This window comes from Pinus tabuliformis, chromosome 6, assembly GCF_031772625.1.
Source record: "Pinus tabuliformis cultivar Carrire ecotype Pingquan chromosome 6, CPIR1, whole genome shotgun sequence".
Taxonomy (NCBI): domain Eukaryota; kingdom Viridiplantae; phylum Streptophyta; class Pinopsida; order Pinales; family Pinaceae; genus Pinus; species Pinus tabuliformis.
The window spans coordinates 1,795,080,045-1,795,224,223 of NC_142292.1; positions in this window are offsets into that span (position 1 = coordinate 1,795,080,045).

A 144,179-nucleotide genomic window follows, 5' to 3' on the forward strand; every position below is an offset into this window, starting at 1 on the left:
TGACACTCAACTACTTCTTCTTCATCATCTGTCTGTGAGGATGATTCCTCTTCTTCATCTTCCTGTTCAGAATCTGCATTAGATATTACATTGGGTGGCTTTGTTTCTGTTTTCTTAAAAGTTCTAAATGGTCTTTTGGTTGAAGTTTCAGCCACCTGTTTTTTAATTTCGACCATTTCATTAGACAATGTTTTAAGGACCTTTTGTAAACCCTCCATGTCATATGGGTCTTTTGGGGTTTTCTTCTTGGAATCTTCTTTAAATGAAACTTTTTTAGATTTTCTATCCTCCAAAACTGCTTTCTTTTCTAGGGCATTTATCCGTTTTTCGACGGCAAGTGCTTCTTTCATATTCTCGGCTAAGGTAGGTTTGCCAGCCCTGTCAACAAAAATAGCTATGTTGGAAGGGAGAGCAGTAATGTACCATTCGCTTCTGATTTGTTCACTTGGCTTAGAAGCAGTGGGGATTTTATTTAAGAGTTTATTGAATCGGGCATTAAACTCTTTTACTGGTTCTCTATGTTCTATTCTCAAATTGGAGAGGTCGTTTATTAGAGTCGCCAGAGACCTGTCATCTCCATATTTGACAAGAAATTGCTCTTGGCACATAGCCCAGCTGGTAATAGAACCAGAAGGTAATGAGAAGTACCAGGATCCTGCCGATCCTTGCAGAGTATAAGGAAAAAGTCTTACAACAACATCTTGTTCTGTCACTCCTTTCAAGTTAATTGCTAACATGAAATTGTTAATATGTTCTTCAGCTTGTGTTCCGTTATCTGGATTAAATTTAGGCAACCATTTTTCTGGAGCATCAGGTAGATCATGTAATGGTCCGGGCATATTGACTGCACCAGGCTGAGTCCATGGATCTGCCATTATGCTGGTGATATTAGTTGTTACTACTATTGGTATTCCAGATGACTGAGGAGAAGAAGTTGTTAGAGGGAGAGTAGGTTGAGATGCTGTAGTACTTATTCCTTGATGGACAACAATGTGTAATGGGGGAGTGGATGATTGACTTCGCAGAGGAGGAGTTGAGATGGAAGATATGGAAGAAAGATCTTCACTATCAGATACTTCAGTGATCTTCTTAGCCCTTTTCTTTTTGGGTAAAGGGAACTCAGTAGGTTCAATACCAAGTTTTTCGCTCTGAAGTCTGGTAAGTGGATGAGATAAGTTTAACTGCGAGGTCGCACTGCTTTGTGATACTTCAGATTTCTGAGGCGAAATCGAGAAGCTCTGAAGTTTATGGATAAGAGACTGAACTTCAGGGGATTCAAGACTTAAATGTTCTGAAATATTATGGGTGTGAGCAGTGGTGATTGATTCTTCTTTTTCTTGATCATGTGCTGGAGAACCAGCATGTGATTGAGAAGGAGAAGATGGTTTGGAGGGGGAATTACTCTTAGAATGGTTTGTGGACCTGGACCTACTTGCCATTCACAGTTGATGGCCCTCCTTCTAGCGCCAAAAATGTTGATGCCCCGAAATTCGTTGCAACAACATCGGGGAAACCACCCGGTCCGGAACTTAGTGCAACTCCTTTTCCGTTTGGAATAGTGGCTCCGACTGGGGATAACGGGACCAGTTTCCCAAAAATTATAAGTGAACGGGATGGATGGATGATTTAAGATATGAAATGATAATAAACAAATAACTAAACTATAAAAGAAATACAAAAACTATAAGCTAATCCCGGGACTTATCAATTCAGACAGTACAGCGTTTGATAAACTATGCTTAATGACAGGCATATAGATGACACTAACAACAAGCATAGATGTTTAATCATTTGAGATTGCTCTGCGTAAGTAGTTACGCAGAGCTATAATAGCGAATTACTGCACTCAGTCATTTATATCATTGATACATACATGAGTGAAAGATAACAAATCACAAAACATTCAATAGTGATATGAAATGCAGACTTGTTGTTGTATTACATACATGTATTCAATAATAGCAAAGTAATAACACAACAATTCATATAACTGAAAAGAGAACAGATACAGATAATAGTACAATGCAAGCTGTTTGATCAATCCAATATATTAATCGCTATGTCGCAGTCCTTCCTTCCAACCAGAAAGCATTCCAAGCAAACGACAATAGTGCACAATTTACTTAAACAGCATTCCAAGTAAAATTAAGGACCAGTGGTCGAGTTTCAAAAAGAATATAGACTGAAGCACAATAGTGCAAACTTCAGCCTTTTAGTCTTTTACAAAATTTTACGACCCTTTCCAAAACAATGAAAGGGTCTATAAATACTATGCTAATCTAACTACTAAATATCTAAAAACTGAAAACTAAGAAATCGGCATCAACAAATATCATTTTGCATTTGGGTGATTCGGCAGTCGGCGACGATGCTTCAGTCAGCTGTCTCTTTGCCTTTACTCTTTCGCTGACATATCGCCAGCATTGGCTCTACTTCTGGTGGAGTATTGAGGCGAGAAGTCAGCTGTGCATCATATGTGGCATCTTGGAAATCGGCGATCAGGTATCGGAGAGCGTCGGTTAGGCAGTTAAGAGCCGACCTTTGAGAACGAGGTTTAATCAGGAAAAGCCAGTATGCATCGGAGGTCAAGGTATTCACTCCAGCGATTAACCGCCCTTGTTCTTCCAGCTTAAGATAATTCTTGTGCTCCAGCATATTCGCGGTTGTTATGTTTCCAGGTGTGCATTGTGAAATCATGTTAGCCAGATACAATGTATCATTGACTATATTGATCATGTTTTTGGAAATTGTTTTGCACCTGGATGCTGCCCTCTCTGCCTTCATTACCTGTGTTTCCCATTCCATGAAAAGTATGTTCTTGTATGTTTCACTAATTCGGGCTAAATTAGCAGCTTGCCCTTCTGGAGTATCTTGCCATTCAATATATTCTATTATTTCATCTTTGGCCTGATCCAAGTTAGTCCTGGCTTTCTCGATTTGCCCACATACTGCTGTAGATATATCACAAAGTGACTCAGCTTCAACTAGCTGTTGGCACAAAAGTCTGATCTGGGATATCAAAGCGCCATTTATCAGAGTTGCCTCTGCTCTGAAATCTTCAATAATCTTGGCACCTTTGATACCTTCAAGCTGTGCTGAGAGTTGAACTATTTGATCCTCTTTAGATTTCATTAACAGCTCATTTGATGCCTCCAACTGTGATAATGCCTCTGCCAATTCTCGTGCTTTAATGTCACTTTGGTCTATCCTTAGTTTTTCAATTTGCTGGGTTAACAAATGATTCTCTTGTTGTTGAGCCAGCAATTGTTCTTCTGCTTGTGTCGCCTTATTCTTTGCCTCTATCACTTCTGCTTGCAATGCATATACCTCATGCTCTTTAGTCTTCAAAAGAAGACTCACTTCGGATGCTTTGTCAATGGTTGCTGCTGAATAAGCTCCCGCAAATTGCGACAGCTTTGTTAAATCTTCAGAGGGACTTAATTCTCCCTTCCAGACGACATTGCCCGTGACTGTTTGCTCATTTGAAACAGAAGGTTGATCAAGCCTTCGCCTCTTCCTTGAGCGTCTTACAACGGCTTTATGCTTAGGGCTGTAGAAAATGTCTAGAGGAGGAATTTCCTCTACCTGAAGATCAACTTGATCAGATGGATTCTGAGTAACTTCTTCTACGTTCTGTAATGTGGGTGGGCCGCTGGTTCCTTCAAGAACCGGAGAAACAATAGTATCGGGAGTCTTTAAGGCACCTGAGTCTTTGGAGGCTTCTTTACCACTTATAATGGAATCAAATTGATTCCATTCCTTAATTAATTCAGTATCAACAGAGATTTGCTTACTCTGTTCTTTTTCTTTTTCAATTCTCTGCTGTTCTTCAAATGCCTTCCGCTGTTGCTCCTCTTGTACTCTCTGTTGCTGTTCCTCCAATTCCTTTTTCTGCCTATCTTCCAGTTCTTTCCTTATTTTTTCTTCTTCCTCTCGTTTCCTCTGTTCTTCTATTTCTCTTTGTCTCTGTTCTTCTATCTCCCTTTGTCTTCTTTGCTCTTCTTGCTCAATTTGTGCTTTTTGCTGCCTTTCTATTTGTTCTCTTCTATGACTTTCTGCCTGCAGCTTTCTTTGACTTTCCTCCTGTTCTCTAATTGTAACGGGAGGTGAATTTATTTCTGGTTGATCAGGCTCGCTTGAGGATGAAGTTGGGGTTGTAGATAATAACTTTAGAGGCAAAGTTTGCAACCTTTGCTTTCTAAGTTTATTAAATTCAGTTAATTCCATATCTTCATATCTCATCGCAGCAAGTTGTTTGACTTGGCTTATTGAATCAGCGCCCATGAACAGGTCGTCAAACTGGTCTTCTTGGTGAACAACCTTTGTCAGCTTAGCCTGTTCCAAGGCAATGAAAGCAGTCTTTTTCGGGTCATAGAGTCTGTTGGGAATAGAAACTAGAGATAGCATTTGGAGTTTTGCTGCTTCCTTTTCTGCATGCTTATAATTTAGCAGCGTATAAACTCCAATTCTTAAAGGAAAAGATGGCCATCCTCTCTTCTTCTCTTCTTTGAGAGTTTGGGTAACACCTTCAGACATTATCTGATAAGAGATTTCCCGGGCTAGCAATTTGTCTGGCATGTATAAGGGAAGAACATGCGGCCTGGCCTTGCTTCCAAAAACTCTGATATAAGAAAAACATTCTTCGCCGAACCAATGGGCTACGGCTGGTAGGTCAAAAGAGGCTTCATAGGAAATCCTAGGGATAGGTCTGTCAAAAATAGAATAGTGAATGGGAACCATAAAACCGTTGCAAATTTGGTACAAATGGTCTTTGTGAGAGGGTTTCCACAATTTACGATGATACAAATGAATAGGTGTTGGGTCATGGGTTGTCCATCTCCAACCAAGGACAGGAAACTCAGAATTAAAACAAAGGGCATCCATAATGTATGCAGAGTAATAAAAAGGTGGGATTTTTCTCTCAGTGACTCTGGTTTTGGCCCTAAACTCACGAATAGCTAAGACCAACTTATCAGACAGGATAGTGGCCCAATCCATAATTATACTATTAACGGCCGCTTCCATTAAGGGAACCATATCAACATGGATATTTGCAGAATCATGAAATCCCCACAATCTACACATCATAATTCCAGCATAGCAGTAAGGTGAAGCCAAAGAGGCATTGGAGTACTTACCCGACATATCCTGCTTGTGTTTTGCTGGATTTTGCCTCTAATCTCGGAGAGGTTCGGCTGGTGATTCATTCTCTCTGGCGAATTTCTCCACAAATGCTCTGTTATAGACTTGCTCGGGATTGGGCAAATGATACATTCGTCTCAAGTCGTCAGGCTTGAAGGAGCCGAAAATCCTTCCATCCTTAGAAACGAAGGTTCTATTAGTGAGAGGAATTTCTTCAATTGCCCAACGTACCACATCAGTATAAGGCAAGACTTGTTCCCTGGCTGCTATTCTGTGCAGAAAAGAATCAGCCAAATCTTTAAGAGTTGCCTCAGACTTTCTTAGTTCATCCACACTTGCCTCCATTACTGTCGCTTCTGGTTGTTCTCCTTCTAGCAAATTGTATGTCCCTTGCCATGTAGTACCAGTAAGAGCAGTGCATGTAGTATCTGAGATTAAGCCTTTCCTTGAAGCTGTAGCAGCTTGGCCTGAGGCAGGTGTCGCAGTAGAACCTGCCACCTTCTTGAACTTCTTTCCCATCATATTCAGACTTCTCTCGGTAGTCGAATTCTACACAAGTGCAAGAGAAATTGTAACAAAGAAATAACAATGACAATCCATAACGGGATAAATATATAATTTGAAGCGTGGCGAGATTATTCCTAAAAGAAGCTGCGGATCTAATGATTTGAGAAGGGATCGTAGATGCAATAATGGTGATTTTACGGCCTGCAGCTTCATAAATGACCATTACTTAAGTTATTAAACCGAATGACCCCTTAAAGCGTGTAATAGATTTTTCAAAGGTCTAATCGTAATTGCTCGTTAATTCGAAGGGGCAAAGCTTTAAATACGCATGCATTACCTTATCCCTTTACTTAACGGTATCTTGAGATCTGTGTTGTTGTCAAATCGGATTTAAATCTAACTTTAATGCTTTGAAATAATCACCTTTTGGAACTGAGGTCATCATTAAGCGTCATCATATCGCATCGGAAGTGTGTGTGTGGCGTTATCACTTGGGAAAGTTCCTTAGCGAACGCCGATTGCGATATCGCATTCGGCGCGTGAACATAACCCCTAAATGTGTATCAATTGCTTTTAGCGAATGCCGATAGCGATATCGCATCGGGGAAAAGGTATAAACGTCTTATGAAACTGCGTAGGATTGTGCCGATTGCCGATATGCGATATCGCATCGGGCCGGAGTGTCAAAACATTTTTCACAAGAAATAGTGCTGTGGCGATAGCCGATTGCCGATATCGCGTCGCATCGGGGAAAAGGTATGTGCCCTTTTGTGTGTGCATTGGCTATTGCCGATGGCCGATAGCGATATCGCATTGGGAAAAACCAAGATGGCAACCGAACTTGCGATTACTTTTTTGGACTTAACCAAAAATTGCTTAACATTTGTTCAACAAGGGTTTTTTGCATAAATTCATTTGATTATCATACCTTATTTGAACAAGTTTATTAATGCCAATTAAAAATTTTAAAAGGGACCCATTTCATATGTAAATTGTTTATGATAAAAATGTTATGAAATGGGGGGGGGTGTTGTAGGGCACAACACAACCCTGGTGAAAATTCCATGTAATAAAAGTTAATAAAGGCAAAATAATAACCACGGTTGATGGGACACTTATTCCAAGCTAAACGTTGGGAAAAACATAGTGATGGGGATCACTTGTGATTAATTAATGGCTCAGGAAATTGTCAGAGGCAATGGCTAAAGCTTTGGAAAGGCAAAGTGGCATTTTGTCACATTTGTTTATAAAAATAATGGAAATTAGGAGAAAAAGGAGGTGAAAGGTCACATGTTGCATGTGAGGAGGAAAATGAAGGAAAATAATGGAAAATGAATAAAATAGAGGCCTCATTAATAAAAGGCCTATGAGGATCAGTTCACAAACTTTTGTCAGTTCAGTTTTGGAGCTCTCTCTCTATTCTCTCTCTCATACTCTTGGACACTTAGAGTTTTTTGGAGAACTCTTGGAGGAGTGCGACATGCTTGGAATTTTGGAGCAAGAAAGCAAAGGAAGAGTAGGAAAGTGCAAGAGGACATTGGGATCAACAACTACAATGGGTTTTTCTTGTAGGTACCGAGTTGCATGTATGTTTTCCTCACTAGTTTTGGCATGCATGTGTTTTATTGGTCATGATCTATCACTGGCATGGAGGATTGCTTGGATTGATAGTGGATTTGCCTAACCTTTCTATTTCATAGATAACCATGGTGTTGTGGGTTCCTTTTTTTGTTTTTCTGGTTGGTTCTCATGTCTCCTTTAGCTTGGGTTGAGTTACTAGTTCCTGGAAGCCCTGGTTGGACAAACTCTCTGGAAGCCCTGTAATAGCTTGGGTCGAGTTACTAGTACTGGAAGCCTTGGTTGGAAAAATGCTCTGGAAGCCCTTTGTGGGTTGAGTTACTAGTCCTGTAAGCCCTAGTTGGACAAACGCTCTGGAAGCCTGATGATAGTTGTGGGCTGAGTTACTAGTCCTGGAAGCCTTGGTTGGAACAAATGCTCTAGAGCCCCGAAAGGCTTGGGTAGAGACCAATCTGATGATGGTTTTGTGTTGTCCGACCATGAGGTGGAATCACTGTTTGATGGGTTGAGGTGGTTTGGCATCTGGAAGCCCTGGATGGTTTTGATTGATGTATTTTATAAGATCCCACATTCATGCTTGGAATATGGCATGGGGGTGACTTGCTAAAGAGAGATTTGGCTCTACCATGTCTATGGTCGGGTGGTTCATGGAAGTCCCACAACTGGTTGGCCTTTGCATCATTAATATGAGGTTATTTCTCCTTGTTATTCATAATTATTATACTGGTTTATATGTGGATTATATGACTATTGTTTCCTTGGTAATTATGTGGTTATTATGTTGGTTATGAGCATGTATTATGACAGTGGCTATGTATGGCTCTCATCATGTTTTTACTTGTATATGAATGAACAATGTATCTATGGCCTAATGGATGAAACTACGACTAATGTGTTGAGGCATCAATGCTTTTTAGTGATTCTCAGATGAGTACAAGACCCCTATGCTTAGATCTATTGTTTAAACCTGTAGATTACATAATTTTGACATGTTTGACAAAATGCTTGTCATGGCTAGTAGGGGTCCAATCAAGTCCTTGTTCAAGTAATTGTATGTGTATCATTATTCTGTTGTTATCTCACAATTCTGAAAGTGTCATTGAGTTTTGGGCAGTGATCTGGGCTCTAGGCCTGAAAAAGTGGCTCAAATCCGGAGACGCATGCATAACATTGGGCAGAAAAGTCCCTGGATGCATGCATACCCATTCTATGGGAGCGTCTGGAGCCTCTTGGATGCATGGTTGTCCATATCAAGGGAGCATCCAAGGGTTTAATGGTTTAAAAACTCAGTGGGACCCAGGGGCTGGTTACCTCAGTGGTTAGGATGGTTCCTGGGAGTCCTGTTGCTGATGTGGAAGGTTTGTATGATGTTTTTCTGTCACTTCCACTTCCTTAAGGTGACTTAGTTGGTCAAATCATAGCATAGTAACTTATCATCACATGTTTACCCTAGTTGGCCGATTACTTTGTTAGATGTGGGAGGAGGGTGTTACATAGTGGTATCAGAGTGGGTTGCACTCTCTTTGGGTCATATATGATACCACATAGTGGTATCAGAGCTTGGTTCACCCCTCAGACTGGATGGGATGTGGGTTGGCCATGCATTCATGTCATTTTCATATGTTTTTCTTGTGTTGTGTTGGCCATGGGAAGTTGATGGTGTTGTTGTGGAGTGTGTCGGCATGAGTGTATGGTTGATTATGCATTGTTTATGCACATTAGTATTCACATGTGTTCAAGTGTATAGTGATGTGGTGGTTGTTGTCATGCATGAGGTCACCATATGTGTAGTTCACATGGTCATGCATTGATGATTGGACTCTAGCTAGAATGATGGGTATATGATTATATGCTTATGAGTTATATTTATATATGTTGTCAGGATTATGTTATACATGTAGTACGTTGATTGGTTGATCTTGCAGACGAGGTATCCTCCCCGAATTATGCTAAGGTACGTTGGTTTATTGTGATTTGGTTTAGCTGACATAATATACCTTGCAGGAAGAATATCACAAATGGCTAGCAAGATGGTAGACTATAGTTCTCTAGACTCTCCTTATGGATCAGATGAGCAGTGTGGTGTTGGGCACTCTTATGATTTGATAGACACACTAAGAAGCTTAAAGGAAAAAATACAAAGTTGTAAGGCAGAAAATGACAGAATCATACTGGCACAAGAGAAACAAGCACAAGTAAATGTAGTGATACTTTAGAGTTTGTCAGAATTGTAGCGACAAGGACCACTTCAGATTAGCCATGAGTAGGAGGACAAAACTAATGGGGCATATGGCAGCATGTCTCATGGTGAGTACATGTAGGACAAAGAGGACATGATCAGAGATGGTAGGTCCTTGGACACTTCAGATAGGAGAGGTGATAGACATGTACTATTCTAGTTCTGGATCTGACAGGAATTATGATCGGCATCGTTATCATCCTTATAGGAGGAGTGACAGGGGATATTTTTCAAACAAGTTTAGAAAGAAAATCCACCTACATTTGATGGAGAGATGAAGAAACCACATGATGAAGAGGCATGGTTGCTTGGTATGAATAAGTTCTTCAGATTGCATGATTGCTCAAAGAACATGAAAGCCAGAATAACTACATTCAGTCTCAAAGGTAAAGTAGATATTTGGTGGGAAGATGTGAAGAATTTCAGAGGTATTCATGAGGAGGACTTGACTTCGAGTGAGCTTGATAAACTATTCAAGAAGAAGTACCTAACATAGAGATACTTTAATGACAGGGCAAAAGAATTCTATGAGCTAAAGATGGGATCGATGACAGATGAGGAGTACAGTGGTAGGTTCTTGGAGACACTGAGGTATGTGCCTTATCTCAAGGAGGAGAAGGTCAAGATTTAGAGATTCATTAGTGGATTATCGATTGCATTCAAAGACAAGATTGAGTTTGATGAGCCTATATCATTGGAGGAGGCCATCCAAAAGCTAAAGGATTGCTATGAGCAATCGAAACGCAGATTTGAGACTAAGTCAGACTGGAAAGGTAATGCAAGGAAAAAAGGAAAACGAGGGTGCAGGTAATAAAGAGAATGAAACACCATCTAAGAAGTTCAATGCATCTGGCATAGGAATGGGACTTCAATCTGAGGAGTAGAACAAGGATGAAGGCTAGAAGCCTTTAAAATATTGGACTTGTGGCAAAGATCATCGCAAGAAAGATTGTCCATAGTATCAGGGTGGTAGACCATAGATCTACAGTGCTCAGGAGGCACAAAAAGTGGGAGATGTTGGGCAAGATATTCCTTGGATCTATGTAGCGTTGGATAACAGACAGGCATACCATCAAGCATTTATCATTAAGATGGACTGTAAGCTTTTTAATCAAGTTGTTTCTATTTTGATTGACCCTGGATCTAATTATAGTTATGTTAATCTTGACCTGGTGGATAAGTGTGGTTTGAATAAAGAAGTGCATGCAAAGTCTTGGTTAGTGCAGTTGCCTATAGGTACCAAGAAGAGACTTCATCATTGGGTAAGAGCTTGTACATTTGATTTGAATGGTATGCCTACCTCAACACATTTGAATGTATTACTGTTGGGATCATACAATATGTTGTTGGGTATGGATTGGTTGTACCTTCATAGAACCAAGCTGGATTGTTATGACAAATCTATTGAGTGCTTGGATGACAATGGAGAACAAAGAGTCTTGCGGGGTAAAAAGAAATCAACATCAATTAGAATGGTGACAGTTATGCATGCCAAGCGTAGTTGTAGGAAAGGGTGTGTGTTATTTGCAGTCAACATTTCTAGTGAAAAAGGTAAGGAAGTTGAGGATACAAATGTTTCGAGCAGGTACCCAGTTCTACAACAATTTCAAGATGTATTCCTGTAGATATTTTAGAGTTACCACCTCACAGGGAAGTAGAATTTTCTATTAAATTGGTGCGAGGGGCAACTTCGACATCAAAGGCACCTTACAGGATGAGTATCCCTGAGTTGGTAGAGTTGAAGTTGCAGTTGAAGGAAATGCTTGACAAGGGGTACATTAGTCCAAGTGTATCACCATGGGGTGCACCAATATTGTTTGTGAAGAAGAATGATGGTACTCTCAGGCTATGCATTGACTACAGGTAGTTAAATGAAGTGACCATTAAGAACATGTATCCATTACCGAGGATTGATGACTTATTTGATCAATTGAAGGGAGCAATAGCGTTCTTGAAGATTGATCTGAGATCCAGATATCATTAGGTACACATTAAAGAAGAGGACATCTACAAGACAAATTTCCGTACCAGGTATGGGCATTATGAGTTTGTTATAGTTCCATTTGGTTTAACTAATTCTCCAACTACCTTTATGTGCTTGATGAATAGTGTGTTGCGTCCATATTTGGATAAGTTTATTTTTGTATTCATTGATGATATATTGGTATATTCTAAAAATGAAGAAGAGCATGCCAAACACTTAACAATAGTATTGAGATTGTTGAGAGAGCATCAGTGGTATGCTAAGTTCAACAAGTGTAGTTTCTTTCAGACTGAAGTCCACTACTTACAAGTGCATTTTCTTTCAGACTGAAGTCCACTACTTGGGACATGTGGTTTCCAAGAAAGGCATAATAGTGGACCCAGAAAAGGTAAGAGCTATCATGGAATGGGAAACTCCTAGGAATGTAGATGAGGTGAGATCTTTCTTGGGTTTAACATGCTATTATAGGAGGTTCATCAAGAACTTCTCACAGATTGCTTATCCTATCACGTCATTGCAAAGGAAAGGAAAGAGGTTTGAATGGACAGAGGAGTGTGCTACTAGTTTTGAGCAGCTCAAGCAGTTGTTGACATAAGCACCAACCACTTTAGTTAACTCCTCCAAGTTGTCTGTTGACGTGGAATTTTGATTTTCCTCAATTTGATTAAGGAAAAAATCAAAATTGAGACTTTCTTATTGCATTTTCAACAATGGCTCACATCGCAACCTGGGCACGACAAATGTGAAAGTCTAGGTCCCAAACATGTCCCTCAAACACCATAATAACATCTTCTTGGTGTATGAGGTGGTGACCCAACAGATTGCAGAGGGACCATGCATTATCACTAGTGATTCCCATCTACAGGGCCTCCAAATTTGTAACTAGGATGTGATATCGAAGAGGGATGCTATCATCAAATTGTTTAGTGCCCTAGTTGTGCCAAGCAGGGAGAGGCAACTTGCCTCTGCCTCTACTTCCCCGATGAGGTTTGCCACGCTCACTCACCATAACAATTGCGAACTGATGCTATAACCACTATTTCTACCTTCTATTGCCCATGCTTCTGGCATTCTTAACATTCTCTATAGGCAAACCATCATTACCATCAAGTGGATGTGTGTACCAGAACTTGATGGGCCATAAATGCTAAGTCGAGGAATTTTTCACCATCGCGATCTTTTGGATTATGGACAAACAAGGAGGCATGCTCAAGGCTATGTTGTTCCCTGAAAGCAAATGCTTTAAACACATTAATTATGAGGGCAATTAATACGTCTCTCTCTACTATCTAAACACCCTAATTCAAAGTTTAATAAATAAAATTTTACCTAATATATAAAAATATTAAAAAATAATTAATCCTTGTTCAAATAAAAATATAATGATATTTTTTAATAAATATTTATTTTCACTAATATATGCGCTTAAAAAATACATTACAAAATAATAAATAAAATAACTAGGAAAGAATTAGAACCGACATTATGTGTATTTAACCATTATATCGTATTCATCCCCATAAATAAAATAACTAGGAAATAATTTGAACTGACATTATGACATTATGTGTATTTAACCATTATATCGTATTCATCCCCATCCTCTTTGATTTAATGAAAACTCGGTTGGTATCCCAATTCCTATCTCGGCTTTAATGAAATCTTGGTAGGTGGCTGGTTTTACAGCTTCTAGCCTTCGCCACCTTAATTTAGAGAATCTGTCATTGATGGTGCCTGCGCAAAGGCTCTAGGGAATGCAAAGGCAGGTTTTGAGTTTACATAGAGGATTCTTGCGAGCAGCCTAGTCCAAATATTTCCCCGAGCGATGCAGAGTAGAGCAAATTATATGGGCAAAGTTCAGAAAAAATGCAAAGTCCGTAGGTAAAAAGGATTTCACCTACATCGAGTATTTGCTCTGTAGAGGCAACATGCATTTTGGTCTCTTGAAGACCGCCACTGTAGGTTTATCGGTTGTTGAGGTCAGATGATTTTTGTTTTATATTTTCTTGGTGATTGCATTTGATTTGTTGTAAACTGCAGCTGGTCTAGGGTTTTCAGGGTTTTGGATTTGGGTTCCTCAGAGAGAAAGTTGTATTGGTATGGCGTGTTCCTAGGATCAGATCAGGGTTCTCGCTAAAATCCGATCCTACATGAAGGAGCATGAAGGATCTAACCCTAACCCTAACCTCAGGTCTTTATGTATGCCTATATATCCAAAGCCCTAATTTCGATCCTGCATGAAGGATCTAACCCTAACCCTAACCTCAGGTCTTTATGTATGCCTATATATCCGAAGCCCTAATTTTGATCCTGCATGAAGGATCTAACCTTAACCCTAACCTCAGGTCTTTATGTATGCCTATATATCTGAAGCCCTAATTTTAGGCCATGATGGTTGTCAATAACGCTAAACTGTAATTTTAGGCCATGATGGTTGTTGTCAATAGCCGTAAACTGCAATTTTAGGCCATGATGGTTGTCAATATCCCCAAACCGTAATTTAGGCCATGATGTATATCAAATTTTGTTCATTTTAATCAAGATTGAATGTGAAACTCATTGGCCCTAAACATACGGAAGTTAATAAAATTTCCCTAGAGGTGATTTGAATTTTTATTATCTTCTGAAGTTTTGAACTTTTATTATCTTCTGAAGTGGGCAATGCCCTGGACATCCTTGAAGGCTTGTTTATCCTTTTAAATATGTTGAGGATAACTACAAAGCTATAACATATTTATTTAGCTGGGTTCTTATATTTTGTTCCAATGAATTCTTTTTGTAATTTATTAATCATGTTTCTCTTTTGTTGAAAATTGAAAGTTTAGGTTTACAGAACCACAATTTTTTTTATATTTGAGAGAGTGCCCTTGTTTTCAAGGGGTTCGCAAAACATCATTGTCGATGTAAATTGGATATTGTTAATCAGTGATAAAGGAAATTGAAAATGATAATGTTCCTAAATTTATCCCTCTGATAATCATGCACAACACTGACTCCATAATATTTTGTTTGGGTGGCTGGAACATGTGGAATATAGCTTTCTACTTCATTTTTATTATATCAATGGAAATGGTGATCTGCATTATTTACACTTCATTTATTTAGCATTCAAATATCAAGCATGCTATCTTCAGAAGAGGCATATAGTACAAGGAAATCCAATTGATTTATTAGCTCAGTTTCTTGAACAAAGCTTAACCATATGCCATTTTTTGCACCCCAATCCATAAACAAAATAATCATCAAGATGATAGTGGTCAATTCAAGCACTTTCAATGCTATGTTGCACGAAACTTCTAGGAACCCAACGTTTTGGGTTGTACCCATTCTCGAAACTCTGAAACTTGGCCTAAACTCGGCACCTGAAATTTTGAAACTTGGCTAAAACTTGGCCAAAACTCGACCATCATGTAATCATCTATGAGAGATAATATGGACTTGTTTTTCTTTTTAATTGTCATCTATGGATCTTATTCCCTTTTTTCTTGCAAAGATAATGTGTTATTCACTTAATTATTTTTATATATACATATATGACGTTTTGACCGACATTTCCATTTTTGGGAGGTAACGTTTCTAAATGTACTCGTTTTAGAAAATTTGAAATGTTTCGGCATTTCGTGCAACTTAGCCTTGCGGGTATAGATGTTGCCACTTTCGTGCTGCTAGTAGAGCTAACTACTACATTTGTGACTGGTTGGAAGTCTAAGCGACCTTGATGGCTTACGGATATTGTGCATGTCTCGGGTGAATTTGGCATAATAGATACCCATCTGTTGTGACACCTAAGCCAAAAGGTAGGCCACTTTCTTATCAAGGGGTCATTTATCAATCAAAGAAAAAGAAAAGTAATTAAAATGTGTCATGAGAAAGGCATGGTTGTTTTAGTCTATATCACAAGGTTCGTTGAACTTTAACCTTGAGGTTCGAATTTTGACAAACCTTAAAAAAAATTTGAGGTTCCATGAACCTCATCAAATCTCATAGCCATTGACCAAGTGTTAAATTATGGTTTGTTCTATGCTTAGATCAGTTTACTTCTTTTTCTTATTATTATCCACAGATTAGCAATCACATGTACATTAAGTAAAGTGCAGATAGAACATTAAATGATTGACAGAAAACAAGCCAAGACAAGAGACACAAGATGTGGCGGCTAGCCAGGGACAAACCCCAATATGGGGAAACTCTTTGATCAAATCTTCTTTTATCTTCAATAATTTAGCAGAGAGAAATAGTATATAAATCTTATTTACATCAACAGCAACAAACCCTAGATTAGCCCTCAACTAGGGCAGACAATATCTTGCAAATCGACCGTCGGATCGGCTTGATTCCTTCACCAAAAAATGCAGCCTTATGAGGAGAGTCAATTCCACCTATAGCGTAGTTCTGAGAGAGAGAAAGATGGTCAACTCTGGTCAAACTTCTGATCTGTAGTTGCAGCCCTAAATCTGCGTCCTTCCTTCCACTCTTGTGAGAGAAGAGTCCCTTTCTGTGCAGTAGAAGAAAAGCCTCTTTTCTACGCAGGAGAGAGAGAGAGATGTGATGAGAGAGTGTGTCCAAATGAGGAAAAGAACTCCTCTATTTATATGCAAGTGTTGATGATTGAATAGATGCGACTATTGGGAAAGTTTGGATTCTTTTACCTTGTACACGTACACCACCAAGGGATGGTGAGTCACCCTGTGGTCATATGTCGCTCCAAGAAGTACCCTGTGCCCCCTTGGAGCTCCCAGAGCTTAGTACATCATACAGGACCCTCATTAGAGGGTTTTTGAACAACACCAAGTCGTTCTCGGAAAGTCAAAAATTTGATCTTTCCTAGGGGCTTTGTCAGAATGTTGGCGACCTGTTCATCTATACCGATATGTTGGAGCCTTATAGCTCCCTGCTGCACCATATCTCGAATATAGTGGTACCTGATATCAATATGCTTGGAGCGATCATGAAATACGAGATTCTTTAACAAACGAATCCCACTCTAGTTATCACATAGGATCATGGTGGTATCCAATGTAAATCCAAATAGCTCACTGAAGAGCTTTCGCAACCAGATTGCCTCACAGGAGGCCATGATAGCAGCAATATACTCTGCCTCGGCGGTGCTCAAAGCCACCGACTTCTGCTTCCTGCTCATCCAGGATATCGAAGCAAATCCAAAGGAGAAACAACACCTGGAAGTGATCTTATGATCCACCGCACTACCTGCCCAATCAGCATTAGTGTATCCAAGTAGTCTCACATCTCTGGCAGTGTATCTTAACCCATATGTAATTGTGCCACGAAGATATCTTAACAGATTCTTGGCACCAATCCAATGTATGTGGTGAGGTTCAACCATATGTTGACTGCAAAGCATATATCTAGACGGGAGTTCACTAAGAAGATTAATGCTCCGACGAGTTGCCGATACTCGGTAGCATTTCATAAAACAGGTCTAGCAGCACTACCGCTTAACTTCTTAAAGTCAAGCTCCATCGGGGTAGTTACAGGCCTGTAGTCTACCATACCGAATCTTTCCAATATCTTCACCACATATTTTCCTTGAGATAAGAAAATTTCCCTTGGCTTCTGCCAGACTTCAAGTCCTAGGAAATAGTGCATCAGTCCTAGGTCCTTCATTTCAAATCTAGAAGCCAACTCCCTCTTACATTTGTGAATGAGAGGGTCTGCACCTGTTAGAAAGAGGTCATCCACATACAACACCATTACGAGAGGTTTATCATATTCAACCTTAAAGTAAAGGTCAGGATCGGCTTCACTCCTAGTGAATCCCAGCTTCATCAAGTAGGTATTGATCCTCTCATACCATGCTCGGGGTGCTTGCTTCAGCCCATAGAGAGCCTTCTTCAACCTGCATACATGAGATTTTCTATCATACATCTCAAATCCTTCGGGTTTCTCCACGAAGACCTCTTCTTTGATCGAACCATGAAAGAACACAATCTTGACATCCATCTGATGTAGGTTCATCCTTGTGAAGCCGCAAGGGCTATGATCGAGTGGATGGTGGTATATTTGGCAACAGGTGCAAATATCTCGTCATAGTCTATACCTTCCTTCTAGGAGAAGCCACAAGTGACAAAACGAGCCTTATACTTTTCCGTACTTCCATCTGCTGCATGCTTTATCTTGTAAAGCCATTTAGAAGTGACAACTGTCTTGTCCTGGGGTCTGGGAAATACTTCCTAGACATCATTCTTCATAATAGACTCATATTATTCGATCATAGCATCCTTCCATACTTGATGCTTGATGACATCTGAGAATGATGAAGGCTCATTTTGTATGATCGTGCTCATGATGGTCATGTATCCCTGATACCTGTTAGGTTTCTTACTTTCATGGAAGGTTCCTCGGGGTGCAATGTGTCCTTCAGCATCATCAAGTAGCCCCCTAAGCCAAGAGGGCCTCTTCTTAGAAGAGGAAGGCTCAGGTGGATCAATAGGATCCATGGGTTCTTCCACATCAGGCATTGTTTCATCATCCTTTTCTTTCGGTTCCCTGGTGTTGGCTTCTTGAGAGCTCCTCAAAGTTGGAAGATTGTCCACCTTGCTGAGAGCCATATCTTCGTCAAAGGTGAGATCATGACTAATCACAACTTCCCTTTGACCTGCTACATAGATTTTATAGCCCTTAGTATTTTCACCATAGCCCACAAAGATTCCTTTCTTTCCAGATGCACCCAATTTATTCCTTTTCTCTTTCGACACTTGAAAATATATAGGGCTTCCAAAAATTCTAAAATGAGATACGTCAGGTTTCTTACCGGTGAACATTTCTTCAGGAGTCTTGGAACCCAATGCTTGATGAGGGCATCAGTTTTGTACATATACGGTGGTGTTTGCAGCTTCGGCCCATAGAAACTTCGGAAGTCTTTGATCATGGAGCATGGCACAGACAGCTTCCACAATCGTACGATTCTTCCTTTCCGCCACACCATTCTGTTCAGGAGTATATGGTGTAGTAGTCTCCCTCTTAATGCCAGCCTCTTTGCAAAAGTCATGAAACTCATTAGATTCATATTCAGTCCCATTATCAGTCCTTAAGATCTTGATCCTCTTTTCGGTTTGATTCTCGATCAAGGCTTTGAAGTGTCGAAACCAAGAGAACACTTCATCTTTATTTTTCAAGAAGTATATCCAAGTCTTTCAACAATAGTCATCTGTAAAAGTAAGGTAATATGAATATCCTCCCAAGGATTTCACAGGCGTCATACCATATATGTCTGAGTGAACCAACTATAATATATTGGAGGTCTTGCTTTGGCTTGAGGGGAATGGTCCCCTTTTGAGCTTTCCTTCAGCACATCCCGGACATACACCTTCTTTCTCTACTAGAAATTCGGGCATCCCTGTCACCATTTGGCTTACATTGGGTAGAGCTTTATAATGAAGGCGGGCAAACCTCCGATGCCAAAGTTCGGACTGAAGAGATGTGTCACAAGACATGACACCTAATGGACTTCCACCGACCTGATATAATGAATCAACTCGAAACCCAAGAGTGAAGGCATCTTTAACATTGTTTTTCCATACACGTACCTTGCCATCGCTGAAGGTCACCTTGTAGCCTTTGTCTTCCATTGTCGAGATGGACACCAGGTTCTTTTTGAGGTCAGGTACATATAATACATCCTGTAAGTGGATCGTATTACCTTGATTCAATTTAAGAGAGACATTGCCTACACCTTTCACGGGATATTTCATATTATCTCCAAGGACAATTTCCAGGTTAGTTTCTTTCTCTATCAGATTATGGAGAACTTCTTTGTAACCAGTGAAGTGCCTTGAGGCACCACTATCAATAAGCCAAATTCCCAGCGAGTCCGAAGGAGCAGAGGTAGATAGAGCAACTGGTAGATAATATTCATCCTGCTTATTGTCAACAGTGTTAGATTCATACTTGGAATTTCTAGCCTTCTTGAATGATTGTCCTCTTTCTTGATTTTGATCATCGTCCCCGTGTGAGTCCCTTCTACCAGGGCATTCTCTTGCATAGTGACATGCTTTATCGCAAATGTAACATCGTCCTTTTCTTCCACCCTTAGGTCCAGCCTTTCTTTTTTATTTAGTCTCGGAATAATTTCTTTTCTTAACATGAGAAGAAAAGGCAGCAGGAGGACCTTTAGCCATGGGCATTTCTTGCTCTTCTATAGTTGTTTCTTCTTGAATGCATCTTGCCATTAATTCCTCAAAACCAGGAATTACGTTATTGTTGAGAAGAGTAGTCCTGAACACGTACCATTCGGATGGTAATCGTCCAAGAGTCGTGAGTGCCATTTCCATACCAGTAATAATCTCCCCAATAGATAGGAGATCGTTCTTGATCTTGGTGATTATTAAGATGTATGCTTGCATACAAGCATACTCTCATCTTTTCCCTTCTTAATTTCCTTCAGCTTATTTCTAAGAAACAAAACTTGATTTGCATCATTAACTTTAAATAAATTCACTAATCTATCGTGGATTTCCTTGGAGGTGTTCAGGTCAGAGATGTAGGCCACCAAGCGCTTGTCGATAGAGTCCCGGATGATCTTCTTTGTTTTGACTTCATCGGTTTTCCATTTGTTCTTGGCAGCAGCGGGTGCATTTGATGGAGGCTCAACAATATTGCCTCTCACATGGTCCAACACTCCTTGATCTTCTAAGGTTAGATCGAGAGACATCTTCCATCCGTGATAGTCAGACTTCTCATGGAGCTTGTCTTCGGTAGGGAAGAGTGTTGAGGACCACATAGTTCTTTTAGGATAGCCTTGCCAATCTTCTCTGTCATGATTGCTCTTGCTCTTGCTCAGACTTTGTCTTCACTTTGTAGAAATTTTGAATAATAAACACTTATTCATAGAGATTATCCCGATTATACACTATTGCGGAATACATGCATAATACATAACCTCCTCTACGTTGATCATCTATTTTGCAGAATTCAGAAACAATCACATGCGCACATTGAAGCATCAATCACACATATCAACACAGTATATCATGGGGAAAGCATACAGCTGAAAACCCCACACTATCTGTATATTATATTGATTGAGAACATGTAACACTACATAGTACAATACTCCTCACAAGTACTCAGTACTATCTCCACCTGTTACACACAAAACTAGCTCAGATCCAAACAAGTCACAGGTTCAAATCTCCTCCGCTTCTTTTCCTGCCTCCACTGCACAATCCAAAGTGAAAATCACATGAGCACAAGCTACAATTTCCTTGGTATTTTCCCACACTGCGTAGTCCTCATTGGCATAACTCAATCCCATTGATTTTGCAAGATCTCATGCACAACTATAGTCACAACTGATAGCAATATCAACCTCTAACACCTATCTCCACTGAACTGTACATGCACTGAGTTAATTGATGTATTCTTCAGTTGCTTTATGAGTTAATAATTAGTGAATTAATTAATATTTAATTCACACAACACATCACTAGTGTATTCTTTAGTTAGACTAAAATACAACTAGTTCAACCAAGTCAAACTGAACACAACTCCATCAACTCCACAATCAACTCCACCAAAACTCAACCACATGAGTTCTAACTGAAGTACTACATGCAATAGCTCAACTGACCCACAAGAAAATTGTATTTCCTTCAGACAGCTGCATGTGCCACATCTGTAGCTCAAACTGAAGTGCTCCAAGAGGATAAGATAATGTTTATAGTCCAAATATTATTATGAGACAATAATATTCGACTGTTCTATTTTTAGCCTGGCAGTCTAAAAATAGAAACCGCCCATATGTCTAAAAATAGAAGTCCATCTATTTTTACCAACATGACCAATCATCCACAAATAGCATCCTACAACTCATAGACCATGATCCATATGTCTAAAAATAGACTTTGCACCAAAAATAGCCTGCAGGCCCACTTAGTGAAGGCGACATTTTCAACACTCCCTCTCAACAAGATATGGAATATCTGCAACCCCTATCCTGCAACTCTGGAATGTTCTGCATGCAACACATTTGCCCGGTCCACTTGCTCCAACAACACTTGGAACAAAAACAGTCCCAACTGACCACTCTGTTGGGCTAGGAACATACTTTGATGCTGAAGCTCTACCTGTTGCTGACAAGTTCTCCCTCTCTGACATCTACGCTACTGCAACATCTCCATGCATCTCGCACCATTGCACACTTCTCTGTGCCACCTAGCACTGTGCAAAACACTTGTGCCTCTCGCATTGCTGCAGCCTGCTAGCTATGCACTGTCCTAGGATTCCCTACACTGTCGCTCTCTCTGCCGCTCCATCTGCATCTGTCTCTACCCAATCATTCAGTTCCTGCTACTCCACATCGGGGCTCCCGTAGCAAGGTCTCATCTAAGAGGTTAGGTACCTCAAGGATCCTGCCCCTCCTCCTTGGGACGATCAATCCACATCACCCCACCTCCTACCTATAGGTATGGCTGCATGCGATCCCTCTACCCACCTAGCTCGAAGTTTTCCCCTACTGAAGGTCTCTGCATGAGTAGATGTCTCTACTCAATCTCCTCTCAGCTTCCCTTGTTGTGGCTGCTCCACAACCTCCTGAAGCTGCTGCACCAATCGTGGCTCCTCCACAATCGTCTGAGACTTCTTCTGGCTCTGCATGTTGAAAGGTAATATACGCTCCCTCTCAACCACCAAGTCTCCATCAGTTGCCTTGCTGCTCAAGGCTTTGCATGCATCTTGAAACTCAAGAGCATACAGGTTCTTGACCCATGAACCACTTTGCTTCACCTGTCTAGTGATGATGTGTCTAAGGAAAACCTTTCCGTTACTGAAGACTACATCATAGCCTCTATCTTCTAGCATCCCGATCAAGACCAAGTTTCTCTTCAATCCTGGTACATACTTGACATCGGTCAAGGTAAGGTGAGCTCCATGCTCCCTCTGAAAAATAACCATGCCTACACCTGAGACACTATACTTCTCATCATTACCCATCACTATGAGTATTTGGAGATCTTTCTCCTCCAAAGTACTGAACAAACTTCTGTCACCGGTCATGTGGAAAGAATCTCCACTGTCAAGAAACCAACCACTTCCCACCATGGATAAAACCATGCATGCGAAGAGTGTGAAGTCCAACTCAAACTGTGAAGCAAGTGCCTCACCTTCAGATCCTTCCCCGGATCCCTTCTTGGATTTCTTCTTTGGGCAATTAGTAGCATAATGGCCCAACTCATGACAACGAAAGCATCGCACTTTCGATTTTTCAACCTTCTTCCCATCATTGGAAGAACTGGATTCGGAAAGAGAACCCTTCTCCTTCCCCTTCTTTGCTTTGGTAGCCAAAGCACAATTTTCTTCATCAGATGCCTTTGATGAAGATCCGTCCCTAGTATTCCGCCTGATCTCCTCCTGCACAAGATCTGATCAAAGTCTCTCCCATCCTGGCAATTTCTCCCGACCATTGACAGAGTCCTGATAGGAATGCCAACTCTTCTGAAGACCAAGGAGAGCCAAGCTCACCAAGTCCTCATCATCGACAGTCACCCCCACAGTTTCCAGCTCATCCCTGCACTGAGTGAACTTCGTGAGATACTTGGGCATACTATCTCCCTTCTCGCATTTGATGTTTCTGAGTTTATCTTTGAGTGCCAGCTTCCTCTGATCGCTCTTGCTTTGGAATAGATCTATCAACGCTTTCCACATCAAGTATGGAGAAGCCTTTCCATGCAGGCTGGATACAATGTAATCCTTCACGCCCTCCAATAGAATCCTTCGACACTTTGCTGTCTTCTTTTGCCAAACCTCAACGTGAGCAGCATCAGTAGGCTTTGGGACCTCAGCCTCTATGAACTCCTTCAACCCATTGTCATCTAACACCGCCTCCATCCTGTCTTTCCATGCAATATAATTCGAGCTGCCCTCAAGAGCATACTCCAATCACAATCCGTTGAAAGACATTTCAACTTTGACACCAAGAAAACATTGTTGCAAATTCGAATTCCACCAGCTCAAAACTCAACTGCTTCTGATCTAAAATTCGTGAGAACAAAGTATTTCTCATACAGAGATTGACTGTATGGGCTTTTACTGGATATCTCACCTTCCAAAGGAAGGATGAATCCAGAGGCTACCTGGCCCGATTACAGACTCTGCCTGAAGAAATAAAATGCAATCACTTTCTGAATAATAGATCTGATGATCAACTCTGCTCCGATACCATGTAGAAATTTTGAATAATAAATACTTATTCACAGAGATTATCCCGATTATACACTATTGCAGAATACATGCATAATACATAACCTCCTCTACATTGATCATCAATTTTGCAGAATTCAGAAACAATCACATGCGCACATTGAAGCATCAATCACACATATCAACACAATATATCACGGGGAAAGCATACAGCTGAAAACCCCACACTATCTGTATATTATATTGATTGAGAACATGTAACAATACATAGTACAATACTCCTCACAAGTACTCAGTACTATCTCCACCTGTTACACACAAAACTAGCTCAGATCCGAACAAGTCACAGGTTCAAATCTCCTCCGCTGCTTTTCCTGCCTCCACTGCACAATCCAAAGTGAAAATCACGTGAGCACAAGCTACAATTTCCTTGGTATTGGCCCACACTGCATAGTCCTCATTGGCATAACTCAATCCCATTGATTGTGCAAGATCTCATGCACAACTATAGTCACAACTGAAAGCAATCTCAACCTCTAACACTTGTCTCCACTGAAATGTACATGCACTGAGTTAACTGATGTATTATTCAGTTGCTTTATGAGTTAATAATTAGTGAATTAATTAATATTTAATTCACACAACACATTACTAGTGTATTCTTTAGTTAGACTAAAATACAACTAGTTCAACCAAGTCAAATTGAACACAACTCCATCAACTCCACCGAAACTCAACCACATGAGTTCTAACTGAAGTCCTGCATGCAATAGCTCAACTCACCCAAAAGAAAATCATATTTCCTTCTGACAGCTGCATGTGCCACATCTGTAGCTCAAACTGAAGTGCTCCAAGAGGATAAGATAATGTTTATAGTCCAAATATTATTATGAGACAATAATATTTGACTATTCTATTTTTAGCCTGGCAGTCTAAAAATAGAAACCGACCATATGTCTAAAAATAGAAGTCCATCTATTTTTACCAACATGACCAATCATCCACAAATATCATCCTGCAACTCATAGACCATGATCCATATGTCTAAAAATAGACATAGTCTAAAAATAGACTTTGTGCCAAAAATAGCATGCGGGCCCACTTAGTGAAGGCGACTTCTTTCCACTAAGCTCCATCATCTTGTTGCATTTTCAACACACTTTGCCTCTGATACCATGTTAAATTATGGTATGTTCTATGCTTAGAGCAGTTTACTTCTTTTTCTTATTATTATCCACAGATTAGCAATCACATGTACATTAAGTAAAGTGCAGATAGACCATTAAGCGGTTGACAGAAAACAAGCAAAGACAAGAGACACAAGATGTGGCGGCTAGCCAGGGAAAAACCCCAATATGGGGAAACCCTTTGATCAAATCTTCTTTTATCTTCATTAATTCAGCAGAGAGAAATAGTACATAAATCTTATTTACATCTAATACAATTTACTGCGGCTATTTCAAAACCAGAGGGGGGTATAGTATGTATGCCTTCATAGACTTAGTAGTCAAATCACTGCACGGATTTGAGTCCCTTGTCCCACAAACAAGGGGGTCTCATACACCAATTTTGTGTCTGGCTTGGCCGTGACCTTAAAAATGGATAATAATAATAATAATAATAATTTCATCATGGATCATGTCTTCAATGCTTAATTCCTCTCATTAGAAGCATGCATTCTCATTTCCCAAACTCGATTGAAGTTGCACAGTTATTTATTTGCCTCAAGGTTGTTATTAGATACAAAATAAAACAATAGTGGTAGTGGATAGAATTTCAATTCTTAATGCCCCAATTTTCTAGTCAATCTAAGAGAAAAAAGACTGAAGTGTTTTTGCCCAGTTTTAGCATGAAAACATGATGACCAGTCCAGTAAACTAGAAATTAACTCATTGTAACTGAAGTTTATCTCATGAAATTGCACTCATGCTAGGGAGACAAAATTGTTGTCTTCATTAGCTATGTCACAAGTTAGAAGACCTTCCACTTCTACATTTTCAACAAGGTTCTGGTCCAATTCACATTTTTGGGATATGCTGGTTCAATGAATGGATATGAGGGTAAATATGGTGTTTGATTCCCTCAAGAATGATCCTCGTTGCCTCAGTTTCATTCTTGTTATGTTGGATCAACTGTTGGGCATCTTGAGGTGGCACTATTTGCTGCTTCACAAACTCGAGCACCCCATTATCTTCCAAAAACAATGATATTTGCTCCTTCCATGAGTAGAAGATCGAGGCTCCCTCTAAACTGTGATCTGACTTTAGTCTTTGGAATGCCAAAACGATCCAAAGAATTGATCTGCTCTTCAAACTCTAGCGCAAGCCTTCTGCTTGATCTACACTGTCCACTAAATGGTCAATTTGGTGTTGGTCTTTAAACTGATCTTTGCTCTGATACCAAGTTACTTTCACTAAGATATAGAGTTTCTTAACAACTTATAAGTAGCAAAATAAACATTAGAGATAAAAACACAATCACACAAATTGACATGCTTGTTTACTTCGGAAACCCAACAGGGAAACCTTGCTTCCTTGGCTGTGGTATTTTTATTGATTGTTCTTGAGCAATTGGATCTATTACAAATCATGCTGTCTCTGAGATAGAATTATGTTTCTTCTCACAAATCTCAGCTAATACAATTGATCTCAGTTCTCTAGCATGCAATTGGTCCTTTGTTGCCTCCTTGACTTGCTCTGCAAACCCTGCTCTCTCTTACTTGATGTTTGTGCACTATAAGCCTCCTAAATCCTTGTGCACTAGGTCCCTATTTCCCAATGCACATGAGGCCTCGTAATCCTAGCACAAATTTACCCCTATTTGCTTACGTAGTTTTGGCTCCTATCTTATAGCGCAATTCCTCCTATTCTCTTGCACACTTGTGACTTCCTAGTCCTTAGGACATAAGCTCTGCGCAAAATCTCCTAAATACTTGTGCACTTGCAATCTCTTATTCCTTAGGACACAATCAAGGATAATCTCACAAACCTTGTGAACAAAATCTATGGTTTCTCATGCCTTCATCCTCCTCTTTATAGACCCAATTTGAGCATGTGTGGGGCCTAGCTCAATTTAGAAACTCGAGTTTTGATTGACGAGTTAACCAGGTCTAATTGATTCTCTCTCCAATCAATAATTAGAGTATTAACTTGTTTTCACTTCATTCAAGATTGGAAACTAACTTGCTCTAACTGAACTTGTAATTTCCACCTTGTTTTATAATCAAACTGATGAAGACGCCACTTAATTGAAGCTCCAATCTATGCATGCCATCTTGATGATTATTCTAGTAAACTGGAAATCAACTAATTGTAACTGAAGTCTAACTCATGAGCTCACACTCATGCTGAGAGAAAGATAAATTAAGGTCTTTACTAGCTAAATCACAAGTCAAAAGACCTTTACTTACTACATTGTCAACACTAGCTAGCTTATCCTAGACCTAAATGAACTTGGAAAGGTATGTAATGATGGGCTCTCCTTTGCTCAACTGTATATGTCTTAGCTTGTCCTTCAATGAGAGCTTCCTGACATCACTAGTACCCTGATACAAGTACAAGATGAGTTTCCACATCTCGTATGCTATCTTCTTCCCATGGAGATGAGGGATAATATGGGCTTTGGTCCTGATGAAGAATGATCCGCCCGACCTTAGTGTCATTCTTGTTATGCTAGATCAACTCTTCGGGATCTGTAGGTGGAACTATTTGATTCGCCACAAATTCTAGCACCCCGTTATCTTCCAACACCATTGAGATCCACTCTCTCCATCAATAGAAGTTAAAGGTTCCCTCTAAAAAATGATTTGTCCTTAGTCCTTAGAAGGACATACTACTTATCCAAAAATTACTCTTCAATATTCTAGCACAAGCATGCTGACTGATTTGCGCCCTTCACTGACTTAACAATTCTAGTGCTAGTTTTTATGCAGAACTCTACTCTGATACTATTTTAATTTTCATGAAAACATTTAACCACTTAGAAGAATTAATGAAAACTAAAACCAAATTTACATTCACCAAGATACAAAGTCTCTTAACAATCTATAAGCAATGGAAAAACACTAGAGATAAAAAAACATGCACAAAAAATTGACATGCTTGTTTTACCTAGGAAACCAAAAAAGGAAAACTTGTTTTTTTTGTTGTGGTATTTTATTGATTGTTCTTGAGAAAATCGATCTATTACAATTCATGCTACAACTACAACCAACATTCTATCTCTGAGAAAGTGCTAGGCTTCTCCTCACTAATCTCAACTTCTATAATTGATCTCGGTTTGCCTTGATCATTGCTTGATCTCAACCCTGCACACAATTGTTGCCTTGTTTAATAGACTTGATTTGCTCTACAAATCCTAATCTCCTTAGCTCCACAATCCTTACGCACTAGGATCCTAAATCCTTGCGCACAAGTTCCTATTTCCTTGCGCACAAGCTCTTATTTCCTAGCGCACTTGGGCTCCTCATTCCTTGCGCACTTGAGCCCTATTTCCTTGTGCACAATCTCTTGTTTCCTAATGCACAATTGCTTGTCAATTATGTGCACTCCACACACAAAGAATGATCAATGAATTTGTGTCTTTTTCCTTCTCTTTATAGATAGAATTCGAACCGTGCAAGGATGCCTAGTTCGATTAGCAGTTCACTCGAGTTTCCTTCAATTGTGATTGCTAGTTAACTGAGAACTCAATTCATTCTCTCTCTAATCAACACTGAAGTCTTAACTCATTCTCTTTCCAATGAACACTGAAGTCTTAAATCGTTCTAATTGAACTTGTCACTTCCACCTTGTCTTGTAGTCTAATTGAAGAAGACTTCACTTAACTGAAGCTCCAACACTATGCATGAAAACATGACCATTCTAATAAATTGAAAATCAATTCATTATAATTGAAGTCTATCTCATGAACTCACTCTCATGCTAGATAAAGACAAATTTGTGGTCTTCACTGGCTAAGGCACAAGCCAAAAGACCTTCCATTGCTACATTTTTGACATTCCCTCTTAGTGAGGAAGGGATTCTATAGAACTCCCAACTTATCTTTGAAATATACGAAACTACCTCTTACCAATGCCTTGGTCAAGATATCTATTGTCTACTCTTTTGTTGGAATGTATGGTAGCTTCCCTATTACTTTCTGCACTGTCCCTGAGATGATGATACTGAGCTTGATATGATTGGAGCAATCATGATACATTGGATTCACATAAAGCTTAATTCAACTTTGATTGTCACAATGTATCATAGTGGGCTCCATCCCTTGCCTGAAAAGTCCCACAAGCAACTTCCTCATCCAGATAGTTTCACATGTTGCCAAACTGGTAGCCAAGTACTTGGCCTTTGTTGAACTGAGTGCAACTAGTCTCTACTTCTTGTTGAACTAGGAAATAATTGCTGACCTAATGTTGAAGACAACATGAAGTACTCTTCTGATCTGTTCAACTCCTTGCCCGATCTGCATCAGTGAAGCCCTAAAGCCTCACTACATCAACTTGTTTGTACCATAATCCACAATATACCATACCTCTGAGATACCTCAAAACATGCTTCGTAGCAAGTCAGTGAACTCTTGTAGGATCCATCATGAACGGGTTCAACTGGTTCACTGCAAAACATATGTCAGGCCATGTGTTGACTAAGTACATCAATGACCTGATGAGTTGCCTCTACAATGTAGCATTTACTTGGTTTGCTTTGCTAGTGTCCCACCTTCCTCCATTTTGTGACTATAGGTGTGGTCATGGGCATGCAATCCTCCATATGAAACCTCTTGAGGATCTTTATAGTGTGCTTTACCTGCCCCAAGATGATTTCCCAATCAACCTGCCATACCTCCAGCTCGAGGAAATAATGCATAAGCCCTATACCCTTCATCTCAAACTCCCTTGCAAGGCTTGCTTTGCAGTCTTGAATCAAGGTGTTTGATCTAGTCAAAATAAGATCATAATCATAGAGCACTAGAATCAGCGAAAGCTCTCCAATCATGATGCAGTACAGGTTGGCATCTCCCTCTCTTAGTGAAGCCTTATCCCTGAAGGTGGATATCACTACAAGTGTACCATGCTCTCGGAGCCTGCTTGTGCTCGTAAAGAGCTCTTCAACAAATAGATATGAGTGCCTTTTCTGAAGGTCTCAAACCCCTCTAGTTGCTCCATATAAATCTCCTCCTCAACCACCTTGTCAAGGAATGTTGTCTTCATGTCCATCTGGTGGATCCTCCTCCCCATTTGAGTTGCAAGTGCCAGAATCATCTTGATGGATGAATAACGTGCCATTGGAGCGAATGTCTCCTCATAGTTGATGTGCTCAACCTGCGAGAAGCCCTCAACCACAAACTTGGCCTTGTACACCTTATACACCTAGTGTGAGCCTAATACTGACTTGCCTTTTGGTAGTGGCACAATATCCCAGACATCATTCTTCATGATGGAGGAATATTCCTCCACCATGGCATCTCGCCAAACTTGTTGAGAGGCTGCTTCCTCATAACAAGAAGTCTTTGTGTCTAACATCTCAGTCATTATTGCCATATATACGATGTACTTCTGTGGTTTCTTGCTTTGCCTGAACACAAAGCTAGGAGTCTCAACTTGCTCATCGACCTCTTGAATTGTTAATTTTAGGTATGTTCTATGCTTAGAGCAATTTATTTCAATTTTATGGCTAGTTCAATATCTTTTCCAGATTAGCAATCTCATCAGCATTAAAGTAAATTTCAGATAGAACATAAACATAGATCGTGGAAGACAAGCCATGACAAGAGGACACAAGATGTGCCACCAGCTAGGGACAAACCCTAATGTGGGGAAACCCTTGATCAATTCTTCTTATGTGTTCTTCAATAGTTCAGCAGAGAGAGAGATAGTACATACAGATCAAAAGTCAACATTTTGACTTATCAAAACTAAGAGAAGAGATCTTCTCTAAGAAGATGCCACATGAAGTAGCTCATCTAGACTCAGGTGATTCCATCACCTTGTTGTACCTATCACTTTACTGCACCATCATACCATGTCCATCATCATTGTGTTGCACCATGCTGCACCATCACCATGTCCATCATCACCGTGCTGCACCATGCTACACCATCACTATGTCCATCATCACTGTGATGCACCATGTTGTACTATGCATCATTGTGTTGCACCACTGTCACTGTGCACTATGCTGCACCATCACCATGTCCATCATCACTGTGTTGCACCATGTTGCACTATACATCATAGTGTTGCACCATTGTCACTGTGCACTATGATGCACCATCACCATGTCCATCATCACTATGTTGCACCATGCTGCACTATGCATCACTATGCTGCACGAATACCACTATGCATTGTGCTGCACCATCACCATGTCTATCATCATTGTGCTACACTGTGTTGCACTATACATCACTGTGATGCACCACTATCACTATGCACTATGCTGCACCATCACCATGTCCATCATCCATGTGCTGCACCATGCTGCACTATACATCACTGTGCTGCACCACTGTCACTGTGCACTACGCTGTACCATCACCACGTCCATCATCACTGTGCTACACCATCACCATGTCCATCATCACTGTGTTGCACCATGTTGCACTATGCATCACTGTGCTACACCACTATCACTATGCACTATGCCGAACCATCACCATGTCCATCATGACTATGTTGCACCATGCTGCACTATACATCACTGTGCTGCACCACTGTCACTGTGCACTATGCTGCACCATCACCATGTCCATCATCATTATGCTGCACTATTTCAGAGATTAACATTGATGTAACCTTCATTAAGATCATGATCTTCAACTCCAAGATCATATCTTGTGCCTGTGCCTGTGGCAAGGTTGTAATACATATACATATACATAGTCTGCTATTCACTGTCTAGTCTTCACCATGATCAACGTATGTAATGACTGCTGCTAGTTCATTGTTATACTGAGATAGATATGTCGAGAATATCAACCTGTTGTTGTGTCCTTACACATGGTCATGACTGCACCTAAACCCAAGACATTGGTGTAGTCAATACCCTTCTGTGGCTCTCTATTTTTAGGAAAACGTATAGACTTATTTTGGACAACGTTTAACATAAGGATGAAAACGTATATTTTAGGCATCCCTTCCATGACAACGTATAGGATTTAGGCTCATTTCATGACAACATATAGGATTTAGGTTCCATAACAACGTATAGGAATTAGGCTTGTTTCATGACAGCGTATAGGATTCTCTATTAGGACAACGTAGATGCTTAGGGCACTCATTCTATGGCAGCGTATACTCTTAGTGACTCTTCCTTCCACTAAGACCCAAACAGTGGAGGGGAAAAGATCATAAGAGAAAATGTTTGTTACTCAAATGACTAACAAGCCACCTCCTTTTATACTAAAACGTTGAGCACAAGTGGGGGCAATTTGGTTGCTGGCCGACCTTGACGAATTGTCCCATAACACAAATAAATTCATATCTCCATGAATACTTATCGAAATCGGATGATCTTTAGATCAATCCTACACCTCTCGATGAGAGGAATCCAAGAAAAATATTAGTTTCCATGAATAAGAAGATCCACATGGAGTTTGGCCCTAATTGCCAATTTTAACACTCCCCCTCAACTAGGGAGAACTCCATCTACCAATCTATCTGCCAGGCTGTACTATCTCTTCCATCAGTGCCCTACACTGCTATGCTCTGCTGAACCATGAAGAAGAAGAATTGATCGAGAATGTCTCATACCATTCTCTATTGACCCGAAGTTAGTTCCATATGAAGAGAGTGTGTCATACCACTCTTACTGATCCCATATCAGTTCTAAGAGAGTGAGTCATATCACCCTTACTGACCCTAAGTCAGTTCCAATTAATCCCAGATCAATATCAAAAGAGAGTGTCTCAAACCACTCACAATGATCCCATATCAATGGAGGTCACCCTAGCATAGGGAGTACGGTAGATACAATGATGCATCCATCGATAATACTACTATGGTCCCTAACCCCATTTCCTTGCTCATTGGCTAGATGAGAGGTACTTCCCATGAGTCCAAGACTACATGGGTAGGATGCCTCGACAGGAGAACCACTCATCCTGTCCATAAGTCGCCACGGGGTATTGCAGGGGAACACTGAACCTTTCACCTTGTACACAGCACACCACCAGGGGAGGGTGAGTCGCCCTATGGTCCCTTGTTGCTCCAAGAAGTACCCCAAGTCCCCTGGAGCTCCTAGAGCTCAATGCATGCATCATGCAAGACCCTCAAAAGTGATAAGAGGGTCTCTCAACGACTCCAAGTTGTTTGGGAATGTCACAAATTTAACCTTTCCCTGGGGCTTTGACAGAATGTCTGCGACCTGTACATCAGTCTCAATGCGATGGAGCCTCCCCACTCATCGACGTACCATATCCTAGATAAGGTAGTATCTGATGTCTATATGCTAGAGCAGTCATAGAATAAAGGATACCTCAACAATTGAATCCCCCCCTGATGACACAAAATATCACGGTGGTATCCATCATGTGTACAAACAACTTACTGAAGAGCTTCCACAACCAGGCAGCTTCACACGAGATCATACTCGTAGCTATGTATTCAGTCTCAGCGGTGCTTATAGCAGCCGACTTCTTCTTCCTGCTCTTCCAGGATATCAAAGCAGAACCCAAAGAGAACCATCACTCAGAAGTGCTTCTTGTGATCCTCCACAATGCCTACCCAATTAGCATTCGAATAATCATGCAACTTCACATTTCCGGAAGTGTATCTCAATACATGAGAGATTGTGCCCCAAAGATATCTCAAAGGATTCTTTGGCACCAATCCAGTGAGGCTCAACCAAATATGAGCCCAACATGCTAACTACAAAACATATATTTGGATGGAAGTTCACTAAGAACATTAATGCAAATGAGTTTCTGGACTTGGAGGCATTTCCCAAATCTGGTCCGACATTACTACCACATAACTTTTGAAAGTTAAGCTCCATCGAGGTAATCACAGGCTTGCAGTTTACCATTCCAAATCTGGAATCCAACTCCCTCTTACTTTTGCAAATGAGAGGGTCTGAACTTGTCAGAAAGAGGTCATCCTCAAAAGGTGTCGGTATGAGAGGTCTATTATCCACAACCTTCAAGCAATGGTTTGGATCGATGTCACTCCTAGTGAATCTCAACTTCATCAAACAACTATCAATCCTCTCATACTAAGCCTGGGGTGTTTTGCTTCAAGCCATAGAGGGCCTTCTTCCACCTACATACATGAGATTCCCAATCATGAATCTCAAACCCCTCGGGTTGTTCCAAACCTGTGCACCTACTACATGAGGGGAATGGTCCCCTTATAAGATTTTCCTTTAGTACATCTCAGACATGTACCTTCATGCTCTTTTTTATTTCAGGCATCCCTGTCAACGTCTGACTCACATCGGGTAGGGCTTCATAAAGTAGACTTCTGGTGCTATAGATGATATATGTCAATTGACATGATCCCCAATGGACCATCCTGCAACTTGATACAAATTGCCAACCCTGAAGCCATGAGTAAAATCATTTTTGAAATTTCTATTTTCAAACACGTACCTTTCCATTGATGAATGCCACCCTAAAACCTTTGACTTCCATTGCGAAATGGACACCAGGTTCTTCTTGCAATCAGGTACATAAAAGAGATTCTTGTAAATGAATCGAGTTTCCCTCATTGAATTGAGGGGTAACATTCCCTACACCCTTTCTCAGATAGGTGGCATCAACTCCAAGTATAATACCACGATTGTTTCCATCTCTAGAGAGAGCACCCTTCTATACAATGAAGTGCCTAGGGTTCCTTGCTTTCTTTGAAGAGTCGACTATTCCCTTGATGTCCTGCATTACCTATCATTCCTCTGATCATTGAAGATGTCCCTAGAATGATTATCATCATCCCTTCCACCCTTAGACCAGACTTCCCATTGAAGTGATCTTTAGGTAGGCCATCAGAAGCTTCCGCTACGTCATTCTGATAATATTCTTTGCTTCAACTTTACCCTTGGTGAATTTGAAGAGGGATGAGGAACATATTGATCCTTTTGTCCTTTCCCAATGGTCTTCAGTGATTGCTCTTTCACTCTTGCTTGGGCTTTGTCTTTGCCTCAGCTCTGATACCATGTTAATTTTAGGTATGTTCTATGCTTAGAGCAATTTATTTCAATTTTACAGTTAGCTCAATATCTTTTCCAGATTAGCAATCACATTAGCATTAAAATAAATTGCAGATAGAACATAAACATAGATCGCAGAAGACAAGCCAGGACAAGAGGACACAAGATGTGGCACCAACCAAGGACAAACCCCAATGTGGGGAAACCCTTGATCAATTCTTCTTATGTGTTCTTCACTAATTCAGCAGAGAGAGAGATAGTACATATACATCAGAAGCCAACATTTTGACTTATCAAAATTAAGAGCAGAGATCTTCTTTAAGAAGATGTCACATGAGGTAGCTGATCTGGACTTAGGTGATTCCATAACCTTGCTGTACCTATCACTTTGCTGCACCATCATTCCATGTCCATCATCACTGTGTTGCACCATGCTGCACCATCACCATGTCCATAATCACTGTGCTGCACCATGCTGCAGTATGCATCACCATGCCGCACCATTGTCACTGTGCACTATGCTTCACCATCACCATGTCCATCATCACTGTGTTGCACCATGATGCAATATGCATCACCGTGCTACACCACTATCACTGTGCACTATGTTGCACCATCACCATGTCCATCATCACTGTGCTGCACCATGCTACACTATACATCATTGTGTTGCACCACTGTCACTGTGCACTATGCTACACCATCACCATGTCCATCATCACTGTGCTGCATCATCACCATGTCCATCAACACTATGCTGCACCATGTTGCACTATGCATCACTGTGTTGCACCACTATCACTATGCACTATGCTGCACCATCACCATGCCCATCATCACTGTGTTGCACCATGCTGCACTATACATCACTATGCTGCACCACTGTCACTGTGCACTATGTTGCACCATCACCATGTCCATCATCATTATGCTGCACTGTTTCAGAGACTAACATTGATGTAACCTACATTGAGGTCATGATCTTCAACTCCAAGATCATATCTTGTGCCTGTGCCTTACTACAAAGTGAGACGATGTATTGTATCAAGGCTAAGTTTGTTACTATTCCAGGAAGTACATCAAGACTGCGTCATACTAGATCCGAATGATACCTCTTGAGATTCATAGGTAAGCCTAGGATCTCTTGTACATCTTTGAGACCTATTATACCTTTAGAGTTATAGCAAGGCTGTAATACATATACATATACATAGTCTGCTATTCACTGTCTAGTCTTCACCATGATCAACATATGTCATGACTGCTGCTAGATCATTGTTATACTGAGATAGATATGTCAAGAATATCAACCTGTTGCTGCATCCTTACACATGGTACATATACATATACATAGTCTACTATTCACTGTCTAGTCTTCACCATGATCAACATATGTCATGACTGCTGCTAGATCATTGTTATACTGAGATAGATATGTCGATAATATCAACCTGTTGCTGCGTCCTTACACATGGTCATGACTGTACATAAACCCAAGACAATGGTGCAGTCAATACCCTTTTGCGGCTCTATGTTTTTAGGACAGCATATAGACTTCTTTTGGACAACATTTAACATAAGGATGACAGCATATAGTTTAGGCATCCCTTCCATTACAACGAATAGGATTTAGGCTCATTTCATGACAACATATAGGATTTAGGTTCCATAACAACATATAGGAATTATGCTCATTTCATGACAGTGTATAGGATTCTCTATTAGTACAGCGTAGATGCTTAGGGCACTCATTCTATGGCAACGTATACTCTTAGTGACTCTTCCTTCCACTAAGACCCAAACGAGTGGAGAGGAAGAGATCACAAGAGAAAATGTTTGTTACTCAAATGAATAACAAGCCACCTCCTTTTATACTAAAATGTTGAGCACAAGTGGGGGAAATTTGGTTGCTGACCGACCTTGACGAATTGTCCCATAACACAAATAAATTCATATCTCCATGAATACTTATTGAAATCGAATGATCTTTAAATCAATCCTACACCTCTCGATGAGAGGAATCCAAGAAAAATATCAGCTGCCATGAATAAGAAGACCCACATGTATTTTGGCCCTAGTTGCCAATTTTAACATGAATTAACCTCTCGACCCACTTGGTTCTCTTTCTCCCTGTGGTGGGAGTCACTGACTGAGTGGCTGCCTCCACTCATCTTGGTATCTCCTTATCATGCTATGACTCGTGGTCATTTTGCTGGGCAACTCGCTTGCCACTTAGCTGAGACTCAACATGTAATATTGGCTGAGGCGTGTGCTTGGGAGTGACTAGCTCCTCCTTAGGAACTCCAACTTGCTCTCGCTCCAAGGATTCCCTCAAAGCTCTATCCTCCTCAAACCTCATGTCTCTCCTGATAACTATCTTCTTGAGTGATGGTATATATACCCTGCATCCCTGAGATGTCTCACTGTAACCCACAAAGAAATATCTTTTAAGTTGTGGGTTCCAGCTTCTTCTTGGTCTCTTTGGACACATGGAAGTAAACTTTTGTCCCAAAGATGTGGAAGTGAGAAACATCAAGCTTCTTGCCCTTGAAAGCCTCCTCCACTGTAACTCGTTCAAGCACTCAATGTGGACCCTTGTTTTGTAGAAATACTGCAGTACTGCATGCCTTTGCCCACTAGAACATGGGTATCGCCTGGTCATGCAACATGGCCTTGGCTACTCCAACTATGATGCAGTTCTTCCTCTCAGCTACCCCATTCTTTTGAGGTTTATGGGGTGTTGTAAGCTCTCTCCCAATGCCTTCACACACACGTCCCTCAAGGCAATGGAGACATATTCCCCACCATTGTCACTTAATGCTTTGATCTTCTTCTTGGTTTGGTTTTCTACCAAGGCCTTAAACTCGATGAACTTGGAAAAGACCTCCTCCTTCTTCATAAAGAAGATCTGTGTTTTTCGAGAATAGTCATCTATGAAAGTGACAGTACGTATTGCTCATGAGTGGTGGAGAATATTAAGGCTCATATACATCTAAATGTACCAACTCCAAAATCCCTTTGGCTTTGTTATCTCGACCCTCAAAATATGAATTGGCATACTTGCAAAGTGTGCACCCATTGCACACATCATGTTGGTCGAATGTGCACTGTGGTAGTCTTGTGGCCATCTGTCGAAGGATATTCAATGCCCTATGATGCAAATGTCCTTGCGTCTGTGCCAAAGCTCCCCCATGTCTCTGCTCTGCGCACTTCCTGCCTTGCTACTGAAGGCTGCGCATGAATCAACCCACAACTTGTAAATATTCTTCATCCTCACACTCATTTGCTTCATAGATCCATAAGCTAAATGGTTGAGGTAAACCTTACCTTTGCTAAAATTGACATCACAACCCTTTTCCTCTAGGGTAGCAATAGAAAAAAGGTTCTTCTTAAGGCCTGGAAGATAGAGGACATTCTTGAGATGGAGAGAGCTACCATACTCCCTCTCAAAACTGACAGTACCTACTTCCCTAGTCATGTACTTTCCATCATCTACTAGCTCAATGTGAAATTGCATGTCCTCCTCTTTCAATTGGCTGAAATATTCCTTGTTCCTAGTCATGTGGAAGGTGATGATATTCTATCATGTGGAAGGTGCTAACATTCTAGTGATGCAAAGACTAGAATAGTTTTTCATAGTTTGATAACTACTTCTATTGATATATACAATTTCTTCTTGATCCTTTCATCAAGAAGTAGATATACATGGAAAACATCAACCAATGAATCTTCAACAAGAGTAGTAAATAGAAATCATAGTAGACAATAGACAAGAGACAAGGGACACCAAGATTAGGTTCACATCCAGGGCAAAACCCAATCAGGGGAAAACCCAAAATTCTTTCCTTATGAGGGAGAGATTCTGTCCATCAATAATACATCAAAAATGTTTCAACAATTCCAAAATGATTAACAATAAGGTACTTATCCAAGTTTGTTCATATAATGAGAGAGATGTCACTTTTTTTCAACAAGAAAGGTCTGAATAAGGCCAATTTGTAGCCTTGAAGCTACTATCGAAGAAGGTTGAAGACACCACTGTAATTACCAAAGAATTGCCCAAAGTATATACCCAAACAACTCAGTCAACTTCAGAAATAAGTCAGAACATAGAGTGAGTCTCCCTACAATTTTTTGGCCACAAGAGCATCCACAAAACAGAGATAAAAACTGATCCCAAGTCACTGTGTCAATGAACCCTTGAAGGAGGTGAAACTGCAGTGAAAAAAATCCCTTGAAAAACTTCTTTGCACATGTGAGTAAGCTTGTATTAAAACTCTAAATTCTCTTGTAATTGTAGACCGAATCGTTGAGCTTGATGATGGACGAAATGATGCCAATGATCACTTATTAATAAGCATCAAATGAGGGATAATTAACCCTAGAGGGGTTGACTTAATGACCTCTTATGGAGCCAACCTGTCAGTGATTTCTTCTCCATGTTTTTGATGAAAAATGGCGACCATAGCTACCTTATATTTCAACACTCCCTCTTAGCTAGGGAGGTAGTTTTTCATTCTCTCTCATGATCCATCTTCCCGACTAGTCCATAGGTCCCTCGACCCACAGCCTAAGGAAGAGAACACAATCCAAGTTTCTCTTTCTTGACCTCATCATAATGAAATATACATAGCATCCATCTCAAAGCATCTCTCGAACAATAGGGTCTCTCGACACACAACCTACAAGAGGAATCATCAATATATCTCTCGAACAACAATGTCTTTTGGTACATAGCCTATGGGAGGAATCATCAATACATATCTCGGACAATAATGTCTCTCGACACACAGCTTGTAGGATGAATCCTCAATACATATCCTGGACAACAATGTCTCTCGACACAACCTACGGGAGGAATCCATCTCCCAAACCTCAATGTCTCTCAACACATAGCCTATGGGTGATGGTTTATCCATGATGCTATGTAATTAGTGCTTCCTTTCACTCAGAGAGGGGTTCTTAACAACTCCAAGCTGTTATTTGGAATAACCAAGCTTCATTCGGGACAACGGCTTCGTCAATACATCAGTAATCTGCTCATCAATAGGAATATATTTGAGCCTCACAACTCCTCTTTGGACAATATTCTGGATGTAGTGATACTTAAGTTCAATATGCTTTGATTTGTCATGGAACACCGGGTTCTTAGGGAACCTCACACAAATTTGATTATCACAATAGATAATAGTCGACTCTAACATTTGATTAAACAAGTTAGAGAACAATTTTTGAAACCATACAACCTCGTAGTAGGCAACATTAGCAACAATGTATTCAACTTCGGCTATAATTAATGCAATAAAGGTTTGTTTCCTGCTAGACCATGAAACCATGGTGGAGCCCAGGCTAAAGCAATAACCAAAGGTGCTCTTTCTATCATTAGAGCTACCGACCCAATCTGCATCAGTGAAACCATATAGTTTCCATTCACCATTAGAAGCATACATCAAACCATACTTAATGGTACCTCGCAAGTACCTCAATATGTGTTTTGCTACAACCCAGTGTACACAACGAGGATCCACCAAGAATTGACTGCATGTATTAAATGCATAACAAATATCTGTCTTGGTATTCACAAGATAGTTCAACGATCCAATCAATCTTTGATATATAGTAGGATCAAACAACTTTGAGTCATTGTCCCAGGTCTTCTTCAAGTTTGTCACCATAGGAGTGTCCATCGACTTGTATTCCATCATGCCAAATTTTTGAAGAATCGAAACAATGTACTTGCCTTGGCCCACAAAGATCGCCTCAGGTTTTTGCCAAATTTCCAATCCCAAATAGTAATGCATGAGTCCAACACCATTCATTTCAAGTTCAAAAACCAACTCCCTCTTGCATTGAACAATCAATACTTCAGCACCTGTTAGAAACAATTCGTCTACATGTAACAATAATATCAGGGGTTCACCATCAACAACTTTGAAATATAGATTCATATCAACATTGCACTTCTTGAAGCCCAAACCCAATAGATAACCATCAATATGGGAATACCATGCATGAGGGCTGCTTCAACCCATGCAAGGCCTTCTTCAATTTGCAAATATGAGTCTCTCTATTGTGGACCTCAAAACATTGAGGTTGTTCAATGTAGACCTCTTCTTCAATGACACCATTCAGAAAAGCTATTTTGACATCCATTTGATGCAAGAGCAATAACATATCTAATAGATGCATACCTGGAAACAGTAGCAAATGCGTCTTCATAATCTTCTCCCTCTTTCTAGAAGAATCCATGAGACACAAATATAGCCTTGTGTTTCTCCACACTTACGTTAGCAACATGTTTTATCTTGTAGATCCATTTTGAAGATACAACGGATTTCCCTCCAAGTCTAGGCATGATCTGCCAAACATCGTTCTTCAATATAGATTGATAATCTTCAGTCATTGCATATTTCCATACTTGCTCTTCAACATATTGATAGGAGGATGGCTCAGATTCAATGATCTTGCACATCAAGGCTATATAACCATGGTACTTCTTTGGATTCTTGCTTTCCCTCAAAGTCCCATAAGCAGCAACATGACCTTCAACTTCCTTCAAAGTTATTTAACTATTCTTGTCCCAACAATAGGAACTTTCGTAGATTCAACAAGTTCATGATCAATGTATTCTACATGGGAGTCTTCATTCATAGGTACAGGCTCCTCGGGCTTTGGTTCCACATTCTTTGAGCAGTTTGTCCTTCATCAGATTCCAAGTGTAAACCCTTGGATTTAGAATGCAACATCCTCATCAAATATAACATCCCTACAGGTCTCAATATATCGTTGCCTTGGAATATAGACCCTAAATTCTCACTATATCCAACAAAAGTCCCCTTTCTTCCAGATGGTTCCAACTTTGTCCTTTCTCTTTGGGTACATGAACAAAAACTTGACAACCAAAGATTCTTTAATGTTTAAAATTTGGTCTCTCACCTATAAAGACTTCTTCAGGAGTGTTATAGTCTAAGATTCGATGTGGGCACCTGTTTTGAACGTAGAGTAGATAACAGTGCTTGCAACTTCACTCCGAAGAAACATTGGCAATTCTTGATCATGTGTCATAGCTTTGACAACTTCCTTTATAGTTCTATTCTTTCTCTCTGCAGTTCCATTTTTTTCGGGGTAGTAGGGAACTATTAACTCCCTCTTAATTCCAGCATCCCTGTAGAAGTGAGTTAATTCATTTGATACATACTCCCCACCATTGTCAAACCTTAGAGTCTTGATCCTTCTTCCTATAGCATTTTCAACCTATGCTTTGAATTCATGAAACTTTTCAAACACTTCAAATAGACGAACAACGAAGCTGGTGGGGAGAGTCCCCGCAACAATGACCGTTAGTGAAAAAAAAGTGGTGTGTTGAAAACAATAGTGAGAAAGTGACTCCTTGATTTGTGCCTTAATACAAGGAGTTAAATTTGAGTTCCTTCTTGTGCATGCTCGAGTTCCTAAAAATCGTGAGGTTCCCTATAAATTAGGACGAGTTCCTAAAATTTAGGAATGTCCCTAAAACATAGGATGAGTTAGGTTGCAATTAACTGATGTGTTGAAATTGAAAGTCGAGTTTTTGATTTTCTAGTGTGAGTTGATCGAGGAAAAACACAAGTGATTGATTTCCAAGTGGTTGACTTGAAATAGGACGAGTTGCATGAACAATTAACTCATGCTAACTCAATCAATCACAAAAACAAACTCCTTAATTAGAAACTCACTAATTTTAACCATTCAAATTGCCTTTAAAAGTAGGAATCAAGGCACAAGTTTAATCATTTTTTTGGTGAACAAGAGTCAGTGAGACCAAGCAATAGGAAGCACAAGTTTGTGCGTGGAGCTTGTGAGGAGAAAATTTATTTAAGATTGCTTATATTAGCAGATAAGAATTTCATGGATTTTCTGCATGGTATTAGAGCAGTGAACAAAAATGATCACAAGACCTCAAGTACAATGTTCATGGAAGGAGTCATGGGCTATTAGGAGGCATATTCAAATGGGAGCATTGGTTCAGCTGATGAAAGGAGCCATATGGTTGATAAGAGAGCAACTCCAGAAGTCCATAAGCACAATGACGATGGAGTAGCGGCTAACCATATCAGTGCTAGTGGGTAGATTGTGTGAAGTCCCAAAGTGTTGTGTTCTTGAAGGACTAAGGAGTAGCAAGTGGGCAGTTGATGAAGACCATATGTGTTGCCTCATTGATAGACTAATGATTAGTTGGAGGGTAGATAGTTTGAGTAGCATATGTTTCGTCTTCTTGGAGTATCCAAGAGAGATTGATAGTGGCAGATTTGACAGCTAGAGATGCAAGTGTTTTGAAGTAACAAAAGTTGCAGTGATCAACAAAAGAGGAGGAGAGGTACTTTCCAAATGTGTTGAAGGAACATCCTACCACATGATCGAGAACAAGAATAGTTTCAACGACCTGGAGGAGCAAGACATGTAGTTTCAGATTGAGCCAGGAGATGATGGTTAGTATGCAGTTAGAGGAGTTGGTATTGTCAGTTTTTCGAGGGAGTTAAGTAATCCTCTTCATCTCATATATGTACCCTATGTTCCAGGATTGAGGCAAAATCTTGTTTCAGTAGCTACCCTTGAGGACAAGGGATATGATATCATCTTTAGTAGAGGTAAGGCGTACCTCCAACACTTAAATTCTAGATGTAAGAAACAGATAGGTGTGAGGGTGAAGAATCTCTACAAGTTGCAAGTAGAGATAGGTGCAGCCTTGAGTAGCAAGGCAGGGAGTGCTCAAAGTAGAGAGGTGGTGGTTGAGCGAGAGCAGGATAATGTTCTCAAGATGGAGACTCAACCAGTATCTCAATTTCAGTCTAAGCTAGGTGGTAGTTGGGTTGACCAACAGGATGATGACGATGACCATAGGTCAGAGAATTTTAGTATAGGGAGAGTTCGAGCTAAGTGGGTAGAGGATTTGGTTAAGGGAGGTCAAAAAAGAGTTGAGTCTCCCAGCATCAAGAAGCAGGCACAAAGGTACACAAGGTACATGGCATTGATGACTAAAGAGGTGGACTTGCAAATCATGGTGGCAAAGAACAGGTCTTCAAATCAGGTTTCGTAGAAGAAAGCAAAGAAATATTCCAGTTTAGAGGGAGAAACTTCATCAATGAACATGGTAGTGTTGGAGACAAATCCAGGTGGACAAGGTTCTTCCAGCAACACCTTCATCTCTAAGAGGGAGTGCTGAAAATAGTAGCGAGAAAGTGATTCCTTGATTGGTGCCTTAATTCAAGGAGTCAAATTCAAGTTCCTTCTTGTGCATGCTCAAGTTCCTAAAAATTAGGAGATTACCTATAAATTAGGATGAGTTCCTAAAATTTAGGAATGTCCCTAAAAATTAGGACGAGTTAGGTTGCAATTAACTGATGTGTTGAAATTGAAAGTCGAGTTTTTGATTTACTAGTGTGAGTTGTGTTAGAGTCAGTATTTGCATATTGCCACCAGTGATCAAAATCTCTCTTTTATATCATATTCGGGTCCTATTCTGAAGTTTTTGTCATTCCACTAGGTCGTCATGCAAAAATTTGGCCACTGAAGGTTGAATTAGAGTTTCCTTTACTTCTTTTAGAAATTTACCCCTTGTTGGCTCATTTCAACCTTGCTAAGTATCCATTGTCCATAAAGTTAATGACATCATGCCATCACATCAGCCATGTCATCTTGAAATTCAGTCCTTTAAGGTCTCATTAGGTCTTTTAGGGTTTTTCAAGGTTTCATTAAGTTATTAGGGTTTCTAACGTTCCAATAAAACTCCATTCCATTGCATAAGACCGGAAAGTAAAGGGTGATCAAATAACATCTCTTCACCATGTGAAGATGATTTGTAAAGAGAAATGCTTATTTGATCATGTAATTTTATGTTCACTACTATATGTAATAAGTTTCTTTTTAGTTGCATACTTAAGTCCATTGCCAAAAGCATCCCAAGCAAAAGTCAAAATAACGATTGCCAAAGCTTCATCCACCTGTCAAGAGCAAAAAAGTCAAAAAGTCAAAAAGCATTAATATGAAAATTTGAAAATGACAAGAAACAAAGAGGGTTTCAACTCATAAATTATATTCCATCCAAGTATAAAGGCTCTCAAACACACCCATGAAGCTTCATTTGCACTCTAGCATTCTCAAAACTCCTCAGCAGAAGAAATTTGTCAAAACAGAGCAAGAGGGCGCGTTTAGCCGAGTCGCTGCATGTTTGACTGGGTCGTTCCGCGTTTTCCAGAGATCCCAATGTTATTTACAACGACGCTACGCTCCTATATAGGTCGCTGCATGTTTGACCAAGTCATTGTGCCTTTGCCTGAAAGGAGCTAAAACGTCCTAGAAACCCTCCATCACCACCAAGTTTCCAAGTTGATCATCATTTACTTCAGCAAATCAAGTTGGTGGAAAAATTACTCACTCCTTCCCTCCATTATTCACCTACATAGGGTTTAAGTTGTTTGTTATTATTCCTAAGATCAAACCCTAGTCATACATTCCCACCATATCAAATCACATTTCCTAGCTTTCATCACTATTCCCCCTCACTTAACAACTATTCCCTATCACCTCCCTCATTCCACACATCCCCATATCCTCCTCATCATCTCTCCTAGCATCATTCCACATTTCCCATACCCATAGTCAATTCTAACATTTCCCTAGGGTTTTGATAGCAACAAATCATGGCAGAAGAAGAACACCAAAGTCAGAGTGAGGAAGAAACACAACAGAGGAGGAAATATAATAAAGGAGGAAAAATTATCAGATATGAGCCAACCAACACCAGAGAGCTCATGGCATCTCCCATCACTGTCACAAGCTTCAAGCATATGGGCTGTTTTGAGTTTTTTGAGAAGGTGGAAAGGACACAACATCATTCTGAATTGACCAGATAGTTCATCATCAACCTCCATGACAACCAAGCAACCCTTGCTAGTGTCACCTTTATCATATCTTCTGCTATCTATCAGCTGCTACTGGGATCCCAAATTTTGGAGAAAAATGGTTTGAAAAGGCAGAATTTAATTATTGCTACTATGAGCCATATCTTAAACCCAGCCACAAGAATGAAAGGAGGATTTTCCCTTCCTCTTAACTCCTAGACAAACATGTTCCTATGATGAAAATCATCATGAAGTACTTCACTTGTGAGGGTGGGTTTTCTAGCTCTATTCCTATCATATTCGGTTACTCATGCATTTTACAAGAGTCAAAATGCTCAATTTGCCCTACTATCTTTACCGGGATATCGAAAAGATGCCATACATTGCCCGAAGGAAAGATCCTGAACATCAAATGCCTATCATATTTCACCATTCTCTCATCAAGATGATAGTCCTACACTGCCTTGATCAGCTTAACATTGCATGGGACACTTTCATATCCAATGATATTTTCACAGTCCCACCTATTCAGCATGGCCAAGGGGCACCTTCATCCTCTCATCCATCCACCACCATTCCTCCACCTCAGTCCATACATCATTCATATTCATTTGAGGAGTCAGCCGCACCATCACCTCCATCATTACCATTTCATGAGCCTATTCATTCACCTGGCAGAGATGAAGGCACTGGGCAAGAGCATATTGAGCATAGTGAGAGCAGTAAGCCCTAAAGGGTTGGTTTAGGTACTTTGGCACATACCTATCAGAGAGGGCATAGGCAAGTGTTTACCCCACTAATTGTGGTAGGGGCCTTGCCTTCTTCATTTATAAAGCAGGTACAAAAGGGTAATGAAAAAGTTATAGAGGCAGAGATCCAATAGCAGGAGGAAGACCTCCATGAGATAGAGCATGATTTTTAGTTAGTTGACTCAGATGAGCATGATGACAGTGTAAGCACAACTATTGTCATCAAGGAGCAGAATGCACTCATAGGTGAGCTCGAGGCCAACTTGCAAAGGCCCAAATGGATCATTTCCTACTATAAGCAGGAAAACAGGTAGTTTGAGTTCAAACATGAGCTCATGGAGATTCAACGCAAAAAGGCAAAGAGAGAGGCTGAAAAGGCAAAGGCCTTACTTGATGAGGCATATGGGTAGTATGGTGAGCCACTTGATGAATAGGTAACAATAAGAAGGCCAAGGACTAGAGGCCTAAAGAGAGCCTTGGAGCAAGAAAGGAAAAGGGAGGCAGAACTAGTCAATGAGCTCAGCTTGAATGAGCAATTTGCCAAGATGGTAAATGAAAACTGAGAACGTTGGCTTGAAAGGGTGAATGGTCATCTGGAGAAACTCCTAGACAAGGCCAAGAAGGACAATGATATTCAAAGAAGGATGGCGAAGCACTATGCCATGAGAGACAAAATTGCAAGGGCCAAGCTCAAAAGAGCTCATGCAAAAATTGAGGCCTTGACCAAGCAAGAGGAGAAAAAGAGGTTGGATATCCTTGCTGAGGCATCACTCCATGCCTCAAACATATAGCCAGCTATCAGCCCACCAATTTTGACCATTTTTGAACAATTTTGGCAAGATATGTTTTGTTGTGTTTTTTGGAGAAATTTTGGCACAATCAGCATGGTCAAATGTGCAGCACCTTGGAGGTTGCACTCTTTTTTGGAGCATCCAATGAGCAAATGGTCAGCGTTTTTGGATTCAGAATGATGAGGACATGAACCTTATACTTTTGCTAAGCATTTGGAGCAACATTGGTCAACCAAAATGGTCAAAAACTACGAAAAAAATCACGTTTTTGCCTCTTTTATGGCCAAGTCGCTACAGGTTTGAGTAGTCTTGGGAGATTGCAATTTTGGACGGGAAAATCAAGCCCATTTTGAAAACCAAGGGCAGTTTTGGAAACTAGACATGATATACTTTCCAATGAGCTATCTTGGGGTAGATTTAGACATCGGGAAGGCAGTCAAAAGTCAGCTTGAAGAGGACGTTGTGCGTTTGACCAAGTCGCTACGCGTTTAACCAAGTCACTGCACATTTGGCAATCTTCCATTATTTTCACTGTTTCACTCCAAGTTGACTTTTACCTATGGGAATTTCAAGCTTTACTCATGTAATTGATCTAGATGATGTAATTATTATGTTTTTAATTTTATCTAGGGTAGATACATCAGTTAAATGGCCTATGTGGCATGTAATGAATCAGTTTGCTAGAGTGAGGGATGAGTCACTTTGACCACCCTACACTCCAGCTATCAGTTCAGCCTTTCTTGCAACTGCTCCTCCTCAAATGGATTCGACCCCTAAGCTTAGGATGAGTTAGTTTTAGGCCTATATTATGTATTTTCTTAGTCATTTTAGGGGTTGGATTCAATAAGGATGCTATACTAGTGATCAAAGACTATTGTATCATATTTTGACCAGTTTCAATAGATGAGTTACAACTATTTTTCTAGGATACATGTGGTATGAATGTTTAGCATTTTTTCTTCTTTTTGATCATTTGTATGAATGTTTTATCAGTTCATAAACCATTTCCTGTCTATTATATGGTAATTTTCAAGTTGATAGGCAGAATACATGCTTGCTCATGCTCTGTTTTGGGAAATTTATCATACTTTGTCCATTTCTCTTTAGTTTAGGATGAATACATCTCTTATGCTCTTCCTAACTCCTCATCAGTCTTAAACAATCTCATCAAATCACATTTTAAGTTTTAATCTTCATACCTACCTTGCCCCTTTGAATGTCTAGAATCATATCTCATCTGCCCTGACCTAACCCTCTGACCTAAATCACTCATCCTTGTGACTACCCAACCAAATCAACTCAAACAACCCTCTGCACTATACATATAGCTTAAAACCCTAAACTATCCAGCCCTCCTGGCTGTGATCCTTTGGAGAGAGCCCTCTCCGGCTTGGTAGGGCTAGCTACCAAGCTAAAAGATTGGTTTGTGGTTATCTCAGCTGGACTCTTCCTCAGCCTTGGAGATCTGGAGGAGTGATAACATACTGGTGCCATTACCGAGGATGAAAGATTCATTTTCCCCGGGTGTACGACAAATTTTAGATCTAATTGTTGATGGTGAACAGCAGTTGGACACATAGGAAGGTTATACCATTCACCTGGCGACTCCATTGACTGAAAGATCCAGAAAATTAACACTTCATGGTGACTCCACTTTTCAAGAACCAGTGGTTTGAAAACCTTCTTGGTGACTTCATTATTGTCAAGATGAGTTCTACTTCTTAATTATTGTCAAGATGAGTTCTACTGTAAGAATAAATCCCAGGTATGCTCCTATGGATCGATCTCAGATCCCTGGATTTCCAAATCCTATGCCTCATGTTGACTGGTTTGCAAATCTTCCTATATTTAAAAATGGACAAGAAGATGATGCTACTTTGCATTTAGTAAGGTTTCATGTACATGTATGTAGACTAAGAGTTGAGTTTCATGAGGATTGTCTCATGAAGTTTTTTATGGCTACCCTTGAAGATAAAGCTAGGGTTTGGTATGAAGTGTTACCAGAAGGAAGCTTATGTTCTCTAAAGGATTTCCATAATGTGTTCTCCAACCATTATGTGAAGTATTATCTTTCTTTACAAAGTTGTTGTGATTATAGTGAAGGTTTCATTGCATATCTTGAAAGTATTGATGATATTGAATGTATGGATGATGAAGAAACCATTGAAGCCTTCTCTGATTTTTCCCTTCGACAATAGTCTGAAGAAGCCAATCACTTTGATACACAATATCATTGTCAACATACAATGGTTTACTCTTTTCTTGCATCTTGATAGTAAATATGAATCACATGAAATGAATCAACAGTCTGATGAAAATTTATATACTCCTTTGCTTGAAATTAATGAACATATCAACATCCTTGTCAAACTTTAGGAGGGAAAGAAGACAAATATTGTTTTAGCAAAAGAAAACAAAAAGTACTATCTCCTTTGTCTAAAGATGAGATAGATCATCTCCTGAAAAGTCATGGTACAACCCAAGCTAATGCAGGTTTGCAGTGTTCACATAGTCAAGAAGGTGTTAGTGAAGCTTCTTCCACTTTTGACAATGAGGACAATCTTGAAATTAGATTTATAGATCAGCAAACATATATTGTTTTCTTTCATGAAGATGATAGGGTTGCGATGTTTGTTAATCTTGAAGAATGTTTTCTGTTTAAGAATGACTTAGACTATGAATTTGAGGAGTATGAGCCTAAGAGAGCCAGTATGCCAAAAATCGAGTCATAATTTCTCATGCTCTAGGAATTTACAACCACACTCAGATAGCAAAAGCTTATAATTCTCTATGCCTTCCTATCAATCAACGACCATCTGTTCTTTCAAATCAGAATGAAGAGAGTACTTGTATTTTTGCTGCTGGATCTCAAGACAAGGTAATGCTTCAGGATTTTCAAGATCCCTTCGGCAGTCTTTTGCAAACATTGGAGAAGATTAATGTTGTCTGGTTTGTTACCATAAGCCTTGGTTTCAATTGTTATTGTGAGGGGCCTACATGTACATCGTTCTGCCTGCTCGGGGAAAGTGAGAGCAGAATTTCAGTAAGTAGCCATCTGTTGAATTGGTTACACTAGAAGGATCATTTCACCCAATCAACAATGGTGGAAGAAGGGAAAAAAGAGGAGGAACATGGCAATGTGTTGCCTTTGGCTCATGAAGAGGAAACAATTCAAGTTGACAGCTGTTCTGATATTTCTGTCGATCATCAAGATCTATCCTTTGCACATGCTTTTCAAGATCCTTTTACCAATTGGTTGCAGTCATCAGATCATGATGGTTATCTTGTTTTGAATCATAGTTTTCAGCTTCAGTTGTATGTTGAGTTGCCAATCTTCAAGATTTTTGTAGATAGTGTAAATAGAGGACAACCAGGTATCCAGTTGCTTGATTGGCTTCATTGGAATTTTTCCTTTACCTGATTTAGCAGTCATTTTCAACAGTTAGAATAGAATAGGGTGTCGATTTTGTTTCAGCAACAACTTTCTTTCAAGTTTAGTTTTCAGCAAGTGATGACAGAATTCATCAAGGTTTGAAGCCCGAGGAGAAGGCCCTAAGGCTCTAATGATCTAATAGTTTGGATTGAAGTTTTCAGTGTTCAGTTTGGTTCTTAGTTTTTTACTGTATTGGCCCATATGGTAAGGCTACTTGGTCTATGGTGTTCTTGGCACCTCCAAGGAGCTGCCATCCCCAAATAAGGCCAATGTTAGAGTCAGTATTTGCATACTGCCGCTAGTGATCAAAATCTCTCTTTTATATCATATTAGGGTCCCATTCTGAAATTTTTGTCATTCCACTTGGTCGTCATGCAAAAATTTGGTCACTGAAGGTTGAATTAGGGTTTCCTTTACTTCTTTTAGAAATTTACCCCTTGCTGGCTCATTTCAACCTTGCTAAGTATCCATTGTCCATAAAGTTAATGCCATCATGCCATCACATCAGCCATGTCATCTTGAAATTTAGTCCTTCAAGGTCTCATTGGGTCTTTTAGGGTTTTTCAAGGTTTCATTAAGTCATTAGGGTTTCCAAGGTTCCAATAAAACTCTATTCCATTGCATAAGACCAGAAAGTAAAGGGTGATCAAATAACATCTCTTCACCATGTGAAGATGATTTGTAAATAAAAATGCTTATTTCATCATGTAATTTTATGTTCACTATTATATGTAATAAGTTACTTTTTAGCTGCATACTCAAGTCCATTGCCAAAAGCATCCCAAGAAAAAGTCAAAATCAGGATTGCCAAAGGATCATCCACCTGTCAAGAGCAAAAAAGTAAAAAATTAATATGAAAATTTGAAAATGACAAGAAACAAAGAGGGTTTCAACTTTCAACTCATAAATTATATTTCATCCAAGTATAAAGGCTCTCAAACACACCCATGAAGCTTCATTTGCACTCTAGCACTCTCAAAACTCCTCAGCAAAAGAAATTTGTCGATTTTAAGGCGAAATTGAGCAAAACAGAGCAAGAGGGCGCATTTAGCAGGGTCGTTGCACATTTTCCAAAGATCCCAATGTTATTTACAGTGGCGCTGCGCTCCTATAGAGGTCGTTGTGCGTTTGCCCAGGTAGTTGCGTCTTTGCCTGGGTCACTGTGTGTTTGCCTGGAAGGAGCCAAAACGTCCTAGAAACCCTCCATCGCCACCAAGTTTCCAAGTTGATCATCATTTACTTCAGCAAATCAGTTCGGTGGAAAAATTACTCACTCCTTCCCTTCATTATTCACCTTTATAGGGTTTAAGTTGTTTGCTGTTATTCCTAAGATCAAACCCTAGTCATACATTCCCACCATCTCAAATCACATTTCCTAGATTTCATCACTATTCCCCCTCACTTAACTACTATCACCTATCACCTTCCTCATTCCACACATCCCCATCTCCTCATCATCATCTCTCCTCACATCATTCCACATTTCCCATACCCTTAGTCCATTCTACCATTTCCTTAGGGTTTTGATAGCAACAAATCATGGCAGAAGAAGAACACCAAAGTCAGAGTGAGGAAGAAACACAACAGAGGAGGAAATATAAGAAAGGAGGAAAAATTATCAGATATGTGCCAACCAACACCAGAGAGCTCATGGCATCTCCCATCACTGTCACAAGCTTCAAGCATATGGGTTGTTTTGAGTTTTGTGAGAAGGTGGAAAGGACACAACATCATGACAACCAAGCAACCCTTGCTGGTGTCAACTTTACCATATCTTCTGCTATCATATCAACTGCTACTGGGATCCCAAATGTTGGAGAAAAATGGTTTAAAAAGGCAGAATTGGATTATTGCTACTATGAGCCATATCTTAAACCCAGCCACAAGAATGAAAGAAAGAGGATTTTCCCATTCTCTTACCTCCTAGACAGACATGTTCCTATGATGAAAATCATCATGAAGTACTTCACATGTGAGAGCAGGTTTTCTAGGCTCTGTTCCTATCATATTCAGTTACTCATGCATTTTACAAGAGTCAAAATGCTCAGTCTGCCCTACTATCTTTACCTAGATATCGACAAGATATCATACATTGCCCGAAGGAAAGATCATGATCATCAAATGCATATCATATTTCACCATTCTATCATCAAGATGATAGTCCTACACCGCCTTTATCAGCATAACATTGCATGGGACACTTTCATATCCAATGAGATTTTCACAGTCCCACCTATTCAGCATGGCCAAGAGGCACCTTCATCCTCTCATCCATCCACCTCCATTCCTCCACCTCAGTCCATACATCATTCATATTCATCTAATGAGTCAGTCACACCATCACCTCCATCATCACCATTTCATGAGCCTATTCATTCACCTGGCAGAGATGAAGGCACTAGGCAAGAGCATATTGAGCATGGTGAGAGTAGCAAGCCCAAAAGGTTTGGTTTAGGTACCTTGGCACATAACTATCAGAGGGGGAATAGGCAAGTTTTTCCCCACTGATTGTGGGAGGGGCCTTGCCTTCTTCATCAATAAAGCAAGTAGAAAAGGGTAAGGAAAAAGTTGCAGAGGCAGAGATCTAGCAGCAGGGGGAAGACCTCCATGAGGTAGAGCATGATTTTCAGTTAGTTGACTCAGATGAGCATGATGACAGCGTAAGCACAAATATTGTCATCAAGGAGAATAATTCACTCATAGTTGAGCTTGAGATCAACTTGCAAAGGCCCAAATGGATCATTTCCTAATATAAGTAGGAAAACAGGCAGTTTGAGGTCAAACATGAGCTCATGGAGATTCAGCTCAGAAAGGCAAAGAGAGAGGCTGAAAAGGCAAAGGCCTTACTTGATGAGGCATATGGGCAGTATAGTGAGCCACTTGATGAATAGGTGCTAAGAAGAAGGCCCAGTACTAGAGGCCTAAAGAGAGATTTGGAGCAAGAAAGGAAAAGGGAGGCATAACTAGCCAATGAGCTCACCTTGAATGAGCAATTTGCCAAGATGGTAAATGAAAACCGAGAACATTGGCTTGAAAGGGTGAATGGTCATCTGGAGAACCTCCTAGACAAGGCCAAGAAGGACAATGATATTCAAAGAAATATGGCGATGCACTATGCTATGAGAGACAAAATTGCAAGGGCCAAGCTCAAAAGAGCTCATGCAAAAATTGAGGCCTTGACCAAGCAAGAGGAGAAAAAGAGGTTGGATGTCCTTGCCAAGGCATCACTCCATGCCTCAAACATATAGCCAACTGTCAGCCCACCAATTTTGACCATTTTTGAACAATTTTGGCAAGATATGTTTTGTTGTTTTTTTGGAGAAATTTTGGCACAGTCAACATCGTCAAACGCGCAGCACCTTGGACGCTGCACTCTTTTTTGGAGCATCCGATGAGCAAATGGTCAGCATTTTTGGATTCATAATGATGAGGACATGCACCTTGTACTTTTGCTAAGCATTTGGAGCAAAACTGGTTAGCCAAAAGGGTCAAAAACTACCAAAAAATCAGCTTTCTGCCTCTTTTATGGCCTGGTCGCTGCGCGTTTGAGTAGTCTTGGGAGATTGCAATTTTGGAGAGGAAAATCAAGCCCATTTTGAAAAGCAAGGGTAGTTTTAGAAACTAGACAGGATACATTTTCCAATGAGCTATACTGGGCTAGATTTGGACATCGGGAAGGCAGTCAAAAGTCAACTTGAAGAGGATGTTGTGCATTTGATCAGGCCGCTGCGCGTTTAACCAGGTCGCTGCACGTTTGACAATCTTCCATTATTTTCACTGTTTCACTCCAAGTTGACTTTTACCAATGGGAATTTCAAGTTTTACTCATGTAATTGATCTAGATGATGTAGTTATTATGTTTTTACTTTTATCTAGGGTAGATACATCAGTTAAATGGCCTATGTGGCATGTAATGAATCAGTTTGCTAGAGTGAGGGATGAGTCACTTTGACTGCCCGACACTCCAGCTATCAGTTCAGCCTTTCTTGCAACTGCTACTCTCATGGATTCAACCCCTGAGCTTAGGATGAGTTGGTTTTAGGCCTATATTATGTATTTTCTTAGTCATTTTATGGGTTGGATTCAATGGGGATGCTATACTAGTGATCAGAGAATATTGTATCAGAGTTTGGCTAGTTTCAATAGATGAGTTGCAACTATTTTTTTGGGATACATGTGGTATGAATGTTTAGCATTGTTTCTTCTTTGTGATCATTTGTATGAATTTTTAGCATTGTTTCTTCTTTGTGATCATTTGTATGAATGTTTTATCAGTTCATAAACCATTTCATGTCTGTAATATGGTAATTTTCAAGTTGATAGGCAGAATACATGCTTGCTCATGCTTTATTTTGGGAAATTTATCATACTCTGTCCATTTCTCTTTAGTTTAGGATGAATACATCTCTTATGCTCTTCCTAACTCCTCATCAGTCTCAAACCATCTCATCAAATCACCTTTTAAGTGTTAAGCTTCATACCTACCTTGCCCCGTTGAATGTCTGCAATCATATCTCATTTGCCCTAATCTAGTCCCTCTGACCTAAATCACTCATCCTTGTGACTACCCAACCAAATCAACTCAGACAACCCTCTGCACTATACATCTAGCCTAAAACACTAAACTATCCAGCCCTCTTGGCTGTGATCCTTTGGAGAGAGCCCTCTCTGACTTGGTAGGGCTAGCTACCAAGATAAAAGATTGGTATGTGGTTACCTCAGCTGGACTCTTCCTCAACCTTGGAGATCCGGAGGAGTGATAAAAATTTGATTGAGGAGAAACACAAGTGATTGATTTTCAAGTGGTAGGACAAGTTGCATGAATAGTTAACTCATGCTAACTCAATCATTCACAAAATCAAACTCCTTAATTAGAAACTCACTATTTTTAACCATTCGAATTGCCTTTAAAAGGAGGAATGAAGGCAAAAGTTTAATCATTATTTTGGTTTGCATGAGTTGGTGAGACCAAGTAATAGAAAGCATGAGTTTGTGTGTGGAGCTTGGAGAAGAAATTTTATTTTAGATTGCTCATATTAGCAGATCAAAATTTCATGGATTTTCTACACTTGGTCTTGAGAAGATAGATCCAAGTTTTGTGAGAATAATCATCAATGAAAGATACATAATATAAACATCCACCCAAAGATTTGAAGGACATGGGCCCACAAACATCAGAATGTATAAGATCCAATATTCCATTGGATCTACTATCATTGCTAGTGCATCTTCCTTTTAACATTTTTCCCAAGAGCACATCCTTCGCATACTCCATCATGATCAGTCTTAAGTTTAGGTACACCCTTAACAAAATCTTTCAATCTTCCCAAAGCCTTGTAGCACATATGTGCGTACCTTCTATGCCAAACTTCACTAAGTTCTATAGTGTTGTGGAAGAGAGCTTGGAATGAACGACCAAGGAGACGTTATAGTCCTCCAATTCGTACCCCAATAACTTTAGCAAATTCAAAAGATGATTTTTTCTTCCATACTAAGATTTGTCCATCAACAAAAACAACTCTATACCCTTTGTCTTCAAGAGAAGATATGGACAACAAATTCTTCTTTAAACTAGGAACATATAAAATATTGTTAATGGATACATTACCTCTGGATTCCAATTGAAAAGATGATGTAGGAATGCCCTTGACTTCATATTTGTCATTGCCTCAAAGCTCGACCTTTTGAGAGAAATTTTCATGTAATTTAGATAGATAATCACAATTTCCAGTCATGTGCCTAGAGGCACCACTGTCAATAAGCCAAAATTCATGATTTTCAATAGAACCTGTAAGAGCACAAATAAATGAGTGTTCATATTCAGATTCACTTCTTTTATTCCTCCTCTTTAAAGATGGTTCATCTAGATCAACAACAGATGTATGATGTCTTCTACTTCTTTTACGATCATCATCCCTTTCATAGTCATCTCTTTGATTCCTTCGAGGACATTGAGTTTGATAATGACCATAAGCTTGACAACGAAAACATTGAATATTTGACAAATATCTTTTATCTCTTCTATCTCTTCCATGTTTTCTATCTGGAGAGGGAGGAGGAGGTCTTTTATGAGAGGAAGAATCCTTTCTTGAAGTAGATTTAGGACCTTGTCTTTTACCAACACTTCTTTCGAAGTTGCCAAAATTTGGTTTCTTCTTCTTGTTTCCCTTAACATGAGCTACAAATGATTCTACACTTGGATCTTCATTGTCTCCTCTAGAATAGAGTCTTGACTCTTCTTGAGTACACGATGCCCATAACTTATCAAAATTTGGAGCATTCTCTCTTGCACTAATACTTGAAGCAAATGAGTCCCAAGGTCTAGGGAGACCACCAAAGCAACAACTACAGATTCCTTATCAGATACTTCTTCATGAATGGCTTTGAGTTGGTCTCTAATTTGAGATATTTTGACAAAATATGATGCCACAATGTCATTCTTTGTCATCTTGATGTTACGAAGCTGGCCACTTAGATTGATAGATTGATTCACATTATTGATGGTGAACAATCTAATGATGGCATCGTAGATAACCTTAACAGTCTTATGTTCAACAATATAGGGAATCAAATGATCCCTAACAAAATCCAATAGAATTCTTCTTGCCAAAATGTCGTCTTCATGATACTTCTCCTTTCTTACTCGATCAAATGGTTCAATGACTTTACTTGTGTCAATTCCTAAGACTTTGTTCCTTTCAAGAATGATCTCAACCATAGCCTTCCAAGCCTTGTAGTTAGTGGCTCCTTCAAGTTTGCTTTTGGTCTTCATGAATGAAGAATTCATGGTGAAAATGTAGGACAAAACCCAAAAAATTTTCAAATGCTCTTAAATATGTTCTTCAGGTGTTCTTCAGGTCCTTCTCAAGATGATCTCTTTCCTCTCTTCCTTCACCAAAGCTTTGATACTGTTATCACTCAGGTTGTTCCCAAAAGTTGTAGGAAAGGGAATACGGCCGAGGTAACCACAGACCAATCTTTTAGATACAGATTCTAGCCAATCTGCATCCAGAGAGGGCTCTCTCTTTATAACTTAGCTTTGTTTTGAAGTGTATTAGGCTAGTTATGAAGTGCAAAGGTTTTGTTTTGAGTTTTGGTTGGAAGGATGGGAACTCAATAAAACAGTGAGGTAAAACTGAAACATTTCAGTCCATTGGGCATGATGGAGTCAAAGAGGGATGGCTTCCTGGGTTAAGTTTCTTATCAGAGGATTTATCAAAGAGCAAGGTACTCGAATATGGAACAATTTATAGGCTAGAATCATATGGAATGGAGTCAATGGGTGAAGGGCAGTTAAGAATCCTTCATCATGTTGATAGAGGGAAAATGGATGATTATTTCTAAGGAGCAATTAAGAATTCCGTAGCTAATATTCAAGATGAAAGAACCAGGGGAAAAAGGAGCAATTAAGAATTCATTGTTTATGCTAATTCTGAAGAAAACATTAATAATAATAGAGATTGAACACAGAGTGCAAACAAGCAAATTCTGGGTTATTCTTTTTCTCTATTATTTAGATCATGAAACATAGATGATATAGTAAACACAGAAACTGTAAAGCACAAGTTAGAAGGGACTTATTAATCCATAAAATGATTCAAGAATTCTGCAACATGGTCCTTAGCATCAATTCTTCATCCAGTGAGCTTGACAAAAATGGTTCCAACAGCCTTTTATTCCAAAAATTGTTCAGTATTACAGTCAAAACTATGAACATCCACCACCAACCAACCCCAAATACTTTGTCTGGAGGGGTATTTATACAAAATGTCAAGATATTATGCAAAATATCTGATAGAAAATAATATATGCTGACAATTAATGTTTCTTTTACATAGATAGAGACAGACAGTCTCGAAAACAGGGAGACAATAAATGGATGTAATAAATTTGTGCTGTGCTGGTTGATCCGTCTTTATGAGAAGTACTGGAGGTAGGTGCTGCAAGTCGGTTCCCAGCTGTCTTTTACTGATCCTCTGTGCTAATTCTTCTTCTTTGGCCAGACTTCCTTTAACGCTGATGTGATGTGCTTAAACCCACATAACTCTGATTTATTTATGTTCTGAGCATTGTAACAGATGGTGCACAATCTTGCGTTTGACCAAAGATAAATTTACAAGATTTCTAACATGCTTTGCCACCACTCTGGTCCTGGTATTTTATGTCTCTGCAACTTCCTTAAAGTCTCGTCAGTCTCTGTGTACCTGAAGAAATTAGGTGGGATGGTGAACAGATGCTTCACGAAATGTGTTGTATATGCTGTTAACGCTATCTCGCCCATGTAGACTACTCTCCCTGACACCAGATAGACCTTTCACATAAAACTTTCTGTAACAACCGTTGCACTCGTTTGGACTCATCCATTGAGTGTTGTACGTGTTCTCTTACCTTATGTGTTGTGACTGCTGCATCTGTGTGGATTGCTCCTCTGGAAGCTGTGCACATCCTATTGTGTTGTGTGTTCCTAGCTGAGTTGGGAATTCATCCCAACCAACTTGGGACTCACTCCCACCCTCTCCCTCTACAGTGAAAGAACCATTGACACAAGTGACACTTACACTCACCAGGCACACGAACGTCACTTCTCGAAGACAAAGCATACCACTCTCCTGTGCTGACAAGCAAGAGTTGAGGCAAATCCTTAAGACAATGGAAATCAGGCCATCATACCGAGTGGGACTCCCACACCAAATGGTTTGAGGTCTAATTGGGACTTCATACCGGGGTGATCCCTTGAATGTTGGAAGGTCCAACACCATTAATATTTATGGCGCTAGAAGGATGGAAGCCAGTTCTACATGGCTGAAATTCCCCTCACACTCATTCATCAACCATCTGTTCAAGGCAATAACTCGCACTCCATCTCACCTACACACGACTCTATAGTTGGTTACTCCTCACCTCCTAGAATTGAACACGAGATTCCATATCAGTACCTCTGCTCCATCCGTCCCATCGCTCGCCAGTTCGCTAAAGCAGTTGGATAGATCCTAGATAGACAATATCTTCCACACGCATCTAGTAAGCCAAAATCCATGCCCATCGGAGTTGTTGTATCATCGGTGGAAGAAGTGGTCCTTGCCACACTTGAAGGTCTATAAGAAGTTATTGAAGATGGAGAGGAACCTCCGATCTTCCGGCAAGGTGAACAAGACACTCTTGTGATCTTGGGATCGAACTCTGCTACAGGAGGCAGAGGGGAAGGCAGCGGAGGAGGTGGAGGCGAAGACGAACCAACAGACTCTAAGACGGAACCATTAGACTCCGAAAGAGAGGAAGAGGATGAAGAAGAAGAAGAGATTACTGACCCAAATCTTGAATGGATGACTCAGGGACCATTGGCTCTCTCAGCCATTCTGCACAAGATGCCAAGGCAAGCGGAGAGAATGAACATCAAGTTCGACCCTGACAACACAGTGAAGGCGGAAGACCACTTAGACAACTTCTACCTACAACTACAGACCCTTGAGGTACGTTATGATGATGTAGCATGTAGATTGTTCCCATGTACCTTGGATGGTCGCGTAGCTGCTTGGTATCACAACCTTCCACCGAACTCTATATAGAACTAGGTTGCATTCAAATGCATGTTCCTTGAGAAGTTCGCTGATGACAAGACCCCAGCCATGCTACTCAAAGAGTTGGGAAGCCTCAAGATGGAGGGAAAAGAGAAAGTGAAAGATTTCAATCAGAGGTTTACACATATATTGAACAAGTTTGTAGCAGACACTAAACCTCATGACTCCATCACCACTGATTACTAAACGTCTGCACTGCCAACCAACATTTTGCAGTTCGTCAAGTGAGCTACAAAACCAACACTATATGAAAACTGTGAAGAGGCTATCGCTGTTGAGAAAGACCTATGTGCAGTTGGAGTCATCAAAGATGACGAATTGACAAAGGACTCCAAGGATGCGAGCAGGAAGTCCCAAGCAATAGTGAGCAAGGGTAGAGACAAGGAAAAACCGATATTGAGACCCTCACTCATCTTGTCAAGAGCTTGACCACTGAAATTTCCGAACTAAAACAACGTAAAACAGACACATTTGCAAGTAGTCACCCGCCTAGGTAGAGACAAGAAAGCAGCTCATCAAGCACCAACCAGTTCATTTCAAAAACTACGTAGAAGCCTGTGTTCCAGCTCGAATAGTGTGCAGATCTGAAATTATGTTCTTTCCATGAAGAAAATCATCCCGAGAACTCTTGTTCGGGCTGGAAGCGAGTTACAAATGCTTTCTGCAGTCGTACACTCGATGCGGGAAGCAATATGTAGGAGCAACCAAAAGACACTGACAATGACGAAGAGGTTGCACCTGATGAGCCATCAAGCTCTGGGCATGTGGTGAACATGTATCAGTGCTCACAAATGATGTCAAAGACGAACACTGAGAAGTAGAACCAAAAGCAAACTAACCATTGCAGTCTTAGGAGTAAAGGGGCTCCCCCCACACTTGGGGAGATGCAAGAAAAGATAAGACTGCTGAGAAAAAGATCGATCCACCGGCCACCCCAAAGAAGAAAACACAAAGCGAGTTCGAGAAGAGAGCGGCAGACAAAAGCACATCCATGAGCAGCAAGCTACAAAACACTCCGCCGGACAACACAAACACTCGTTTTACCCCGGACACCTCGGTGAGTCTACCACCTCTGGATTACAACATTGTTGATGATATGAAGAAAACTCGGGCGAACATCAGTTTGTTTGAGTTGGCTAAGATCTAGAGTCAGCAAGATATCTTGCTATGCACATTAGGACAGACCATAGCAGATAGCGCAACCTATACCAGTAAGGGAGAAAGCACACCTCCCGAATCACTTTCCACGGTGCTCAATACACTCCGGATGGAAGAAGAAAACTCAGGTTGCCCTCCATTCCTACTTTCATTTGAAGTTTTCAACTGCAATGTTCACAACTATTTGGTTGATTCCAGCACGGTGGCCAACGTCATGCCACTCTCCATTTCTAAGAAGATCAATGCATAATGGAGTGAGACATCCGTGTGAATCATCCAACTTGATCGAACATCGGTACCAACCATTGGTGAACTGCAAGACGTAATCATCTGACTATCCTGTGACAGTCGAGTCCACCAATGCATCAACATAGTTGTTGTGGACATACCGGAAGCATATGGTCTATTACTTAGTAGAGACTGGTCCAACAAGCTAGATGGATATTTTTCTACAAACTGGTCTCACATGTGGCTTCTGTATAAGGGAAAGTGAAACCAAATTCGGGTAGAATCCGAGAGGTACATGAAACATAATGTCACTCCCATCAATGGTGAGAATGAACCATTGGCCTTCGCAGAACTCATGCTCGACAACTACCTCCTTGAGACAACATTAGGATGTTATCCTGCACAGCTAGCTCCAACGCCACCAGGCGCACAGTTGGGACTCCTTCCTTTCCCAACTGATGGTAATGAAACTTGTACAGCACATTGTACCAATAGTAGCAGTAGTAGCAGCAACAGTAGTAGCAGTAGTACTAGCACATCAAGCAGTTCGTGTATAGATGAGCTGTGGACCATGTACTTTGATGGATCAAAGACATAGGATGGCTTAGGAGCCAGGTGTGTTCTAATCGACCCTTGCAATAGGAAGCATCTGGTATCAAGTCACTTGGAGTTTGAGTGCACGAAAAATGTAGCAAAATATGAAGCACTCATGTTGGGCTTGCAGAAAGCCATCAGCCTCAACATGGTCATACTCAAAGTGGTAGGTGACTCGAAGATAGTGGTACGATAGGTACATAACACCATTCATTGTTTATCATTGCATCTCAAAAGTTACCAACAAGAGGTATGGAGACTAATCTCAAACTTCCAAGCATTTAATATCATTGTCGTACCATGTACGTATAACGTAACTGCTAATGCACTGGCAAATGCAGCCTCGAGAATGTCACCGATTAGGGATAGATTTACTATTGAAATTTTGTACAAACCATCTATCCTAGACAACATAAATAACTTACATGTAATTAATGATGATCAACAAATACTGCACTTCATGGCCAATGCTGACGTCTTCAAAGATGCAGCGATAGACGATGACGAGCACGAGCGCTCTCTGCAAGTGGAAGCTAGTAACATGAAAGGCCACATTATCACAAAAGGTGTGGCATCATTGGAAAAGCTATATGACTTGCAAGAATGGTTCTAGGGGCCAAGGAACAACAAGACCCACAGTTCAACCATGAGGCACGAACTGATAAACCTGGGAATAGAACAAGATCCGAAGTTTGTCAATCTTGGTACATGTTGTACACAGCAAGAGTGACAAGCCTTTATTTGTTTTTTCAAATAGTACCAAGATGTGTTCGCGTGGACGTATGATGATTTGAAAACTTATGACATGCAGATCATCCAACATATCATCCCAATCAAAGAAGGGGTCAAGCCATATCAACAAAAGCTGAGGAAAGTACATATGTCGCTTGAACCCCTCATACAGAAAGAGCTTACTAAGCTATTGGATGCATAGATCATATACAAAGTTCGACATTCCACATGGGTATCCAACCTTGTTCCTGTACGAAAGAAGTCTGGGGAAATACGCTTGTGTGTCGATTTCTGGAATGTAAACCGTGCCTCAGACAAAGAAAACTACCCCGTGCCGTCCATGGACCATATTTTTCAAACAATATCTGGGGCACATATGTTTTCTCTCCTTGACGGTTTCTTAGGATACAATTAGGTTCTGGTAGTAGAACCTGATAGACTCAAAACTACTTTTTGTACCAAGTGGGGTACGTTCGCTTATAGACGAATGTCGTTTGGGCTTGTAAACGCAGGTGCAACATTTCAGTGCGCTATGGACATCGCCTTTCGTGGACTCATTGGACAGAGTGTGGTGGTATACCTCGATGATGTGACTGTGTTCTCAAGAAGATGAGAAGACCACATATGCCATCTGAAGAAAATCTTTGAGCAATGCCGGAGATATAGGATTTCCTTGAATCCCAAAAAGAGTGTATTCGCCGTGTCGGAGGGGAACCTCCTCGAACACATTATTTCCAAGAGTGGGATCAAGGTGGATCCAGACCGGGTCCAAGCCATTACACAGATTCCTTACCCAGTCAACAAGAAAGCTATGCAATCCTTCTTTGGAAAGATAAACTTCCTCCGAAATTTCATCTCGGGTTATTTGTAGATAGTTAAGCCCAGGCTTGACATGATCAAGAAATATGTAGTCTACAGTTGGGGTAAGAAGGAAAAGTATGCATTCGTCTGGATCAAGCAGGCCATTGCAGAAGCACCTACGCTCTAAAACCCAGATTTCAAGAATGATTTTCTACTATACACCTTCGCTTTTGATAAATCACTAGCTATAATACTCACTCAAAAAGATGAAGCTAATGATGAACGCCCCATCTCTTTCATGAGTGCAATCATGCAGGGAACAGAGCTCAACTACCCCGCCATTGAGAAGCAAGCTTATGCAGTTTATAAAGCGGTGAAACACTTCAGGCCCTACTTGCTGAAAAACCATTGCATAGTCTTCGTCCCCCACCCAATAGTCTGCACATTGCTTGTACAACAAGAACTGGGTGAACGACGTGTGAACTGGATGACAGGCTTGCAGGAATATGATCTTGAAATCAAGCTAGTGCACACGATCAAAGGACATGGGCTCTGCAGACTTGCAGCTGAAGCAGTGCACGCTCTGGAGAATGAAGAAGAGCTTGCCGGTTGGGAGCAAGAGATTGAGATGTATGACATAAGGCGAGCAACACCCATTGAAGATGAAACCTCTTGGTATGCAAATGTGTGCCAATACCTTGAGCACAACATCATACCCTCTCACTTTTCTATCAAATAGAAGAGGAAATTACATCTGAAAGCCTTAGCATATCAGTTGGTGCATGGAGTGCTTTACATAAAGCACAACAATGGAGTTTTGTTCAGGTGCCTGGAGGCACATGAATCAAAGAAGGTACTTCAAGATCTGCATGACGGACTCGCCGGGGGTCACTTTACGGGAAATACCACTGCACACAAAGTTATGTGAGTTGGTTTTTACTGGCCCACATTGTTCAAGGATGCACATGCTTATGCCCACAAGTGCTCGGTCTGTCAGCGATGCGCCAATAGAACATGAAGATCAGCAGCCCCACTGCACCCTGTTGCAATGATTGAACCATTCCAATAGTGGGGCCTAGACATCATTGGGGAAATTTTCCCTCATTCGTCAAAACAACACTGCTATATCCTAACAACAACTGACTACTTCACATGGTGGATAGAAGCAATTCCGCTCAAGCAAGTGAACCACCAAGAGGTCATCAGCTTCCTCCAGCAGAATATCATCTCACGCTTCGACATTCTGGTATCACTTGTTTTTGATAATGCAACTTATTTTTCATCTTTGAAACTATATGATTTTTCATTACAAAGTGGTATTGTGCTAAAGCATTCATCAAACTACTAGCCGCAAGGAAACGATTTAGCATAGTCCACGAATGAAAACCTCATCTGTATAATCAAGAAGACCATTTTCTCTAAGTAGTGTAATTGGCATACCACCCTGACAAATGCATTATGGGTTAACCGTGTAACACCTAAGCCCTCTCTGAATACCTCACCATACTTCCTAGTTTATGGTAAAGAAGCCATCCTTCTGCCAAATATCTACTTGCCTGCACTTCAACTTTCCCAAGAATCCCAAGGCAAGCCTTGCCAGCTAGTTCAACGTAGGATGGATGCTCTCCATAAGCTTCAGGAAGAAAGGATGAAAGCAAAAGAAAAATTCACACTCCACCAGAACCGTATCAAGAGATGGTTCAATAAGAAGTCTGCAGGGAAAGCTAACTTCGATGTGGGTGACTTAGTTCTGAAATGGGATAAGCCCCATGAAGACAAAGGCAAACATACAAAGTTCCAATCCTTGTGGATTTGTTCGTACACTATCCACGAGAAGCTTGGTCCACACACATATCGTTTGCGATCACTTGACAAGAGGATTGACAACCTCCCTGTCAACGATCAAGATCTCAAGCATTATTTTCAATAGGCTGGGCCGCGCCCATGCCATGTACATAGTCTGCTTATTGCTTGTTGTTTTCATCTTGTTTTCTTTGCTTATCATATTTATTTTTACTTTGTTTGATTCTGCTTACTATTTTTGTTTACGTTTGTTTTGTTTGCTTCATATATTACTATTTTTGTTTCCGTAAATAAGTGCTGCCAACTACTATGTTCTAGCTTTTGAATAGAGTATGTGGCTGAAATTTGAAGAGACTTGTGACACTGCAACACTTGGCCAGTCTTGTGTCTGTCTTCTCTGTGCTTGGTTATAACCTTCGGCCGATGAAGTATTGATGGAAAATACGAACCGTTTGCAAGGGAATTTTTGGTCCAACCATGAACTTGTGTCCACACTAGGAAGCCCCATGCCTGTACTCAGCCTTCTGCTCTGTGTGTTCAAGCTCATCCAACTAGTAGAAATGGAGAAGGGGAAAATCTAAACGAGAAAACCTATGTCATAGGTCTTACATGCTTCTCTGAAGGAACAACCTCTTCTGCTCTCAATAAGTCGAGATCCCTCTTCCACCCCAAAAATAAATAAGTGCCTATGCACAGTCCTCTTGAAAAATACAAAGGCAAAAGAAGAGAAAGGCTTCCTACGCAGAGAGGTGAAGCATGCAACTCCACCGGGGTACTGACTAGGCTTGCTAGCAGTGGAGCAATGTGTGTGTTCTTGCGTGAATTTGTCAGGGTACTTTCCAGGCCTACTGGCAGTGGAGCAACACTAGAGATGAAAATTATATCCTGAAAATCTTCAACTCATGAGCCAAGTTACCCTTCCTGAATTCGAAACACTGAGATCAAGCTGAACTTTTGATTATGTTTGACTGAGTTGGTAAAGGGTAAACCATGTATGTCCATGGGGTAAGTGGGGAAGCTGAAGTAACCCACACAATGATTCAATACTCCCTGAAAAACCAAGGCCCTGTGTTAGCAATGAACCAAGACATAGAAGCTGGAGTTCTACCAGTGTGTCGCCAAGTGTTGTAGCGGCTACAAGCACCCTCCAAAATTTTGGCTTGCACCAATTTCGGAGCCTCCCTTGAGAGTTTCACTTGATCAATGCACACACTCGGGTTCACTCCGTGAGCTTATGTGAGTCCTTGCATCCGCCTTGCTTGTTCATTTCATTCAAGTTTCTACAGGATGGTGTCTAAGTCATGCTTACGACCATGTTATGGTTATGCTAAAAGTATTTGATTCATATGTGCTTGTTGTGTTTGCCATGAAAGCATCTATCACACTCACACACAGAGTCACATTCACTATCACGCAAGCGTCGTCTCGATCAATGAATGGTCAATCACGAGTGTCGCGCTTGTCACTTGCACCATCGGTCAGTCATGTTGAACATGTGTGTCTAGATGGTTTGAGTCATTTCGTCATCGAGTCATGTGAGTGTGTGTTTGTATGGTCACCTATGCATATTTTGATTGTTCACACACTTAGTCTTTTTTGCTGAAGTTCTGATGACCAGACCCCCCTCTTACAACGGGACCATCACCCTGCCATCGATTCAATCGACTGTCAACCAGAACAATGCAAAAGCACCCAACCAGTCTTTTCAAGCTACACTAGCCGCAAGCAATTCAATCAACTCTCATGCTGGACACCCGGACAGTCGGACCCAACAGTCACCCCAGGGCTGACTCCCCTAAAAAAATTGCACAGAGGCCACTAACTGTACTCACTCAGTTGACTGAGGAAATTTTGCAGACGGGCCGGACAGACACCAAGTGCCCATCCCTATCTCCCTCAAGAAATTGCGCAGTTTTCCCAGTCAAGTCATCCCGATAGTCGACTGACTACTCATCCCAGAAATTGTGTAGTTTTCATGAGTAGGCCTTCTACTACCGAGTAGTCTGCTCAGCTAAGGAATTGTGCAGAGATGATCAGCAAGCTTACCTCTTCGCCTTAGTGCAGTTTCCCCTGCTAGAAGCTCCTAGCAGCAAACTGCCAGTTCCCTCCAAGAATTGCACAGTTTCTACTGCCAGTGACCCCATCAGAAACCTACTAGTTCCCTCTGGGAATTACGCATTTTCGGCTACCAGTGACCCAAGCAGCCAACTACCAGTTCTCCCTGGGAATTGTGCAGTTTTGGCTGCCAGGATTCCGGGAAATTCCTCCCAAAAACTGCACAATCTTTGCCTGCTGACCTTGCTTGCAACCCAACCTCTTCTTCCAAAAAATTGTGCAAATTTGGCCTTCCAGCCCCTGCTGCCCGCTCATTCCAGAAATTGCATAGATCCTGCCTACCTTGCTTTCATGCAGCCAGGACTTTCCCTCCCAAAATTTGTGCAATTTTTCCTTCCAGCTGAGCCAGTCCTCATAGACAGTCACTGTCGACTTGGATCACCCATCTTCATCACTCAGTGACTCTTACGTAGCTTTCATCAGTAATTCCCGGAGCCATCATCCCACTTCACAACCTTGCTACCTCTCTCGATCACCTGCATCCGAAATGATCATGTGTTATGGTAGACTAGGAGGTTTTGGATTTGATGTCGTCTCGCCATGAGTGACTGCAGGTACATGTACACCAACAAACATGGTGTGACAATGAATGGGATGAACGAAGGGAGCACATGCAGAAGTACAGGTTCACCAATAGACGAGTGAACGATGCATGTGAAGAGATGTGCTCATGAATGGATGAACATGCACCTTTGCGAACAGATGAGCTTGTCAAGCCTCCCAACATGCAAGCAAGGAACAACATGCCAAATGTTCTTCAAGCAAACCAAAGACCATCGAGGACTCCACACACTTCGCCATGCGGAGGTGAAGCTGTGATACACCATGAAGGCATCCATTACCTAGCAGCACTGTAGCTCGACATGCACTCCAGCAGCAGCATGAATGTACCAACACTGTCATGTCGAGTCATGTCGCCCACATCTATACTATGGTCTATATTGTTAATCAATGTCATGTAACGTGGAAGTCCAAGAGATCCACTTGTTGTACAAAGAGTCATTTAAAGTTGAAAAGTCATGGATGTCAAACAATCATGAGGGTAGTCGAACAACCACAAGGGTCAATTTCACCCTTGGCTATAAATACGCCCCTCATTTGTACATAAGAGGAATTTTCACCTCAGCTCCTCCCACATAGCCAAGAGAGTCTGTAATCTTTTCTTTGAGGAGTAAGTAGTGGCTCCAATGCCCTGCACTCGAGGTTAGTGATGTATGGTGTAATGATGTGTCTTGGAACTTTCACTTAATTCAGAAGCCTGCTAACAGGCCAACACGTTTTCACACATGTATTGTAATTGTTGTAAGACTAATATTTAACACTTGTGATGCACGTTGCTTTAACCTGTGTTCTACATCTGAACTATTTCACTTGTTGTAATACATAATCTATTAATGGAAATGTGTTGTATATGCTGTTAACGCTGTCTCACCCATGTAGAATACTCTCCCGGACACCAGACAAACCTTTCACATAAAACTTGTTGTAACAACCATTGCACTCATTCAGACTCATTTGTTGAGTGTTGTACGTGTTATCTTACCTTGTGTGTTGTGACTGCCGCATCCGTGTGGACTGCTCCTCCAGAAGTTGTGCACGTCCTATTGTGTTGTGTGTTCCTAGCTGAGTTGGGACTTCATCCCAACCAACTTGGGACTCACTCCCACCCTCTCCCTCTACAGTGAAAGAACCATTGACACAAGTGACACTTACACTCACCAGGCACGTGAACCTCACTTCTTGAAGACAAAGCAGACCACTCTCCTGTGCTGACAAGAAAGAGTTGAGGCAAATCCTTAAGACAATGGCAACCGGGCCATCATACCAGATGGGACTCCCACACCAAATGGTGTGAGGTCTAATTGGGACTTCATACCGGGGTGATCCCCTGAATGTTGGCGGGTCCAACACCGTCAATAGGATCCTAAAATGATTTACTATGACAATCAAATTTGTATCAAACTCTCTGAGAATCTATTTTTTCATGATCATTCCAAGCATATCGAAATCCGATATAACCATCTACAAGATTGTGTGTAGTGGAGAATCATGTTGCTAGAGTACATTCCTACAGAGGAACAAGATGCAAATATTTTGACAAAGGCATTGTCAAGATGCAAATTTGAGTTTCATAGATGGAGGATTGGGGTAGCAAATAATCCCTTTCTTGTTGAGAGGGAGTGTTGAAAATGCAACAAGAAAATCCTAATTTAATTTTGTCCTTGAATTAAATGAGGAATAAAATTGGAATTCCACATCTCATGACAACTTATATTAGTTAGCTAAGTTAATTTGACTTAGTTGGCTCAGTTAATTCGAGTTGACGGTCTAACTTGAGTCATGTAAAGAGTTTCCTACATTATAGGAGACTTGATTGAGTTTATTTTAAGTTGTAATTAATTAATTCAGTTTAACTGAGTTAAATCAGTTAAACTAGTTCCAACTATTGGAGGAACTAGTGAGAGGTCTAGTAGTGTGGTGCTGCCTGCAGTGATCAACTAGTAAAATGATTATTCACTCATAAATAATGCATGCATGTCAGATGTGAGAGTTACCCAGTTGAGATTGGAGTTCAGGGATAGTTTACTATCAGTTGTATAATCATCCGAATTATATAGGTTGTGCATGCAGTTAGAGGAAGGCCTATGAGGATTGCACAATTCCAATTGTGGAATTTCCCTAATTAATAGGGGGCTAATTCCAAAGGAAAAAACTCAAGGAAATAGGGACTTGGGCAAGGAAAAAATTGGTTTAAGTATTGGCCTATACTTGTATAGGAAGATGTGAGACAAATATAGATAGTGCAGAGGTTGCTCGGGCTTGAGAAACGCATTTATAATCTTCTCATATTTTCTGAGTAATGCAATAAATAGATAGCAGGGGTTTTTAGGTGTGACTTTGCCTAGGAAATCATTGTGTAATGTGATGATTGAATTCTTTCTCTTGTATGCTTCGTGATTTCCCGATTGTTTAATTTTTTCCGCTGATGAGTAAAGTAGATTGAAGTCTATTGTTTTAGCATATTACAATTAGAATTTTGAATCTACAAGGGATTTCTATATGGTATCAGAGAAGAAATCACTCTAGAAGAGGAGAATACGAGTTTGTATTTTGTAGTTGAAATCAAATTTGCAGTATCACACTTCAAAGCCAATAGGATGTCGTTCTACGGATTAAGACTTGAATATGCCCTTGACGGTAGTTCAAACTATATTTCTTGGAAGGACAAGATGAAGACAGTGTTTGAAGACAATGGATTTAAGGAATTCATAGACAAAGATATTCCTAAGCCTCCAACAACTAATGCTCAAGATATGATTGAGTGGAGAACATGTGTTGCAAAGGTGAGAAGCATTATCCTAGAATGAGTTCGAGATCATATTGTCTAGAACCTCCATGGTAAGGAGACTCCATATGCAATGTGGAAGGCCTTGACAAACATGTTTCAAAACAACAGTGACCACAAGAAGCTGCCATTGAAGGACAAGCTTAGGAAAATCAAGATGGAGAAGGGAAACAAAATACCAAAGTACTTGACCAAGTTCACCCAATGGCGAGATGAGCTTGGAAGTGTTGGTGTTACAATTGCTAAAGACGATCTGGTTAGCCTAGAACTTCTAGGCCTTCCCAAGAGCTGGCACAACTACCAGGACTTAGTAAATGGGAGGGAGAATCTACTAGAGTGGGAGCGTTTATGGTTTGACTTGGTGCAAGAAGAGATTCGACAGAACACCAGAGATGGATCCTCATCCAAGCATGATGATGAGGAGAGATGCGCCTTAGCTGGAAAGGTGAAGAAAGGGAAAGGGAAGTCATCCCATTCCAAATTGGATTCCAGTTAGGGTGGAAAGAAGAAGGACATGTCGAATATTAATTTTTTTCACTATCACAAGCTGGGACACTATGCCACAAAGTGTCCGCACAAGAAGGCCGATGAGAATCCCCTAGGAGGAGTGACAGGTGAAGCTATTGCTTCACAATTCAAGCTAGATTTCACCCTCATCACTTGCATGGTGACATCGATGACGGGTAGTGTGTGGTATTTGGATAGTGGAGCCTCATTATGTATGATTGACAATAATGAATTCTTCAGTGGTTTGGAGGAGAAGGACCTCTATATGCACATCGAAATGGGAGATGATGGGAGGTATAACGTGACTGAAATCGACACTGTTACCTTTCAGAGGGAGTCTGGTTCTCCTCTCACATTAAAAGATGCCATGTATGTTCTGGGTTTGATGAAGAATTTGGTTTCAGTTTCCATGTTGGAGGACTGTGGCTATGATGTTATTTTTAGCAAAGGAAAGGCTTCCCTTCATCACATAGCCTCAGGACAAGTGAAGAGGATTGGGGTTCGAGTGAATAACCTCTATAAATTGGATGTAAAAGACTATGCTTATTTTAGCACAAAAGAAGAGAAGGTGCAAATCCAAGCATCAATGAGTTGTGGCATAGAGGATTGGGTCACTTGAATCACAAAGATTTGAAGATCATGCAAAAAATTTCTAAAGGATTTCTCAAGGGTACACTAGAGTAGAGAGACACATGCAAAGGGTGTACATTGGGAAAGTACACCATGTCTACCTTTCATGATAAGGAGAGTCGAGCACACATGATCCTTGAAAGAGTTCACTCAGATGTGTGTGGACCGTTCTCAATAGCCTCCACGACCAAGCATAAGTATTATGTAATATTTGTAGATGATTTTTCTCGTAAGTGCTGGATTTTCTTCATGCAAAAGAGAGATTAGACGTTCAGTAAATTTTGTGAATTTAAAGCACTTATAGAGAAAAACATTGGCAGGAAAGTTAAATCTCTTAGGAGCAATAACGGTTGAGAATATGTGTCGAATGAATTTAAGAAATTCTGTGAATCAGAAGGCATTTGATGAGAGTTAATATCACCCCATAACCCACAACAAAATGGGGTGTTGAAAGGAAGAACATAAGTATTGTGGAAGTTGCATGGACAATGTTACATGCCCAGGGCCTACCGTTTCACTTATGGGCTGAAGCATGAAATACAGTTGTATATGTGCAGAATAGGAGTCCTCATCGGATTCTTAGGATTAGTAATCCAAAAGAAAAAAAATTCAGGTAAGAAACCAAATTTGGTACACTTCAGGATCTTTGGTTCATCAGTTTACTGTCATGTTACCAAGGATGCAAGGAAAAAGCTAGAACCAATAGCTAAGTTGGGCATATTTATAGGGTACACTGATACACATCACAACAATCAGGTGTACTTGCCATCTCACAGGATGGAAGTGGTTCGTAGAAATGTGAAGTTCGATGAAGAGAAGGCCATGAGATTTTCCTTGAGAGGGAGCATCAATTGCATGGAGAAGGGGAGATTTTAGCTCCAAAGGAAGAACCTCAGGATGATGTGGAGAAACTGCATGCATAGGAGGAGAGAGTGGAAGCACCCACTCATGCATAGACTTCCAAAGATGGAAGGAAGAACACCAGAGAGGCTGTCATATTTATGCATGATGATAGAGAGAATGTGGGTGCATCAACATCACAACGTAGGTAGAGCAGGTCACTAGACCAGTACATGGATACATGGCTCTGATGAGTGAGAGTGTAGAGATTGAGCCATCCTCATTTGAGGAAACAATGCATAAACCAATATGGATTGATGCCATGGTTGAGGAGTATGACTCCATTATCAGAAACAATGTTTGGGAAGTGGTCCCAAGACCAGCAGATAAGTCAGTGGTGAGTTCTAGATGGATTTATAAGGTAAATCTAACAACATATGGGAGTGTGGAGAAACACAAGGCCATATTTGTGGCTAGAGGGTTCTCTTAGGTGGAGGGAATTGATTACAAGGAGACCTGTGCTCGAGTAGCAAGGTACTATTTAATCAGATCTATTCTAGCACTTTTAATGCAGATGGGGAAGAAGATACATCAGATGGATGTGAATACACCATTCCTCAATGGTGTGATTGAGGAAGAGGTGTACATTGAGCAGCCATAAGGATTTGAGACCTTCAATAGAGAGCCATGTGTGTAGACTCAAACGAGCGTTGTATGGATTGAAACAAGCACCCCGTTCTTGGTACACCAGGTTTGACAACTATTTCACTAGGTTGGGCTTCACCAAAAGTGAAGCAAATGAGAACCTTTACCATATTTTGGTTGAAGGTAAATTATTACTCTAACAGGTGATGAGAAGCTCGTAAAATCTTGCAAAGAGGATCTTGCAAGAGAATTCAGGATGAAGGACCTGGGGCTCATCCATTATTTCGTTGGTATGGAAGTATGGCAAGGAGATGAGGAACTGTTTATCTCTCAGGGAAAGTATTCCAACAAGATACTGAAGAAGTTCCACATGAGGAACAAAAAACCCATGGAGACTGCTCTAGAAAGAAATTGGAGGAAGGAAGATGCTACTTCAGGTGAAGTAGTGGAGGCTAATATTTACAGGCAGCTTGTGGGTTTACTTATGTATTTTGTGAACACACGACCTGGTATATATTTTGCAGTTAACCAACTTAGTCAAGCAATGGTTAAGCGAACCAAACTCTATTGGAAGGCAGCTAAACAAGTGTTGATATACCTCAAGAGGTGCCACTCAGTTTGGTCTTTGGTGTAGATAGACAGAAGGAGTGATGCTTCAAGGCTTCACAGATGTGATTGGGAAGGGAGTCCATCCGACAGAAAGAGAACATCATTGGGAACATTCAATATTGGGTCAACAACCGTTTCTTGGTACAACAAAAAGAAAAGATCAGTTGCACTTAGTTTGGTAGAAGAAGAGTATATGGCTGCTAGTCAAGCAGCTTGTGAGGCTATCTAGAAGAGGAAGATCCTTGTTGGGTTATTTGGTGAGTAGATGGATCCTACAGTGATTTACTTTGACAATAATATTTGTATCAAACTATCCAAGAATCCATTTTTTCATGATTTGTCCAAGCATATCGACATCTCGTATCACCATCTACGAGATTGTGTGTAGAGGAGAATCATGTTGCTAGAGTACATTCCTACAAAGGAACAAGATGCAAATATTTTGACAAAGGCATTGTCAAGATGTAAATTCAAGTTTCATAGAGGCAGGATCGGGGTAGCAGATAATCCCTTTCTTGTTGAGACAGAGTGTTGAAAATGCAACAAGAAAATCCTAATTTAATTTTGTCCTCGAATTAAATTAGGAATAAAATTGTAATTTCACATCTCATGACAACTTGTATTAGTTAACTAAGTTAATTTGACTTAGTTGGCTTAGTTAATTCGATTTGAGGGTCCGAATTGAGTCATGTCGAGTGTCTCTTACATTATAGGAGCCCTGGTTAAGTTTATTTTGAGTTGTAATTAATTAATTCAGTTTAATTGAGTTAAAGTCAATTAAACTAGTTCCACTTGTTGGAGGAACTAGTGGGAGGTCTAGTAGTGTGGTGTTGCCCACAGTGATCAAATAATAAACTGATGATTCACTCATAAATAATTCATGCATGTTAGATTTGAGAGTTACCCAATTGAGTTTGGAGTTCAGGGACAATGTACTATCAGTTGTATAATCAACCGAATTGTACAGGTGGTGCATGCAGTCAGAGGAAGGCCTATGTGGATTGCGCAATCCAATTGAGGAATTTCCCTAATTAATAGGGGGATAATTCTAAAGGAAACAACACAAGGAAATAGGAACTCATGCAAGCAAAAAATTGGTTAAGTATTGGCCTTCCCTTGTTTAGGAAGCTGTGATACAGATATAGATAGTGCAAAGGTTTCTTGGGATTGAGCAAAGCATTGTAATCTTCTCTTATCTTTTGACTAATGCAATATACAGATAGCATGGTTTTTTAATTGTGGCTTTCCCTAGGAAATCATTATGTAATGTGTTGATTGAATTATTTCTCTTGAATGCTTCGTGATTTCACGATCGTTTAATTATTTCCGCTGATGAGTAGAGTAGATTCATGTCTTTTGTATTAGCATATTACAATTAGCAGTTTGAATCTATAAGGAATTTCTACACCTTGAACGCTATTTTCCTTGAATCATCTCCATGGATAAGATTCGCTAGCCTAGTTTCAAAATGTCAAGCAGAGGGAAGGGAGAAAACAATGGACAAAATGAGGTAAGTCTTTGTGAAATTATAGATATGTAATTGTTTAAATTATTTCTTTGATTTTTAGTTTTATTCCAAAAATTTAAAATAAAAAATTATTTTATATATCTAGGGACATGAGACTAACAAGGAGAAAGAGGCCTTGACTTCGATATTGGGGATGGAGGCAGTTGACAAACTTGATAGTGTGGACTTTAAAATGTTTGCTATATACGTAGAAAAACAATAAACTAAAACCACTTTAGCATTGCAAGCACATCAACCGCTTGCTAGATACATAGAAAAATGATAAACTAAAACCACTTTAACATTGCAAGCACATCAATTGATTCCATAACCACTCTTGGATCGAGAAAAAGATCAAGGAGGAAATCATTAAGCATAACCACTAAGAATTTGGGATAGGAAACAAAGACTTCCAATGCCCAATCCACTCCTGGGACACAAATCTCTTCCTCTACCATGTCACATGATGAATGTTGCATTAGTAGCTATGATACAAGAATATAATACGATGTGGTTTAAAGCAAAATCCATAGATCAAAGGTTGGGAAAGATTTTGTGAATAGGTTGAAGGAATCATGCCTTCAATGGTTCAAAGACCATCTCCATTTTCCATTCTCAAAGATGTCATTGCACCTGCAGAAAGAAGTAATTCATGACATGGAGATTGAGTTTGGCCTTGGTTGGTCTGTAAAAAAGTCTAAACTACAAATGTCTCAGAACTACAAGATATTTGGGTGAAATCAAACAAAAAGGATTAAAAAACTCTCAACCGAGCAAAGGCTCAAAACAAGGCCAATTAATGTAAGTATAAAAGTATGGAAAGAACTTGTAAAAACGTATGAGAAGTTGGATGAACAGAGGAATTCTAGAGAGGGGAGTACCTAAGTATTTGAATTTTCTCATAATATTATATCAAATTTCTTAAACTATTTTTATATTTTATTTGTGCATAGTTAAATTAAATTAGTATATGTTTCAGGACAAGGCCTCCAAGATTAGGCTTGCAAAACGAAGTGCCACACATTACAGTGGCCAAAAAGGTATACAAGCCTTGATTTGTACTTTTGTAAGTATATTTAATATGTGAAATGATATATATATATATATATATATATATATATATATATATATATATATATATATATATATATATATTTTATTTCCTAAACAAAAGTAAGTGATTGCATATTAATTAGTTTAACTAGTCCATGTGCCATGTTTTGAAAGGAGGCTCAAAATCTTTTAAAATTCAAAAGAAATATAAGTGTGGCTAAGCATTGACAAATTTTTTAATATTATAATTTACCTATCTTAAGCGTGAATGGTGCCCAGGTGACCCAAAACTACATTAAATATTAAAAATAAAAATAAAATCTTATTATATAAAATTATAGTATTGATAATATTTTTAATGATGCGTAACTAATTTAAATTTTAAATTTACTTTTTTTAGTTTAAATTTGATTAAATCTTGTGTAAACAAATCAATTTAAATATAAAATATATACACTGTTATTTTGATAAAAGTGCATTTATTTGGTTAATTTAAATTTAAATTTTAAATTCACATTTTAAATTTAACTTTTATTAAATCTTGTGTTTATATATATATATATATATGGGGTTATTTATTTTTAATGACGTGTAACTAATTTAAATTTTAAATTTACATTTCTTAATTTAAATTTGGGTAATTTAAATTATAAACTTTTTAATTTAAATTTTGTTAAATCTTTTGCTAAAAAAAAAATATAAAGATAAATTATATATACGATTATTTTGATAAACATCACATTTATTTCTGTAATTTCGATAAAAGTAAAATAATAAAAATTATATATTAAAAAATTGTCTACATGGCATTATTTTATTAATTTCTTAATTTTTTCTTAGGTGGCTATTTTTGAGTTGAAATTTCTTCTAATTGGCAAATATGGCAGTTATCCAACACACTTCGAAAATGACATGTTACAAAATAAAAAGTGAATCGAATTTGTTATCTAGATCGAAAATGAGGTATCAATAGTTGACTTTCAATAAGTTATTTGGATATTGTGGTGTTTATATTTCAAATTGCATTTATTGCAACATATAGTAGAGGCAACATACCCTTGTTTTCCGTATTTAGCCAACGAAAAAGGTTGTACATTCTAATTTTAAAATTGGTTGGAAGATGGTTGGAACATGATATGATAAATGACATCCTATTGTTGAATTGAGGCTTCTGTGATCCATATCAAATTTATGAGAGATTCTTTGGTGTAAATCACATGAAATTTCATTTGTCGATGCGTTTCGAACCAACCAGTGTGGTTCATCGTTAGAACAAGTTGAAGAATTAGATCTAGCTTTGCATATTAAATAGTTAGAGAAGGACATCCAACAGCTATATTTCTTGACCAAGCAATGACTAAATTTGACCAGGAGATGATTAGTTGGACAGGATTAAGGCATGACCTATATTTTAATAATTAAGTTAATTCAAATAAATATCAAATTTTTAGTTAGTTATATTCTTATTAAAAACGAGGTTAGAGGGACTATAAACGAATATATCCTAGAATAAATAAATTAATTTAAATTAATAGTTAGTTAAAAAGTTATTAAATATACATAGTTAGTTATATATATATATATTAAAGATAAAGGGACTTATTTTATAAATCAATTATAAAATAAAATATCATAAAATGAATTTAAATAAATAGTTAATTAAAAAGTTAGTTGTGATGATGATGATGATGGTTAACGTCCGCTGAGACCAAACAATGGTCTATCGGACCTAAAGAAACAAATTATTTATTTTGATTTAAGATTTTATTCCTATGCTCAAAAAGCTTGGAGAGAAGCCTCCCGAGCTCACTATAATTTTGGCATTGTAAAAGGCTAGGAAGGTCAGTATTGTAACAAAGATTGTGAAACTGAGATCTAATGTGGTTGTATGCAGGGCACACTAAGAGGAAGTGGTTTTCATCCTCGATGTTCCTATTCTCACATATATGGCAGATCCTTTCCATCCATGGCATTTTAGGAACTGCCCAACGACCTGTTTCACTATGGAGCTCATGAGAATTCGTTCTAATCTTTGCTATATTAATTTTCTTCTTTGAGCTAGTTAAAATAGAGAGATACTTTTGATCTTCTAGGATGGGGTTGATGACCTTCTTATAATAACTCAATTTTCTTTTAGCCGCTAAATCTTTCTCACACCACATTTTTTCTTGAACTTAGAAGTAACAATATCTTTATGTTATTTATGTTTTGCAATGCATCATTCTCGTTGATCTCCCAATAGTTTAACCAGGCCCTTGTGTCTTTATGCCACCCTCGATTGTGCCTTAGGTGGTTTTGGCTGGAATTTAAACCTAACGTAGGAAGTCTATGATCGTCTATGTTATTGAGTTTGTGCTTGTACAACAGAAACTTAAGCATAGCAGGCTCTCAATAGGGGAAAGACCTGCTTCTATAAGGAGAATAGGATAGGGTGTATTACTTTTAATTTTCAGGTTATAAGTTATAAAACGCTTTTGGATTTGCTCAATCTTTCTCCATGATTCTCTGGAGATGCTGCAACCCTAAACCTCACAGCCATATAAGATAACAGGAGTGACTAAAGTTTCAAAGAGGAACTTCTTTTTATCCCACATTACGAGGTTTGCTATTTTACAATTATTTTCAAGACCAAAATAAGCTTTCCACCCCCCATTAATCCTTTTCTCAATGCTATGGTTCCAGTTGAGCTTGTGATGAATATCAATTCCCAGGTACTTGTAAGAATACACTTCCTCCAAGTTATTATTGTCATACATAAAATTAGCGTAAGTGTCCTTCTTGGATTTGATAATCATAACTTTTGTTTTGTCAGTGTTAACAGTCATACCCATGGTAGATCAAAAATCCTTAAGAAGTCTGAGTTGCTTATCAAGATCAGATGGGCACCTTGCCAAAAGAACAATATCATCAGCACAGAGAAGAAGGATGAGGACTATCCCAGCTAAGATCGTGCCATCACATCCTGCTTCCTCTAAATAGCCTTCGAGCTTATTGATGTAAATGCCAAATAGGGTAGGGGAGAGGGGGAAACCTTGTTTAACTCTGATGTTACACTTAATATCTTTCGACCACCCCTCATTGCTCTTTAGCTTGGAAATTACATTCTTGTATAAGATTATAGCAATAGCTCTCAACTCAAGAGGAACCTTTAGCTCTTCTAATCTATTCCAAAGGTTGTATCTAGGAACTGTATAGAAAGCCTTTCTAAAGTCCACAAAGCAACAAAATAAATTGGATTTATCATTATGACATTCCTCCGCAATGATCCTAAGCGTAACAAGGTGGTTTGTTGTTGAGTGATGCCTTCTGAAACCTGCTTGGCCTTTAGCCCGCTTACCTTCACTTTCAAGCCATATGCTTAACTTCTTTTGCAAAATACTACCATATAACTTGGCTAAGAGAGGGCTGATCATAATTGTCCGATAATTAGAGGGGTTATTTGTATCCCCACTTTTAAAAATAGGGATAATGAGGCTCTCAGTCCAAGGTTTAGGGAACCCTTGCTTGACTGCTTGATTGAAAAGCTTGTGGATGTGGGGGATGAGGACAGGACCTCCAATTTTTAAGATTTCCACCTGGTAACCTTCAATGTCCTTAGCTTTTCCATTAGTGAGGCAATTAACCCCAAACTTAATGTCTTCTAAAGAGAAAACTTCTTTCGTTGTGAGAAGGGTTTCCAAATTATCCATGACATTTGGAGATTCATAAAGCTTTTTAAGATAAGAATTCCAATCGTGAAGAGCAATTTTATTATTATCCTTAGTCTTCCTAGTTAGAAATTTACCTCTATAATTTCTTAGGAGCTACCTTAGAGAGGTGTAAGAGATTCTCCTGTCTTTGACGAATGTACTGCCTCTTTTTCCTTTTAGTTAGGGATTTGTGTATTTTTATCTTGTCCATTTTAAGAGATTCATCAACAACTTCCTTAATTGCTCTCCTCGCACTTTTACAATCTTTGTCATACCATGGATTGGTTTTGCTATTTCTTTTATTATTTGAAACTTCAATTGAGAACTTGCTAATAGAATATGAGAGGGTTGTAGTAAAATTATGATAGAGGTCTTCTATGTTGTCTATACTAGATAAAGGAAGCAAATTAGTTTTTAATTCATTTAGAAAGAGATCATTTTTATTTCTATAAAATATTAAGTTCTTTTGGCTGTAAGTATTATTTTCTATGGGAACTCTATGCATGACAAAATTGAGAGTTATAAGTAAATTCCTATGATAAGAGTCAAGTTCATGGTCGTTTAAGATGTCAAAATTTATTATTTCGTTGTATAATGGGAAATCGGAAATAACGTAGTCTACCATGCTGCTACCAAGTCCATGGATGCAGGTCATATTGCTGGAATTGGGCCACTTCTTTAGATTGTTGCAAATTATGAGATCCTGAGCACTACAGAGCTTGACTAGCTCCGACCCAAACAAATTTTCCCCGAGGTCTTTAGAGCTCCTTTTGTACCTGTTAGCCAGAGTAGGGTCTTCGTCTAACCAAAGAGGATTAGGGTTGGAATGATTGCTTAGAATAATAGCTTGGTTGTTTGAAGTTTGAGCATTAAAGTCACCTATTAAAAGGATATTACCGTCATTCCTTAGGCTAGAAATATCATTCTCTAAACCATTGTAAGGGTTAGTTTTATCTAGATTCTTCTTCTTATAGAAGTTAGAATTGATGGGGGGGAAATAACATATTTCTATGTAGGACTTTTTATTATTAATGTCTTTGATCTCTATCCAACTATATTGGTTGTGAGGGTTGTTTTTATAAATCCTAACATGGGGGGAGATGTTCTTCTTAATGTAACAAGCTATTCCCCCAATGCCTCTACGAGAGGATCACTTGTTCCAGGTAGACCATAGCGTAAAGCCATCTATGTTAGGAACCTTAAATTCTTCGTGCTCCCAAGTTTCAACAAGCAAAATAATATCAACATCATTTGAAATCCAACTTAGCTTGGGGCATTTGTTCCATGGGAAGCCTTGACAGTTCCAAGAAAGGATCCAAAGCATGTTTAATTGCTATTGATTACTATCTTTTTGGTTTCTATCTCGAATAAAGGCTTTTCTATTTCTGATTATTGCCCATTGTCCTTCCTTTCTAGCTTCTTTTACCTTTTGAACCTCCTTTCTTAATTCTGCTTGATCTTCTGGAATGAGATATTCATTTATGAATATTCCCGTTCCTTTTAGACTTGAGGTTTTACTAAGTATGTCGTGCTTATGATCAGTGGAGCTCACCTTTATGTGGATCAGTCTTCCTTTATTCTCGGTTAATTTCCCCAACCTTGTTGCTTCTGTGAGACACACTGTTTCAATTTGTAATCTGTTATGTAGTTTTGTTTGGGCTAAGGCTAAAGTATCCTCATCTACTTCCTCTTTTAAACCGAAGATTATAAGGTTCAAGGCCCTTTTGTTACGTTCGTGGTCTAATTCTATTAAATTTTTCATTTCATCTTTAATTGGTTTGATATCTAACTTATCTACCACATTATTTAGGGTGAAGCGGCTATTAACTTTTTCTTCTAGTTCTTTAATCATGTCTTTCATTTTAAGACTCTCTAAAGTATCAGCATCTCCTTGCTGGGATGGTTGGTTAGTATCTTGGTTTTGTTTTATATATATATATAAAGGGACTTATTTTATATATTAAAATAAATAAATTATAAAATAAAATCATTTTTAAATTAGTAGTTATTGAAAGATATTATAGAAAAATTTTAGGGGGTTAGAAAGAATATTAAATTTATTTTATTTTATTTTATTATAATATATATATATATATATATTATTTATTTAATTTATGAGAGATTCTTCGGCGTAAATCACATGAAATTTCATTTGTCGACGCGTTTCGAACCAACCAGTGTGGTTCATCGTCAGGACAAGTTGAAGAATCAGATCTAGCTTTGCATATTAAATAGTCAGAGCAGGACATCCAACGGCTATATTTCTTGACCAAGCAATGGCTAAATTTGACCAGGAGACAGTTAGTTGGACAGGATTAAGGGCATGACCTATATTTTAATAATTAAGTTAATTCAAATAAATATCAAATTGTTAGTTAGTTATATTCTTATTAAAAACGAGGTTAGAGGGACTATAAATGAATATATCCTAAAATAAATAAATTAATTTAAATTAATAGTTAGTTAAAAAGTTATTAAATATAGTAATGAATATATCATAAAATAAATAAATTAATTTAAATTAATAGCTAGTTAAAAAGTTATTAAATATACATAGTTAGTTATATATATATATTAAAGATAAAGGGACTTATTTTATAAATCAATTATAAAATAAAATATCACAAAATGAATTTAAATAGATAGTTAGTTAAAAAGTTAGTTACATATATATAAAGGGACTTATTTTATATATTAAAATAAATTAATTATAAAATAAAATCATTTTTATATTAATAGTTATTGAAAGATATTATAGAAAATTTTTAGGGGGTTAGAAAGAATATTAAATTATATATATATATATATATATATATATATATATATATATATATATATATATATATAATTTATTTAATTTATGAGAGATTCTTTGGCGTAAATCACATGAACATTCATTTGTTGACACGTTTCGAACCAACCAGTGTGGTTCATCGTCAGGACAAGTTGAAGAATAAGATCTATCTTTTCATATTAAAGTGGTAGTGGTTTATTTATTTATTTAAAATAAATAAATATAATATATATATATATATATATATATATATATATAAAATAAAATAAATAAAGAAATAAATAAATTTTAATATTCTTTCTAACCCCCTAAAATTTTTCTATAATATCTTTCAATAACTACTAATTTAAAAATGATTTTATTTTATAGTTAATTTATTTTAATATATAAAATAAGTCCCTTTATATATATAACTAACTTTTTAACTAACTATCTATTTAAATTCATTTTCTGATATTTTATTTTATAATTGATTTATAAAATAAAATAAGTCCCTTTATCTTTAGTATATATATAACTAACTATGTATATTTAATACTTTTTAACTAACTATTAATTTAAATTAATTAATTTATTTTATAATATATTCATTACTATATTTAATAACTTTTTAACTAACTATTAATTTAAATTAATTAATTTATTCTAGGATATATTCGTTTATAGTCCCTCTAACCTCGTTTTTAATAAGAATATAACTAACTAACAATTTGATATTTATTTGAATTAACTTAATTATTAAAATATAGGTCATGCCCTTAATCCTGTCCAACTAACCGTCTCCTGGTCAAATTTAGCCATTGCTTGGTCAAGAAATATAGCTGTTGGATGTCCTGCTTTGACTATTTAATATGCAAAGCTAGATCTGATTCTTCAACTTGTCCTAACGATGAACCACACTGGTTGGTTCGAAACGCGTCGACAAATGAAATTTCATGTGATTTACGCCGAAGAATCTCTCATAAAAATGACATCCTCTTAGGGTAATATATCGGTGGAATGTTGCCCACCATATCGTTGAAATGTTTCCTGTTACCACACAATCTGGTAGGGCCCTAAGGAAAAGAAAACCTAAGGGATAACTACTAGACTAAGTGAAAACAATAGGACAATGAACCACTATCACTTTAGTAAAGGTCCCCTTCTGTCTATGGACTTTCACCGATGGGAGGAGTCCCAGGACCACATTACTAAAATCAGGGTTTCCCATGTAGTTCCCTTCTTAAATCTATATTACATTAGGGGAGATACCACAAGATTAGGATTAAGGATTAACCCCCTATTTAAGGTGAAGGAACAAGACTATAGTCAAAACCATTCCTTCTTCCAAGTCACCCAATAATCCATGTCCTAAGTGCCCAAGGAGAAACAAGCATAGGAACCTGATTGCATAATGAAAAACATACCTTTAGGATTTGATTTCCCACCTTCAAACACATGCTCTCAACAAATGGGCGAGGGGACATACAAATGGCTTAGGGAGCGGAGATGAAATGACACAATACATCCACTACACTGGTGGAGGTCATGGGTTGCTGGCTATTGGCCGAAGATAAATCCGGGAGAAAAATTCTCCTATGGGGTCACCCACTTTTGGTGGGTAACATTTCCCACCATACCTTGTGTTGTCACCCTAGAGATAGTTCTTGGCTTAAAGCGAACCAGTGCCTAGGACATCCACTGAACCGTTTCAAAACTTTTAAAAGATAGTTAAAAAATTATTAAAATATGCCCATAGGTGATATGTTCCATTGTGTAACTGAACTCAATCTTGGAGATGAATGTTTATGCCTATACTGGCCTTATATTAGCAATTACAAACTTTAGTTATTTTGTTGGAAAGGAAAACTGATAAGAGGCCAGGGTTTATAACTTGGGGTCCTTTAGAAGAATCCAAATTTAAAACTTTAAGATGGAAGTGTGAATGATTTATATTAAGAACGGAAGTGTAGAGTAGTGGAGAGCCTATTAAGATGTCTTTGAATAGAACTTATAGGTATTCACTGTAACTATTAAAGATACATAAAATAAATTTGCAACTTGCTCAAATAAATCTGCTATGATCATACACGTGCTTCAAAGAAGGAAAATGAATATGGAAAACACATAAGAGAAACAACACATACTGCAATGTACCAATATATACTAGAATCAACTTGGTGACTTTTATTATTCTCTCCAAGGAACCCAAAATAATTACACAAGTACTCAAAATTCCAAAACTCCGAACCCTTTTCCAATGGTTCTCATGTATTTTAAATATTACATCAAAAGAAAAGACAAAGATAACTATCAAAACATCTATAACTACTTAACTATCTGTAACTAAAAAGTCTTTTACAATGTTACAAAATGAAATTTTCTCATTTTTGAGAAGTCAAATGACTAGTGGAACATTGACTTTGAGGATTAGTGCTCGGTTCTTCCATTTGAACTTTGACTTCAATATGAGTAATCAACCTTTCACACTTCTTCCAAAGTACTTAATCTGGAAGCTTACACTAGATCATTTTATGGAATGCAACTTTCAAATTTGAAATCTTTGTATAAGTAGGTCTTGCAACAAATAATGTCTTCATCAGCTAAAGAAGTTGGAAGTCCGTCTGCAAATAATTCATTACAATTTTCTCCTTTAGAATTGCAGTCTTTTCATGTGTTGCATCTACTCTGGTTTTAACAACCACTAGTTCCTTTTCATATAATTCCCAAGAAAGAATATTTTCTTGCTGGTTCCCAAAAATAGGTAGGCTAGCTCTTGTCCTTTGGTCAAATTTGGAATCAAACAAAGATAATGAATTCCGAGCCTCATTTAATCTATTCTCTTTGTGAAAACGAAATAGGTTTTTCTCATTCATTTGACTGATTTCCATAATTACTCCAACATTTCCTGTGATATCTAATGCCCTTAGTCTAGTTGAAGATTTTCCCTTTAAATATTTGATCATCTTTTTAGCCTTCATTGTTTCTTTCTATACATTTTTCTCACACTCATCAATGCTTAATTCAAGCCCATTCATCATAATCTTCTGTTGAGCAATTATATGAAGATAGCTCCATATATAATAGACCTCTTGGATGATATCATCCCAAACAATTTGACTAGCTTAAATTAGAGAGATATTTCCCTTCAATTTCACATTTAACTCCTTAATCTCATCTTGTGTTGCCCTGTTCTTGGTGGTCAACTGATCATTGTTTTCTTTTGCTATATTTAGTTTCCTCTCCTTGATATCAAGTTGTTCCTTTACCTGAGTTAGGTTGTCCTGAATTTTCTTTAGTTCAACCTCTAAAATTCAGTGTTCTTCCATAACTTTTGGAAGCTTCTATAAGGGTAATTTGACTCACTTGGGACCACAATAGTGCAAACATGGCTTTTGATTGATTGTTGTAAGCTTTTCATGCATTCCTGCAAAATTTCAATTTCTTTGTTTCTATCCACTAACCCTCTCATCAACAGTTCCTTCTCTTTCTCAACCTAAGCTAGCTCATCTATTTGAGCATGCTCAGTCCTTGGAATTTTAAACTTCTTCCTTAATGAATGCACCTCAGATTTTGTTTTTTGCAATAAGGCTTTGATAACTTCCCTATTTTCTAGATTTATTCCAAATTTAACAATTTGCTTCTTATACTCCTCATTTTGAATATGCAGTGCTCTAGAATTTGCCTTTTCTTGCTTGAGCCGATTTGAAACTTTCTCCAAAAGATTTTCTGCTTTACTTACTATCAAAGAGATTTTTCTTAGGTCACTATAGATCATTTCCCCTGCTTGTTTATGCAAATTAATCTTGTCAGGAAGTGGGATGTCAACTACATTTATGGATAGATCTAATGTTTTAAAATCAAGTCCTCAAGGAAGAGATTGAACAACTGGATGCATGAGGGACAATTTTAATTGGTTCCTTTCTAAATCCATAATAGAGAGTAGTCTTGTTTGATAAGTTGGAGTTGGTTCTGCTGCTAGTTGAGTTACCATGTTTCTTCTCAACTTATGACTTCTTTCTTCAATCTGTTGATAATTCCTTTGTAACACTTCTATGGTGGAGGGAGTTTCTTCAATTGAGAATACTACCAAATCAGTGGAAACAAAGGAGGAGGTAGAGCACTTTGGGTTTCCCAACTGCATTTGAAAACTTGGTTGATTTGAGGGTCCCTCTGTTAATTTAACTTGTACCTCTACTTCTTCTTTTGTTTGAACCTTTTCTCTCTTTTGCAATTGTGAGTCTTCTATCTCAACATACATTTGTTTAGGTATATTTCTCTTCAATCTATTCTCCCTCACTACAGGGGTTTGAACATCTATTCTTTGTTGCATTTTGCTGCCTGGCCATGTTTCTTGATTTTCCATTTTATTAAGTTCTAGCTTGATTTCATGAATATAAGGTGCAAAATTGATTTCCCCTCTTTTATTTGAAATTATATGATGAGGGTCATATTTCCACTTCTCTCCGTCAAATCCAAACTCCTTCATTGTTTCTTCAACTTGCATGAGGGCTTGTCTACTATTCATGATGAATGGCCCAATAATCCTTTCTAAATTAAAAATATACCCTTTTCATGCATGAACAAAATGAACTTGGTTAACATTTAGACTTTGCCCTATAAATTCAAGAGAAAATATCCTCATAGGCAAAAATATTGGTAAATAATATGGTGGTACTTTAGCCCCATACAATCTTATCTCAATGTATGTAGGAATTTACAGGGTAAGTTCCTCAGATAGAACACCAAAGGACACCGCTCACAAACAGATCATAGATCAATACACCAATATTGTTGACGTGGTTAAAACCCTCAAAAAGGGAAACAGTCCACAGCCTGAGGTAACGCAACCACTTCAGGCAATTTATTAATAAAAGAATGAAAATTTACATAAGCTTCTCTCATGAACGGTTACCTTACAAATGACCCTCCATGATCTTTAAATAGAGATCATGGACCAATCGGGTGTTAAGCCACGGATCAAGTGTCGGTAATACCGAGGAGAGAATGAATCGTCGGATCACTACATATCGTGACCGTCGGATTGTAAGTTACAAAAGTACATAGTAAAGAAACACACTTTACCTAACTCTACACTAGACCAAGTTATACTTAACTATTTCCTATGTGTCGGAATATCCTAACATCCCCCCTTAAGAACAACTTGGGATAGGATTGAAGGATGTACAAATATGACACAATAGGAGAAGGAAGGAGGCATTAGAGCCTATCCCCCCTTAGTGACAACTTCCTGAACTCCAACCATAAATCGAAGTTTAGTAAACTTTGCCTCTGTGAGAGCCTTTGTAAATATGTCTGCAACTTGATCATCTGTTGAACAATATTGCACTTCAAGAACATGGTCATGAATGAGCTTTTTGATGAAGTTCATGTGTAGTTCAATGTGTTTGTTGCGCTGATGTTGGATTGGATCTTTGCATAATTGAATGGCACTTTGATTATCACACCAGAGTGTAGTCGGATGCTGCTGCTGAAAGACAAACTTTGACAGGATTTGACGAAGCCACATGGCTTCCTTACTAGCTTCTACGGCACCACGATACTCTGCTTCTGCTGAAGAAAGATAAATGGCACTTTGTTTCTTGCAAGCCCATGTAATAGGTCCTGAACCAAGAGTGAACACATAACCTGTAGTAGACTTCCAATCATCAGGGTCACCAGCCCAATCAGAATCAGTGAAACCAACCAATAGAGGAGATGCTTCTGCACTATAATGAATCCCAAACTGAACTATACCTTGAACATAACGAAGTATTCTTTTAGTTGCTTTCCAATGACTTTCATGTGGGTTTGTATAAACTGAGTAATAAGGCCAACAACAAAGGAAAGGTTAGGACGAGTATGGGTCAGATACAAACGTTTTCCTACAAGTTGTTGGTATAAGGTAGCATCAACTTCAAGGAAAGTACATGTGACTGAAAGTTTGTCTCCAGACTGAAAGGGAGAAGGGGCTGGCTTACAGTCTTCCATGTGAAAATGGCGTAGAAGATCACATGCATACTTGGACTGGGAAAGGGAAATACCTTCCTTAGATTGCAAGACTTGAAGACCAAGAAAATAATGCAAGTATCCTAAGTTTGTCATTTCAAACTTCTTTTTAAGGCTGGACTTCACATGGTTTATAAGGTTGGGATCACTACCAGTGAGGATAAGATCATCAACATAAAGAACAAGAATGATAAGAGACTTGCCCACTTTCTTGGTGTAGACAGTATTGTCAGAATGACACCTAGAAAATCCAGTTTCTAAAAGAAAGCTATCCATTTTTTCATACCAAGCCCAAGGGGCTTGCTTGAGACCATAAAGGGATTTATTAAGTCGACATACAAGGCTGGAGTCTGTTTGTATAAAGACAGTAGGTTTTTCCATATAGATTTCTTCATGCAAGTCCCCATGCAATAAGGCAGATTTAACATCCATTTGACGGACTTCCCACTTGAAAGAGGCAGCAAGGGAAAGAACAAGTCGGATAAAGTTCATTTTGGCAACAGGGGAGAAGGTTTCAGTATAGTCAATGCCTTCAACTTGTGAAAAACCCTTAGCAACAAGACGAGCTTTATGTTTATCAACTTTTCCATCTTGTTCATATTTGGTTCTGTAAACCCATTTGCATCTAACAAGTTTTCGTCCTTTTGGAAGGGGAACAAGATCCCATGTATCATTTGCCAATAATGAACGATATTCTTCATTCATAGCTGCATCCCAATCTGGATGGCCTGAAGCTTCTGCAAAGGTGTCAGGATCATAATTAGCTGAATCTTGAGCCAATAATGAAGAGGTTCTATCGAATTGAGAACATGTACGTCGTGAATCTGTAGGATCACCGACAAGAGCACCTGCTGCATCCCGAGTAGCACGAACCCATTTTGGAAGCTGAGGAGCTGAAGCAGGATCCTGAGAAGGTGGGGGAGGATTGTCATCCTCACTGTCATCATCTGAAGAAGGAATATTTTCAGAAGTAGAAAGGATAGAGAGAGGTGGCACATCTGCCGAACTAGGCTCGTAGGCCGATATATTTTCAGCAAAATTTACATCTCTTCTAATGATAACATTTTTCGACTTAAGTGGAATAAGTCTAAATTCTTCGGCATCTTCAGGATATCCAACAAAAATAAAATTTTCACTCTTAGGTTCTAAAGATTTATTTTTCTCATATGGAATATGGGCCCATGCTTCACTTCCAAAAACACGAAAGTGACTTACATCTGGTTTAATTGAGATCCATGCTTCTTCTGGAGTGATATTATTTAAAAATTTAGTAGGAGTGCGATTTACTATGTAATTTGCACAATTAATTTCTTTTGCCCAAAAACTAAGACTAAGTCCTTTAGATTGAAGCATACAATTAGCCATTTCATTTAAGGTGAGATTCTTCCTTTCAGCTACACCCGTTTGTTGTGGAGTATATGGAACAATATGTTGCATTTGAATTCCATTCTCAGTGCAAAATTTGATGAATTTGTTGTTAACATATTCTCCACCATTATCAGATCTTAGCTTAAGAATTTGATGTCGAGATTGTTTTTCAACAAAGGCCTTAAAGGCCAAGAACATGTTAAATACTTCACTCTTGAGTTTTAAGAAGTATACCCAAGTGCGTATGGAGAAATCATCAATGAAAGTTAAGAAATACTTGTAGCCAGAGAATGAAACAACTGGAAGTGGACCACATAAATCACTATGCAAAAGCTATAAAGGGGCTGAGGCGTGCCAAGAGGCACATTTTTCAAAACTATCCTGATGATGTTTTCCGAGTGCACATCTGGAACAAACACCATCTCTGCAAGATACCATTGGAAGACCTATCACCATATTTTCTTTACATAGATTCTGAAGGGAGTGATAGTTTAAGTGACCAAATCGCTCATGCCAAAGTTTGCTCACTTAATCATTATGAGCAACAAATACCAGGGGAAGATTTGATGACCCAAAGTTGTTAAACTTATACAACCTTGTAGAATCATCAACAATGCCAGTAGCTAAAATCTGTCTAGGATATCTTAGGTCCTTAATTACAACATCGTGACGTGAAAATTCAACGATTTTACCTTCACATGAATGAGTTATCTAATATACAGATAGAAGGTTGGAACACATAATACATCATTAAATTGACCATTGTCTATATGAACAGTTCCAGTCCCTACAACACCAAGAGATCTATCATCACCAACATATATATGTTTGGTGTTACAATCATTTAAAGAATAAAACATGGCTTTGTTTTTGGCCATGTGATAAGAAGCTCCAAAATCAATGAGTCACTCATGAGAATTAGAAGAAGATACGTTTAGTGCATATCCAGACTAAGATGTTTGACAACCACATGCAAAAAGTGCTATTCCTGAAGATGAAGTTGAAGTTGAAGAGTGCTCCAAATGGATGTTATGCTTATTCATTGCTGCTTCCAAGGCTTCCATCTTCTTAAAGCATTTGGATTCTAAGTGGCCATCTCGATTACAAAAGTGGCAATGTCTATCAGTCTTCTTCCCATTGTTTTTATTTGCCTTATCATTTTGGTGAAATGATTTTTCATTTTGAGACTGAAATTTCTTAGGACCCTTGTTTGGATTAGGACCATTCTTTTTAGGATACGACTTCTCAGGATCCTTTGAATTTGGTTGCCGCTAGGCGGCTAAGGATTTCTTAGAAGAGTTTCCAAGATTAAGAAGACCAAGGTGTAAGAGTTTTTCTTGTTCTCTTATTAAAGAATTACAGAAGGCATCGAAGGAAGGGGACTTGTAGTCTTGTCCTTGAGAAATGAAGGCTTCTCTTATAGAATGGAAGGTGGAAACAAACACAGAGTAGGCTGGTCTCAACTTAGTAAGAATGGAATAGATAAGGTTACCATCTTCTTTCTTAACCTTAACACCTTCCAAGAGAAGTCTAAGGGTCTTGAACTTGGACAAAAAATCTTCAATGGAAGAAAAATTATTGGGGTCCAATGTAAGCAACTCATTTTCGAGTTAATGGGCTCTAAGTTCATTTTTAATTCCAAAAACTTTAGTGATCTGTTTCATTGCTTCATTAGGAGTATCAAGTTCTGTGATATGGAATCTATGATCTGGAGAAATAGACATCCCTATCAACCCAAGTGCTTGGTCTTGCCTATTTTCCCATTTGGCTGCCTTATCTTCATCTTTCGGTTTGGTTTCTTGTCTTGAGGCTATTCTGTAAAGACCTTTACTTCTAAGTAAATCCACAATGTAGGACCATCATTGAAAGTAGTTGGTGCTATCAAGAATGACTTGGAATGAACTTTCCATTTTAATAGAAACTGAAGCTATAGATGCTGAAACTAAGTGTTCCAATGGAAAGATCTCGAAAAATTAGACTGATTAAAAAAAAAGGGCTTTAAAAACGGCTTCCGGATAAAGAAGTTATGGCTTTTTGAAGAAAAGTTGTTGAAGATGCCGACAAAGTGCGTGAATGTGCGGAAATGAATGATAATGTTATATTTAAAAAAAAAACTTCCCCCTTTCCAAACATAAATCTAATTAGCTCACTTTTAAAAAAAATTATGTGACTCACTTTTATAAATAAGTGAAAGTCACTTTTACAATGGTACTTTATGAGCTACCCACTAAATTGTAACTTAAATAAAAGATAAAGAGACTTTAGAATTATAAGTGACTCACTTTTTATAATGGGTGAGAACACTTTTACATAAAGTAACTTTAAAACATAAGCTACATGTGCTTTTTGAAAAAGTAACTCAACAAAAAGAAAGACTTGAACCCAAGACCTCTATTCTCATAAAGTAACTTTGGACCAAGTGAGCTAGTTTAAAGGGTTAGTAATTTTTGGAAAACAGGAAAGGTTTTTTTTTTGTTTTTTGTAGTCACTGAAGCTTTGGGGTGCGTGCTTACTTGGAAAGCTATTTTTTGCCTACAAAACAAAAAACACAAAACTCAACACGGACATGCAAAAAAAACAAACCTTACGTCTTCAAGTTAGCTTTAGCCAGAAACTATATATTTTCCTCAATGTTTCTGATTTTCCAAGATCAAACTAAGGCATGGCGGAAAAGAGCATACGCATGAGAAAAATTCTTCTTTTCTGTTTTTGATTTGCCTAGATCGCACAGAGTCACAGGGCAAAGAGCATACACATAAATGAAAGTAATAGATCCGATAATAAAAAACAGAGAGCTAAATAAACCAAAATAAACAGAGAGAAAATAACTCAAAACTGCAAATAAACACTGTATACCTCCAGATCTTAAAAATGACATAGCTAGGGCTACCGAAAACATTTTCGCGTCAAACGAAAGGGGTTACTCATTGGAACAGATGCTCCTAACACAATAGAGAAGTACCCTCAGCTCGAAAGCAGTCAGAAACAATAGATCTAGGAAACGACAGTCAGATGTAGTTCTACCGGCTTTAGATTTGGATCACCAACGGATGTGACCCTCAAATGGCTTTCATACCATGTAGGAATTTATAGGGTAAGTTCCTCAGACAGAAACCAAAGGACGCCGCTCAAAAACAGATCACAGATAAATACACCAATATTATTGACGTGGTTAAAACCCTCAAAGAAGGAAACAGTCCACGGCTTGAGCCAACGCGACCACTTCAGGCAATTTATTAGTAAAAGAATGAAAATTTACATAAGCTTCTCTCATGAATGGTTACCCTACAAATGACTCTCCATGCTCTTTAAATAGAGATCATGGACCAATCAGGTGTTAAGCCACGGATCAAGTGTCATTAATACCGAGGAGAGAATGAACTGTCGGATCACTACATATCGTGACCGTCGGATTGTAAGTTACAAAAGTACATAGTAAAGAAACACACTTTACCTAACTCTACACTAGACCAAGTTATACTTAACTATTTCCTATGTGCCGGAATATCCTAACAATGTAGTCTTCAAAAATATACCAATCCCCCACTTTGGTGTCCTTGCTAAGCTACAAAAACTCTTTTGCTTCACAAAATGAAGAGTTGAATGTTGATGTGGAATCGATAATGTACACTTTGGATGTTGGTCATCGTAACTCTGCAACTGGAGGAAAAAAATAACATGAGGGACAACCTTTTATCTTTTTTTTTTTACTTAGTAGGAAAAACAAAAATTCTTGTTGGTGTAAGGGGTATGGAAGGGTGACACGGATGTATGGGAGATGACGTGGAGGGGTGAGGTGGATTGGTGACGTGTAAGGGCCCGCTCGCTTGCCTGGTTGGCTTGATGGGTACATGAGCTATCACCAACTTCTGATGCGTGGTTTTCATAAAAACCATTAACCACTTCCAAGGGGTCCCCATAGTGGTTTGTGAAAAGAGGAAGAGACCTCTTAGAATGAATCGTGACTGTTGATTTGGAGTTGGGCTATTTAGCCATCCTGCTTTCCAATGGGTCCTCATCCCGTAACTTTTGATTCCTTTACTTTGTTAGAAAGCCTTTGATTCCTCAGGCTGATTCCAATGAGTGATGATCTGACCCCAAACTTGTGCGTGATTTAATTTCCAATTTATCTAAGTTTCAAACCCACTTTTATATAGTTTAAGCTTGTGTTTTAAGATTTAAAGGTTAGACTTGTATACAAAATAGAAATAAAACTTTTGAAAAGGGACTGTTACATTTTTGTAGGAAAAATAAAAGGTAACCTTTGACTACAACACCTTGCATTAAATAAATAGGGTCCTTGAACTCTTTACACTTCCAACTCTTCATTCTTCCTCATTTGGGATTCCATCAGGGTACTAATGTTGATCCGAACTTAAATAGGAGCACAAAAAATAGAGATATAACCATAAATATAGAGATGACGCAGAAATAACACTTCATTTCATTAATATCAAAATACTGAAATATACTTACAAATAAAATGGAAATAAACTAGCTCGAGCGATGGTAACTTATCTCTGAGAAGAGATGTGTCAGCTACATGCCTCTGAATTGTGTTACAATGAAGCTGAAGGGCCTATTTATTATTGAACAATAAGAGAAAACCCTAAACAACCAAAACCCTAAACCCAGGAGATGTAATGCCAAGAGTTTGTGGGCCCCATTAGGGTTATTTAGGCAACCAGCTTCCCAGGGTTGTAACTTGGTCATTCTCCATTTGGCGCATACGATACCTTGTTGGAAAGGTATCTCCGAGTACTATAAGATTTGTGGTAGGCCCTTGCATTGAGCCTACAACATACCTCAAAAAAATTCCGTTTAGGGGGTCAAAACTGCTCCGGAAGTTGATGACCCAAAAAACTGCTAAAAATAGTAAATGATTAAATAAACAAGGAAACAAATGAAATTGACTAGAGGTCTAGGTGGAATAGGCGGGTGGCCACCAATATCCACCTAGATCAAGTGTAGACCATGGCCTTATGTATGCCTTCCAATTGACTGGTTAGATGTCTCATCTCCTTCCAACTCTCTTGCATCTTGTCACATTAACACCCTCTAAGAGGAGGATAGCTAGGCATGGCATGATTGTATCTAGGAATTTCCAAAATCCAAGACTCCAAGTATTGGCATAATTAAGACTACCACCACACAGGAAAAATAAAACAATAAGAGGATTGAAGGGACAAAGCCTCTTTGAGTATTTGACAAGACCAATAAACTCAAAAATCACTTTAAAATTCTCATAGAAACAAAAACTAAAATTACAAACCTATCCATATTTTCAACAAGGAAAATAGGCTCATTACCATCCATGGGTGACCTATAATTTTTCCTCTCTCCCCACATAAATGTTTAATTTTATGGACCAAATTTGACAAGCATAATATTTATTTCAATTTTCAACATTTACTCAAGCATATTCATCATCAACCATTAACCAATAGAGTACTAATAGTGTTAATTTTCTTAGAGCTAGAATTATATGTTGTAGATAATTGCATTTTAAAACATTTCAACATTTCAACATTTTCACATTACATTCACCCCATATCATCATAAGAAATTATGTAAAGATAACATTAGCAATAAAAATGCAACAGAACAATCATAGGTCTATCATGATATCTTTGTCATAGGGCTTAGCATATCTCCTTCATATCTCTGTCATAATATTTTCTCATATCACAGATAAGAAGGCCCAAAGAGGCCACTATCATACCCAATAAATTAGGCCCATTAGGGTGTTGTTACACCACAATACTGAGCCCCATTAGGGCATTGTTACACCACAAGACTGAGGCCCATTAGGGCAATGTTACACCACAAGACTAAGGCCCATTAAGACAATGTTACACCACAATAATGAGGCCCATTAGGGCTCTATTACACCATAATAATGAGGTAAACTTTCACAGACCCATAGGATGGAATGATCATTATGGCACTACCAAATAATTGTAGGTCTTGGTGTGCTTTTGTTTGAGACACACAAACCCTACCTTTTACCCCATGAAATCCATGCAATTTGGAGTATTCTTAAACAATAGAAATATATATGTGAAAAATTAAAAATATTTAATTGTATTAATGTTACTTATGAGTAAAAAAATACTCTTCAAGTTGAATCATTCAATTTAGCCTTGAAATGAAGGCTAGGTGTACATTTTTGTGAAGCAGTCCAAATTTGCCCTGCTTCACTAATGTGCACGTGCAAGCTTCATTTCTTGGCCAATCTAATTGATTCAAATTGTATAATATTTAATTAGTAATTATTGGTCTTGGTGTGCATTTATTTGAGGCACACAATCCCTGCCTTTTACCCTATAAAATCATTCCAATTTGGATTATTCATGCACATCAGAAATTTAATATGGATGAGTTATTGTCCACCCAAATTTAATGAGGATGTACTTCATGCTATGTTAGAAGGTATGTTCCCCACACATTTCAAAGGTCTCTTAGGTGATTTACAAATAGGAAGAGACTTCTAATTTGTAAATCATAACACATTGGTGATGTTGTCATATTTTTTTATATGTATTTTTTTATTTTTCAACATAGAGTAGAGGAAACATACCATTGTTTGCCATATTTAGCCAATGAAAAATGTGGTACATTTTAATTGTTAAATTGTTTGGAAGATGGTTGGAACATTATAGGATAAATGACATCCTCCTAGGGTAATATATTGGTGGAATGTTTACCAACATATTTATGGAATGTTTCCCACCATACCTTGTATTAAATAACTAGGGTCCTTAAATTCTTTACCCTTCCAGCCCTTCTTTCTTCTTCATTTGGGATTCCATCTGGGCACTAATAAAGACCATGTCCTTATGCAAGACTTCCAATTGACTGGCTAGGTGTCTCATCTCCTTCCTTATCTCATGCATATTGTCACTATAACACCCTCTAAGAGGAGGATAGCTAGCCATGACATGATTTTATATAGGAATTTCCAAAATCCAAGACTCCAAGTATTGCCAAAATTAAGACTGCCACCACACAGGAAAAATAAAAAACAAGAGTATTGGAGGGACAAAGCCCTTTTTAGTATTTGAAAAGACCAATCAAATCAATAATCACTTTAAAATTAAAATACAAACAAAAAACAAAAATTAAAAATTTATCCATATTTTCAACATGGAAAATAGGTTCATTACCATCCATAGGTGACCTATAATTTTTCCTCTCTCCCCACATAGATGTTTAATTTTATGGACCAGATTTGACAACCATATAATTTATTACATTTTTCAACATTTACTCAAGCATATTCATCATTAACCATTAACCAGTAGAGTGCTAACAATGTTAATTTTCTTAGGGCTAGAAGTCTCTGCTGTAGATAATTTCATTTTAAAACATTTTCAAAATTTTCACATTGCATTCACCCCATATCATCATAAGAAATTATGTAGAGAGAACATTAGCAATAAAAATGCAACAAAACAATCATAGGCCTGTCATGATATCTCTGTCATACGTCTGTCATGATATCTCTATCTCAGGGCTCAACATATCTCCTGTATATCTTTGTTACACCACAAGACTGAGGCCTATTGGGGTGCTATTACACCACAACACTGAGGCCCATTAGGGCACTGTTACACTACAATACTAAGGCCCATTAGGTAATTTTTACACCACAATACTGAGGTCCATTAGGGAATTGTTACACCACAATGCTAAGGCCCATTAGGGCGCTGTTACACCACAAGTTTGAGGTACAATTTTGTAGAACCATAGGATGGAATGATCATTATATCACTGCTAATTAATTACATTTCCTAGTGTGCATTTATTTGAGGGATACAAACCCTACATTTTACCCTTTGAAATCCATGAAATTTGGAGTATTCTTGAACATAAAAAAAATATATATGTGAAAAATAAGCTTCCGAATAACAAACTTCTAAATAACTAGAATGTTCCAAAAATTCATGAGAACTCAAAGCCACAACTAAGCATTAAATTCACAATATCATGATATGACATAAACAAAAACATGCATTCAAATAATAACTCAAATCATTAGGAGAAACCCAATTGTCCATCATATTATATTACTCTATAAGCAAAAGGCGCCATGCACTACGAAATAATAATTACACAATTGGGTTCACTAGCCATTTAGCTCTACACAACAGATACAACAAAACAAACATCCACAATGCGGATCCAACAATATATATATATCAATGAATGTTGTAGCGGGGCTGCATAACAACTATAGACTCAACCATGCATGCCTATGAATACTAGAAGACAAACACATAAAAACACATAACAAATAGGGAAATATCCATTTCCTTCAATCACCGATGACTCTATATGTTATCCCTATTAGTGTCGGTATCTTCATCCCTCCATCAGTGATCAAATTCTCTTGTTGCATTGCATGTTAGGTGTCTCACTCTATTAGTTGCATTCCATTAGGGTCATGGATCATCTAATGGTAGCGGTATATTATACATTTTCCCTCATGTCCTTTACCTGCTGGCCCATATTCATACATCTAGATCATCCACAGTCAATTTTTGTCTTTAAATTTACAAAAGTCATTGTTAGGGTTTTAGGTCTCATTAGGTCTAGGGTTTCGTCATAAGGTCTTTAAAATGCTCAATAATGGTCAGCAGGCGCATCAGGAGGTCAAATAAAATTTCAGCAACAATAATTTCCATAATCACATGCTCAGTGATTGATTTTTCCTCAAAACCCTGTTTTGAGGAAAAACAGAGTTTTTTATCTTTTCATGTACAAATTTGATGTAATTTCATTTGTTCCATATGTAATAACTTCAGAGGCAGCCCTGGTCACCTTTCCAAGCCTCTGCAACTTCACCACCTGCAAAGCAAAACAAAAAGTCAAAGCATTCAGTCCATCAAAGGCAAAAATAAAGCAAACTGCCCAAAAACAGAGTTTTTAAAGCAAGTTAAAAGCAAACATTAGAAAAGTGGGTTTTTGTAAATGAAAAATCAAAGCTATATGTATATAAACTATTTTCATGTTTAAAAAGCTCATTTGTATCCTCAAGACAAAGAGAGCAAGTGTATTGGTCATCCAAGAGCCAAGAGAGTGAGTTTGTGCCAAAAAACAAGAGAAAACCAGGGCGCGGCGCATTCATCCGACACGGTGCATTGGGCAGCGCTCTGCAGTGCAAAATTGTAATGGGCGTGGCGCACTCAGAAGGCACGGCGCACCTGTGAGGTGGCGCGGCGCACAGGGGTACAAGGCCCGAAATCACTCCCAATCTCTTCCAAAACTTCAAATTTGCTAAATCCTCACTTCTTCAAGTAAGTCAACATCCTTCCATGACCAATGAATGAATTTCTCTTGGTGCTTATGGTGATTTAATGGATAAAAATTAAAACCCTACCTCCTTGCATTTTTGTCAAAAACAATTGCATAGGGTTTATGAATTCTATTTCTTGCTGCTAGTCCCACTCCTAGCCATTTCTCACTCCTTCACTCCTTCATTCCCTCAATCATTTTCTCCCTTTCTTTACATTCTCATCTACCCATTCCCTCAACCCCATATCCCTAAATTTCTAACCCTAAAACCCTAATCCCATTATCCCAAAACCCTAATTGTTATTACCAAAATATAAAATCATCCCCTAAACCCTTCTATTCCTCAAACACCTGTTAGCAACATTTCAAAATCCCTCATACACACTCCCTCCATAGCCCCTCATACACACTCCCTCACACATTCATATCCTTGGCAGCAAAAAACCTAAAGTCACCATAAAATCTCTTCATACTCATCTAAGAAAACTCAAACATTGGCAAACATGGAGTCAGAATCTTCCTATGACAGAGATGAGGAGACAGTCAGTGATTCTTCTAGAGAAATGCATGCACCAAGGAGGCTTCACAAGGGTGGAAAACATAACAGGGAGGAGCCTACTTCACTTGCCGAGTTGTTGGCCTGTCCTCTTGCTGTCACATGCTTTCAACACCAATCTTGCTATCAGTTCTGTGAGATGGTGGAGAGAGTCAAGTATCACCTTGAGTTGGCTAGATTGTTTGTGCTCCATCTTCATAATGGCCAAGTCACTTTGGCAGGTGTGACATTCACCTTGACACCTAAGACTATTGCTCAAGCAATCGGCATTCCAAATGTAGGTGAGCAATGGTATAAGAGGCAACTAATAGACAAAGATTATTATGAGCCTTACATCAAGGCTAGATTTCAGAGACATATCAACAAAGTTTTTCCTTTCAAGTATCTTTAGGACACATATGCTCCCTTGATGAAACTCATAATTAGATATTTCAGCTGTGAGGGCAGATTTTCTCGTCTATATGCCTATCATATCAGATTGTTGATGCACTTTACTAGGGTGAGGATGATGAACCTCCCTTATTTCATTTGCTAGAACATTGAGAAGATGACCACCCTAGTACAAAAGAAGCCTCTTCAGCAGTAGTATAACAACATATATCATCTTGCACTAATCAAAATTGTGGTCTTGCATCAGCTTGGTTTACTGAACATCTCATGGGAGGATTTCATTGCACATGATGTATTTACAGGTCCTCAAGTACCGCCAGCAGTTTTTCATGATGCGGGAGAGCCTTCACATCAGCAGGAGATTCATGAGACACAAACCACTAGTGTGCCAATGTTTATCACATATCAAAAGGGCACTAGAAGGTTGTTTGTAGCAGCAAAACGAGTACTATCTCCACCCGGGGTGGAAGGGGTCTCGTTTCCTCCATCAGCAGAGCAGGTACAAGACAAGGGTAAGTAGCCCTTGCATGATGAGGGACCTTCAGGAGGTCATGAGACAGATTTCATCCTCATTCAGGATGAGGACACTGATTTGGGCTCACAAAGCTCAAAGCTTAGAGAGATCATTCAGGAGCAGCAAGATGACATTCAACATTTGTCTCTCAACTTGGATAGAGCCAAGTGGATCATTAATTATTTGGAGCAGAGGAACAAGCAGCTAGAAGATCAGCAAACCATCATGGAGCTCCAAAACATAAGGGCAAATCGGCAAGCTGCCAAGAGGAGGAAAATCAAATTGACCACACTTGAGCAAGAAATTCAAGTTGATCGTGAATCTTGGCTTGAGAGGACAAACATGCACCTAGAGAGGATGATGGAGAAGGCCAACAACAAGAAAAACATGTTGAGGAACATGGCATACCACTACTTGGCAAGAAACATGGTGTGCAAAACAAGAATCAGGAATTTGAAGGCCAAATTGAAGAAAGCCATGAGGAAGAGAAAAGAGAAAAATAGACTCCAGATCTTGGTTGAGGCTTCCTTAGCCCAACACAACACCTAATGAGGAACACTCAGCCCAAATTTCAAGAAATTTGGGAAAAATTTTGCAATTTTGAAATTTTTGGGCTAAAAAACAGGTTTTTCTGCCCAATGCGCTGCGCCACCGGCGCTACGCATTCACTTGGCTAGGAATTTTGAAAAATGGCTTGCATTTTTGGATTTTTCATGGAAAAATATGAATGCCCTCACATGGCCAAGAAATTTTGACAGGTTTTGAGCTTCCAAAAAGGTCAAAAACACCTCAAAAATGACCTTTCTGCCCCTTTTTGGACACACAGGAAGCAGTGTTGGGAGAAATCAATTTTGGATAGGAAAATGGAGGCCAAATTTAGAAATTCCACTTGTTCTGGAAAGTAGACAGGTAGAAATTTCCAACAAGCCCACTTGGAGAAAATTTGGTGCACGGGAAGGCCTCCAAAATCAGCTGCAAAAAGGCACTACGCATAGGGAAATCAGCGCGGCGCATTGGAGGAAATTTGCTCATTTTGACCAAAAAACTCTGTTTTTCACCTAGTTTCTTCACATGTTTGACTTTTATCTTTCTAAAAATCTAAGTCATGATGTAATTTAATGTGACTTGATGGATTTTGATGTAATTATGCTAAATTTTCACTCATAGAGGTAGATTCATCATGAAAAAGTAGTTTGCAACTGAATGAATCAGTTTCCTAGGTTTTAGAGGCATGCTGTTCCACTGCCTACTTTTCAGTTCTTAGTTTATATCTTGTTGAAATAGCTCCTAAACTCATGAACTCGACCCCTAAATCCTAGCATGAGTTGTTTGATGCCTATATCTAGTAGTTTTTCAGTCATTGAGAAAGGTTGGACTCTTGTGAATGCTTTGAGCATTGTTGTACACTCTTTTCAGTAGTTTGGCTAAGGAATTGACTAGGGTTTGCAACACTTTATGGGATTCTTGTGGCATCTTGATTTGGTATTGTGTTTTCTTCTGTAATTGCAAGTTTACATGTGATTTTTGTATGCCATTATCTCTCTTTGCTTCATCTTAACTAAATCAAACAAGGATAAAAGGTAGAATACATTGAAAGTGCAGTGCTCTACCTAGGGTTTGTTTAGTTATCTATGTTTTCAGCTTTTTGAAGAGGATCCTTGAGTTTTTCATGCCCTCTCCAACTCCTCACCTGCCTAAAAGCTCTCCATCTCACTCAATCTGAAGTGCTAAACCATCTGCCTACCTGGCCCCATAAAGATATCTGCAAAATTGTGTCCAATCCCCAGACCCAAATCTGCCTTTCACATTTGAGCCAGCAAACCCATCTTAAATTCAATCAAATACCTTTGTACACATACCTAGCCTAAAATCAGTCATCTCAAGCTTTATTGGCCATATTTTCTGAGATTGACAAGGAGAGATCCCTCTCTTGACCTGGTAGGGCTTGCTACCAAGTTAAGCATGGTTTGATGTTACCTTAGATCCTGCCTTTCTCAGCCTGAGGTAGATTTAGACCATAACAATTCCTAAGAAATCTCCTCAATTCTGCCTTCATTTCTCCAACCCTCGACTTGTCCAAAAAGTTCCCTTTTATCTCGGCCAACCCCCTACTGTGCACCATCTATACCTTCCATGCTCCTCAATCCTCTTGCGTGATCCCATACTCGGCAAAATTTCACAAAAAAAATTATGGGCTCCAACAGCCCTTCAACACAAAAATGTGGCTCGTCCTTGAGCCACTCCTTCCTCCTTCAATCCCCTTGGATCTGGTAACCTCTATCCTTACTGATGTTATCTTCAAGCCTTTGGTGCAATGATTGTAGGGGATGTCAGGGGGGATGGTTTCTCTGGAGCTTTGAAAACAACCTAGGAGGGGAGTGCCAAGTTCCCCCTCTCCACAACAACATGCTCGGAAAAATAATCATTGCTATCATTGTTTCTCTAGGTCCGAGTTCTATTTTTTTTCCTTGACCCTTGTCTCCTTCTTTCTGTTACACTTGCTCCATCCTCTAGCAAGCGATGGCTAGATATTGATCCTATAGCCTTCTCCATAGTACCACGAGGTTCGTTGTGATGGTGCAGTTCATATTTTTCATGCAACCACCATGTGCCCTCAAGGTATTTTCACAACCATCCACTCGCCAAAGTAGGGTTTTCCCCCTAATGTTCCCATGAAACGCCATCATTTAGGGGGACAAGTGGATGTCTAGCTGCTACAACCCCCATAATGGAGATTGTCTCGACACTGGTCTACTGAATATACTTGCAAAGCCTTCCCAAAATTTGTGTCGGGATAAAATAACTGGCGATATTGTAGCATAACATGAAAACCATCCTTGTGAGTGGAGGAGGCCCTCCCTTGGCTCAAATGCCTAATGTAAACTAACCATCTCCTCTAGATGAAATATTTGTAGAATTATCGTGTAGATTCACAAGCTCATGTAATCTACTAAAACAAGAGACAATAATCTACTTCTACTCTTTACAACGGAATCCCATAAATATCAAGAAAAACAATAAGCAACAAGACGAAGAAAATCAATGGCACATAACACAATAAGTATATGGGGAAAGCCACAACTCAAAACCCCTATTATCTATATTGCATTAATTAGAAATCCAAGATGATAATACAATGATTTTTCTCTCGAGAACAATCCCAACACTCAGTAAAATCAATCTCCAACTCACAATAAAGCTCAATCCAAATCCAAGCCTCTTCTATGCTCTCCAAGCCTCCTATTTCCTTGCGCAATTCCTATGGTTGATTAGCTCATCTTAAAGGAATATCAATGCATCAAAAACTACGCAATCCCTTCAAGGATCAGTTCCTGATTGCATCCACTATCAGTACAGCTTATAAAATTATACAACAAATAGTACACTATCCTTGCACTCTAGTCTCAACTGGGTCTTTCTCAGAATCAACATGCATGAGTGTTGGGCCACCAAATTAGCATACACTTTCACTCCATTTTCACTTTTATCCTCATTTTTTCACCTCATTTCATCACATTATCATTATATTTCCATTACCATATGGGTTCATATTTTCATTTTCCAAAGTTATTTATTTTATGTATTTAAAGAGAATTTATGATTAAAAGCTAGAAAAATAACATGTATTTGCTTATACGTAAAGGTGGAATGAATTTGGTGACATGTGTAGGTGATTTGGAAGGTTCCAAGACACTCTTATGTGGCCTCCAAGACTCAAATTCGAATTCTCTTGAAGACTTGAAGGATATTTGGGATAGGGGTCAAGCATATCTCATGGAGAAAAATCATGGATAAAGGAATATGTGTCTCATATTGGTTGTAACCATATGAAGGATTTGTGGATTTAGGAGGGATTAGTGGATCTCCATTAATGAGTTAGTTGCTTATGTTTTTGTATAAATAGGAGTACCTCCTCCATTCCAAAGGGAGGACTCTTGGAGCATGTATCCTAACTTATGATGGAATAGAATAAAGTTTTCTTTCTATAGTTTTAGATATAAATTGTCTTAATGTAGTATATGAATTTATGGAATAGTTTGTCACTTTGTTCTTAAGAGAATTGAGCTCACTCTAAAAGGATCAAAGAAACATTTTATTTCATTATAGATTTTATTTTCATTTAATTACTTAGATGTTTGAAGATTTTTCATTATTAATGAATGAATTTTAGTTTAAATCTTATCATAATATGAAGGCTCTCTTCCATTTGATATGAGTAATAATTGAAATTCATTCTCGTTTTCTAGTTTCAAGTTATTTATGAATTCTTGATTTTTGATACTTATGAATGAATTTTAGTTGAGTTCTAATCAGCATATGAGGCGACAACCAAGAGTCTAAGTTATGGTCTCCTTCTATTTGGTCTGCACAATAATTAAAGTTCATTTCCTTTTCTTTATTTCATGTTATTTTTGAGTTTATGCAATGGTAATGTTGTTGGAATAGAACTATGAGGAAGGACAACCAGGACCTCCTAAGTTAGGATCCTCTTCTCTTGATTTCTATACATCACATACTGTTGCTCTTTAGTTTCTCTTCTTGAGGAAAATACTGTGGGGAAGGACAACCAGGAGCTCCCGAATTGGGAGCCTCTTCCTTTTCTCGCTGCATCTTGAACTAGAAACTTTTTAGTTTTAGAAGTTATTTGTAATATGCATTTCCATTATTTATTTCCATTCTAAAAAAACCTCCTACAACAGTCTCATCTGAGGTCCCATATATTTTGGTTTGCTTCTAATTTTATGAAACCCCAGGTTGACAAATTAAATGACAGGGATTTAGCATGCAATTAAATCGCCCAACAATGAGTTTCTGATGAGGGAATCTTTAGTTAATAGGAGTAGCACTAGTTGAGTGCACTAATGCATCAACTGATTGTTAACTCACTATTAGTTCCTCAAACAATTTGGAACTAATTTAATTGGACTTAACTCAATAAAATGAGTTAACTAATTACCACTCATACTTAACTCATCCTGGACCCCTATAATATAGGGAGAACATATACATGACTTCAGAAAGACTTCCAAATCGAAATTCCTAAGTTAACTAAGTCAACTCACTCTAGTTAACTATTACAAGTTGCTATGAGAATATAATTCGATTTTAATTCTCAGTTTAATTCAAGGACAAATTAAATTGGAATTTCTAGATCCTATTTTTATCATTTCTTGTTGCTATTTTCGACAATCTCCTTTTCTCGTTTTTCCATCTCAGGTTCTTTCGATGCAGTCTCCTCTTCCATAGTCACATTACCTTACCATCGCCAATACTTGGGGCCCCTTCTCTTGTCATTTCCTTAATATTTTTCATTCCTCCTTCAACTCCCTTTGTGAGCTTCATCATATTCCTCCCTCTTTGCACCACCCTTGTGCTACTCCTCCCACTTCAAACATGAATGATCCTCGTCTCCTCTAATTCTCTATTTCTCTAAAAATTCCTCTCAACAATTCCTTTGTTCCTTATTCATCCCTTGAGTGGTATTTTATAACACTTCACGCTTCCCGCTCCCTTCTTCTGTATGATTGTGACATTGGTTCAGTCATTATGGCTCACAGATCTGAATCGCTATCTCTGTTCAAGCCATGTGAAATATCCTCCTTCAGCTCAGCCTGATGAGATGGTTTACATGTGCCACATCTCTTGTCCCAGTTAGTTTTAGCTTACTTTATATTTTTACCTCAGTATTATCCATATTTGGTCCCATATTCCCAATAATCCATGGTTCATCTTGACTACTCGCGTGCTCTCTCCTATAACCCAAATCAGATGCAACAACCTGCCCAATCATTTTCTATCATCTCAGTTGGGATTTCCATGTAGAGAATGGTCATTTTTGTATAATTCCTATCACGTGGTTCTGACCTCCACCTAATTTTTTTAGCTTCCACATGCTAGAGTACACCACCACTGGTGCATATGAACTACAAGACTATGACTCTTGACTCCCATCTTAAAAGTTTCACACAATTTTTCTTCTGTGGGGCTGACCCCAACCCAACATGTTGTCTATCTTTGACAGTACCCTTGCACTGACTTGCCTCCAGCTCAAACTTCTTCCTTCCAGTAAGCTGAGGTGGTTTTCTATATACCTCTATAACAGGTTGGGTCAATAATCTAGCGGGAAAACACTACTACCTACTCAATCCTAACCTATTTACTTTAGTCTTTATTTGTATAGAAAGGGGGTAACACCCCTTTCTATTAACTCTTACTTGGGTTATTACAAGTTCCAGTTCTTAAGAAATCTATTAGTATTTTTTTTTTTTGGTTCTCACTGTTTGGAACTTGCCAATTACATCAGTCGATACAGTCTTTTCACGTTAAAAATGCTATGTTCTTTGGCTCTATGGATGGTTGTAAACATGTTTTTCTCATAAAACCTTGAAATATTCAACTTTGTGCTATTACACTAACAACATTTTTAGTCAAAAGGTGTTAAGCTGTAAAAATAGCAAGAACTTGTACTTTTATTTATTTATTCTAAGGAACAACAAAAAAATAATTTTCGCATTGAAAAAAAAAACTCTTAGGTTAGTTTTCTTCTCGGAAGGTGGCACAACTTCTGATTGTGCCCACCCTCTTATTAAGTATAGCCACTATACTTACCTCCTTAGGTTCATCCCTGGGTTAGGTAACCATCTTCATTTCCTCAAAAGTGTTGGGGAACAAGTTATTCCATATGGGGGCCTTAAAGTCATTCAAGGCCTATGCATTTGCAACACAAGAAACTAAGAATGACAAGTAAATTGTATAATAATTCTTTTATGATCTTTACTAATGTTTATTAGAATTGTTGCATTTTTTACATCATTGGAATGACATCTTAGCTGTAACTTAATTGAAATTTTATTATGGTATATATGTGTACTTTGATATGATGTAATATGATTATGGTTCCATTACATATGTTGTAATATTATAAATATAAAAAACATTAAATATTGCATGAAATAAATAATAACTTTTAATTTTGAATGTTTTTTTTGTAGAACACAGGTCTTTCGAAAGATCTAATTGATCCATATTATGATGGGCCTGGTTTAGACGTTCGAGATGATGAGGATGAGGTAGATGGAGAGGACACCAAGGCAAAGGGCGACGATGATGACATTGATGATGATCATGATAAGCATGATGATGATGATGAGAAATTTGCTTGTAGTAACTGGTGACATTGATCATATAAACTCAATCATGGATCATTGTTGATAAATCATCATGATGCCTCTTTTCATGTTTATTATCCAATGTATCATTTTCACCTGTGGTACCATATTAAGTTATATAATTTTTACATGTATCATTTTGACTTATATCATTTGGACATGTATTATCTGGGCTTGCATTATGTGTAGCTAGTCACAAACCAACGATTTTGTTTATTAGTAATATAAAAATACCAGTTATAGTTCAAAAAAATTATCTTATTATTTTATTCCAATGTTGTGGTGTGGTCTGTAACTATAAGAAACCTGAAAGAGCTCTGCTCTGGAAATCTCTATGATGTGAATCTGGGCCTGCATTATGTGTAGTTGGTCATGACCAACAATTTTGTTTATTAATAATATACAAATACCGGTTATAGTTAAAAAAAAAATTGTTAGTTTGTATGGATGTATATTTCTCTAAAAATTCTTTATAAATGATATGTTATAAAATATTTCAAATGCAATATGACTTACTCTATAATTATATAAGTTTTTAAAGAGGCATGATATACTTAACTAATTTAATTTAAATAAAAAATACTAACTTAATAAATGGAAGTTGTAAAGGAAGTATCATGAGTTGTTAAAATGGAAGTAGAATGTGGCTCTAAAATGGAAGTAAAAATCGACATTAAATTGGAAGCCATACTTGGAGCTATTATTATATAACAACCCACAATTAAAATATACAACTAATTATATCAATTATGTGATTAATGATCAATACACAAACTATTCAACTAATTAGCATAATTTTTTCGAAAAACATGAGCATAGACAACTTACTTGTAGTGCTGATATTCCTTACCTGTGATTTCAGAGTTGAATTCCGTTTCAATCCTGCTAACTACAACAAAGTTTATGGGGATGAATTTCCACCCAACTGTAGGCTCAACCACACATAAGCTTTCTACAACTATCCACCCTTAAGCCCTCAATCAACTACTACTGCTAGGGAATCCTTTGTCTCACAACACTCTTCTTCCAAAAGAATGAATAATATCATCCCCATCTCTGTCCGTTAAATAAAACAAAAGGTTCCAAAAATAGAAAGGGATTGGAAAGGGATCCACGTGCACACATTCCATGTGTCACCATGCCAACTTTTATTTCTTTGTTTTAAGTTTTTTTTCTTCCTTAATTTAACTCTTTCTTATTTTATTTTATTTTGTTAACTTTACTTATTCTTACTATTTTTATAGTTTATTTATATATATTTATTTAGAAATTTAGTTTATTATTTACTATTATTATATTTTCTTCCTTATTTATTATTTATTTAATATTATTATCTTTTATTTATTATTTACTATTTATTTACTATTATTATATTTTATTTATTATTTATTGTTTTTTACTTATATATTAATATTATTTTATTTATGTATTTATTTATTATTATTATTATTACGTGACATTACATACTCCCCCTCTTTACGGAACTTCATCCCAAAGTTAAGTTGAATCATTTTTATTTATTTAGTTATTTATTACTTCACATTTGTCCTATGCCTTCTACTGAACTAGTATACCACTAGCCATTGAAAATTTACACATCACGGGGGAAATCCCAAGGAAGCTCAAGTCCAGTTTCCCAACTTTAAGAACCAGGCATAAAGCCTCATCAGTCTATACCATAGTCCAAGGCTGGCCCGAGGCTTAGACCTCATCTTCCCTAAGGCAGGCATTTGTTCCCAATACTCAATGACTCCGGGCACCTCACAAGGTTGCCCCACTCCCTCCACACTCACTAAGGTGCATAACCCCAAACATCAAAGTCCTCACGCCTCCTCAGGATTTCAGCATACCAATCCAATATCAAGCACCTAACCTCCTCAGGATGGTCCCAAATCCCCTCAATAGCTATACAAGACAAATGCACCTCTGGCATATGTAGTGTTGATTGAGTTGGTCCCCAACCCATATGGTGTTACATATTCTTCCTCACAGATATGGGCTCCCACGAGATAATTAAATAAACCGGCCCTCTCGGCCCATTTATGGATTTCCTATCAATTACCACATCTCAACACACAACCAATGCATTAGTCATGATCATAACATCATAATATCATAGAAAATAATCCACACACTAACTCTTACATGCCATCATGAAAACATATGACATTCTGAATAGTAGAAAAACTACATGATCACGCATGTCATAAAATCTATATGCAATAACCACACGCTTCACATTATGAAATAGGTTACAACATCAACTTATCTGTATTGAGAATATATATGCCACCACATAAACTCATATCATATCATCATAAACATGAGAATCATACTTATCAAATATAGAGCAATAATACGCTATAACATTCTTATCATGATTCATCAATAGATTTCATTGCCTAAATAATCAATGAATACCAACTATGAACAAGATTATTCAACATCCCTCTAGGATCTAGGCTATCTCATTAATACCATTAGTGATATGTTTTCATCAAGTTACCAATTACTTTTCAATAATCATTTCTTGTTCTTTCAACTAGTAAGTTGACAATTTAACAATAGGCAGTCATTTAAGTACATCGTTAAACTACAAATGAGCCTCATCATATTGAGCTATAATATCCAATCATGTATTCTTCCTTCCACAATGAAATTTAGTGAAATTAATCCCTAAGATATTAATGGTCATATAATTATTCCTTAAATCATCAATATCAAAATTAAAATTCCATGATAACTATACATATTTTACTTATCCATTCTAGTACCATTCTACTCAATGGCACACAAACACTAAGTCATCATTATTTAAGTCTTATTCCATGCTTAGTCCATGTGCATAAAGGGATAATTAATCCCTAGTGGTTTATCTATCACCCATTAGTTATCATTGTCCACTTTCAGAAATATTAGCTTGTCTCATCATGTTCCCAACCCAGTACCACTTGATCTCTTTTATCTAATACATGACATTCTTCATGTCAGACTAGGGATTCTTCCCCTTCCCTTATGGATCATTAAATTCATTTTTAGTTAATAGCACAAAACCATTACTACCATTATAATCCACCAAAGTGTTTTAGTGTGCTTTGATAATAAATTCTTTCAATATTAATGGCATAAACTAGATAAGTTGTTCTATATGAAGTCTCACTAGATCGTCAATCCTCTCATGAAACAATAAGTGCAGATCAGTCAAGTACTCCTCTATTAGTTGTTTCTCACTTCTTTTTTCAATTTGTGCGTATTCCTTCTCAAGGTCTCATTATATGATTTTTAGCAACATTCCTTCTTACACTTCATGCTAGGTGATTTCTCATTAGTATACATCATCTATTTCCTTTACCAAAAGGTAGAAAATTGTGATCCTTAAAATTTTAAACCTTTTTCTTAGTTTATCACATGTCATCCTTACTGAGTTGTGAGTGTTTTTAGTTTACAATTGCATATCTTGTCACCTTAAAATTATATAGGTTATCACTATGACCCTCCAAGTCATTCCTAATCACCATTCATGTTGCTCAATCCACTTAGTGCATATACTTAAGAGAGCTTCCCATTAAGAGAGAGACACTCCTTCACTATCATCACATAAGTTGATCATAGGATTTATTATTACTATCTTTTTTGTTGTTCATCCTCTCCCCTATTCCATAAGATAAGTTTATCTAATTATTACTACTTACATTGAGGAACCACTTTAGAACTTTTCTTCTATTCTTAAAACCCCCGTCATTTTTTTTCATTTTTTCATTCCACTCTTTGGGGAATTATACTTCTATTATTTGATAACTTATAAGCTCCCCCCATCTTGCTAAATAGCTAGCATCTTCTTTACTTCTCCGAGTTGCATAAATTGGATAAATGACCTTGCTTTAATGTCCATGGCAAGCCTTTTATTACCATTCTCATTCTTTCCCTCTTTAAGATATGACTTCCTCATAGAAAAGTCTATTGAAGAACTTTCATAACCTCAACTACCCAGTTCGATCAATATCATATGTATTTATCAACCATTTCATATTAATAAAAAGTAAAAATAGAAAATTGTTACTTGTCTAAATAACCCACTCGATTTTTAATAAATGTAGAATATATCTATTTAAACATGCATTACCATATTATAACATATTTCTAAATCATTGTATTCCATATAAATATATATTAATATTTTCACATATTAATAATATAATGAGTATTTAATAAATAGAAGTTGGCATCTAATTAATGCAATACATACATGTACTCTCTCATTATGTGCTTTCTTAAATATCACTTAATAACTTTCATTAAATCTAATTAGTTTGATTACTAAGGAACCTTTTTTATATATATATATATATATATATATATATATAAACTTAAGCTATACTCTATTATGACATAAATAAACAAAATAACGGTGTAATTTTTGATTTAGAATACTCTCTCAAAATAAGAAAATAAAATCACGCTTGTAATTTGTCCTCTATGTAATGGCTTAGACATAAAGCATAACTATATATGCAAAATACACTTACAAAATTTAATAATAATTAATATTTAATTTAATATTCACCTCCAATACCATTACCTTTATCTTATTTACAATCATTTTAATTTGAAAACACTTTTATTTTTATACTTTATTAAACAACAACCTAAATAAGATAACAATAATAAAATAAACCACCTCTTATTAGTCCCTACCATAAGGAAACAAGGACTATTGTAATCGATCTACCTTGGTATATGAGCCGATGTACAAAAACATAAATGATTAAACCTATAGTCTTGCTATACATGTTTCAATTCAATTTTTCCTTAGGCTATTAAACATCGACAAGGTTTTCTGTTAGCGAATCAAAAGTTCTAAGATCTTATTTGACCTCATACTGAGGCAAAACTTAAGATAAGCATAAGTGATACAAAGAATTTCCTGTTCAAATGAACCAATGCTACTTTAACTTAGCATTATTTTTCTTGGCATTTTATGTTAAGTAAATATTTTCCATACTAATAAAAATAAAGTGATTATTCTCATTTTATAAACATGTAAACATATGTTCAGCATACATGTGAACACTTTTGCATGGCTCGTATTTGTTAACAACCTTGCATAGCCTATGTTGTCCCTTGCATGTTACTCGAAACAGGGGAGTGTTAGCGACCAATCAACAGAGCAAAATAGTGGAGTTTTGATTAAATAGTCAGAATGTATATAAAAAATAGGATAACAGAAAGAGAGGGGAAATTTTTTATTGCTAATTCATGCTAGTTTTTGGCTAAGTCAGACAGAAGGAGAACCAATTCTCTAAGTTAGACAGGGTACATGCAAGTTACTTTGTTCATTTGTGTAAGTTTTCAACCATCAACTGTCTTTCTCTCGTCTGTTCCACAACTGGTTAGTGGGTTGCATTTACATCGCCTATTTTGACAAATTACCTATAAATATTAATACACCTGTAGGTATGAATGCAAATTCAATGTATTGGGAAGAGTCGAGGGGCATGTTTCTTGGATGCAAAACCAACATGCCACTTCAAATGTTTATTTTTTAATTTTTCCATTACTACTTATTTCCCTTTATTTCCCCTAAATTTATTTTAATTGTTTTCGTTATAATTCTATGCTTATGTTTGATATGTTTTCATTTATAATTTCATATATATTTTTGAATGGATAATATTATGTTTTCATTATAATTCTATGGTTTTTTATGAAAACTTTATTTATGGACAATAAGAATGCATACAATTGACATGTAAGCTATTTGTGTTTTTTTAATAGAATTATATCACGACATACATATCTCAACCTCAGAGTCTTAAAGGAATCAAAGGGCATTGAAGGATTTAACTATGCTGCACACATCACCCATCTCATGTCAAACATGTACATTTGTACCCATGTATAATGTAGAATGTTCAAGGGACAATCAATGCTCATAGGTTGTAGCAATAGCGATGAATTTACACAACAGAGACATTGAATGTCAATCTAGTGATCCCCAAAATTGATAAAGTGTTGTAACTAATTCACAATTTACACCACATGAAGTTATCAACTACTTTATGTGTGGGTGTTTTGGTGTAATTTGCCTAGGCAAATTAAACAATTTTAAAGCAATTAAACCACAACAATTTAATCAAATTATCTAAAAAAATCAAGCACAAGCTGCTTCTTAGCTCTCCCACATGTTTTTTCTTTCCTCTTTCTTTAAATTTGAAATTACAAAAAAAAAAAAATTACTATAGCCATATTCATCCAATTATCCCCTTAATTAGAAAGATCATAACGTGATCTAAATCATTCTCCGACATGTTTCCTCTTTCCTCTTTCTTTTAATTTGAAATTACAAAAAAATAATCCCCTAATTAGAGGATCATAGTGTGATTTAAATCATTCTGTTTCTCGTTAAATTTATTAACAAATGAAAATTTTTAAAACAATGCTGCAATGTTTTCCTGTAAGCTTAGAATGCAATAACAATTAGTTAATGATTAATTATCTATTTAGCAAGCCAAAAAATAAAAGAGAGTAAAAAACAGTTTTTACATGCACAATTTAGCAAGCGAGAATGAAGGAGGGAACAAGTTTTTGCACCCTCCAATTTAGTAAGCAAGAGTAGGAACTAATCGAAGGTAAAACTAGTTTATAGGCACAACAATTGAAAATTTCATATATGTCTTTTCTTTTTACAATTTTTCATAGACAAAATAAATGGCAAAAAATTAATTTCCCTTTTTACTTTTAAAAATGAAATTTATGTTGAAAACATAATTTTTGTCCCCTTGTTTGCTGGTGGAAAAAATAAAAAATCATTGAATTCCTACTTTTTATTCTGGACTTGACTAAAAAATAAGTAATGAGCAAACACCAAGTCACTTGAGCTACCTAAGCTACACAAAGCAAGTATACTTTGTTCATTTGTGTAAGTTCTTTGACAATGGAAAACCCACCACATAAAGGTCCATGTCTTCACAATAAGATTAATATAAGTGGAACACCAATGAATCCCCACTCACACCCACTTCACCTCATATAAACTACATTCTCAATCTCCTCGACATCAGAATTCTAATGCGTTTCAAAAGAATACCGTTCAGAGAAATCCCTACAAATTTTGGGCAAGCTACCTACAAACTCTAAGCAAGCTTCTCCATTATAACAACATAAATTCCCCTCAGCCTTTCAAAATACACCGTGCATCCCGCATTTTGGAAATTTGGTGTACTACATGATACTCGAAGCTCTGCAACATTCTCTAGGAAATTTGGTGTACTTCCGGATACATGAAAATATTCAATGTTCTCAAGTTTGTGCCTCACTGCAGCTCCCCCCAATTTTCCTTACTCCAACTTCTCCATTCTGATAATTTTTCAATAGTAACAACATTTCAAGTGACTTGGAAAACATGCATGAAGGATGTAGACAAATGGCCAACAAATGGAACCACTATGACAATGTGAATACCAGACTACCTTTATTGTTATTATTCTTATTACTTGAGAATTGCTGCAACAATGTAAATCAAATCAATTCTATATAATGATTATACTTTCTTTAAATTATATTAAATTGAAACTAATGTGATGATATGCAGATTGGGGGCCAATATTTATATTTTCCATAAATTAAATTGAAACTAAAGTGATGATTTCATATATATATATAACAAACCTTTTTACAATCTGATTTGCACGTACGACACTTAAGGAATTCATGGGGACGTGAAATATTTTGTGAATGTTGTAGATTTTGGTATCATGCTTGAGATTTTTAGTTTGTCTTTTCATTTGCATCATACGATGATGGACAAATATGACAGTACAAAAGCAATTGAAAAATTAGGGTTAGCGTTTATGTTGATGGAAGTTTCACCACATAAAACAAGATCAAAAAAAAAAAACCATAGAGTAGATTATCTGAGCAAGTTGGTATAAAACCAACAAGATTATTTTGACAAACCAGTCTTTGTAGGCTGTTATCATTCAGTGTTTACACTCGTGAACATTAATTCATCCAAAGTCAAACAAGCTGCTCTACAACTTCTCTTGTTTATCTTCTAATTCATATAATATTTTTCATATACACAATATATCAGAACAACTAGTACTCATTTTACTCAGCTTTTCATTGACCTGCTAATAGTTTTTCTTTGACTTAAAAAAAATTAAAATCTATCTAAAATTTAACATTATGAAATTAAATTTATTATTTTAAATAAAATTTATTTCTATTTATCTTAAATATGATTGGTTACTTTTGTGTACTCTATTATTAATTACTATATACTATATTACTAATTACTATGTATAATAAATATAAATAATTTGAAAAATAACATTATATATTAATTACTATATACCATAAACACAAATGGTTTGTAATTAAATTCAAAAATTTCATTTTCTCATTAGTGTAAAGTATTGAATAGACAATTTTTATGGGTTTTATTTTTTAATTTACAAAAAATAATTTAAAAAATATAAATTTGAAAAAAATATGTAAAAATAACATGTGTACAATTTGTACAACTCTCATTATATCAATCTATACTCTAATGACATGACATGTGTATTATAATATGAACATTATATAAAAAAATTGCCATCATTCAATATTAAATAAATAATTATTAACTTGTTATCATTCTCTCCAATGTCAATTATATATAATTTTTATGTACCAAAAAAATATTTAATTATATTAAAAAAATTAATAAATAAAAAGTCAAACAAATATTCATATAATTCATTTTACAATTTTGTTATTGTTTAAAGCACATACAACACATCATGACATTAAAATATTTTATTAAATTAAGCGACAGAAAATGCTAATTGTACAACCTTGTTATTTATTTAAAAACTTGTTTATCTTAATTTAAATATAGTAATTTTCATATACACAATATAACAAAACTCTTATTATTTATTTAAATATAAGAATAATATTAAAAATAACAACAATTTTTTCTTAACATCTTTTGAGATCTCTATTATTTTATGAGAACCTTCCTTATATCCATGTTGAAACTAAAGCATAAGGAAACGTCGTGTCATAGTCCCACGAGTAAAATACATGAATTTTAACCATGACTGATTCGATTCCACAGATAGCAGTGATGCATGCACCATATTTTTTTGAAGGTCGTACAAAGTCACGCTCTTAAGAATTCAAAAATCTTTTCTTGTCGTACCCTTTAATCGAAATAACCAAATATTTATGATATTATAATGTTATGTTATGAAATGTTATTTTATCTTACATTTTCTAAATTTTTGTTTTAAATTTGATTGCTTAAAACCAAACGTAATAAAAACATACCAATAAATTAGATTAGTGGTAAAAATTTCAGAAGTGATATTTATTATAAAAAATAATAGGAAAACCCTTCCGTGGTTAAAAGATCTCTGAAGATTACCATGTATGATACTAAATTTTTAGGGAGTATTTTCTCATGAAAGCAGTGATTGATGATTTAAGAAATAATTGAAGTTTTCTATATTAAAATTTCCATAAGTTGTAAGTGTTTGAACCTAATCTCTGATACCATATGTAATAATTCACAGTTAAAAAATACAACTAATTATATTAATTATGCAATTAATAATCAACACGCAAATTATTTAACTAATGAGTATATAATTTTTGAAAAACACAAGAAAATATGACTTGTAGTGACGATATTCCTTACTTGTGATTTCAGAGTTGAACATTGTTTAAATCCAACTAACCGCAACAAAGTTTTTGGGGATGACTCCCCACCTAATCATAGACTCAATTGCACATAATCCTTCTACAACTAACCACGTCCAAGCCTTCAATCAACTTCTACTGCTAGGGAATCATTTGTCTTACAACACTCTTTTTTCCAAAATAATGAATAATTTCATCCCCTCTTCGTCTATTAAATAAAACAAATGGTTCCAAAAATGAAAAGTGTTTGGAAAGGGATCGACATGCACACTATCCATGTGTCAACATGCTAGTTTATATTTCTTTGTTTTAAGTTTTATTTTTCTTAATTTAACTCTTTCTTTATTATTATTATTTTTAATACTTTTTGTTAAATTTATTTTTTCTTATATTTTTATAGTTTGTTTATATATATTTATTTAGAACTTTAGTTTATTATTTATTATTATTATCTTTTTTTATTATTTACTTACTATTATTATATTTTATTTATTATTATTTTTATTTTTAACTTATATATTATTATTATTATTATGGGGCATTACATGTTGGCTCTAAACATAAAGCAAAATTGGTTGCTTAACAGGAAGCAAAATTGGAGGCTAATTAAGAAGCACATCTTAACACTAAAAGGAAGCAAACCATGGGGCTAACAAGGAAGCAATTCCAGAAGCAAAAAATGACGCAACAATAGAAGCCAAACTAGAAGCATACCAAAAGCAATGTTGGAAGCAAAACTTGGCATTACCTACGAAGAAAAAAAAGAAACAATTTAGGTAGCAAACAAAGAAGTAATAATGGAAGCAATACTAGTAGCCAAACTTGGTGTTACCTAAGAAACAAAAACGTAAGAAATTCAGGTAGAAAACAAAGAAGTAATAATGGAAGCAATATTAGAAGCCAAACTTGGTGTTCCCTAAGAAGCAAACAAAGAAGCTATTTAGGTACCAAACCAAAAAGTAATAATGGAAGCACCATTAGAAGCAACAAAAGACACTATAACAGAAGCCATATTAGAAGCCAAAGAAGATGAATAATGGAAGCAAAGCTAGATACAACAAGCAATGCCATATTGGAATCAAAACTCGAAGAAACAAACGATGTTATAATGGAAGCATAACTTGGTGTAAATTAGGAAGCCAAAAAAAGAAGTTATTTTCGATGGCATACCAGAAGCAAAACAAGAAGCACATTTGGGAGCACAACTAAAAGTACAAATGGACACAATAATGGAAGAATTTGTTCTCGATGCTAAACCCGATACTATTACTGATGCTAAACTCAACGCTATTTCTGGTGCCTAAGTGAAGATTCATTGTAGTACCAGGTTTTGCGCCGCCAATTGAACTGAATTCACAGGCACAAATACATTGATTTTCGATGCTATTTCCGGAGCTAATGGCCTATTTTGTTGTAGTGTTTTTCCTTAGAATATAATTTAAGATGCTTTCATAAAAATATAGTTCAAATGCTTTCTTACAGAATTTAAATTCTTCCATAGAATAAGGATGCACTAGCATAGAATTCAATTGGTTTTTCATGGAGTAAGACGACCTTTATTTCCCTAGAATAAGAATTTAAAATGCTTTATGGAGATATAATTTGATTGTCTTCCATAGAAAAAAAGTTCTATGGTCTTCATAACATAGAATTTATTTGTCTTTCTTAGCATAGAGTTTAATTGTTTTTCATAGTATAGAATTGCATTTTCATTTACCATAGATTAAAATTTAATCGCTTTGTAGTTTAGAAGAAGTCATCTCAATATCTATTTCTTTCCTTAGATTAAATCTTATTGCATTCCTAGAATAATTTACTTTATGCTTTTATAGAATAAACCTTTCAAGAGTTTCTGCGTTTAATGCTTTTCATAAGAAAGTGTGTGTGCTCTTTTTGGATATCACTTCATGAGTAGGATTTCATTGTAATTTCAATCTTGCAATTCCTTTTATTAGATTAGATTTCCTTTTGAATTGAAGGTTAATTTCCTAGCATATATTGTGCAAGTGTACTTCACAAGTGTACGAACCTAGATTGACATTTTAATGAAAGTAATTTAACTCACAATTAAATTACCCTACATTTTTGGTGACATTGCCAGGGAAGTATACGTAGGAATTTAATTTCAATCTAAAATGCCTTTTTGTTTTGCACAACTCTAATTAGGAGGAGCAGTAAGACAAGAGCTAAGAACCTACACATCACAATTGTGGGGTTCTTCCTAACTAGAGCTGTTGCATTGCATCTCATTTTTAGTTGCATTCATTTTTAGATGCATAAAATTAGAATTCATTTTAGAATGCATATATAGAGAAATATATTCTCAAGGTATATTTGTTAGAGGATGTACTTCAATTCCATTATCACCAACCACCCCCACTAGACCACGTGGTGCAGTGAGAGCCACATCACTAACCATACCATGAATTCCATCTTTTGCAGGTAGAATAAGACTTCCCGGGGTATAAAGATTAGAAATTTTACCTAGAGAAGAACCAACTTCATCTACAAAAGCAATGGTATAAGAACATACATCTTCAAACAAGGCAATCATCTTCCTTTCTTCAATTAGTGAAAAATGAGTCACTGGACAAGAATTAGAAGTACTTAGCGAAGATGAAGAGGAAAGAGAAGAAAGTTTCGCTAAAGAAGAAGAAAAACCATTGATAGAAGAGCTAGAAGAAAACAATCTAGTTTAGGCACCTTACCTAAGATCAAAGGAATCAACAATGGCAGAAGATGAAAGAGAAATATGTCATGATGGACACACAATAATAAGAGGAGGAGGAGAAGAAATACCACCACTTGGAGGTGGAAAAGGAGGAAGAAGGCATCATCCTAGAGGTGGAATAGGTGGTGGAGGAAATGATGGAGATGAGAATCAAGAAGAATATCCTTTTGGATTTCTTATCCAAGATACTAACACTATTGTTACCATGAATAACATCTCTCCATCTGTTCTTCCTAACTTCCATGGTATGAGGACAGTGGATATGGAAAATTTTATATTTGAATATGGAGTATTATTTAAATATTATTATTTTCTTGATTCTCAAAAGTTGAAATTGTTTCCAGCGACATTGAAGGATGGGGCTCTCAAATGGTTTATGGGTTTAGGGACTAATTCTATAAGGTCATGGGATGATATGAAAATATTGTTTTTAGAAAAATATAAGGATTATTGTATACATCATGATCTTAGAGAATAAATTTTTAAAATGAATCAAAAATAAGATGAGAACCTTGAGGATTTAATAGAGAGATTTGCATATAACGTTAAGAGAGAAAATTTGCATAATTTAGGACTTTATACATTAAAAACTCTTTTACTTAGAGATATAAGGGATGACAGGATTGATTTTATTAACCTTATGGGTAAAGGATATGTGTCTCAACTATCATTTGAAGAGATTTGTGAATTTTGCAAACATATATCAAGGGGAAAAATAAGATATGGCAGAAATCCTATAGATCTAGCTATGGCAAGAGTAAGTAAATTTGCATTGGGATCAGTAAGTCGAGATGAAATCAATAATTTACCTGATAATTTTAAAACATATTGTTGGTAATCTTAGTGAACAAACTGATATTCCAAGAATTCAAAACAAGCAAAAAGCTAAGAATGTTGCTCTGTCTATATTTTTTCCTAAATGTAGAAAGAAACATGCATTAAGAGAATGTCCCCTTGACAATATTGAAATTTGTGTGATTTGTGCAGAAACACTTGCTACAAAACATTGTCCTTCAATACCAAGATTAAAGTTTGTTTTCCAAGAAGAAGATGGAACAAGTCAAACACCAGAACAAATTTTCTATGTCTCTCCTAAAATACCTTGGCAATGTCGCCAACCTGGCATGGCACAGGATCCCAATAAAAAATTTCAATCTTATGCACAAACTCAAAATAGTTGGAATACACCCTACCTTGGCAAACCCGACCACCCCAATCTCAAAATCCATCTTGGCCACAAGGATGGCAAGGTTCCTATGGTAGAAATCCATAATAACTTCAATCTTTCCCACAATATCCTCAATATTATTCTCCACCACAACCTCCACATTCTAAAATCCACCCTCAATTGACCACAAGTCAACCCCTTCCATTACCATCTACTTCATTTCCTCAAAGTCCAAACTAAATAATTGCATAACCGCTTCCAAACCCCAATAATAAAGCACGTCAATAACCCACTTATAGTGTTGAAGTCCAAAATTTTCAAACTTATATGATAACTCCTCTAGATTTGAATGATATTAATTTTAGATCTGAGAGAGTTTTACAAAATAAAAAGCGTCCTATTGTCATTAAAGGATATAAAGAGGATCAAACTCCTAAAAAGGAGGAGATTCCTCAAAAGGAGGAAATTCAACTCCCACAACTCCTTTAGCTAAGCAACCCTCTATACCCTTACAAAAATTGCAGAAATTATGATGGGGAAAACTACAATTGAAAAATACTTAGATCCAGGAAGTCCCATTGTAAAGATTCATACCAGTAATTTTGAAATCCCAAATATATTGGTTGACTTAGGTGAAACCATAAATGTCATGACGAAAAGTACTATGGATGAATTAAGATTGACTAATCTTCAATATAGTCCTACTATATTGCAATTAGCAGACATGTCTATTGTCAAACCATAGGGTATATTAGAAGATGTACTTGTATCTATAGATTCATGGGAGTACCTAGTTGATTTCATTATATTAACTCCAAATACTAATTTAGGAGGTCATCCATTAATACTAGGTAGGCCATGGTTAGCCATGATCGATGCAATTATTAGTTATAGATCTGGTGACATGATTATTCTAATGGCATTACAACAAATTTTTTTACATTATATCCACAAGAAAGAGAGATAATTTAAATAGGAAATGAAGAATGGGTTTAAGATGATGATGAAGATTATGAAAATATTCAACCAATTTTAACCATCTCACAAAATGCTAAGGAAAATCAATTATTAAATCTTATGAATAATTGTGATTTTCTCAATATTGTCAACAAAATTATTCTATGCATATGTTAGATCAAAATTTTCAAGATAATTGTAGTATTGAAAACTTTTCATCATGACAATCCAAGCTATCATTAAATTCAATGGAAAATTTTGGCAATATTCTTATATAAATTAACCCAGGAAAAACATTAAACATCAATAATAACCTGAAGGGATTTCAAAAAGAACAATTGATTAAGATGTTGCAAAAACATTCCTCTGCATTTGCATGGGAACATACAAACATGAAAGGAATCAATCCAAATACTTGCATGCATCATGTGTGTGTGTGTGTGTGTGTACACACACACACACAAGAGAATGTCAAACCTGTAAGACAACCTCAGACAAATATGAATCTTAATCTGAGGGAGATTGTTAAAGAAGAATTATAGAAATTGCTCAATGGAAAATTTATTTATCCAATTTTAGATAGCCAACGGGTTTCACCCTTGGTTATTGTTCCAAAGAAAAATGGAAAGTGGAGGATTTTCATAGATCATAGAGAATTGAATTAAAAAAACTTTAAAATATCATTTCCCATTACCTTTTTTTTTTTTTTTTGGTGAAATTCAACATTATATTACTTTGAGAGAGAAGTACAAACAACATTACTTGGCGATCGAGGCTGCCCCATAAGGAAACCAACCCATGAATGCCAAATTAAAGTCATTAAGTTGAAAATACTATGATTGACCAAAATGCCTCTGAGAACAAAGCTCAAGACCAAGCAAAATTTGCCAAAAACTACAAACTGGCCTGGACCATGGCCTTCTCCTACAATACTATCATATATGGAGCAATCCATAAGAACATAATCAAAAAATTGAAAGGAGGGACAAGAATTGGATTTATCGTTGATAGAATGCCTACCATCTCTCGTTGACCATGAATCCTTTATTATCATTTGACCATGAACCTTGAACCTCTGCTGGCTTGGCATAGACCACAAGACTTTGTCACAATTGATTTCGGTCGAGACCACGACTACTATGCATATTGCTGACATAAGTCAGAGGAAAATGTACGATCATACTAATATGTTTGGCTTTGAAACAACCACGGGAGACACCACCTCCACCCACCATAGGCCAAATGATATGCAGCTCTCAGGCGCTCCCAATTTCATGATGAACAACAGTGCTTGAAAGTTCGAGATTCACCAATGACTTCACAATGGCATCTCAAGAATATACCCCTCCTAATTCCTTTTGCTGAAACGTGAGGCCCTGTCCATCGAATCCATAGCAAATTTGAGCCAAAGGCCTCCTGAAGTATCACTTCTAATTTGCAGTATGTAATTAACCGAGAGGGTGAGATACCCAGTTTTATCATCCATAGAAATATGAGAATTTCCTAGGAGAGTGCGAGCATCAGAGAAGGAGCAAGCCCAAATAGATAATTTATGGCGAAATCTGAGTCTTAGTGCAATTGCCCCCAATGTGATGACTCCCATCATTAGTCCAAGGCCATGCACTTAGAAATGAAATCTAACAGCAAGATTTGCTGCACCATTCTGCCACAGGAAGTTGACCAACATCCTCGAACCCCAAGAGCCATGAATGGCCATTCCTAATATCCATTCACGAGAGAAAAGCAAAATCCCAAACATCGGCATGGATACTTATTACAAGAGAATGTTAGCTACAATCGACGTGACTGCTAACCATTACCATAACCTTAGTTATAGAACGAAATCATTTTCCAGACCCCATGCAGGCGATGGCTTCTATAGTTTTCTTACACTGTTAAATTAATCTTCCATGAATTGAAATGAAACGGGGTGATAAAACCATAATAGAAACCCATTATGATATTGAGAATGATGTACTTGTCGGCCAAGTTGCGGAATGTTACGAGCGTGAGGGTATAAATGTAGTGGTACACTAGGTCTGGGTATGACGCATGTGTACCTGGCTAGTGCTTGGAATCTCTTAGAGAATTCATGTCAAAGGATTACCTTGTATGTTCACCCATGGTGGGGGTGAAGTCCTACTTTGCAATTTCTTCACATATAGATCTCAGTCGTAGAGGAATTGAATGAGTCCATTCTATTTCCAAGGAAGCGAAGTGAGAATCCAATGCATAATTTTCCATATGATCTGCGAGATTATTTCATATGCATTGAACATGGGAGAGGATTGGAGCTTTAACCATTTTGAAGATATCGGTAACCCTTTGAAGTTGGGATTCAAGACGCTAACTAGAAGAGGCCTTGGAGAGAGGCATTCCATTCTAAACTTTTTTGAAAATGGAGATAAGCATTAAGGAGTCTCCCTCAATAATTAACTGATGGTAATTCATCTTTAGGGCAGCCAAGAGGCCTTGCTCTAGTCCCCATAGCTTTGCTTCCTTGTTCTTAAGAGTTCCTAACAAGTCAACATATATAAGGATGGAGCCACCTTCAATATTACGAAGAACCCCACCATAGCTTGTAGGGCCGAGATTATCTTTTGATGCTCCATCAAAGTTAAGTTTTATGAACCCATCAGGGGGATGGGACTAGGTCGATGGGCTAGAGACCGAAGGGCAAGGGATAATGTTAGAGGGAATAGGAATTTGTTGACGGATATTAAGGGATTGAACGATAACCCTTTCTATGGGAGGATAGTCCTAGTCATGCACATTCCAATGCATAGAAGAGATTATTTCTCTAAGTAGACCAGTAATAAGATTCCAGGCTGTGCCAAATGATGGGGATTGATATTTGAAAACTTGAGCATTATGTTCTTTCCAGATGATTCAAAGGGCGAAGCCAGGCATGAGCTACTAGATTTTGTTGAGGATGGGATTGCTGTAAGGTATGGTATTATAGATGTCAATATTAAATAGGGATGGACTCAAGTTGAAGGATAGATCCCTAAAAAGCTCTTCTCAAACTATCCAAAATTCTCATAGCAAAGGCACATTCAAGAAAGAGGTGCTTTAAGTTCCCCCCCTGGAATTTACATAGAAGACACATTGAGGGACATATAAAGTTTTTTTTTTTAAATTCTTCGAAGTTGATGTTTTCTTTATGTTCAGAAGCCAAAGAAATAGAGTCACCTTCGACCAATGTTTCAGTTTCCAAAGATGCTTCCACATCAGATCAATTTCTATAAGACAACCAACACTTAGGATCTTATATGCTTCTTTGATGTTTTAATTACTTGATGTTTCGTATCCCCATCTTAAGATATCAGGGCCATCATGCACTGCAATATTACGGTTGGTTAGGATTGACTCCAAGAGTTAACGCTCATCATTCTAGGCCCCATGGAGAACAGTGGAGAGAATATTCCATTTCCACCATTGAGAATTTGGAGCAGATTGATCCTCCCAAAATTGAGCTACCACAGAGATCTCGTGAGAATATTTGTGATTTCTGATAAGGAGAGATTGAAGAATAAAGGAAAGACAAGGCCACTGATTCCGAGAGTCTTCCCAGAAGAGTGTTTTTTTTCCATTTATTACCTCCCAAAAGCAATGACTTTGAAATAAAGATTTGCTATTGCAAGCAGCTCACCAGAGGTGGGATCTTGTTGGAGGCTCTGCCATTCAAACATGTTGCATGTCTGTTGACTCCAAGAGAATATTTGATTGTCCACATTTCCCCCCACAAATAATTAGGGTTCTTTAGCCATCGCCACTACATTTTTGCATTTAAATATTTACAAAGAAGATCAGGGTCTCAAAGGCCGAGTCCTCCTTGAGTCTTTGGAAGACAAAGAGTATCCTACGCTACTAAGGCCCATTTCTTTTGAAGAGAGGCTCCTCCCCAAAGAAATGAACGTTGAAGGTTTCTAATTTTGCTAAGAATGGATTTAGGAGTGACAAGAGAAAAAAGTAGATAAGAGGGCATGGATTTCAAGACAAAATTTAGTATAGTGAAGCGAATTGTGATGTTCAGATACCAAATAGTCCAATTTGATAGTTTGGCCTCAATTTTCAGAATTAGGTTCTATCATACTAGACATCTTAGAGGATTGAGAGTAAGAGGGGTGCCCGGGTATTTGGATGAAAGGGAGCTCCTTAGGAATCTCAAGAAGTGAGAAATATTTATTTGAACAACAAGATGGGTATTAAAGAAAAATATTTGAGACTTGCCTTCGTTAATTTCAGTACCTGAGGCAGAGGCAAAGGTGTCTAGGTGCCCGGGTATTTGGTAGATGCCCTGGTCTCATGTTTGATGCTACTATCCTCCCAAGCTTTGGCTCAAATCATTGACCCATCTCTCTGCAATTACATTGGTCGGCCTCACCAATAAACAAGAAATTTTGCTTTGAGGCATTCGCGTTGTGCCATCCTAATTTCCTTTCCAACATGACCTCTTAGTGGTCAGAATTGGCTTTTATATCAGGAAGGTAATGTATCGCTTTCAGCAACGGCTAAAATTCATAAAGCAAAAAATTATAAATTGGAACAAGCAAGACTTTGGTGATATATTTCAAGAAAAGGTAGCACTAGAAGATCAAATGGAAAAATTCCAACAAATAATATTAGAAGGTAGAAACTCTCAAATAAAAGAATAGGAAAGCAACCTTCGGCATCAACTCCAAGAAACACTAGCATAAGAAAAGATTTTATATAAGCAAAAATCAAGAATTAAATGGTTAAATGAAGAAAAATTAAACACAAAGTTTTTCCACGAATCAATGATTAACTACAGGAAAAAAAATGAAAATTTATAACCTTTGTGGGCACAATAATAATTGGGTGGAGGATCACAATGAAATGACTCTCCACCCAATTATTATTGTGCCCACAAAGGTTATAAATTTTCATTTTTTTTCCTGTAGTTAATCATTGATTCGTGGAAAAACTTTGTGTTTCATTTTTCTTCATTTAACCATTTAATTCTTGATTTTTGCTTATATAAAATCTTTTCTTATGCTAGTGTTTCTTGGAGTTGCTGCCGAAGGTTGCTTTCCTATTCTTTTATTTGAGAGTTTCTACCTTCTAATATTATTTGTTGGAATTTTTCCATTTGATCTTCTAGTGCTACCTTTTCTTGAAATATATCACCAAAGTCTTGCTTGTTCCAATTTATAATTTTTTGCTTTATGAATTTTAGCCGTTGCTGAAAGCAATACATTACCTTCCTGATATAAAAGCCAATTCTGACCACTAAGAGGTCATGTTGGAAAGGAAATTAGGATGGCACAACGAGAATGCCTCAAAGCAAAATTTCTTGTTTATTGGTGAGGCCGACCAATGTAATTGCAGAGAGATGGGTCAATGATTTGAGCCAAAGCTTGGGAGGATAGTAGCATCAAACATGAGACCAGGGCATCTACCAAATACCTGGTAGGGGGAATTTGTTCCAGGTGTGGGTGAAATTTGTAGTTGGGACATCTACCAATTTGCATGCATCAATGAAGGAGTTGAAAAAGTTTGCAACCTCCTCTAATTCCCTGATTCCCCCCTTCTTCTCCTGGAGGGATCGAATGACATTGAAATACCTCGCTAGAATCCAAGGTATAGGAGAAACTAGATGATGGACCTTGTGAAGGTTAGAGATGAAGGGTATTTTGCCTTGAAGGATAATTGGACCATATACAATTGAAAGGTAACTAAAGTGGGAGGAGACAATAGGGTGGAAGATGACCGTGAGGATTATAGTGAGAGAGTGAATCACGAATGGAAATAGTCGTAGGGTTCTAGAGAATCACTAAGCCCTCAGATGTGCTTGAGGAACCTTGGGATAGAAAGTCAGTAGTTCTCTAGATGGAAGGGATGATTTGGGATAGAGATTGTTGGGAACATTTGGTTACTTGTAGGAGACAAATGTCTGGCTTATTCATGGCGATTTGATTTTTGAGGATTCGACATTTGGATTTTCCATTTAATCCTCTTAAATTCCATGTGATGATATTGATCATGGGGAAGGCGGTTGAGGGGGAAAGTGGGTTGTCATTGGTGCAATCCATCCCAACTTAACTAGAAATTCTCCTAGATCTTGCAAAAGTTGACTATTGGATCTCCTACCCTTATTTTTGGGTTCCTTAAGAGTTGAGGGAAAATATTGGGTGGTGTTTCACTTTATTCCTTGCATTGAAAAGGAATATGAAGGGGATGTAGTATTACCTGTGTCATTGGATTGTTGGAGAAGTACATTATGTTTCCTTAGGAAGGCCCTGGCCACTAATTGGATCTGGTCCTCTGGGATCCAGATCTCTTTGTTTCCAATCTTCTGCAATTTGATGCAGGTTCATTGCTTGCAACTCTGGATCATGCAGTTCTTCTTCCTCCATTGGATATGAGGGTTCTTTATTGGGTTCTTTGGTACTTTGCGGTGGATAAGATGATGCCGAGATTTATTTTGTCTTCAAAGATGGGGAGCTAGTTGTGTCATTCTTGGTCAGTTGCAACCAGTTCCTCTACTTCATCTGATTGTAGAACCAAAAATTTATCGGCGTTTTGAGTGTTGGAGGGATTTGATGATTCACTCTTTTTCTTAGTAGTTTGTTTCCATTTTGTGACCATTTTGAATCCCTTGTCTACAATTTGAGTGGTTGTATTGGCCTGATATACCTCCATCGATGAGGATTTCTTGGGGCAGTCCTTGAATAGATGGCCATAGGCATGGAAATATCGGCATCTAAAAGGAATTTTCTCATAGTCTATAGTTCTTTCCTAGATCTCGTCTTAACAACTGAGATGAATATTGGCTAGAAGAGGCTTCATGAGATCCATGCAGATAAACAAACTAACATAAGAGGTGTATCATCCAGTTTTGGTGATATTCGATAACATTACAAACTTTCCTAATTTGTTCTCGATGTGGGTTAGATTTTTTGGATCCCAGTACTCAAGTGGTAGGGAATACAATCTGATCCAGATCGGAAGATGGGAAAACTATTTTTCTTCGGGTTGAATCTTGGCACCCATGGTTTTATGAAGAGACCAGTAAAGTTCATGAAATAAGGACCTCCTTGCAAAATATTGTCTATGTCTCCAATGTAATTGAAGATGATTGCGAAAAAGCCTCTTGACCCTAGTTTTAATTCTGCTTCACCCTTGATAGTCTAATTTTTCCTTAACCAGTTGAGTAGGGTTTTCTCAGAGGGCCAAGGACCAATGAACTTGTAGGTCAGTGCTTGTTCCTTCATTATTTCTATGGTGGAGCCAAGCTTTTTTGTTGGAATCTCGAGGAGGGGAATGTCTTGAGCCTGAGGGTGACAAAGACCAAATATTTGCGTTGTCTTGGCAGCTTGATCCTTTTTTGATCCATTAGTTGAATTGTGACCAGATCCAGTGTGTGGCACAGAGCTTGACGACCAAGTAGATGGGTGAGGAACACCATTGCGGGGAGATGGATGCAGAGAGCGGTTGGACACAAACGACTTGTAAGAGGGGCCTCCAATACCCCCCTAGGGGGGTGCCACCCAGGTGGCGACAGAAACAACAAAATTATGTATAACTTGACATAGCCAATAAAAATACTATCACAAAGAAATAAACAAACATTATATATAAGTATTTCACATTACCTTTCACTGATAAAGTCTTAGATACATTAGCATGAAAGAAATATTTATCTTTTCTTGATGGTTTCAGTGGATAAAATCACATTCAGATTGCAATTGAAGATCAAGATAAGACAATGTTTACATGTCCACTAGGTACATATGCTTATAAAGTACATCCTTTTGGATTATGAAATGCACTTGCTACAATTGGGCACTTTTTCTGACTTGATCCATGATTGTGTAGAAGTATATATGGATGATTTTACTGTTTATGGGAATACTTTTGAAGAGGCTTTAGAAAAATTGGAAAAAGTCCTTGTTAGGTGTCAAGAAGCTAATATTTCATTTAGTAATGAAAAATGCTTTATGATGTGTAATGAAGGAATTTGTTTGGGACATCATGTTTCAAGTTCTAGAATTAAGATGGAATCAACAAAGGTTTAAATCATCTCCAAAATTTCGGCACCTAAATGTCAAAATGACATATACATTTTTCTTAGATTCATAGGTTATTATAGAAGGTCTATAGAAAAACTTATGAAGCTTGCTTCACCACTTTTCAAATTACTCACCAAAGATTGTGAATTTCATTGGGATTCTGATTGTCAAAAAGCTTTTGAATTGTTGAAACAAAAATTTTATAAGGCACCCATTCTAAGAGGGCCAAATTGGTCCCTTCCATTTCATATTTCTACTTATGCCTTAGATACAGCTTTAGGGGCTATGTTAAGACAAAAAGACTTAACTCCTTATGCCATATACCATATAAGCAAAAATTTAACTCCTGCAGAGTTGAATCATAGAGTAAAAAAAAAATGATTTTTTGGCAGTTGTTCATGCTATCAATAATTTTAGACATTACATTATTGGATATGAGACTTGTATTCACACTAATCATTCTACTACTAGATATATTATGAATAAATCAATAATTAATGGCAAAATTACTCGATGGATTTTACGATTGCAGGAATTTAATTTTACCATTTTAGATAGGCCAGGAAAGGAGAGTGCAATTGCTGATTTCCTTTCCAGGATGAAAAATGATAGTATTACACTATAGTAGATAATTTTCCTAATGAATATATTTTTGTAATATCTACTAAAACTCCTTGGTTTGCAGATATCACTAATTATTTGAATACAAGAAAATTTCCTTTTCAGCTATCAACAAAACAAATACAAAGAGTTGTCAAATCTAATGTGCCTTATTTGAATTAAAGGAAAACTATACCGAATAGGATTAGATTTAATCATTAGAATATGTGTTCGAAAAGACGAGGTACATGGAATACTTAAAGCATGTCATGATGAACCTTGTGGAGGACATTTTTCCAATAGACGAACTACATACAAAGTACTTCTTTTTGGATATTATTGGTCTTCTCTTTTCAAGGATGCCAAATAATATGTCAAGAGATGTGATAGTTTTCAAAGGATGGGTAAATCTATCTAATCTAATGAAACACCTCTACATCCACAAGTACTAATAGAACCTTTTGAGCAATGGGCTTTAGATTTTGTTGGACCCATTAATCCTCCATCCAAGCGAAAGAGGTACATTATTGTTTACATTGATTATGTTACTAAATGGGTAGAGGTTAAATCAGTAAGGTTTGTTATTGCAAATGTTGTTGTTACATTTCTTTTTTAGGATATTTTCACTCGTTTTGGTGTACCAAGAGAAATTGTGATAGACTAGGGTAAGCAATTTACATCCAAGCTCGTGTAAAATATTATGGAGCAATACAAGACCAGGGATCACAAATCAAATCCATATCATCCACAAGCTAATTGATAAGTGGAATCCATAAATAAAGTTCTTGAGGCCATACTGACCAAGATTGTGCATCTACATAGAAGAGATTGGGAAGATAGAGTTCCAGAAGAACTTTGGGCATACTGGACTACATGAAGGAATACCACTATACATACACCTTATGAACTTGTTTATGGAAATCAAGTTCTACTTCCTATTGAATTCCAAGTGGAGACATACAAGACACCATCAAAATTGGGCTAGATCTCTCTATAGCCCAAAAGAAAAGATTGGACCAACTAAATGAAGTGGATGAGATTAGAAAAGATTCCATTCAAAGGAAAAACATAATCCAACAATAGGGAACAATATTTATTGGCAAGTTTATCAAGGTTAAAAATTTCAAACTAGGTGGTTGGGCCCTTCGCTCTGATTCCTAATTTAAAGATTTCCAAGGGAAATTCCAAACACATTGGTTAGGCCCATATGAGATAGAAACTGTTTTTGACAATGGATCAGTAAGGATCAAGACCATTGATGAAGAAGGGATTATTTTTCTTATTAATGGGCATATATTAAAACTTTGTCATAAGCCCTTGACAAGAGAATATTTTTTTCAAAGTTTGTATAAAAAGTTTGAGTTGAAACTGGTAGAAAAAGGGGATTATTCCCCCCTACCAACAAATGCAATTTGATTTCTTAATAATAATAATAATAATAATAAATGCATAGTTATGAAAACCATTATTTCTGGCATAAACTATGCAAGAAATCCTAGTTGAAAACCAAGACTCTTCGCAACTTGGGTTTCTCCTTTCCTTTTTGAAAATATTTTTTATTCCAAACTAATTAGTTTGAAGACTTTATTTCTCTTTTAATAATATCTCATCAACCTCTTTCGCTTCATCAAAATCATCAACATCCTTAGCATCAACAACAACAAGTTTTCTTGAAGAATTTGAAGCAAATTCCAAGACTAGTAACATTTTGTAGCCAATGAAACATTCCGTAGTTGATTCATTTTAAGGTGAAGATAAGCGTTTCCTTCATAACTACAAGCAATTAATTTCAAAGGAAAAAAAAATTGAGGTAACTAGAAAGGTAACATCATGTACAATTAATCAATTTATTAAAGTTTAAACTATATAATTTGGGTAAATACATGGACTAGTCTATCATACATTTCAATAAAAGCTCAAAAAGGCTTATGAGAAGCCTCAAATCCTAATGATGGCATAAATAAATCCATATTCCACCATCTCACTCCATAATATCCTAAAGAACCCTTATCCCATTTGAAAAATGCAAAATCAAAAACCTATATCACTACTTAAGAGTTTTAAATGAGAGATTATAGGTAATTATTATGGGAGAGTCATATTTCACTACCACCATACAATATTATCATAACCTCGCTTGCATTATTATCTGCCACCTTCCTCTTTCATTTCACTGAACCATTCAATTTGTCTCTCACCTTTCCCCGTAACAACTGTTGCAGTGCGATTCTGAGGTGAAAACTTCGCTTACAACTATGGGTGTCATAATCCATCATGAACTTGAGGGAGTGAAGTTCCTGGCTGCATATACCAAGGTCAAAAAGCAATTGAGGAAAGTTGGAGGGTTGAATTTCTTTGCAAAAATTAAAGGCTATGATAATGAGGTCACAAGGGCATTTGCAAGGGTGTTCAATGAAGTTGAGGCCGAAATTGGATACATTGTAATGAAAGTGACAAAGTCATTCTTAGCAAAGGCTACAAGACTTTCAAGAATCGGTGAGAATTGGAAATATTTCTTACAAAATCCAAATATGGATATCTCAACATTTAGAAAAGGTATTCCAATATTTATACTTAAAAATAAATGGATATATTTGCTATTTATTTTGCAAAATTTCTTACATGTGAAGGTAGATATGGAGTCATATCGTTTTACCATGCTTGATTTTTTATATATTGAAAAGGGTAAAGAATTAAATTTGCCTTACTATTTGCTAAATAACTTAAAGAAAATGAATTTCAATATCCGAAGGAACTCCAAGAATGGTGATAGGGATCTTTATCATCATGGACTAGTCAAAATTATTGTTGAAGCATAATTGAAAGCCCAAAATGATAACTGGAGGGACTTTCTAGTCAAAAATCATCTTGCTAATCAAAGTCTTAGATGAAGAAATTGTTCCAATAATGAAAAAAGGAGAAGTAGGGCTCCTTTAAACCCTTACCCTCAAGAGGGGAACATAAAAAATGAAGATGTACCAATACAAGAGACATAAAACAAACACATATGAGACAAGGGATATCAATATTGAAGACACAGAGAAGGTCACCACACCAAAAGATCTATTGAAGGAGAATCCAGATACAATTGAAATGAAAAAGGGTTCAAATATGCCATATACTCTAGTAAAATCATCAAGAGGAAGACCTAAAAAGAAGTATAATATTAAAGAGAAGGAATAAATTGTACCAAAGATGGCCAAAACAGTTAAAGGAAAGAAGTTGAAAATCATTTCCTTGCCTGAACCAAAAAACAAAAATATTACAAGTAAAAATTCTTAAGGACCAAAAGAGTTAGAGCATGGAAAGAAGTGTTGAAAAATTACAAAAATCATGTTAAAACATAATAATTTTGCTTCATTAGAGGTTATAGATCTCACGGAGTTAGAACCACTAGTGCCACATGTTCCAAAAGAAAAGAGTCTAGAGGTAGGTATCATTCAACAAAATGAATACAATTATTTTGAATCATTAGCGAAAGAATCATATAGAGATAAGATAAATCCTCCTTTTGAACAAACTCTCAATGATGATGTTCCAATTCTTAATAGCCATATAGAGGATGATAATATTCCTTTCCATATGGAACAAGAAATTATTAAAACATTGAAGGAGGAGATAGCTGAACTTGAAGTGCTATAAAATCATGTAAAAGGAGAAAATTAATTGCTCAAAGAATTAAATGACAGAATGCTCAAATGTATGTATAATTGGTATCAAAAGAATTTAAAACTTAAGAAGGCCAACATGTTGCTCCAACATAAAATTAAAGGTTTAAGGGCCGAAGTATTGATGAAGAATCCTAGATGGTTAGTAGCTATATAGAAGAAAGGAGTTCAGAGTAACTTGGACATTTTAATCCAAGCCTCAAAGACAATTCTTTAAAGATCAATTTCCTAAAATTTTGAAATTTCGATACCAATAGGTGTTGAGCATTGGAAAAGGTATGTATTTACCATTTATTTCTTTATCTTTTCCTTTAAATCATAACACCTTTACATTCTAAGATGGTAATATGTCAAAGAATTATGATAGAATTAAGGAGATTTGTGATTGATACAAAATAACTAATTATTGTCTTTTTCTATGCAAAAAGTGAAGGAAATAGAAAATCATTATTCGGGAAGAAAAGACAAAGCAGAAGCAACTGCTGTCCCTTTGACAAGAAGCCATATCCAAACGAGGAGATCAAGATCGGAGTGCATGGTCCAAGAAAAGGAAGAGAAAATGCGACATCGGCGTAAGAAGACAGAACGATAAGTGGAGATAAAAGATATGGCGAATCCCGGATCCTGAGGTATCGCTGCTTCAAGACTTATCTATATTTTTGATACTTCCGCTTAGCCATTATAAAAAGGGACAGTGCTGCTAGCCCAGGGGGCGGATATTATTGGCAATTTGTAGAACTTATTGTTGTAATTTTAAATTTGATCATCGAATCTATTTGAAGAGCGATAGCTGTAACTCTGCCATTTATGATTAATATATAACTCAGTTTCTGTTCCATTATCTGATCCTGGAGTAACTGCAGCAGTGCTTACCTAGTGGCTAAGGGCCGGACCCTAGTGGATCACTTGCTTCTTGTATCATTATTTTATGATTACGGTCGTGTGTGGTTTGATTTCCTTAACTTGCTTTACTTAGTAATCCTTTGTTTCTAAACATTTCACTGAATTGCTCTGTTATATCGAAATCGTAATTGGATAGCAAGATTGTTATTTACAACCGAAATGTTATGTTGTTCATTTTGAAATAATATTGCACTGCCTAATTCGGATTCTGCTGTTCATTTACAGATTGATATTGTTGTTCATTTACAGTTGCGATTGCTGTTCATTTAGCTACGGTTCACTTACAGTTTTGATTGTTGTTCATTTGATTACTATTCCATTATAACTACAATTGCCGTTACTTTATAACTGTGGTTAATGTCCATTATGCTAGAATAAGATTACTAATTCAATTGCTCTACCTTTGCTGTGTGATTACGCTTAATTCGGTTTGCTATTCCTTTCTTAGATTGCTGTTCAATTCCTTTATTAGTTAAGATTGTTGTTCAATTCATTTTGGTTAAGATTGTTGCTTAATTCATTTCTATAGATTAAGCTTTTCTATTTGATCTTTTAAATAGATTTAGTTGTTGTTCCTTTTCTGTTAATCGAATTGTTATTTCCAGTATTTGCTTTAGTGTGAATAGAAATATCCACAACTGTAACGAACATTGACTACTATTGTCTAAGTTCTCAAATTGGAGGTCTTGTCTGTGATTGATTTACATTTACATCAGTTTACTGCATCCTTGACTGATGGTTGTCGTAGTTTCTTGAGTGAATGATTTAGTTACAAAGCATTTAAGTTTCTTGCCATTACAATTAGATTTTATTTCCAGCATTCATTTCCTTTTACAAAGTACTATACTGCAAGCATTACTCTTGAACAAGTGACCGCCTCAGACTGAGTACACTCTTGAGATAAAAAATCGTACCGGATTGATAATTAATGTAGGGTAAATATGGGTTAAAAGACACCTTTTTATCATGCAACATTTTGGCGTCGTTGCTGGCGAGAGTGTAGCCATTTGTTTCTTTTGAAAAGAGAGTAGTGTAAGTACCTGCTAGGAGAGAGTTGGGTTTTAAAAACGGAAGGTAAGAACCTGCGTACGGAGTATGTAACAACCCTACTCCCCCGCCCGCTTTCCTGCAGATTTGTTGGTTATTCTGGGTAGAAATAAGTATTTGATTTGTGTGCATGACTAAGAAGAAAAAGCCTGAAAAGAATCCTAAACCACTACCCAAACCTGATAAAGCTAAGGGACCAGTGACCCTTGGCCGATCGACCTTTATAGATGAAATCCTTAAAAAACCGAATCTCAGCCGTCAGTAGGACCTAGAAAAGCTGCTTCTAGACAACCCACTAGTTCCCTTCGGGCCACAAAATCACCATCTGTAGCCTTTGCTGAGGTGTACAGCCAAATAGAGGAGCAATATTTTCAAGAAATTGAGAATTCTATCCCAAAATCGTTACAAGAAGGGAACCTTAGTAATCTCTGTGAAGGAGGAGGAGAAATAGGGGAAACCAAAGATCCAAGATCTCCTCTTGGAATAGTTCAGCCACTAAGCAGCCTAGATAAGGGAAGTGCTATCAAAATCATCCAGAATAACACTGAAGAACCTGAAGAGCTAAGATCTCCCCAGACATTAGTTCAACAAGGAACTCTCATCATCCTAGATAAAGGAAGTGTTGTTAAGGTCGTTCCTTCTCCTTCTAGCCAGCATAGGAATACCCTCCTAGAAATCCCAGAAGGATATTGGCATATATTTGACCAAATGGCCCAGAACCAGCAAACACCTCAAACCTCCACACTGCAATATCCCATTGTAGATACTGCGGTTAATGCACCTATGAAGGCCATTCCTCTCCAGCATATTCCTACATTCCATGGCCTAACATGGGTAGATATAGACGCATTTTTGTTTGAATTTGATGTACTATGCAGGGGTTATGACTATACCACCGATCCCCAAAAGCTAAAATTATTTCCCTCCACATTAAAAGGAGCAACTTTACGATGGTTTATGGGGTTAGGTGGAGGTGTTATAAATGACTAGGATTAGATGAAAGGTGCTTTCCTGAAGAAATATCAGGATTATTGTAGGTCTAGAGAGTTAAAGGATGAAATATTTCAGATGGTAGCCAGACCTAATGAGACACTAGAAGAATATGTTGAATGTTTTCAGTATAATCTTCAAAGATCTCCTTATGCATCATTACCCTTACCTGACAATGTATTAAAAACAACATTAATTAAAGGGATGAAGGAAAAATGGGTTGAAACACTAAATATTATGGGAAAAGGTGACATTTATCAAGAAAATTTTGTTGACATTATTGATTTGTGCATCAGGAGTTCACGAGGCAGTACAAGGCTAAAACCAGTGGAACGTGACATGCTCACAAGGGACAACAAGATCTCCAGTGGAGGAGTAACCCGCGCAGAAATCGGGAATTTACTGGAGAATTTCAAAACTGATATATTGGGGACTCTGACAACACAGCTCGATATTATGCAAGTGAAATAGAAACAAGCAGAAGTAGAGAAAAATCTGGCAATATTCTGCCCTAGATGCAGAAAGAAACACAACCACAAAGAGTGCCCACTGGATGCAGTTCAAGTCTGCGCTATTTGTACAAAAGATCACTCCACAGAGAACTGCCCCTCACTTCCAGGTTTGAAAGCAGTGTACAAAGAAGCGGAAGAAGAATCATAACTAGTGTACCTACTCAATCAACGTCGTCAATGGTAGCCTCGACAACTAGGTATGTCCTTCGATCCATCTTCTTCTTTCCAACCTCCACAATATCATGCTCAGCAATATAATACAATGTGGCAAAATCAGCCACCCTTTTCAAACTGGTCACAACAACCATTTCCTTCATCACCATGGCCAAATCAAACAAGCCAATCTAATTGGCCAAATTTTCCCTACTCTCCACCATATTGGCAAAACAATGCATATCCAACACAATGGTTCCTTCCCACTTCGCAGAGTCAAGCCTAGCAGTCAAATTCGCAAAGACCGATGAATCAGTCAGCTGGAACCATCCCACTCCCCCAACCCACACTGCCAGCGCCATATACAATACAAAAAAATCCCCAGTCCAACTTAAGATCGCAACTCCCAACCCAACCCAACCCGAACCCAAATAATAGACCGGTTCAATCTATTCAAATAAACGAAACAACAGAACTAGAAACCGATCTAAGGGAGTGCAACGACCTTCAATTAAGGTCTGGGTGCATTGTAGAAACTGAGGGAGATAAAAATGTTCAAGTTTAAAATCAGTAAACCACTACAAGAAGAATATGTGGTTAGACAACAAACTCACGATCAAGCAACCACGTCTCCTCCCCCATTCCCAGAAAAATTAATCATACCACGCCCTATAGAACATCCTGACTTTGATATTCTGGGAGAACTAAGAAATTTGTGTATAAAATTCCACTCCTCCAAGCTATCCAAGATATCTCAATATATGCAAAAACCATCAAAGAGCTATGTATAAGAAAGCCAAAGAGGAGAATAACAACTAACCCAACTGTCCAAGTAGTTGGTACCCTATCTGACCTGTTATCAGGAAGAGAAGCACCTGTCAAATATGAAGACCCAGGGAATCCTATAGCGACACTGCAAATAAATGGAAAAACTTTTTCAAATTCCCTAGTTGATTTAGGGGCTACAATTAATATTTTAACAACCACCACTTGTCAAAAAATTGGCATTACATCAGTGGAACCAACCTCTACATTATTGGAACTAGCTAACCGATCAGTAGTTAGGCTAGAAGGGACACTACAAAATTTAATGGTATCCATAGATTCCTTGGAATATCCTACCGACTTTTTGATAATCAACCATAAAAACCGACTCGATGGACATCCATTAATATTAGGTAGACCTTGGCTTGCGACTGCTGATGCTTACGTTGGCTTTCGACAAGGCAGTATGACTATAACTAGAGGGAGTAATATTAAGAATCTAGCTCTATACCCTCCAGCCCAACCAAGTGTAATAATAATAAAAACTAACAAACAACCTGTATCATACCTCACAGAAAACATTAGGTCTCCATTAACCATAGAAGATGGCCTCGATTTTAAAGATCAAACAGAGGATGATGTTATTAACAACTTCATTAAGAAATCCGAATCCAGATCCCATGTACAATGTCACATGATAGAGGCAGCATTTGACAATGAACTAGAAGAAGATCCCCTCAAATACACTCATGATCAAACAATACCCACTACCTCTATTTCAAACAGAAAAACTATAGAGATTGAGCCAGGAAAAACCTTGAACATTAACAATAACCTGACTCCTGAACAAGAAGAAAAGCTAGTCCAACTACTGAGAAAATATAAGGAAGCTTTTGCATGGGATTATCCGGACATGAAGGGAATTGATCCCTAGCTGTGTATGCACCACATTTATACAAAAAAAGATGTTAGATCCGTTTTCCAACCCCAACGGAGAATCAACCCTCACCTGAAAGATATTGTGAAAGCTGAATTACAAAAACTTTTGGATGTAAACTTTATTTATCCAATCTTCAATAGCAAGTGAGTCTCTCCACTAGTAGTGGTGCCAAAGAAGAATGGAAAGCAGAGGATTTTTGTAGATTACATAGAATTAAACAAAGCAACCCAGAAATACCACTTTCCCCTTCCATTCATTGACCAGGTATTAGACACATTAGCAGGAAAGAAATTCTTTTCTTTCTTAGATGCCTTCAGTGGATACAATCAGATTCAGATTGCCCCTGAAGACCAGGACAAAACTACTTTTACCTGTCCTTGGGGAACATTTTCTTATAGAGTCCTACCCTTTGGCCTTTGCAATGCCCCTACCACATTTCAGAGGGCCATCCTCAGCATCTTTTCAGGTTTAATAAATGAAGGGCTCGAAGTATATATGGATGATTTCACACCATACAGAGACGATTTTGAGCCAGCACTAGACACATTGGAAAAGGTGTTGCAACGATATATTGCCACCAGGCTCTGCTTGAGCCATGAAAAGTGCTATATGATGATGACTGAAGGGCTCATCCTAGGTCATTATATCTTAGAAGCTGGAATACAGGTAGATCCGACCAAAATTCAAATAATTTTGTTAATACCTACTCCTACCACACAAATAGAGGTACGCAGTTTTATAGGACTTTCTGGTTATTATAGGAGATTCATAGAACATTTTTCTCAAATTGTTGCACCTCTATACGCACTGACAGGGAATGTTGATTTTGTTTGTACAGATAAATGCGACCTTGCTTTTGAGGATCTGAAAAAGCTTGTGTCAATAGCCCTAGTGCTCAGAGGCCCAAATTGGGACTTGTCATTTCAAATTTCATTAGATGCTTCAGACATAGCTATTGGAGCAGTCCTTGGGCAGGAAGAAGACAAAAAACCGTACGCAATTTATTAAATTAGCAAGAATTTGTCTCCTGCTGAGCTAAACTATACCATTACTGAAAAATAGTTTTTAGTTGTAATACATGCTGCAAATAAATTTAGGCATTATATCACTGGATATCCTGTTTTTTTATATATAGATCACTTTGCCATAAAATATTTAGCAAATAAACCTATTACAAATGGTAGAGTAACAAGATGGTTGATCTTATTGCAGGAATTTGACATCACAATAAAAGATCGACCTAGGAAAGAAAATCTTGTAGCTGATTTTCTCTCATGAATGCTGAAGCCAGGGGACACAGCAACAGTTCGAGATCAATTCCCAGATGAACATTTGTTTGCTGTCACTGTCAAGACACCCTGGTATGTTGATGTTGAAAATTATTTAGCAGTAGGAAAATTACCAAAGTATCTAACCCCCAATGAACGAAAACAGATTGTGAAACGTAGTACCTGATTTTCTTGGATTAGGGGCTACCTATTTCATACAGGGGCAGATATGCACATCAGAAGATGCGTCCGTGAAGATGAAATATTTGACATTCTGAAAGCTTGTCATGATGGACCGTGTGGCGAACATTTCGCAGATCGAAGGACTGGTCACAAGGTTTTACAAACAGGTTATTACTGGCCCACAATCTTTAAAGACACTAAGAAATTTGTTCAAGCCTGTGACAATTGCCAAAGAGCAGGATGCCCTAGACAGTCCGACGAAATGCCTTTAAACCCACAGTTAGTAATCGAACCATTTGAGCATTGGGTGCTCGATTTTGTTGGTCCGATCAACCCATCATCAAATCAGAAAACATATATTCTAGTAGCAACAGAGTATGTTACCAAATGGGTTGAAGCAGAGGCACTTCCAAGAGCTACAGAGGACTTTGTGATTCATTTCTTGTTCCAAATATTTGTGCGATATGGCCTCCCAAGGGACATAATCACGGACGGAGGATCACAGTTTGTAGGTAATAAAATCGCTGCAACATTAAAAAATTATCACATTCAGCACAAAATTACCACTCCGTATCACCCATAGGCAAATGGCCAAGTAGAGAGCACGAATAAAGTTATCGAGGCAATATTGAAAAAAACCATTGCATCACACAGGCGTGATTGGGCTTTAAGATTGTAAGAGGCCTTGTGGGCATACCAAACAACGTGGAGAAACACCACCGATTATTCACCATATCAGCTAGTATTTGGAAAGGAACCCATCTTTCCAATAGAGTTCGAAATACAAACATTAAGAATAGCACAGGAGATCGGTTTGAATTTAAATGAGGCCCAGACTAATAGATTACAACAAATTAACAAGCTAGATGAAATTAGGCTCTCGGCTCTTCAACACATTGCATTAATTCAACAGCAGAGAGAAAAATGGCACGATGCCCTGATCAAAAAGAAAATCTTCCACGAAGGAGATTAGGCACTCCTATATGATTCTAGGTTTCAGGATTTTCTAGGAAAACTTCAGACTCGATGGCTTGGACCGTATGAAATCCAGAAAGTGCATGACAATGGCACCATTACTTTGACTACTATTGACGGATCTGGACATACCTTTAAAGCAAATGGCCACCGAGTGTGACTGTACCATAAACTGCTTACTTGGGAATCCTTTTACCAGCAGCTCCAAGAAGATTCTGATATGCAGATTCTTGTTGAGGAAAATAATCCTTCCTCGGCATTGGTTCACTAAGTAATTTCATTGTTCTTAAATTTTGTACATAAATTTTTCTTTTCTGCTTGTATAAACTACTTTCTATACAGATTTTTGCATTTTTGCATTTTGTTGTTCCTTTCTGAAGGAACATCATTTCCGCCTTTTTGCTATTCCTTTCTAAAGGAACAACACTGTTGCATTTTGTTGTTCCTTTTCGAAGGAACAACATTTCTGTCGTTTTTCTGTTCCTTTCCAAAGGAACAACACTTTTGCATTTTGTTGTTCCTTTCCGAAGGAACAACATTTCTGCCTTTTTGTTGTTCCTTTCCGAAGGAACAACACTTTTGCATTTTGTTGTTCTTTTCCTAAGGAACAGCGTTTCCGCCTTTTTGCTATTCCTTTCCGAAGTAACAACACTTTTTCATTTTGCTGTTCTTTCCGAAGGAACAACATTTCTGCCTTTTTGCTGTTCCTTCAGAAAGGAACAACACTTTTTCATTTTGCTATTCCTTTCTGAAGGAACAACATTTCTGTCGTTTTGTTGTTCCTTTCCGAAGGAACAACACTTTTGCATTTTGTTGTTCCTTTTCGAAGGAACAACATTTCCACCTTTTTGTTGTTCCTTTCCGAAAGAACAGCACGTTCACACCCTTTCTGAAGGAACATCACTTTCATTTTTATGTTGTTCCTTTCAGAAGGAACAACACTTGCGTTTTTCCGCTGTTCCTTTCCGAAGAAACAACACTTTCACATTTTGTTGTTCCTTTCTAAAGGAACAACATTTCCACATTTTTGCTGTTCCTTTCCGAAGGAACGACACTTTCATTTTTTTTGTTGTTTCTTTTCTAAGGAA